At 47.8% G+C, this 136,316-nt stretch overlaps 1 protein-coding gene across 2 annotated transcripts; it reads left to right on the forward strand.

Moving 5' to 3' along the window:
* The first annotated feature begins 29,975 nt into the window (after positions 1–29,975).
* LOC142290514 (glycoprotein-N-acetylgalactosamine 3-beta-galactosyltransferase 1-like) lies at positions 29,976–120,618 on the forward strand. 2 transcript variants are annotated; one of them, XM_075334474.1, is made up of 5 exons: positions 29,976–30,099; positions 52,502–52,620; positions 80,524–80,718; positions 102,574–103,235; positions 118,752–120,618. In XM_075334474.1, exons 3-5 carry the CDS (start codon positions 80,526–80,528, stop codon positions 118,971–118,973), a joined length of 1,077 nt encoding a protein of 358 aa, XP_075190589.1. In that variant the 5' UTR covers positions 29,976–30,099; positions 52,502–52,620; positions 80,524–80,525; the 3' UTR covers positions 118,974–120,618. The 2 variants fall into 2 exon arrangements, with proteins under 2 accessions (XP_075190589.1, XP_075190590.1); XM_075334475.1 differs by lacking the exon at positions 29,976–30,099 and adding an exon at positions 52,400–52,409.
* The last annotated feature ends 15,698 nt before the right edge of the window (positions 120,619–136,316 follow it).

The following is a 136,316-nucleotide window of genomic DNA, read 5'->3' on the forward strand; positions in this document are numbered from 1 at the left end:
GAAATCAGTGAGAGCAGAACACAATAATTCTTGACACATCAGACTCCAAAGAACCATCAACCAAAACTGGGGGTGGAGTGATGGGAGTTCCCAAGCCCACAAACTTCAAAAGAGACTTACAGTTAGGTCCAGAAATATTTGGACAGTGACACAATTTTCGCGAGTTGGGCTCTGCATCCACCACATTGGATTTGAAATGAAACCTCTACAACAGAATTCAAGTGCAGATTGTAACGTTTAATTTGAAGGTTTGAACAAAAATATCTGATAGAAATTGTAGGAATTGTAAACATTTCTTTACAAACACTCCACATTTTAGGAGGTCAAAAGTAATTGGACAAATAAACCAAACCCAAACAAAATATTTTTATTTTCAATATTTTTTTGCGAATCCTTTGGAGGCAATCACTGCCTTAAGTCTGGAACCCATGGACATCACCAAATGCTGGGTTTCCTCCTTCTTAATGCTTTGCCAGGCCTTTACAGCCGCAGCCTTCAGGTCTTGCTTGTTTGTGGGTCTTTCCATCTTAAGTCTGGATTTGAGCAAGTGAAATGCATGCTCAATTGGGTTAAGATCTGGTGATTGACTTGGCCATTGCAGAATGTTCCACTTTTTTGCACTCATGAACTCCTGGGTAGCTTTGGCTGTATGCTTGGGGTCATTGTCCATCTGTACTATGAAGCGCCGTCCGATCAACTTTGCGGCATTTGGCTGAATCTGGGCTGAAAGTATATCCCGGTACACTTCAGAATTCATCCGGCTACTCTTGTCTGCTGTTATGTCATCAATAAACACAAGTGACCCAGTGCCATTGAAAGCCATGCATGCCCATGCCATCACGTTGCCTCCACCATGTTTTACAGAGGATGTGGTGTGCCTTGGATCATGTGCCGTTCCCTTTCTTCTCCAAACTTTTTTCTTCCCATCATTCTGGTACAGGTTGATCTTTGTCTAATCTGTCCATAGAATACTTTTCCAGAACTGAGCTGGCTTCATGAGGTGTTTTTCAGCAAATTTAACTCTGGCCTGTCTATTTTTGGAATTGATGAATGGTTTGCATCTAGATGTGAACCCTTTGTATTTACTTTCATGGAGTCTTCTCTTTACTGTTGACTTAGAGACAGATACACCTACTTCACTGAGAGTGTTCTGGACTTCAGTTGATGTTGTGAACGGGTTCTTCTTCACCAAAGAAAGTATGCGGCGATCATCCACCACTGTTGTCATCCGTGGACGCCCAGGCCTTTTTGAATTCCCAAGCTCACCAGTCAATTCCTTTTTTCTCAGAATGTACCCAACTGTTGATTTTGCTACTCCAAGCATGTCTGCTATCTCTCTGATGGATTTTTTTCTTTTTTTCAGCCTCAGGATGTTCTGCTTCACCTCAATTGAGAGTTCCTTAGACCGCATGTTGTCTGGTCACAGCAACAGCTTCCAAATGCAAAACCAGACACCTGTAATCAACCCCAGACCTTTTAACTACTTCATTGATTACAGGTTAACGAGGGAGACGCCTTCAGAGTTAATTGCAGCCCTTAGAGTCACTTGTCCAATTACTTTTGGTCCCTTGAAAAAGAGGAGGCTATGCATTACAGAGCTATGATTCCTAAACCCTTTCTCCGATTTGGATGTGAAAACTCTCATATTGCAGCTGGGAGTGTGCACTTTCAGCCCATATTATATATATAATTGTATTTCTGAACATGTTTTTGTAAACAGCTAAAATAACAAAACTTGTGTCACTGTCCAAATATTTCTGGACCTAACTGTATAAAAACATTATGGATTTTACCGCAGGTAAGGCCAAACGGAAGGCCAACGGGTTGATGATGGCAGTAATTCTAAACGGATCGATGAAACGAGGTCCTACCTTAAGTGAAGGTATCTTAAACTTAATATTCTTAGTGGATAACCACAGTAAATCACCTGTACACAGGTCCGGACTAGGCACACGTGCATAAACATTCACATACTTATACCTAGAACCCATGCTAAGCAAGTGCTGCAGAACTTTCCTCCATGTAGATGATGATACTAAACCTAATTGGTTTTCCTGAGGTACCCCGGAAGAGTGACCTTTAAGAAAAGTATGTAACGGGGTGCCAGGGGTGCCTCCGGCCTTGTAGTCGTGGCCCTTGCTATCAGGCTTACCCCTGGTTCCCCCGTCACTATGGGGACAGGAGATGACTTGGTGGGGCAGAGTGTGGTGGTGATGCAGATGTTATCCGGCGCACAAACACTCTTCAGGCAGGGTTCGATGCAATGAACAAACATTCTTTTATTCTTCACAAAGTCCCAAACAAAGCAATAAAGGTGATGATACGCTTTCTTAGCTGGGGGAAGCCTGTCCTTGCGTCCCCTCCAGTGGGGATGTGCCTGACTACTCCACTTCGCCCGGCTCCCACTTCTGGCTACCCACAGCCCGGACCCACACCGGACTGCTTCACACTATGAGGTTCCGCCCGCTCCTTTTCTCACCGGCTTCCCTGATTTCCAGCTCCCACACTCTGCCCCGGCTCTGCTGCTCCGCTCCTGTCCCCGAGACGACTGCTCCCTTGATCTAATCTTTCCCTCACACCCTTGCTCTCTCCTCCCCTTGTCTCTGCCGGCTCCTCCTCTCCACTGTGGTGACAGCCGTCCCACCCGGCCACTAGGGGTACCCTAACACAATACACATGCACATACAAATAAAACATTTTTATTAATAACATTTCCGGGTTAACTATGCTCCCTTTTGCAGGGGGTCTGCTCACCCACTGCATACCTCCCCTCTTAAAACCCGAGCCTCCCGGCACGGCTCTTACTTAAAACACACAGAAGCACGTAAAGTCTGCAATACCGTCCACAATAGGCGCAGCACCCACACAGAGGGCTCCAGTGTGCCCAGTTCTCCTCCTCTGGACGGCCACCAGTGTGCGCAGCTCTCCTCCTCTGGACGGCCACCAGTGTGCGCAGCTCTCCTCCTCTGGACGGCCATCAGTGTGCCCAGTTCTCCTCCTCTGGACGGCCACCAGTCCCGCGCAGCACTCCTCCTCTGGACGGCCACCAGTCCCGCGCCCGGCGGTTTCTGCAGCGCTCCCGGTCCTTCTTTCAACTAGCGCCCGGAGGCTCAACAGCGCTCCCGGTCTTAGATGGGCGCCCGGAGGCTTGGCAACAGCGCTCCCGGTCTTAGATGGGGCGACTGCCCGTACAAACACACAGAAGGGAGCTCGTCCCGTGAAACTTTAAAAGAACTTCTGCCGGCTAAACGGCGCCGGACTTAAACAACAGATCAGCAGTGGTGACTTACTCTGGGGGCCAGGCCCTCTTCCATTCCTCCGCTTGGGCCTGGATGTATGCCCCCAGGGATTGTCCCGGCTGCCGACGGATCCTCTGGAAGGACGCAGGGGCGTAGGGTGGCTCCACAGGCGCAGCTGCTGCAGCTCCTCTCGGTGGTGAAGGCGTCGCTGCCCCTGACAATCTTGCTGGTAACGGCGGCGGTGTCAATGCTGAGACTGGGTAGAGTGGAGACGGGTCCTCGTTTCCCGCTCTTAAACAGACTCCACCCCCAGCCCCACGCATCATCTTGACTCCTCCGCTGAGGTACTTCTTTTTCTTCTTCCGTGCCCTGGAGCTGGCGCCTCCCCTCTTTGGGCGGAGTACTCCATGCTTTCTCTTCGGCACCGGCCAGCCCCAGGCTCTTCTTTCGGCGCCAACTTTCCGCGCCTTTTCTTCCTCACAGATAACGGCCTCCTTGCCGCCATCTTGTACCCGGTCCAACGCTACGGGTACTAGGTTCTCTTCCCACCACGGGACTGGAAATCCTGTATCACGGTCCGGATCCTGTGCTTCAGGCACGACCCGATCTCCAGCCTCCTGGGCTCCTGGCAGGGGAATCGCATCCTGCCGACTACGCCACATGTAACGGGGTGCCAGGGGTGCCTCCGGCCTTGTAGTCGTGGCCCTTGCTATCAGGCTTACCCCTGGTTCCCCCGTCACTATGGGGACAGGAGATGACTTGGTGGGGCAGAGTGTGGTGGTGATGCAGATGTTATCCGGCGCACAAACACTCTTCAGGCAGGGTTCGATGCAATGAACAAACATTCTTTTATTCTTCACAAAGTCCCAAACAAAGCAATAAAGGTGATGATACGCTTTCTTAGCTGGGGGAAGCCTGTCCTTGCGTCCCCTCCAGTGGGGATGTGCCTGACTACTCCACTTCGCCCGGCTCCCACTTCTGGCTACCCACAGCCCGGACCCACACCGGACTGCTTCACACTATGAGGTTCCGCCCGCTCCTTTTCTCACCGGCTTCCCTGATTTCCAGCTCCCACACTCTGCCCCGGCTCTGCTGCTCCGCTCCTGTCCCCGAGACGACTGCTCCCTTAATCTAATCTTTCCCTCACACCCTTGCTCTCTCCTCCCCTTGTCTCTGCCGGCTCCTCCTCTCCACTGTGGTGACAGCCGTCCCACCCGGCCACTAGGGGTACCCTAACACAATACACATGCACATACAAATAAAACATTTTTATTAATAACATTTCCGGGTTAACTATGCTCCCTTTTGCAGGGGGTCTGCTCACCCACTGCAAGTACAGAACTGAGGCTACTGACCATAGACAGAAAAAAAGGAAGACACACCAGAGGACACACCAGAGGACTCATAATGGTGATTATTAATAGCAAATTCAGGTAGAGGAAGGAACAAGGATCACTCTTCCTGGTTATCAGAGACAAAACATTGCTCCTGGTTCTGATTCATGTGCTATGTTTGCCCATTAGATTGTCAATGGAATGCTGATGAGTGAGACAATTTAATCCCTAAGCGAGAGCAGAATGCCCTCCAGAAATGAGCAATATATTGAGTATCCCTATCAGAGACAATGTCAGACAGGTCTCCATCGAGTCTGACAATTTCATGTATGAATACCTGAGCTAATGTTTTAGCAGTTGTTAAAGATGGCAAGGCGATAAAATGTGTCATTTTGGAAAATGTCATCCACAACAAAAATAACCATATTACTAGCAGAAAGATGAAGATCTGTAATTAAATCCTTGTATGTAATTATGTGTCCAAGCTTTGCTAGGTACTCTTAATGGCAGCAAACAACTAGACGGACAAGAGTGCAGTGACTTAGAACACGCACAGATGGCATAAGCAGACACATAGGAGACCACATCCCTCCAGATTTTGGGCCATCAAAAATGAAGTGACAGGAGGTCCAGCATGCCCTTCACCCCAGAATGACCAGCCAGGACAGAATCATGATGCTTTCTCATAACCTTAAGGCGAAGGTTCGGGGGAACAAAAGACCTATTAGCTGGAACCTCAGATGGTGCCCCTTCCTGGGCTTCAGTATTCTCGGGCTGGTGAACAAATATATCAGTTACAAAACGTTGAACTACTACATGCGCGTTGGTTATACCAAATGACATCACCAGATTTTCAAAGTGACCCTTAGTTGTATTAAATGTCGATTTATACTCATCCACCTATCAGACCAAAATCAGTTTATAGGCCTCCTTGAGTAGAGTTTGGACAATCATTTTGCACTGGAAATCTGTTTAAACAGGTCTGGAATCAGCGGCATAGGATACGGACCGTAATCTGGTTAAGCTCCCGGAAATCAAGATCATTGATGTAACCATTGGCCGAACTCTCAGTTATGTATTCCTTGAGAGCTTGTCTTTCAGGAACGGATAGACTATACAGTCTGGGCTTGGGCAACTTGGCCACTAACTTTAACCTTATGGTGCAGCCATAAGGTCTATTCGGTGGCAGCTCCTGACAACCCTTTTCAGAGAACACATCTTTAAACTCTGAAAAAGACTAAGGTATAATAGTGGGTACGGTCAAGAGACACAGGTCTCCAGACAGTGTTCCTTACAGTAAGAGCTCCACTGAACTATGTCCTGGGTCTTCCAGTAAAATACCAGGTTGTATAATATGAACTAAGGAAATCCTAGCACAATTTGTGCAGGTAGGCCTATGAGCACATGGCAAGTAATACATTCAGAAGGGAGTACCCCAATGCAAAGTTCAAAACCCTGTACACACTCTTTGAAGATTACTTGGGAAAGAGATGATGAGTCAATGGCAAAGATCCGTATAGGACTGTATAACTTGTCAACCCTTAACTCAGAGGAGCAGCCAAACTGTTGGTCGATAATGTTGGCCTCAGAACCACTTTTAAGAAACACCATAACTGAGACCTCTTGGTCCCTTATTTTTACCTTGGCAGGTAACACTGAGATACCATGGTGGACAGGTTAAATCCCTCAATTCTCCTGCTAGGCTATGTTCAGATGTTGCATGTTTACATAGTTTTTTGGCAGCGTTCTTAGTGACTTTCATGCAAATTAAAAGCTGATTTTACAGTCCCAGCAAAAGCAATGAGATTTCATAAAGCTAATGTACACAATTGTTTCCTTTCCTGACTGAAATTAGAAACTGCTGCGTTTTTGAAAGACCGATAAGTGTGAATATAAGCCAGATGGTGGAGTAGGCAGGTTTTCTCGCTAGTTAAATTTGCCATAGAAGCATGTCATTATATACATGAAAGAATGTTTCCTAACATTTTGTCCATTAAAATCTTTTTTATTGTTGGTTTTGTACGTTTCGTTGTCAGTTCGTTAAAGAGGGATAATACTCTGACAATGTTGATCCCAGAAGCGACCAGTGAGTTAGAGATGCATCCAGGCATCTTCCCCATGCTTTTCCCATTTCATTTCAGTAGTGTTTGCATTCCTTTCCATGATTTCCAGGCCCCCCTCAGACCTCCCAGGGGTCTGCCATTGACTTTCATTATGCTCGATACTCGAGACAAGCACCCGAACATTAGAAATTGCTTGACTTGAATAATGAGCACCCAAGCATTTTAGAGCTTGCCCATCACTATTTATTGCCAATAGATATATGCAGAGATAGAAAACGAACATCTGAAGGGCAAAACGAGGAAGTCTTGCCAAAAGATCAAAGAGATACAATGAAAGTTTTTTTGAAGAGTGTGTGCCGCCCCTGCAGTGGTCGAACCGCTTGGATCCGGGGTCTGCTGTGGCTCGAGAGTCTCCGGACCCGGGGGCTCGCTGCCACTCGAATATAAAAGGGGGTATTTACAGGGGATAATAGTTTGTGATGCCACCTGTGGTTCGCGGTAAGGGGAGTACCGCCGCTGCCGATGGGAGTACCCGAGGGAGATGGAGTGTGGGCAGCCAGATGACATTTCCCTCCACGGGTAGGGGAGGCCCCGGGACTCTGGATGGTGGTGTTGGGGAGCGTGGTGCGGATTGGAAGCAGAGGAGGACCATGCACTCACTCAGGCAGTGTTGGTGATGATGCGGCCGCAAAGCAGACTCTGACAACAAGGTGAACCAAGTCTCTGGGTGCCACTGCCCTCTTGGGGGAGCCCGTCCGTGTATCCGCCCCCTATAGTACTGCCGGGTGGTCCGGAGCCTGCCTCCGTGCACAAATTAGAAGTGTTCTTCTGGCCTGTTGGCATAAAGCTGTTAAGGCCCCGCTCCCTGCTGTTTGTAGTGGAGCTGTGCTCTCAAGGGCTCACGCTTGGGATTTCTGTGGGCTGCTTGGGTTGGGAAGCCCTATCCCCCTCGTTGCACTAGTGCCCCAGATCTCTGAGCTTCTTGGGGACAGTCCATAAAGTCACTATCCTCCGCAGGTTAATTGCCGGGTTGCCTGAAGCTTCTCCCCGACATAGGGTCCAGTACCCGCCGTCCTTTGGGTCACGGATCGGTTATTAGACTTCCGTCCTCCAAGACCTGGTCCAGGCACTCAGCCTCAATACCCTGTGACTGGGTCTCCAACTCCTCCGGTCCCAGACCACCGTCTGCAACCTAACCTGTAACTCCCTGGGAGCCACACACTCCCCTAGCTACTCACTCATCGAGGGGTACCACTGCTCTGTCTTACTTCCCTCCCACCAGTCTGCCTGACCCCTAGGTGGGTGGCCCTATTCCAGCTCAGCAGCCCACTGGTGTGTCTGACAGGTTGTGGTGTGAGGTGTGGTTGGGATTTGGATGCTGATGGAGGCAATACCATAGGTTGGGAACCCAGAACCATGGGGGGTTGAGTCCTGCACCAAGAGATAAAGAGCGTGCAGTACGCTGTGACGACCTGACTAGCCAGGGGTGTCACAAGTGGAAATGTTGAAAGATGCCAAAATGAAACCAAAACAGATAAAGGAAAGATGGAAAGAGTACAGGGAGCAACTAAACAAAATTATTCAGTGATACAGGATGAAACTGAGACTGAATTCACTGACTAATGTGAACAAAATTGCTAAAATATAGCTTTTATTAATCTCAATTAAAATATGCAAAAACATAAAAAATACAGGGCAGGCTTGGTAACAGGGGAATGGAGGCATAGGATTATAGCCTTGTATGAGTTTCCACAGGCTCTAGTATCAGGCATGAGTCACTTTACAAACAAGGGGCTGGTACTATATATGTTGTGAACTGTGGGGGATAAGGGACGTAAGATATATAGTGCCAGGGTGCAATAGGCTATGTGCTCACGTGTGCGTTCTGCACCGCAGCGTACAAGGTCCGCTTCAGAGCACAGCTGAAAACCTCCGTTCTGAAGCGCCTGGTGCCTGCAGAATTCGTGCGCTCTGAATGCTGCCTCTCCCTATAGACAGCATGCAAAGCGCACGAAAGAAGTGACATGTCACTTCTTAAAACGCAGTGATTTGGCATCAGCCGAAGCGCTGCGTTCTAATACACCACGTGGGCATGGGTTAGGCACAATCTTCATAGATTGTGCTGGGGACGCAGGACGCATGCAGTTACGCTGCGGTGCAGATCGTATCTGCATGAAAATACGCTACGTGGGCACATAGCCATAGATGTGAAAAATGATAGGCACTAGTCATTTTATCACTAGGTGCTGGATATTTAATCATTGAAGATATCCTGCAGCAGTTGGTGATAATAACCGCAATTTGGTCCATATTATTGTAAAATATTAGTATCTGAGCCCGGTTACCCAAATTATTTGGACTCAGGATAGGCTTCAGAATAATTGTGAATTAGTCGTGCATATTTTAATTGAGAATAATGAAAGTTATATTTTAACAATTTTGTTCACATAAGTCAGTGAATTTAATTAATTAGTGGACATTAGATTATAGGTAGTCTCAGTGATATATGAAACTGAGACTGGAAATGATAGGAAATCGAACCTTTTAATTTTCTGAATATTTTATATCTGAAGAAGGCTGTGTGAAGCCCCTCCAGTGCAGTGTCGGTGCATTACCTTCAGGGACTCCACTCGGCTGGATCTGTCTGGTCACAGGTAGGAAACCTTCTTTGTAGTTTGTCGTGACGCCACTCTCAGATTTGCGGTCAGTGGGGACCGCCACTGCAGGTTAAGGGATGCCTGGGGCTGATGGTGGGTGCAGCCAGTTGTAGTAGCCTCCTGAGAGTGAGGCAAGCCCCAGGGCCCTGTGTAGATGTGTAGAACTACAAGGCGCAGAATGACTCAACACAGGCAGGATGTCTTTCAGGGTTTTTACTCACAGTTGATGGCAGGGTGAGTGACCCGGGCGTAGCTGGGATGAACCAAGTGGGAACCAGGTGTCCTTCAGGCTGACTTGTGAGGGTGACTACTAACTCGCCTTCCTTAGCCCTTGGTGGTTTGGGGTAACCCCGACTTTGAGTCCCTATGGGGGTCACCCAGGGAAGATGCTGCAGCCTCTCTCCCCTTCGTTTGCCGTTTGCTTGTCGCCTGGACCAGGCCACTCCAGCTGCTTGCCTCCTGTGACCTATGGGCCCTAACTGTGGCTACGTGGCTGCGGCTTTTGTGGTGTTGTGGCGTGGGCTTTGAGAGCCCCACACCGGCAGGTTTAGCAAAAGAAAGCTGGATCTATCTCCGCTTCGGGATCTGCCGCCCGTTTGGGCCTGGTACTCTCCAGCAGTCTCCTTACTTCCCACTCCGTGCTCTTCTCTCTAGCTGAGATGGGTTTCGGGTAGCACTCCTAGTTGACCGTTCTCCCCCGTCGGTAGCCACTGCGCAGACGCTGTCAGACTACAGCAGCCCAGGGGAAGGGGTCAGCTCTCCTCGGAGCTCCCTGGACTCTGCTCTGAACCGGCTCACATCTGGGACCTTCACTGCTGCTCCTGTCTGAGCTTCACTTTCCTGCTCCTCACTCCTCCACACTCTGCTGCAGACTCTAGACTGTTTACTCCTCCTTCTCTTTTCCCTTTTTGTGCCTGCCTACGCCACCTAGCAACCAGATTCTCTTACCACACCCCTTGAGAGGAGATGGAGGCTTTTGGCCCCCTCCACTATTCCAGTGAAGGTGAAGGCTTTTCCCCCTCCTGGGATCCCCAGGGGTCCTCTCAAAGGTACATGTGTGAGACCTGATCACTATGCGCCTGTGTACCACACCCCAGTCAGCCTTCCGGATTACCTGTGTTGTACTGTCCCCAGCATGGGTGCAGTACTCAGTGGTGCCTGACCAGGTCAGGGGCGCCACATTCCCCCTTAGTTATCACCAGCACGTCCTCGGGCTGCAAGACAACATTTTAAAATGCATAAAACATTAAAACATGGTAAAACATTTTAAAAAGCACCAGGTACCATACATCACCACCCTCCACCCACAAGTCCGTTAACCCACCCAAAACCCTCTCACGTTGGCCGCGCCTTCAGCCACTTCTGGCAGGATGTAGAGGCGGCTTTCATGGTTTGGTGGTCTTCAGGGTATACCTGGCCTGGTGGATCCGCGCCTTCAGCCTCTTCTGGCAGGATGTAGAGGCGGCCTCCACAGTTGGTGCTGACCAGGTACCCTCTTTGTGGTGGAGAGCCAGGCCCCATAAACAGGCATGCTCTCTGGTTGCAGGTAAGCCAAGGCCCTATATACGGACGGGCTCCCTGGTTGCAGACGAGCCAAGCCCCTAAACAGGCTGACTCTGGTGGTGGTGGTGCCCTCTGGTGTAACTATTTACACTGCGAGAGTTTGTGGCTATAGCCAGTTCATAGCCTTAAGGTTTATGGTTTTCTCACACAAGTTTATGTGGGCACATACTTGAACTTTTAAAACGTTGCAAAACAAACTTTCCAACTGGTCAAAACTTGCTGTACTTTACTTGAACTTATGCAGACTCCTCTTCACCAGGGCTTGGGCCTGTAGGGCTGCGGCACCTGTTGGTTTCTTGACCTTTTTCCTCATCTGTAGTGGTCTCATCATTAGGTCTTTGGTCTTTTCTTTCTTTATTACTGTCTTTCCTTTCTTCTTTGGGACATGGTACAACATCTAGCGCGTACCAGCCTCTTTCGCCTTGATGCAGGGTAAACTGTACGGAGTCTCCCATTTTTAAGTTTCTGCCAGGGTGTCCTCTGGGCAGATGAGCTCTCACATCTCTCCTATTGACGAAGATACCTTCTTTGATACCAGGTGCAACAATGAACCCGTATCCTGACTTTAGGCTGAAGTCCTCCACTACTCCTCTACAAAGGGGTCCTCTGACCTGTGCCTTGGCTCTTCTCAGGAACCGTTTTTCTTCTAGGTCTCTGGCCGTGACTTCTCTCTGCTCTGGGGATGGCGGTGCAGGGAAAGACTGGGTTCTGCTACGGCGCCGTGTCTTGCGGGCTGGATTCTGCGAGGTACAGCTTACCAGCTCCCAGGTAAGGCTTTTAGGCAAATCTTCTTCAGCAGACGGTGTCAGGTCTTCCTCATCCCAGCGGGAATATGGCAACATCTCCGGCTCTGGGTATGGATCCACTGCTGGTGGCTCCTGAGTCAGCTCCTCAGCTTCCTGGCCTCCCCTCCCCCTTAGTTCTTCTGAGCACTCCTTTGGTGGCAGTGCTGGGGATGGACTTTCTTCAGCAGGCCCAGGCAGGGATCTCTTTGGCATGATTGCTGCAGGAGTCGTCTTGGGGGTATGCGGAGGGAGTATGTACTGGTCCACCAACCATTGTGGAAACTTGGCCTCCATGTCAGCCTTCAGCTGCCAGTATGCGGGGTCCTCCCCCAGCGTGGGCTTTCCAGCAGGGACCTCTTTGGACTGGGGAGCGGTGTCTGCTCTGGCCTTGCAGGCCGGGGTAAATGGTGATGCAATCTCTTGGCGGGCCGCGCCCTGTATGGCGGCGGCCTGGTCTTGGCGGGCCGCGCTCGGCATGGCGGCGGCCTGGTCTTGGCGGGCCGCGCCCTGTATGGCGGCGGCCTGGTCTTGGCGGGCCGCGCCCTGTATGGCGGCGGCCTGGATCGGCGTCGCAGCTGCGATGGGATCTGTGCAGGCTGGGCTGGGCGTCGCTGCAGGGACCGGGTCTTGGTGGGCCGAGCAGGGCATCGCTGCGGCGGCCTGGGCTTGGCGGGCCGAGCAGGGCATCGCTGCAGCGGCCGGGGCTTGGCGGGCCGAGCAGGGCATCGCTGCGGCGGCCGGGGCTTGGCGGGCCGAGCAGGGCATTGCTGCGGCGGCCTGGGCTTGGCGGGCCGCACCTGGCGTGGCTGCGGCCTGGCTCAGCGTCGCCGCGCCGGGCGCCTCTTCAGGGACCGCGGGCGTGGCAGCAGGGGTCGGGGCATCCGGGCCGGCAGGGGTAATACTGGACTCACCCATCGGTGGCAGCATCGGGGTCTGAGTCGTCGCCGTCCGGTCTGGCACTCGTCGTGCGGTTCCCCTCTCATAGGCCTGAACCGCGGCAGCCATCTCCAGAAGTTCCATGCGTTCTTCTCTGATCTGCTCCACGACCCGGGTCTCCAGTCGGTCGCAGAACTGGGCCAGCTCCCGATACCACCAGGCAGCGGAGCCCGGTTCTGGGTTTCTGCGGTCAGACGCCATTTCTTCTGCGCCCTCTTCTGCACGATTTCCCAGCAGTGGACTCGCCGTTGCCTCTAGTAGCAAGCTGTTCAGTTTCCGCTCTGCCTCTTTCAGCAGCTCCTCTCCCAGCAGCAGGCTTCTGGCTCCCTTTCTGTCCCGACGTCTCTGGACGCTTCCGCTCTCTTCACAAGCGAGGTCAGAACTCTGCAGGGGATCTCTGGGTAGCCACACCTCTTCGTGGGCGGTAACTTCTCCCAGCGCGGGCTGCTGTTGTTTTTCAGCGCGCTTTTCATGGTGGCAATATGGCGGCGCTTCCAATTTTTCAAGCGGACCGCCCAGGCACATGGTCACCTGTCTAAACAGGTCTAGTCCTTATCCTGTTCGTGACGCCAGATGTGAAGCCCCTCCAGTGCAGTGTCGGTGCATTACCTTCAGGGACTCCACTCGGCTGGATCTGTCTGGTCACAGGTAGGAAACCTTCTTTGTAGTTTGTCGTGACGCCACTCTCAGATTTGCGGTCAGTGGGGACCGCCACTGCAGGTTAAGGGATGCCTGGGGCTGATGGTGGGTGCAGCCAGTTGTAGTAGCCTCCTGAGAGTGAGGCAAGCCCCAGGGCCCTGTGTAGATGTGTAGAACTACAAGGCGCAGAATGACTCAACACAGGCAGGATGTCTTTCAGGGTTTTTACTCACAGTTGATGGCAGGGTGAGTGACCCGGGCGTAGCTGGGATGAACCAAGTGGGAACCAGGTGTCCTTCAGGCTGACTTGTGAGGGTGACTACTAACTCGCCTTCCTTAGCCCTTGGTGGTTTGGGGTAACCCCGACTTTGAGTCCCTATGGGGGTCACCCAGGGAAGATGCTGCAGCCTCTCTCCCCTTCGTTTGCCGTTTGCTTGTCGCCTGGACCAGGCCACTCCAGCTGCTTGCCTCCTGTGACCTATGGGCCCTAACTGTGGCTACGTGGCTGCGGCTTTTGTGGTGTTGTGGCGTGGGCTTTGAGAGCCCCACACCGGCAGGTTTAGCAAAAGAAAGCTGGATCTATCTCCGCTTCGGGATCTGCCGCCCGTTTGGGCCTGGTACTCTCCAGCAGTCTCCTTACTTCCCACTCCGTGCTCTTCTCTCTAGCTGAGATGGGTTTCGGGTAGCACTCCTAGTTGACCGTTCTCCCCCGTCGGTAGCCACTGCGCGGACGCTGTCAGACTACAGCAGCCCAGGGGAAGGGGTCAGCTCTCCTCGGAGCTCCCTGGACTCTGCTCTGAACCGGCTCACATCTGGGACCTTCACTGCTGCTCCTGTCTGAGCTTCACTTTCCTGCTCCTCACTCCTCCACACTCTGCTGCAGACTCTAGACTGTTTACTCCTCCTTCTCTTTTCCCTTTTTGTGCCTGCCTACGCCACCTAGCAACCAGATTCTCTTACCACACCCCTTGAGAGGAGATGGAGGCTTTTGGCCCCCTCCACTATTCCAGTGAAGGTGAAGGCTTTTCCCCCTCCTGGGATCCCCAGGGGTCCTCTCAAAGGTACATGTGTGAGACCTGATCACTATGCGCCTGTGTACCACACCCCAGTCAGCCTTCCGGATTACCTGTGTTGTACTGTCCCCAGCATGGGTGCAGTACTCAGTGGTGCCTGACCAGGTCAGGGGCGCCACAGCTGAATAGCCTGAAACGTGTTGTATTTGACAAATTTTATGTTATTAAAAATATCCATCAGAATCTGGGAGTACTCACAATCCCTGTCACGGGTGTGTCACAGATGACACAGTCATGTGTTTTCAGGTCATAGAAGATCACTGAGGTTGGCAGCACAGAATGCTCCCTGACTTTCCATTGTTCTTGCTGTCAGTATTAATTGCTATAGGTAGCTTCCCTGCTGGATTCATCTCTCTCCCTTTTAAACCCAGCAGGAGCTCGCCTTCCACCCAACTGTTGATTATCTAGTATTCCCTTGGTGGTTAAATACCCCTTCCTTGCTATGGACTGTGCTGGTGATATTTTCAGTTCATTCAAGCTGAGGTGGCAAGCAGGTGGTTTGTTCTCCTCTGTGGTGTCATTGCTGGAAGCTCCGCTGAACTCCAAATTTGATTCATCTATTGATAAGTAGTTCATACTTCAATAGTTGTTTGGTGGGGTTGGCGAAGAGCTCATCCCATCCTGTAATGTCTGCCTTGACCACAGACTCAGGATGATTGTCACGGACAGACTAGGGCTAGCCACTAAGTCAGCAGGATCTCAAGAACTCTGAAACCCTTTAACCCCTATATAGGGATTTGGAATTACACAAGGTCCAGGAGATCGCTGCCTATGGAAGGCGCAATCCAGGAAAGAGTGGTCGTCAGGCAGGGTCCAAACCAGGAGGCACAAAAAGGGACAAAATCGGCAGGCAGTAGCGTAGTCAGGAAATCAGGCAGAGGTCAAAACCAGAGATGGCAGTGGGGTGCAAAAATAGCAGGCAGGAGAGTAGTCAATAAGCAGGCAGAGATCAACACAGGGATAAATAGACAGAACAGACAAGGAACCAGACACTAGCAGGAATACAAAACTATCTCTGGCAGTGACCAGCAGACAAGAGGGGGAATTAGAAGGGTGTGGTGTCTTCCCATTGGCTGTAGCTGAATGGTGGTAACTTCAGCTGGAAGACACATGCCACCTACAGTCAGCCAGTGGTACTGCAGGTCCCAGGGAAACCCAGCTTAATGGGTTAGCAAAGCCTTCGCCCACCAGAGTCACTGGCACCGACTCCTCTCCTATCACCAGCACAGTCCATGGCAGGAATACGGCGGTGTCTGGTGACCAAAGCAGAAGTCGCAGGAGCGGACGTTGGTGAGGATGTGACACATCCGTTCCCTATTTAGGGTCTAGCACTAGGGATACTTACGGTCAGGTATCCAGCTCGGCGCATATGTGCGGAACCACCAAAGCACAACTAAAATCCTAGTTCTCCACTCCACACCGGGCATAGAGGGTTAACCATGTAAAGGGATGGTCACCATGGAAAGGAACGAGTCCCGGGATTAAGCCAGCCTGGTGGGAGGGGTCAGCAGTCAGTCTTGAGAAGTGTGGCACACAGAGAGGTGTGCGGACGTGCCTGAGGTGGGTCCATGCAACGGTGACCCCGGGGGCACGGGAGAGAGGTTGCCAGGTCGGGTACAGGCAGATACCGCTGGGACTGGAGCACACACGGGGCACAGGGCCTAGATCAGGTGCCAGTACTACACGGCTTGATAATAACCTGCACAGTGAGGACACCTTCATGGACTTCACTGAACCAAATAATCCAGGGGCATCAGCAGTAAACTAGTATCGGGGTTCGGACACTAACCTCCCCACAGGGTCCGTACTTCCCGCCGTACGGAGAAGGAGACTGTACTCCAAAAGGGACAGTCAGGCCCAAAACGCTCCACGCTACGGGGACCCAACCAACCGAGAGTGTTGGCGACAGAGCAACCTGGGTCACTACATTGGCACTGATACTCCATGGGACCTGAACCAACAACCTCTGGGTCCGAGTGAGTAGAGACTGTTAAAGACAACCTGGTGTGGTCTCCGGTATTACCCTGTCACGTCTTCCGGGCACGGCCCTACTTGCAGAGTGCCTAACACCATTGCTGCAATCACCACCAGCTCTGGGAGTACCCACATTCAGCAGCGGCGGTTCTCCATGCTTAACCGCAACCCGCAGGTGGCGTCACATGAACATTAACTCTTATTACCCCTGTAAATACCCCCTTTTACAAAAGAAGCCCCAGGGCACGGGGCCGGGCAACGGCCACCAGAGGTACATTCCCATTTGTTATCGCCCGGACAGAGTACCCCCTTCCTTGGGCGCGACATAATTGCTAACAGATGGATAATGGAAAAGGCGATAGAATATATCAAGGAGCTCTATTTTTGCTTCATTGACAACAGCAAGGCCTTCAACTGTGATCACCAGAAACTTTGGAATACCATGAAGGATATGAGCGTACCAAACCATCTGATCAGCTTCATTAGGAATTTTTACATCGACCAAGAAGCAACAGTTGCAACGTAACACAGTGACACGGTTTGGTTCAAACGAGGCGTCAGACAAGGCTGTACCCTGTCACCATTTCTCTTCAATTTATATGCAGAAACTATTTTCAGTTAGGCTGGAATGGCTGAAAAAGAATAAGGAATAAAATTTGCTGGACAGATTAGCAACAGTCTTAAATACGCAGACTGTACAACATTGATAGCAACAAGCATAGATGTAATGAGGGACTTATTATGGAGTGGCACCAAGGAAAGCTCAAACATGGGACTCCTACTCTACATAAAGAATAAAGATAAAGATATTGGCTACTGCCAGGTACGGCCTGGACACATTTGAGTTGGACGGCGACGAACTGTAAGTTGTAAAGGACTTCATTCTACTTGGATCAATGATCACTCAAGATGCAGCAATGACACTAGAAGTCAATTGGAGAATGCTATATGCAAATCAAAAATGAAGTCACTGGACAAGGTCTTCAAATCGAGGAACACTTAACTGGTGACAAAGACAAGGCTCGTACGTAGTCTGGTCCTTTCTGTAGTATTATGTGGATGCAAAACCTAGATGATAAAGAAGCAAAACAAGAATAAACCCCTTCGAAATGTGGTGCTGGAGAAAGATATTATCAATACTATAGTTGGCAAGAAGAACAAACAAATCAATTTTGGAACAAATGCATGTATTCTCTCAGTTATGTGACCACCGTGCGTGCGATGTGAGGACTCCCACTGAGTGACTTCACACTGGTCATTTTAGACTGGACAACCCCTTTAATATCGGAATGAGCCATGATGGAGAACATTATTATTAAATAAAGGGGTCAAGTTGGGGGACATTTTTACAGGGAGAATTCAGATTAGGGAACATTATTACAGGAATGGGCTAGGATGGGGGACATCACTACATGGGACAAATATATACTGTATATCTTTATAAGATCTAAGATGGTACAAGAGCCCATACATCTGACAAACATGGAAGGAGAGCCCAGGTACAAATTTTGCATAAGGACCCTTCGGACTCTATGTCACTGGACATAAGCAAAAGTTATATTGAGACGAGACACTCTTCTATATAAGATCTCCGTTTGCATCGTCAAAGTACTGTCTTTAACTTCACAGTCATCACTATTCTTAGCAGGCATAGTCAAGATCTAAGGAAGATCCTACAATATGTCACCATAATACTACAATTATATGGCCCAGCTACTCTGCCAAAACTAGTATCCATAGGAATTGCTACTTATTTACACAATGTGACAGTGCTACCTGGCTGATATTTTAGCAGCTCAGCACAATCATTGCTTTATTGCTTTAGACTTTACTTTATAGTTTATTGCTTTATGGCTTTACTTTAACAACCTGACACAAAATTATCTTATACTGTATGTTAATCATTACATAAGCAGAAACAAATAAATACTCTATCAGTTACACTTAAAGCCAATTTGGTGAGGTTTTGATGCTGCAAATTTTCTGCAGTATTTCTACACCTATTAGGTAAATTAGACAACTTGCGTTTCTTAATTGCATTTTTTAGTGCATTTATTACATGTAAGTCTCATAGTGTTTTTGACACTGCATTTTTTGTTTCTTTTCGGTATGCCATGTCTTTAATAATACACCCATATGTGGACTATATTGCATTTATTCTACCAGAGGAATGTCCATATTTAATGCAATTCTATTGGGAAAATTCAGACATAATATTTGCAAGATCAATTCACATGTTCCTGATTTTAAACACAAATCACAAGTAAAATGTATGCTGCCTAACTAAAAAGCAAAGTGGTCAAGAGATTTCTATAAATCCACTCAATGTGAAACTGCAGGACGCTGCGTTTTTGGTCTAGCAGAAATACACAGCATATAAAATCTCACCAAAATTTGATTGTGGGAACTTAAAGCATAACCATTGTTTTAATTTTTATTTCATGAATCAATAGTGCACTTGAAAATAAGCAACTTTGTAATATATCTTATCAGAGAAATCTGCTTCTTTCTCTGCCAGAATGGATCAGTCATTATCAAAATTCTCAACTGAGGTAAAATCTGTATTCAAGTGAAGACTTTCTCATTACTGAGATAGGAGATGGCGGCTATTACTGAGGAAATTGTATAACGACAGGAGGAGGGAGGAACTGGAGGCAGAGCTCCGCCCCTACTCTCTCGTCTATCTACATAGAATCTCATCAGCACCAACTGCCATCTCCTATCTCAGTAATGGGAAAATCTTCACTGAATACAGATTTTACCTCAATTGAGAATTTTGATAATGACTGATCAAATCTGGCAGAGAAAGAAGCAGATTTGCCTGATAAGATACATTACAGAGTTGCTTATTTTCATTTGTAATGTATAAATTAAAACCATAAGCTTTAAACTAACAAGGAGGCTTTTGTGGTAGAACCCCACCTAAGCCCAAAATTAATACCAACCATATAAATAACTTTGAAAAGCTGACAAAGAACACAGAAAATTAATAAATGCCACAGGGGAGGGAACAATCATAGTTGTTGGCAGTGGAACTGTAACTGGGCCCTTGCTGGAGGGGGCCCTCAGACTCCATTGCCTATGTCAGCTAGATGTAGGTCCAATGGTACACATTCAGCTGGTGTAATGCAGAGCAGAGACCTATCGGGTCCCTGCACAGCAATACATGCCGACAGCCAATCAGAAGCTGGCAGCTGACGTCGGTGTGCTACAGATTAGCGTCTCATAGCAGTGACATCATGTGTCACCATAGCAGGCAAGCCACTTGCTACCAAGGAAGATGACGCTCATCATGGTAGTGGGGGAAGGTGAGAATTATTTTTTTTAATGCATTAGAGAACCCCCAGGATGGGGGACAAATATACCAGGAAGGGTCCCAGGATGGGAGATATATATACTAGGATATGGGACATATATTTCAGGATGGGACACATACAGTATATACTAGGAAGGGTCCCCGGTGGGGAACATATATACCAGGTTGGGGGACATATTTACCAGGATTTAGACCAGGATGGGAGATATATATACTAGGATAGGGGACATATATTTCAGGATGGTGAGCATACAGTATATACTAGGAAGGGTCCCCGGTGGGGAACAAATATACCAGTTTGGGGGACATATTTACCAGGATGGAGACCAGGATGGGGGACATATATACCAGGATGGGGGGCATATATACCAGGGTGGGGAACATATATAGTATATCAGAAAAGGGAGTACACCCCTCACATTTTTCTAAATATTTTATTATATCTTTTAATGGGATAACACTAAAAGCCCTGTCACACACAGAGATAAATCTGCGGCAGATCTGTGGTTGCAGTGAAATTGTGGACAATCAGTGCCAGGTTTGTGGCTGTGTACAAATGGATCAATATGTCCATGATTTCACTGCAACCACAAATCTGCCAAAGATTTATCTGTGTGTGTGACGGGGCTTTAAGATATGACACTTGTATACAATGTAAAGTAGTCCGTGTACAACTTGTATAACTGTGCAAATGTGGTGCCCCCTAAAAAACTTAACACACAGCCATTAATGTCTAAACCACTGGCAACAAAAGTGAGTACACCCCTCACTGAAAATGGCCAAATTGTGCTCAATTAGACATTTTCCCTCCCCGGTGTCATGTAACTCATTAGTGTTACAAGTTCTCAAGTGGGGCATATAGGGAGGGTCTGTGTGTGCCTTAAAGCTGCATATAGTGGGATGTCAGCATGATTAATTATGCTCAATATTAAGTAATACAATTAATCTAAAATAATTATAATTAATATGTTAATATTATTATTGAGCAGAATTAATTTCATCCTATTGGTTTGGCAGTGGTCATCTTGGAGGTGTTTTTGGGGTCGTTATCATGTTGGAATACTGCCTTGCAGCCCAGTTTCCGTGGGGAGGGGATCATGCTCTGCTTCAGTATGTCAAAGTAGATGTTGGCATTCATAGTTCCCTCAATGAATTGTAGCTCACCACAGTTGGCAGCACTCATGCAGCCCCAAACCATAACTCTCCCACCACCATGCTTGACTGTAGGTAAGACACACTTGTCTTTGTGCTTCTCACCTGGTTTTCATCAGAACAAATAAGTTTATCTTGGTCTCATCAGACAACAGAACATTGTTCCAGTAATCCAGTAGTTAGACAAGGGTTCCTTCTGACAGCCAAACAGACCAATTTGATACAGTTTGTGGTGTATGAGTATTGACATGCTGAACCCCCCCTCCGCCTTAACCACTGCAGCAATGTGGCAGCACACATACGTCTAATTTTGAAAAACAACCTCTGGATATGACACTGAGCAAGTGCGCTCAACTTCTTTAGTTGACCATGGCCATTGGATGCAAGGCTCGCATGATTGTATACAGCAAAAATACACATAAAATATAACCTTTAATGAGTCTCTTTAAAAAGAGGATTCATATTACCTCTATAAAAACAATATCTGTCACAGAAAATGCCGTGCTCTATTGTCCACTATTATCACAGGGATCAAAGCACTCTGCCACAGAATATGTATAAACAACAACTGACCACCAGGCCAAAGATTAGGTACACACTCATTCACTGACAACACACCAGGGGACAGAATTGACTACCCCCACTCATGTGCTGTCCAAACAAATGCGCAGTAGTCCTAAAATAGGGGACCAATGCAGACTAATACCTAACCAGTTGGTCAAGTAACATATATTATATTTCTGACCAATACGCATCAGTGGTTCAGAATAAACATGGCAATGCTCCTAGATACCAGAATTCACCAGAACAATATACATGTAGAAAAGATGGAACAATCTCACCAATTTTGGTGCATTCAGTTTCCACAATCATCCGACGGACAATTTCCCATCATTATAGGCGTCTCCACAGTTCCTTTCAAACTGGACCTGGGATCCCTCTAGATTAAAGGTCACTGTCCTTCCCAAATTCTCCTTCTCCCGACGCGTTTCATATGTCCCATAATCATCAGGGGAGCTTGAATGAGGAGATATAGGTTCCTGCTGTGAAACCTTTCATGGGTTTACTATAAATAAAGCAACAATCATAGGGAATAAACGGGGGAGTAAACATAGATGAACCCCTCTACAAAAGGCTTCCCCAATAAAGGTATAATAAAGAGCAGGTGACTTACCAGACGGTGACAGCACACATCATCCAGACTGCACACCGCTGTTTCACAGTCACCATGATTAAATAGTCACCGCTCCTTTGCCAGCGTGTGACGTCACATCCGCACATGCGCTCCCCGTTTTCATATTAAACTGTGGAACGCAGCAGTGGAACGCAAGGTCCCTCAGGAAGTGACGATCACTCTCCTGGCGCATCACTGACGCTCCCTTACCAGAACGTCTATGCAGAACGCAAGTGCGTTCACAGCGCCCGCCTCCATAATATGATCAGAGCTGAGACGCCTCGGTGGAACGCAGATGCGTCCATAATGCCCGCCCTATTTACAGAATAGCAACAGCGCCCGGCCAGCAATTCACTTGCGCATGCGTGAGGTTCAAAAATGAACAATGCTATCCATAAAGTATAAACCGCCCGATTTTTATGCAGTAAATATAGATGGAAAGCGGGATAAATTTGCTACCAGATGACATATGCTAGTTTAATAAAACCCAGGGATTTATCAATCAAAAGCTAGATCCTATTAGAAAATACTATTCTCAGGGAGTAGACAAAGGGATGGAAAGGAGGAAGGGGGGGGGGGGACCCTTGGGGACAGAGACTAAAATCACCAATCCGATTAGAGAACTATTAAAAACGTATTACCGGAGGACACGGTTCCATAGAGTAAAAAAGGCTACGACCAAGAGGGAACCCGGAGGCCAACACGAGACAACCAACTAGACTAATAGGGAAGAATAGAAAACCTACCCACTCCACCACCAGCTATTCTAACTTAAGATGACTTTCCCTACCTAACAGCGGAGGTTGGCACCCTAAAAGTGCGGTGTGTGGTGCCCCCGCTCATACGATGGCTATCCCTCCTATCTACCACTACACCTCCACCTACAGAAAGGGTGCATAGGAAAGGGTCTCGTTCAAGCCAAGGGGGTAAACCGTCTTTAACCTAAATATCCATCTTGATTCTTTTTGAAGGATTTTTTTATCCCAGTCACCCCCTCGTTTAAGTGGGGGAACAATATCAATTCCCTGAAAGGTCACATGACTCTTGGCCCCTCCATGGACAACATTAACATGGTTAGCCAGTGGAGTGTCGTTTCTCAGTCTTATGTCTCTCAAATGCTCTCCTATCCTCCTTCTGAATTCCCTCTTGGTCTTGCCTATATATTCCTGCCCACAAGAACATGTGGCTTTGTATATGACCCCCTTTGTTCGGCAGTTGACAAAACACCGAATTTCAAATTCCTTACCAGTGTTATTACTCAGGAACTTTTTCCCTACTTTTATAACACTGCACGCCAGACAGCCACTACACCGAAAGCACCCTTTCAGGTTGCTTTTCAGCCAATCACAACCCGTACCTCTGCCATCAACAAAATGGCTGTGCACCAGTCTGTTATGTAGTGATCTTGCTTTTTTGAACGTAATCTGGGGTTTATCAGGAATGAGTTTACCAATGTCAGAATCCATTTTCAAAATGGGCCAATGCCTCTCCAGTATTTCTCTCATGGCCTTCGAACCATTGTTAAAGGTTGTGACAAAACGTATTATTTCATCTGCATTCTTCGTTTTAGGTGGGGGGAATAGCAACTTCGGTCTATCAATTTTGCTAATCTCCTCCCGTGCTTCCTTAATTATCTTATTGGGATAGCCTCTTTCCCTAAATCTATCTTCAAGGTCATCAAACTGTAGCGCACACTTCTCTGAATTCGAGCAATTTCTCTTAATTCTGGAGAATTGGCCCTTAGGGATGCCCTTTTTCAACGTTCTTGGATGACCACTTTCCCACCGTAAAAGTGAGTTAGTTGCCGTCTCTTTCCGATGGGTACTGGTAACAATATTTCCCTCACTAGTTTTTTCAATAAGGGCATCCAAAAAGGGTAACTTAGAGCTGTTCACCTCAAATGTAAAAAATAAACCAAGGTTATTCCTATTCAGTTCTTGTACCATTTGAGACAGTTCTACCTCCGAACCCTTCCATAAGATGAAGATGTCGTCAATAAACCTGCACCATAGCAGAATCTTGTCTGTGGGCAGGGTGGACTCGTCGTCAAACACTAACGCCTCCTCCCACCAGCCCAGGAGCAAATTTGCGTACGATGGCGCACAAGGGCTGCCCATCGCGGTGCCCCTGAGCTGGTGGTAAAGCTGGTTCCCAAATGTGAAGACGTTGTGTGTGAAACAAAACTCCAAGATTTCCAGTAGGAAGGCATTATGTTCACCAAACTGCCTACCCCTGCTGTTCAGGAAGTGTGCGACAGCTTTTAGACCTATTTCGTGTCTAATTGAAGAATACAGAGATTCTACATCAATACTGGCAAGTATTACATCTCTTTCAATGGTAATGCCATCAAGTTTTTTCAAAAGATCTGAGGTGTCTTTAAGATGTGAATTGAGCGAAGTGACAAAGGGCTTTAACAGTTCGTCAAGATAAATACCCAGATTCTGAGTGAGGCTCCCCACCCCTGAAACTATTGGTCTCCCTTTAAGTGGGCTGGTTCCTTTATGTATCTTAGGGAGACAATAGAAGGTGGGGGTCACTGGGAATCTAGGGAGTAAAAAATCAAACTCACCCTTATCTATCAAGCTCTTGTATTTTGCTTTCAATAGAATATTTTTCAGCTCACGATGGAACAATTTGGTTGGGTTAACCGCAAGTTTACCGTACCCATTACTATCACTCAGGATATTCAAACACATATCCTTGTAGTTGTCCACATCCATCAAAACAATGTTACCACCCTTATCCGATTTCTTTATTATTAAATCAGAAGAGTGCTCCAGAGATACCAAGCTCGCCATTTCAGTCTTGGTGAGATTGAACTCCCTAGAGCGTCCCCCCCGAAGATTTTCAAGATCTCGGGTGACCAAGTTACAAAAAATATCTATAGAACCGACATCACCCATTGATGGTGGCATTTTGTCACTTTTTGGCGCCAGGTCAACCCAAATAATTAATTTATCAAAACACACCCTTACAGACACAGAGATGTCAGTTCTAAGTAAAGGCTTGGGATTTGTACCGACTACTGACTTTGATTCATTTGAAGGGGTGAAGGATTTAAATTTGTTCACCAGGAAGCTAAAATGGAGAAAATTTTTTGTCAGAGAAAATAGAAAACAGAGCACTGAGCTGGGTATACCAGAAGATCCTTGAGGACGTGAGACTCTTATACAGTATTGGAGAAACTGATCCTAATGCGAATGGCCTGGGACCATTTACACATTTGAAGGTAAAAAGTGACAAAATGCCACCATCAATTGGATGGATTCTGACATTGGTAAACTCATTCCTGATAAACCCCAGATTACGTTCAAAAAAGCAAGATCACTACATGACAGACTGGTGCACAGCCATTTTGTTGATGGCAGATGTACGGGTTGTGATTGGCTGAAAAGCAACCTGAAAGGGTGCTTTCGGTGTAGTGGCTGTCTGGCGTGCAGTGTTATAAAAGTAGGGAAAAAGTTCCTGAGTAATAACACTGGTAAGGAATTTGAAATTCGGTGTTTTGTCAACTGCCGAACAAAGGGTCATATACAAAGCCACATGTTCTTGTGGGCAGGAATATATAGGCAAGACCAAGAGGGAATTCAGAAGGAGGATAGGAGAGCATTTGAGAGACATAAGACTGAGAAATGACACTCCACTGGCTAACCATGTTAATGTTGTCCATCGAGGGGCCGAGAGTCATGTGACCTTTCAGGGAATTGATATTGTTCCCCCACTTAAACGAGGGGGTGACTGGGATAAAAAAATCCTTCAAAAAGAATCAAGATGGATATTTAGGTTAAAGACGGTTTACCCCCTTGGCTTGAACGAGACCCTTTCCTATGCACCCTTTCTGTAGGTGGAGGTGTAGTGGTAGATAGGAGGGATAGCCATCGTATGAGCGGGGGCGCCACACACCGCACTTTTAGGGTGCCAACCTCCGCTGTTAGGTAGGGAAAGTCATCTTAAGTTAGAATAGCTGGTGGTGGAGTGGGTAGGTTTTCTATTCTTCCCTATTAGTCTAGTTGGTTGTCTCGTGTTGGCCTCCGGGTTCCCTCTTGGTCGTAGCCTTTTTTACTCTATGGAACCGTGTCCTCCGGTAATACGTTTTTAATAGTTCTCTAATCGGATTGGTGATTTTAGTCTCTGTCCCCAAGGGTCCCCCCTCCATCCCTTTCCTCCTTTCCATCCCTTTGTCTACTCCCTGAGAATAGTATTTTCTAATAGGATCTAGCTTTTGATTGATAAATCCCTGGGTTTTATTAAACTAGCATATATCATCTGGTAGCAAATTTATCCCGCTTTCCATCTATATTTACTGCATAAAAATCGGGCGGTTTATAGTTTATGGATAGCATTGTTCATTTTTGAACCTCACGCATGCGCAAGTGAATTGCTGGCCGGGCGCTGTTGCTATTCTGTAAATAGGGCGGGCATTATGGACGCATCTGCGTTCCACCGAGGCGTCTCGGCTCTGATCATATTATGGAGGCGGGCGCTGTGAACGCACTTGCGTTCTGCATAGACGTTCTGGTAAGGGAGCGTCAGTGATGCGCTAGGAGAGTGATCGTCACTTCCTGAGGGACCTTGCGTTCCACTGCTGCGTTCCACAGTTTAATATGGAAACGGGGAGCGCATATGCGGATGTGACGTCACATGCTGGCAAAGGAGTGGTGACTATTTAAACATGGTGACTGTGAAACAGCGGTGTGCAGCCTGGATGATGTGTGCTGTCACCGTCTGGTAAGTCACCTGCTCTTTATTATACCCTTATTGGGGAAGCCTTTTGTAGAGGGGTTCATCTATGTTTACTCCCCCGTTTATTCCCTATGATTGTTGCTTTATTTATAGTAAACCCATGAAAGGTTTCACAGCAGGAACCTATATCTCCTCATTCAAGCTCCCCTGATGATTATGGGACATATGAAACGCGTCGGGAGAAGGAGAATTTGGGAAGGACAGTGACCTTTAATCTAGAGGGATCCCAGGTCCAGTTTGAAAGGAACTGTGGAGACGCCTATAATGATGGGAAATTGTCCGTCGGATGATTGTGGAAACTGAATGCACCAAAATTGGTGAGATTGTTCCATCTTTTCTACATGTATATTGTTCTGGTGAATTCTGGTATCTAGGAGCATTGCCATGTTTATTCTGAACCACTGATGCGTATTGGTCAGAAATATAATATATGTTACTTGACCAACTGGTTAGGTATTAGTCTGCATTGGTCCCCTATTTTAGGACTACTGCGCATTTGTTTGGACAGCACATGAGTGGGGGTAGTCAATTCTGTCCCCTGGTGTGTTGTCAGTGAATGAGTGTGTACCTAATCTTTGGCCTTGTGGTCAGTTGTTGTTTATACATATTCTGTGGCAGAGTGCTTTGATCCCTGTGATAATAGTGGACAATAGAGCACAGCATTTTCTGTGACAGATATTGTTTTTATAGAGGTAATATGAATCCTCTTTTTAAAGAGACTCATTAAAGGTTATATTTTATGTGTATTTTTGCTGTATACAGTCTTGTTGATCTATTAATACTATACCAGTGGCTATATTAAAGGCTCGCATGATGTCACAATGTCATGTGAGCCCCGAACCACAATTACCAACAATGCTGGAACGGCACCAGAATGGGAAGCGGGTACAGGGCCTTTTATTTAACGGGGAGAAACAAGTGGAATCAGAAGAGGTTGTCCTGTTAGTGGACAACACCTTTCATGACACCCAGCTCAAACTCTGATCAAAGCTAAGTCATGTCTCATTTACTGTGATCCGATTCTCTTGAATCGTAGCACAGATGAAGAGAAGATGGAGAACTTAATATCTACATTTTCTCCATTGTCTATGTCATCGTATAATTGACTGCACTTGTAAACTTGTATGAGTGTGTGCTAAAAAAACAAGCTGTCCGGCACTACTAACACACACTACTCAAAGACAGCATAGCTGGGAGGCTGCATGGAGAAGCAAGAGTCATGGGGTGCTATAACCAGGCAGATATAAACTATATGTGCCGCCCCAGCAGCGGATCGAACCGCTCGGATCCAGGGGTAGTCTCCGTCCGTGGCTCGAGGGTCTCTGGACCCGGGGGCTTAGGGGCCACACTCTAAGTAAAAGGGGGTATTTACAGGGGAAATTGATGTAGTTCGTGATGCCACCCGTGGTGTATGGTAAAGAAGGAGTACCACCGCTGCCGATGGGAGTACCCGTGGTGATGGAGTGAGGCAGCAAGGTGTCGTTGCCCTCCACAGGTAGGGGACGGCCCCGGGACTCGTGGGGGTGCCGTGGGATGCAGGGACCACTCAGGTGCTCACTCAGCCATTAAGCAGACGCTGACAACCGGGTAAACCAAGTCTCTGACTGCCGTTGTTTCTCAGAGGGGAGCTCGTCCGGGTCCCGTCTCCTACAGTATTGCCTGGTGATCCGTGACCTGCCTCCTGGCACAAAGTTTAACTTCAACGTAGTGGCCCAGTAGTCTAAAACGTGCTGGGCCCCACTCCACACTGTGGCTAAGTGTGGGAGCCTGCTCTCAGGGCTCGCGCTTGGGATTTTCTTGGGGTGCTTGTTTGGAAGGCCCTATTCCCCTCGTTGCGCTAGTACCCCAATTCTGGAGCGGGTGAGAACAGATCATAAAGGCTCAGTTCTTCTCAGGTTAATTGCCGGGTTGCCTGAAGCTTCTCCCCGACCTAGAGTCCGTGTATCCCGCCATGACTTCAGTCTCGGACTGGTGATAAGACCAGGCTGCTGACTGTCCTCCTTGACAGGTCCAGGCACCTATCCGCAATCCTCTGTGACCGGGGGTCCGACTCCTCTAGGTCCAGGCCACCGTCTGCAGCCTAGACTGCTTCTCCTGGGAGCCACCACTCCCAACCTCCTCTGAGCTCCTCTCAGTTCTAGGGATACTTCCCTTCTCTCCTCTCTACCCTACTCTACACTACTCACCTCCCCTCCCTGACCCCCAGGTGGGCGACTCTATTCTGCTCAAGCTGTCCACTGGTGTGCCTGGTGGGTGTGGTGCAGTGTGTATCTAGGATTTGATTTGCTGTTGGAGGCAACACTGTAAGATGGGGACCCAGAACCACGAAGGACTCGGATACTGCATGGAAGGGCAGTTTGTGCAGTACCCTGTGATAACCCGATAGTCCAGGGGCGTCACAATTACACAGCAGCAGACACAGGAAGAAAGGTCAGCACTCACCTGACATCTTGAAAAAGTCAATCCTTAATTTGATAAAAGCAGAACGGAGGAGACTTGTCAGGACCCGTAGAAGCGCGAACATTCGCGCGAAACAGTAGCCGTCGCCCTTCTGCTCTCCGCATTCTCCCCTTCGCCTCTGTTCTGCTTTTATCAGATGAAATAAAGCATTGACTTTTTCAAGATTTCGGGTGAGTGCTGACCTTTCTTCCTTGGCCTGCTGCTGTGTATATTTTGTATGTGTGTGTCATCCGATTATCGAACACACTCATAGCAAGTTGCATTTTTTTTCTCAAATCGTAATGAGAAAAATAAGCACAACTCGGCACTGCCCCTTAGTATAACATTGGTGCTAGCCAACATAACATCGGATAGCACCCGACAGAATTAAACTCTCGTGTGAGCCCTTTCTGCATCCTTTTTTCCCCTGAAAGTGTCATTGAGGGCTGATGCTGTGCTCACTTACAACAGCTTCTATTACATCTGTCCTCTGATCACATCCTCTTTTCAAAGTGGTGATGTAAAAGAATAAAAAACACAAAGTTTTAAAGAGGGAAGGATAGGGATTTTTTAATTGAAGTACATTAGAATGTGGTTAGATAATTAAATTAAACAGTTAAACATACAGTATAGTAGAAAATGCACTTAGTTTCAGACAACCCTTTTAAATTAAATTATCCCCTATATAATAGCCAATAGCTCCTATGTACCAGTGACCGCCTTGTGTCCCTCATGGTTTTCATTCTTAAGATTTTGTGTTTTCGTAATTGGCGATGTTCTTGTAAACAGCGATTTATGTGCAGCTCTCCGCTCTAAGTTCAGTTGAAGAAAACAGGAAGAGCTTCCTGCATGGCAGTGCGCACCATGTGAGATTAAAATGTTAGAAAAGTCTGTTTTGCATATTTCTCACTTCCTGAAGGAAGAATTCTCGAGATAGAAGGAAGAGCAAGGTCCTGTCCTTCACAGACACAGCATATGGATCTCCGAAAGCAAAAAGAGCCCCGGGGAAGAGGTCAGTGGTTCCAGATAACTGTATTATTCTTGGCTGATTCTTTAAGAAAAGAAGTAGACGATATTGTGTTGCACGATATTTTAGATACATGTAAGGAAGTCACTTTCGCAAAGCCGAGAGCTTGAGTCATAACTGAAGGGGTAATGCTTTCAGTCACAGTAATGTTTTAGAAGTGCCAAAGACATTTTAATTGGGGCTTTCAGACAAAATTGTCTTCTGTAGTATGTCTGGAGTACATGTAACAAGATCTTGTCAGTAGCCAGAGTTTAGTAGCGACTGTTTGGTTCTTTTACTTAGATACTGACATTTTTGACATTGCAAAGGTCATTTTTGTGACTATGACAAAGAGTGCAGTGCTATTTATTCTTCATGTTAAATTTGTTTCTCAGAAACAGATAACTTTCTCTGATTTTGTCGACATGTTGCAGCAATTATGCAGTCACTAGAGGGACAAGAACAAGATGGTAACTTAAAGGGATATTCCCAAAATTGAAATCCCCTAATTGCTGGGAGTTTGACTGCTGGGACGCTCAACTATCTTAATGGTCATCTGGAGGGGAAGATAGATGATTGATGTCCTCTCATTGTCTATGGGACTGCTACAGAAAGACAAGTATAGCACTTGACTATTTTCAACAATACCATACAGATTAAATGGAACAGAGGTTGAGTATGTGCACTAGAGCCTTTTTCATGGGATTACTGAAGGTCACAGTCTATTGACCCCCAAAAATCAGTAAGATGCCCCCTACATATGAGTAGGGGATAATTTTAAAATCTTGTAATACCCCTGCAACCAACCACTGAATGACACTATGCACCACAATACCATTTATGATAGCGATGGGGAACCTTTTTACTGCCAAGAGTCATTTGGATGTTTATAATATCACTAGAAGGTGGCCCGATTCTAACGTATCGAGTAGTCTAGAATGTGTATGTAGGTTAGCAGATTGAATAATAAGGTAATGAATGGACTGGATGGGTTAGGTTTAATTTAGTATTCTTATAACTGTTTATTGGTTTTAAAATGACAAACAACAGAAGGAACAGTTTTAACAGACGTCATTTTGGAGCAAGACAGACAGAATAAGGCAGTTATATGCAGATATGCAGCATCCTTGTCTGTGTCCCATCCTGGTATAGTCTCCATCCTTGTATGGCCCCCATCCTGGTATTTGGGCTGATGCTGTGATGTGGCCCCATGCTGGTATATGCCCCCATCGTGCTGCAGCCACCATCCAGACATGTGCCCCCATCCTGCGGGGTAATGTGTGCGGGGGGCGGAGTGCGGGGGAGGTGGTGGAGCCGAGCGGGGCCATGGCGCTGAAGACGTCAGTACCGGGGACTGCATGGCTGTGGACAGGTGACTATCCAGGTGTGTGTGTGTGTGTGTTTAGTGTATACATGCGGAGGGCGGACTACGGGGGAGGCAGAGCTGAGCAGGGTAATGTGTGCAGGGGGCGGAGTGCGGGGGGGTGTGGAGCCAAGCAGGTCCATGGCGCTGGGGACGTCAGTGCCAGGGACTGCATTGTGGCGCCCTGGACAAGCCAGGACGTCACAGGTACTACAACAACACACCCTACACCCCGGTCAGGAACACCAAAGTCAAACACAAATCCTTGTTGCCTCCCTCCAGGGGCTGATGTCCACACCAGGTGGGGCGGGGCCAGGCGGTTGGCTCCTCCCACCAAGGAGTTCACAGTCCTGGAGGCGGGAAAAGGAGGGGAGTTGAGTTTTAGGAGTTGGAGAGTGAGGAAGTAGTAGTGGAGGAACCGACTGACCGTGTCCGGGTACGTGGCCCGGGCACCTGACAGCAAGGTTGGCAGACGGTGGTGACCGTCTGCAGGAGAGGCTGATTGACGCACAACCGTGAGGACCGGGGACGGGCGGTGGCCCGCCGGTACCGAATCGGGGAGCGAAGAGAAGCCAGCACCATCCGGCAGGGCCTACGGACCCCGACCAGGCTAGGAATTGCCATAAAACCGGTCAAATCCATCAGCCACGGGAACCTCCAGGGTTTCCCAGCAGTAAAGACCCGACTGAAGGCAACTGTCCAAACCGTGAGGGAGATAAAGCTAACCGCAAGAGCTAGAGCTCCCAGGGCCAGAGTCTGCGGGCAAAGGAAGGGCTCCCTTAGCCCACTCCCCAGCGGTATGTTGGCTATCAGTGGGAAGCCATTGGGGCCGAGAACAGAACACCGGTGCAGGGAGAGACAGTTACCGCCAACCTACCGGGAGTGACCGCCGCAGCCGTCTGTGGGACTCGTCCATCCAGCCGGTTGTTTTACCAGAGACTCCGTGTGCGTTACTGGCTGAGTAAGTACCACCGTGCTGTCTGGCACTGCGCTGCCCCGCGACCCTGCACCCGGCCAGGCCCCGCAACACACCTTCCGACCTCCACCACAGGGCCCCAGGACCACCAAACCCCCTACCCACAGAGGGGAGAAAACATCTCAGCTGCTCCCTGTCAACGCTCCCGGGATCCCCGTACAGAGCAGCGGTGGTGTCCCCCCCTCACCACAAACCGTGGGTGGCGTCACGGACAATATCCCTAAACCAAACCACCCCTTTCACTCACGGGCGAGGAGCGCCGCTCGAGTCCCCGGGATCCGGCCCACTGCTCGAGCCACCGACCGAGCGAGCAGCAGCAGCAGCCGGACCCGAGCAGTGGGTGAGCGCAGCGCCCTCCCCGCCCGCGACAACTTGGCGTCACGAACAGGATTCGTACCATTCTACCGGCTGGTGGAAGTGCGCCTTGTGTCCCGCCGGAGGTGTCCGGCCGAAAATTTTTGGAAGCCGCCATATTGGGCGCGAAAAGTCCCCGCTCGAGCGTCTTCCCGAGCAGTGGAGGCGCGAAAGCCGAAGCTTCGCCCCTGAAGAGGAGGTGCCAAAAAGACACCAAGGGGGGACGGAAACAAGATGTTGGTGCCCGACGAAGCCGCTGCGGAAGCGGTGGATGTAGCCGCAGACGTGCCGGCAGATGGGAATGGGCTCTGGCCGCAGGAGCGGGGGGAGCCGCGGCCCCCGCCCTTGCTCAGGTGATGCCGTTCTCCTTGCCCTATGTGCCCGGAGCTACCTGGCTGCCGCAGTACAACGGGAAACCTGATACCTTGCAGGTCTTCCGGAAAAAGCTTAGCCCGCTTTTAGAACTGTACCCCCTGACTGGGAAGCAGCGTGCAGCGCTGGTGCTGGGGCAGCTAACCGGCGTAGCTGAGCAGGAGATGGAGACCTGGGCCGAGGGGGACCGGTCCTCTGTGGCCACTATCTTCAAGAAGCTACAGGTTGCCTTTGAAATCCGCACCGGGGCTGAGCTGCGGATGCAGTTTTACCAATGCCGACAGTGGCCCACCGACAGCATCAGAGACTATGCCCTGCGTCTGCAAACTTCTCTCCGGACGTTGAAGCAGGTGGACCCCATTAATGATGCTGATAGTAACAAAATGCTGGTGGAGCAATTCGTGCAGGGGATGAGATCCCCGGAGGACCGCAAACAGCTTCGTCTGTGGGCCTTAGAGCACCCTGATGTGGACTTTGCCATGTTGAAAGAACGGGCCATTAAGGCTCTGCAGCCCCTGGCATCCGAAGTCCCGGAAGTGGCCCCGTGGCCGGTTGAGACGGCTCCCATCGTGGTAGCTCCTTCTTCCCCAATGCAGGCAGCGCCTGTGAATTCTGGCGGAATGATGGAGGAGCTGGCTGCCCAGGTCCGTTGTATGGATGGAGACCGCGCTAAGATCCTCGCCGCCCTACAGCCTCCAACAAGATCCAGGCCCATGGGGGAGTTACAGCTCGCTCGTCCTGAAGATGTTCCCTGGATGCGGCGGAGAAGGGCTACTGACCCGCGGTATGGACCTCCGATCTGCTACAAGTACAGCAAGCCCGGTCACTACTCCCGGCGGTGTCCGTTAAACGAACAACCCCTTGGGCCAAGGGCCAATCCTCAGGAGTAGAACCCAGTAGCCCCCCGACTGGCGGGACCGGTTCATCTGAGCCCGCCCCATCATCCCTCTGGCTGTGGACGGTGTCTCGCTGATGGCGCTCCTGGACACTGGATCTCAGGTAACCACGATACCGTATACACTGTATCAACGTTACTGGGGGGCGGATGAACTTGCCCCTCCAGATAGCAGCATGACATTAATTGCCGCTGATGGCCTCCCTTTGACCCAAGTGGGGTACAAACATGTGGCTATGACCGTGGGGCAAACCGAGCTACAACACCAAGGGATGGTCGTGATAAGGAATAACCCCAGAGATCATGATCCAAAAGTGGTGCTAGGAAGAAATGTAATGGAGCATTGCATGAGTGAGGTGCTGACCCTACTACAACAGCTGGCCGCCACTGCAGCGGGAGGTCGACAAAGGGCGGTGCAGCGGGAGATTCGGGCCTTGATGTACTGGCAGCAAGTGAACTCGGCGGGAGGAGAGATTGGAGGAGTGAGAGTGATGGATGTGGCCCCTTTAACTGTGCCTCCCCGGAGCGAAATGATGATCTGGTGTAGGGCAGCGGTAGGTCCCCAGGGGCGCGATTACCCAGCCATGGTAGAGCCCATGCCCTCAGAACACTGGCCCACCGTAATGGCCGCCAGGGGGGTAGTGGACGTTAAGAAGGGAAGGGTGCCCGTGAGAGTGCTAAATTGTGGAGAGGAAGAGGTTAGGCTCCCACGTTACGCCACCCTCACCAAACTACTAACCCTGGACCCCCACGCCATCCAAGAGACAGTCTCCCCAACCTCCTCGCCCTCCGCCACTCGCCACACGCCCCCTGCCCAGTTGGGTGAGTGGTGTCAAGAGCTGCATGTAGGCACTGACGATACCCAAACACATCACAGGGACGGGGTATACCGGGTATTGCAGGAATATGAGCAGGTTTTCAGCAAACACCCGCTGGACTTTGGGCAGATTAAAGGGGTCCAACACCACATACCCACCGGCAGGCACCCCCCTATTAAAGAAAGGTATAGGCCTATTCCGCCCGCACATTACCAATGCGTCAAAGATATGTTGAAAAACATGAAAGAGGCAGGGGTTATTCGGGATAGCTGCAGTCCCTGGGCCGCTCCGTTGGTGCTGGTCAAGAAAAAGGATGGCACAATGAGGATGTGTGTGGATTACTGGAAGATCAACCAGATAACCCATAAAGATGCCTATCTTCTGCCCCGTATTGAAGAATCTCTAGCCTCGCTGGGGACCGCCAACTACTTCTCTACCCTCGACCTCACCAGCGGATACTGGCAGGTGGCCGTAGCCCCCGAAGACCGTGAAAAGACCGCCTTCGCTACCCCCATAGGACTCTGTGAGTTCAATAGCATGCCGTTTGGGTTGTGCAACGCCCCTGTTACCTTCCAACGGCTAATGGAATGCTGTCTGGGACACCTGAATTTTGAGACTGTCTTGCTGTACCTGGACGATGTAATCGTGTACTCACAGACATATGAAGCTCACCTGGAGCACCTAGCTGAGGTGTTCGCGTCCCTTGCCAAGTATGGGATGAAACTGAAACCCTCCAAGTGTCACCTGTTGAAGCCCAGGGTACAGTACCTCGGACACGTAGTGGGCGCGGAAGGCATCGCCCCAGACCCGGAAAAGATCACTGCCATACAGGACTGGCCGAGGCCGACTACGGTGAGGGAGGTGAGACAGTTCCTGGGCCTAGTGGGCTACTACCACCGCTTCATAAAAGGGTACACGAAGATGGCTGCCCCCATGCAAGACCTCCTCATGGGACCAAGGGTGGTAGGCCTACCGGGACTCCGCTAGTGTGGGAGGAAAAGCACGATGAGTCCTTCCGCCAGCTGAAGGCGGCATTGACCGGGGAAGAAATCCTAGCATACCCCGACTACGGTCTCCCCTTCATCCTTTACACTGATGCCAGCAATGTGGGCTTGGGAGCGGTATTGGCCCAGAATCAAGACGGAATAGAAAGGGTGATCGCTTATGCCAGCCAAAAACTCCGACCCACCGAAAGGAACCCTGAGAATTACAGCTCCTTCAAGCTCGAGCTTCTAGCACTGGTGTGGGCTATCACCGAGCGGTTCCGACATTACCTGGCATCGGCCAAGTTCACCGCTTACACGGACAATAACCCACTAACCCATCTGGATACAGCCAAGCTGGGTGCATTGGAACAGCGGTGGGTGGCCAGGCTGGCCAATTACGACTTCACTATCAAATACCGGGCCGGCCGTACAAATGCCAATGCCGATGCCCTCTCCCAGATGCCCCACCTGTCGGAAGAGGGGCTGAACGATGATGACCTCGAAGAGATTGATCTGCCTGCGTTTCACCGGCTGCCAGTCGAGAAGTTGCGGGTCCATCAACAGGTGAGCCTGGACCCGCTGCCCAGTAAGGGGTGGCAAGAAGCCCAGGACCAAGCACCCGCTGTCCGCTTGGTCAAAACCCTGGTGGAACAGGGCTTGGCTGGAATGGACCCTACTGCCCCTACCGAGGCCCAACGCTTGTGGCGAGAATGAACCCGGTTATACCTGCATCAAGGGAAGCTGTATTGGGAGTTAATCAATCCGAAGACCCACGGGAAGGTTCGCCAGCTGGTGATTTCTCAAGCTAACGTGCCCACCGTCCTTCAGGCATACCATGACGGTGCCGGACACTTCGGGTGGAAAAAGCTGGAAATGCTGTTAAGAGAGTGGTTCTATTGGAGCGGGATGCAGGAATCTGTGGAGGCCTGGTGCCGAGAATGCGGTCCCTGCACACTGAGAAGAAGGGATGAGGCCAGCCATAAGGCCCCGCTACACCCAATCGTTACACATCAACCGCTGGAGCTGGTGGCCCTCGACCATGTGAAGCTCACCACTAGCCGGAGTGGGTATACTTATGCCCTGACCATTGTGGACCACTATTCAAGATTTATGGTGGTTGTCCCAGTCAAGGACCTGACCGGCCGTACCGCCGCTAGAGCATTCCAAGCCTATTTCTGTCGGCCACATGGATACCCGGAGAAGGTACTTACCGACCAGGGCCCGGCCTTTGAAGCGGAGGTGTTCCAAGAATTCTGCCAGCTGTACGGTTGCAAGAAAATTCGGACCACGCCTTACCACGCCCAAACCAATGGCATGTGCGAGAAGATGAACCACTTGGTCCTGAACCTCCTCAAGACGTTGCCGCTCGAGGAGCGGAACCTATGGCCAGAGAAGCTACCTGACCTGGTCGATATGTACAACAATATTCCTTCTAGCTCTACAAAGTGCACACCGGCGTACCTGATGAGAGCTCGGCCCGGTTGACTGCCAGTGGACCTAGAGATGGGGTTGGAGGCCCCAGAAGCGTTCCCTTCGACCGCGGGATGGGACATTCAACGAAGAGCACAGTACCGACAGGTCCAGGACTATGTAGAAAAGAACTTGTACCAAAGGCGGAAGCAACAAGAACAGTGCTTCAACAAAAAGGCGGCTGCCGGTCCCTTCATGCCCGGAGATGTCGTCTTGAAGAGAAAGCGAAGGACCCACAAGCTAGATGACCAGTGGGAAGAGGCCCTGTATGTAATATAACCCACCAATTGGGAGAATGGAAAGGCCTACCAGATCAGCCGTGACCAGGGGAAGACTTCGGCCACGGTTTCCCGAGATCACCTGAAGAGGTGTCCCCCACCATTGAGGACGGCAACTGAAGCCCCGGCCACCGAACCGGCTGAGGGGAAGGAGAAAGGGGTAATCCACACCATGATGGGCGATTTCCTGGCCGATTGGCCAACACAGAACGGCGCAGTGATCCTTCCTGTAATACTGTTCCCACAACCCATGGAGGAAAAAGAGATGGAAGTGGCTGTTGATGCCCCATCGCCCAGGGATGTGCCTGCACCCAGCTCCCCTATGCCTCTGCCTGCCCCACATGATAGCCGGGGGGAGGGACTAGCTGCGCCCTCTACTCCACTGCCTGCCACCACCAACCTTGGCCCCCGTAGGTCCACACACCCCAACCTAGGTCGACCCCCACTTAGGTACAGGGAGACTAACATTTAGGGGGGTGATGTTCTTGTATGTTGTTAAATGTTGTTGAATGATAAGATTGAATCAACTGAACAGTAACCAGATTGACACCGTGATTGAACCGGCCGTTGCCGGCAACTAGTCCCCGTAGGGACTTTCTGCAACCATTGCGTAAGGAACGTCTTACGGACAAGCCCGAGAACTTGCATGGCAACCACAAACTTAGTGGAGTGTAAATATATTTGTTGGCTTTTTACCGTGACCGCCTTCGGAGAGGCAGATTGGAGGAAGGACCCGCAGTGGAGTAGGCTGGAGCCCGGCCACCACCGGAACCGGTGGAGATCCTCCGGGGGTTCAGGGGTTCCCCATGGACGTGGGTCCCCTGAAAGAGATCGTACCCGCTCGGGCAATTTGGTTCTGGACTGGGGCAAGGGGTGCTGCCCACTTCTTAGGGGCAGCATCAGGGCCAGGTTGTTTGGGCGGGGGGAGAGCAGAAGCCGTTACCGTTTAATAAAAATTGACTACCATTTAGTAACGTTAAAAGAGAGTGCCTCCCGTAAAGGGAAGTTTATAAAGAATACTTGTGTTTTATATGTGTTTTACCGTTTTCTATTTTTCTAGATGTAAAAATAAAACCGGTGATGGACGAGCAGCCCGCGGACGGTCTACGTTTAACCAAGGGGGAATGTGGCGCCCTGGACAAGCCAGGACGTCACAGGTACTACAACAACACACCCTACACCCCGGTCAGGAACACCGAAGTCAAACACAAATCCTTGTTGCCTCCCTCCAGGGGCTGATGTCCACACCAGGTGGGGTGGGGCCAGGCGGTTGGCTCCTCCCACCGAGGAGTTCACAGTCCTGGAGGCGGGAAAAGGAGGGGAGTTGAGTTTTAGGAGTTGGAGAGTGAGGAAGTAGTAGTGGAGGAACCGACTGACCGTGTCCGGGTACGTGGCCCGGGCACCTGACAGCAAGGTTGGCAGACGGTAGTGACCGTCTGCAGGAGAGGCCGATTGACGCACAACCGTGAGGACCGGGGACGGGCGGTGGCCCGCCGGTACCGAATCAGGGAGCGAAGAGAAGCCAGCACCATCCGGCAGGGCATCCGGACCCCAACCAGTTTAGGAGTTGCCGTAAAACCAGTCAAATCCGTCAGGGACGGGAACCTCCGGGGTTTCCCAGCAGTAAAGACCCGACTGAAGGCAACCGTCCAAACCGTGAGGGAGATAAAGCTACCGCCAGAGCTAGAGCTCCCATGGCCAGAGTCTGCGGGCAAAGGAAGGGCTCCCTTAGCCGCTGGGGAGCGAGCTATCAGTGGGAAGCCATTGGGACCGAGAACAGAACACCGGTGCAGCGAGAGACAGTTACTGCCAACCTACCGGGAGTGACCGCCGCAGCCATCTGTGGGACTCGTCCATCCAGCCGTTTGTTTTACCAGAGACTCCGTGTGCGTTACTGGCTGAGTAAGTACCACCGTGCCGTCTGGCACTGCGCTGCCCCGCGACCCTGCACCCGGCCAGGCCCCGCAACCCACCTTCCGACCTCCACCACCGGGCCCCGGGACCACCAAACCCCCCTACCCACAGAGGGGAGAAAACATCTCAGCTGCTCCCTGTCAACGCTCCCGGGATCCCTGCACAGAGCAGCGGTGGTGTCCCCACCTCACCACAAACCGTGGGTGGCGTCACGGACAATATCCCTAAACCAAATCACCCCTTTCACTCACGGGCGAGGAGCGCCGCTCGAGTCCCCGGAATCCGGCCCACCGCTCGAGCCACTGACCGAGCGAGCAGCAGCAGCAGCCGGACCCGAGCAGTGGGTGAGCGCAGCGCCCTCCCTGCCCGCGACAGCATGACTGGGGACAGGTGACTATTCCTGTGTGTGTGTGTTCAGTGTATACATGCGAAGGGCGGACTGCAGGGGGATGGAGCACGAGCGGGGTAATGTGGGGGGGCGGAGCGTGGGGGGGTGGAGCCGAGCGGGGCCATGGCGCTGGGGACTTCAGTGCCGAGGACTGCATGGCTGGGGACAGGTGACTATCCAGGTGTGTGTGTGTGTGTGTGTGTGTGTTGTAAATAATTATGTGAAATGAAACATCAATGATCCAAATTTACATAGCTTATTAAACTGCTAAGACAGGATCTGAAAACCGAATATGGGAAACCTTCCAAAAAAAATTTTTTTTTCCCTTCCTTTCCCCTTTTCTTTTTCTTTTTTTTCTCCTTTTCTTTCTCTTAATAGATATACAGAAGATCTGTTCTCAGGTTAAATCCCTGCTCTAGTGTCCAGATCAACAATCCATTTTGCTTCACGTATACTAACCTGTCTGTCCCAATTGCCACCCCTCCTTGTTTTATCTACTTTCTCAATGCCGAAACAGTGAAAGTGAACCTCCAGAAAATGTTTTGAAACTGCAGATATTGACCTTTTGGCAGACTGGTTTAGGAGCTGGGGATCATATATACTGTATGTTCTGAAATCCGCTTTTTAAGTTTTCTATTGGTTTTTCCATTATATAGTTTTTTACATGCTACACATTAAACATAATATACAAAATGGCTGGTGTCACAATTGATGAAATTTGTAATATTATAATTTTTGCCAGTTGTACGTGAAGAAAGGAGTCGGGGGCGGCACACAGCGGGAGGAGCGATGGCGGAACCCATGTGTGCGGGGGCGGAGCCGAGCAGGGCCATGTGTGCGGGGGTGGAGGAGCCGAGCGGGGCCACGGCGCTGGGGACGTCAGTGCCGGGGACTGCATGGTTGGGGACAGGTGACTATCCAGGTGTGTGTGTGTGTTTGTGTGTGTTTGTGTGTATGTGTGTGTGTGTTCATTCGTTCAGTGTATACAGGCGGAGAGCGGAGGGGGTGGAGCCGAGTGCGGTAATTTGTGCAGGGGGGCGGACGAGAGCGGTGGGTATGTGTCGACAGGTGACTATCCAGGTGTGTGTTTGTGTGTGTGTGTTTTCGTTCATTCAGTGTATACAGGTGGAGGGCGGAGGGGATGCCAAGTGCGGTAATGTGTATGTATGTGTGGGTATGTATGTGTCGGCTGGGTTCCCGGTGGGGGCTCCTGGGGGTGCAGCACTCACCAGGAAGTCGGGAATCTGTGTGGGTGCGGGGAAAAGTGTCGGGCATCGTCCTGTCGGCCCGTAGTTCGGGCTGAGCCGTTGGTCGCAGGCTCTTTAGCGAATGCACGGTGTGGCGACTGTTGTCACTGTAATGACGTCATTTTGGAGCAAGACAGACAGACAGAATAAGGCAATTATATATATAGATTCGGGAGCCGGACAATAAAAATTATCCTGCTATATTTGGTCAAACGTTTAAAGCACCACTCTGGCTATCTTTTAATTTTACCACTGTAGTGGTGCTTATAATCTAAGTTCTCTGACCCCAGTATGATACTTACCAGCCGTCGTCTTCACCTTGCACCTCGCCAACAGGTCTTCTGCTGTTTGTGACCTGTCAACTGTTCCAATGTTTGCTGGAGCGACCCAGAGGTTACTTTTCAATGCAAATCTATGAGTGACTGATTTTGGCCCTCAAGGACTTGCATTCAGGGCTCGTGACAGTTACTTCTGACTTCCGACAGCCAGATGTTGCGGTCAGAAGATAGTGCCGTGGGAGTGGAGCAGCACCAATAAAAAGTGAAGACACAAGTGGGTAAAAGAATAGTGGCAAAAACCTTATATTAGAAGCACCACTCCAGTGGTGGAAAAACTCCCCAAAAAGACTGGAGTAGTGCTTTAAATAACTTACCCCTAATGTGACGGCTGGAACTGCTTCTCTTTAGTGATGCATGGGATACGGATGTTCTTGCTACCTATAACTGTTTTTCCAGCCTTGAATCTGTTGGCCTGGAGCACAGTTGACTCTTTGCAATGTTAATTACTGCTAGCTGTAGTAAGTTGTTCCGAACACAAATGTACAGTACAGACCAAAAGTTTGGACACACCTTCTCCTTCAAATAGTTTTCTTTATTTTCATGACTGAAAATTGTAGATTCACATTGAAGGCATCAAAACTATGAATTAACTCATGTGGAATGAAATACTTAACAAAAAAATGTGAAACAGCTGAAAATATGTCTTATATTCTAATAAATACGCAGCGTCACAGCATGATCTCACTCACCTCTCCGCCGCCATCGCTGGATTTCGGCTCAGTGCACATGACCCTGGAGTTTGGGTCATGCGCACTATGAAGCCAGGTGTATGCGTCCTGGCTTCAAACTGAAGTACTGCACATGACCCAAACTCCGGGGTCACTGGTGAGGTCACTGAGTTTAATGATTCTCAGTGCCTCAAGGATCTAAATCAGGCAGATTGGGATTCTACACAACACAAATAGATGTTCTTTATGAATATACATTTTCAATAGACAGCAAAAAAGGGCAACCAGTCCAGTTAGCCCAGGCCAACACATCTAATGCACAAACAGGATGCAGACAAGCCTCTCAACATGATGGACATTTCACAGGTGCAAGGTAAATTGCACACTAGTGGCGCACATAGGGCACTGTTCACACTTGTATGCGCATGGTGTCCAGCCAGCAACCTATTACCACGCCCTTACTATTAGATTAGGCGGGTTACTCGGACACGACTCACTGCAGCATGTAAGGGACAGAAATTCCACTATGCACGGCCGTATTAAGAGGCCCGGCTGCACCCCGCATAATCAAAGTGCAAAAAATACATATAAAATATATGTGAGGTATTAGTTTGTAAATTGGCCAATGTACGTAAGCCCACAATCCTCATCACGGATCCTCACGCTTGCGGGTCCCTAAACTGATAAATATCAAAAATAGCAACAAGAAGAGGAGAAAACTCCCCAAAAATGGATTATAAAATGTACTCACAGCAAAAAAGGGCAACCAGTCCAGTTAGCCCAGGCCAACACATCTAATGCACAAACAGGATGCAGACAAGCCTGTTTATGCGGGGTGCAGCCGGGCCTCTTAATACGGCCGTGCATAGTGGAACTTCTATCCCTTACATGCTGCAGTGAGTAGTGTCCGTGTAACCCGCCTAATCTAATGTTCTGTTTTGACCTTGGATGCAAATTATTATTATTATTAATAATAATTTTTAAATCACCATTAATTCCATGGCAATGTACATGTGAAAAGGGTCCATGGGCTCACAATCTACAGTGTAATGGGGAGGAGAAGCCACGGTGGTAGTGAGATGGCAGCAGGATTATTGTAGGCTGTAGGCTTTCCTTAAGGCTGGGGCCATACGGGACTACTGCGATCCTCGCATGACAATTGGCTCACGCTGGCAGCACAGCAGAGCTGATTGTCATGCGAGTGTCACTGCGACTGAGGTCAGATGATGCGATCGGACCACAGCTGCAAGGGAGGGCTGGTACTGAGGAGGGGCGGGCCGTCACTGAGGAGGGGAGGGCCGGCTTTCCGGAGGGAAGGGCTGGCACTGAGGAGGGGAGGACCGACACTGAGGAGGGGAGGGCCGGCTGTGCGATGGGGAGGGCCAGCACTGAGGAGGGGAGGGCCGACACTGAGGAGGGGAGGGCTGGCTGTGCAGAGGGGAGGGCCGGCGCTGAGGAGGGGAGGGCTGGCACTGAGGAGGGGAGCTGAGGAGGGGCGGGCCGGCGCTGAGGAGGGGAGGGCTGGCACTGAGGAGGGGAGGGCCAGCACTGAGGAGAGTTGAGTTGGCTGTGCGGAGGGGAGGGCCAGCGCTGAGGAGAGGCGGGCCGGCGCTGAGGAGGGGAGGGAGGGATTTATCTCCCTCTCTCCTCCGTTGCCGGCTATTGCCATTCTCGCCCTGCACTCGCCCCATAGACTTAAATGGGTGCGAGAGAAACAAGGATCACATTGCACCCGCAGCATGTGTCGTGGGCGGAGGGGACGCGCTCGCCACGCTCGGGTCCGGGGCTTCTGCTGCTGCTGCTTGGTGGCTCGAGCGGTGGACCGGACCCGGGGACTCGAGCAGCGCTCCTCACCCATGAGTGAAATGGGGATGGTATGTTTAGGGAGATTGTTCATGACGCCACCCACGAGTCGTGGTGATAATGGCACCACTGCTGCTGGTAACGGGGATCCCGGGAGAGATGGTAGGATGCAGCTGAGATGTTGTCCCCTCCGTGGGCAGGGGTTGGTGATCCCGGGGCCCGATGGTGTAACGGGGATGCAGGGTTGGTGAGGTGCAGGGTTGCAGGGACAGCGCGGCACTGGTGACTCACTCAGACAATCACTGACAGAGTCGTAGGTAAACCAAAACGGACGGATGGACGGGTCCCGCAGCCGGCTGCAGTGTTGTTGTTGTGCTCTCCCTGGACGGCTGATGGTGGCTGTCTTTCCCTGCACCTTTGAGACTGTTCTTGACTCCTGTGGTTTCCCACCGGTAGTCCGCTCCCCGACATATAGGTGCCGTAGGAGCCCGTTTTGCCCGCAGGCGCTGGCCCTTGGATCTCTAGCCTGTGGCAGTGGCAGTATATGCTCTCTGGGTGGACGGTTGCCTTCAATCGGGACTTTAGTAGTTGAGAAACTCCTGGGGTTCCTCTCACATTCGGATTTGACTATTGAAGCCTGGTCGGGGTCCGATGGCCCTGCCTGTGTGCTTAGCTTCACTCCGTTCCCCGGTCCGGTACCGGCGGGCCGACGCCCGACCCCGGTCCTTACGGCTCAGCGGAGTTCCACCAACTCCTACAGACGGCCACCACCATCTGCCAACCTTGCTGTCAGTGTCTGGGCTCCAACCCAGACACCTCAAGTGTTCACTCCTCTCACTTTCACCTCCAAGACTGAACTGTCACTTTTCCCGCCTCCAGGCCTGTGAACTCCTCGGTGGGTGGGGCCAACCGCCTGGCTCCGCCCCACCTGGTGTGGACATCAGACTCTGGAGGGAGGCAACAAGGGTTTTTGGTTTGGCTGGTGTAACTGCCTAGGGTGGGGGTGTGTGTGTTGTTATGTATGTGACTACCTGGCTAGTCCAGGGCGTCACACATGCTGTGATTGTTTTCTCGGTCCGATTAGGGCTGAGAAAAATATCGCCCATGGGTGCTGGCACATAGAGTAATATTGGTCCGAGTGGAATGCAATGTTTTATCGCAATCCACTCGCTCGGATTTCATGCCGTGTGGCTTAGGCCTAAGAAGTGGATCCGTTCCAGAGTTTTTATCTTATAAAGTGACAGTAGTCAGAATTGTAAAATTTGGCCCAGTCAGGAAGGTGAAAACAGGCTGGGGGTGAAGGGGTAAAAGTCTGCTGCTTGTCTGTAACTAATAAGTGAGCAGTCTGAGACGTCCCTAATGGGACAGCCATTGGGTCTAACGTAGTTTCTGCAGACAAGAAATACTGGAAGCTTGAGCCTGTATTGCAGGTCTGTATGATAATTATGGTTGGGACATGTCATGCTCTTGGTTCCTTTGCTATTGTAGCAGCAGGTTTTCTGTCTTCGATAAAGGTCAGTGTTTTTGTTGCTCTATGCCTGACAACCATGGGGGGAGGGTACTTTTTAGACAATTGTCCAAAGAAAAAGTGCAAACAGAAAGAAGTTAAGTTATTTGGTACAATTTCCCATTATTTTCGTTACATCATAATTTCAAGGTGTGATCTTAAGAAAACATTGACTATTATTACATCTCCGCTGTATAAATATAACTTTGCAAGTGACAATGATTGTTCCTGTTCTCCTAAGACTAAAGAGAGCCTGTCACGTCCTTTTTTGATATAAAACTAAACTGCCCCCAATTTCTTGTTAGGCTATGTTCACACAGGGCATTTTGCAGCAATTTTGTCCCTGACCAAAACGTGATCTTGTGGCAGGATGTCTCCTTGGAGTCATCTGCGGCAGGGGTGGAATTCACATTTTTAACAGGTTCTCTGTAAACCCCACCCATTTGAAAACCACGCCCCATTCTGTAGCCACACTGATTTTGTTAGCCACACCCATTTTTGCACACTTTCCTCAACCACAAAAAAAAAAGTAATTAGTAATAAAAACTTTCCGCTTCTTACTCTTCGTATACCTTCACTTTCCTATCAAGTACCAGTTGTTTCAGTCACTTATTTACTTGTCATATTGTATGAACGTTTTTCTACAATGTTTGAAAATTATTACTAATGGAACCCTACTCAAATTGGAACGGATGACCTTCCCCATACAGATCCCATCCCATACAGATCCCATCCCATGCGGTCTCTTTTCCCATGCAGATTCCATGCGGCCTCCCCTCCCCTGCAGACTCCCACCCCATGTGGCCTCCACTCCCCTGCAGGTTCCCACCCCATGTGGCCTCCACTCCCCTGCAGGTTCCCACCCCATGAGGCCTCCACTCCCCTGCAGACTCCCACCCCATGTGGCCTCCACTCCCCTGCAGAGTCCATGTGGTCTCCTCTCCCCTGCAGAGTCCATGTGGCTTTCTCTCCCCTGCAGAGTCGCATCTTCGGCACACAATGCGCTTACCTGCTCCAAGTGCAGGCGGCCTCTCCTCCGTCATCCTCCACAGCACTCTGCATACTGACGCTGACAGACAGCAGCATGGTGAGATAATCTCACCACGCTGCAGTGACCTCTGCAGCGTCACCACGCCGCCGGACGCCGGGTCAGAGAGCAAACTGGATCCTCTGAACCCGGAAGTGCGGCGTGCACAGAGGTACGGGAATTAATTTGTATTGGCATCTTAAAGACGCCGATACAAATGAATACAGGGAACCGGGTCGCGGACGCCGATTCTTGCCGGTTCAGCAAACCGGCTGTTATTTTAACAACTGGTTTGCCCGAACCAGACAGAACCAGCTGAATCCCACTCCTGATCTGCGGCTTTGGTGTGGTTTTTGAGGCGTTTTTGCAGCGGTTTTTCAATACTGCAGGTGATTTGTGTGTGTGTGCATGAGATTTCTGAACTCTCATAGACTTTGCTGGGACTGTAAAAAGCAGCGTTTTATTAGCATGGATTTGCAGAAAAGCAGGGTAAAACCATGCTAGAAATGCTGCAAAAACACCCTGTGTGAACATAGCCTTAGTGCTGCTATGTGCTTCAGTAATGTTTTTTTTTCCAAACAAAAGTTCCCTGTATTTAGGTACGTGCCCACGATCAAGACCCGCTGTGTCCTGAAGGCGGCGGGTCCTGACCTGCGGGGCCGCGAGTCTCTTCCGCAGGAGACTGCAGCGGCCCATGACTACCCCAGGCTCGGGCAGTTGCGGTCTCTTACTGTGTTCTCCTTACGGAGGACACTTGCAACTCTGCAGCAAACAGTTGACATGCTGCAGCTCAGAAAGCCGCACTACAGGTAAGTGTTTGTTGCGGAAAAAACAAGCACAGTGGGCCCGGGATTTCCAGAAATCCCATCCACTATGCTGTACTGTACAGCACAGCTTTTTGGACACAGTTGAAGCATGCTGCATCCAAAACTGTGAAAACTGATCGTGCGCATAAAAAAAAAATTATCACTTTTTATGCTTATGGAAGTCAAGCACCACCCCCTATGTATTTTTTCAGTCATAGGGGTGGTACTTCCCTTCAGTCACTGTCAAGCTCTGTCTTCAAATTATGCATGCCCCCCGCATTGTGATTGATTGCTGTAACTGGCCGACGTCACGGCAATCTCGTATTAACTCCTACGCTTGCACAGTTCCCCTCAGCTGCCCGGGCATGCACTCTGCGCATCCCTCTTTTTCAAGAGCACAGAGATGCGCTTAGCGTGAGCGATCCCAAAAAACTCACCAAATACTCATTGTGGGAACTTACCCTTGTATTGAAAACATTTTTGATGTTGCAGATTTTCTGCACCTATTATGTCAATTAGTCTTTTTCGTTTTTAATCATATTTGTGATGCTGTGGTTTTTGTCTCTTGTTGGTATTTCGTGTTTTTATTGCTTTCTAGTATTTGGCTTTAACAAGTCTTTATTGTTAAAGTCTTGTACAGATTACATGTAAGTTACATGCGTTTTAACGCCGGAAACTCATATGCGTTTTTATCTGGAATTTTTTTTTTTGCATCTAAGGCCCCCTTCACACGTTAGCGAAAAACACACGTTTTTCACTGACATGATAAAAGTACGTATGTCCTTCCGTGTGCAGTGATTTTGGTACACTTGTGATCTCCGTGTGCTTGTGATAGTACACGGAGATCAGGCACGTATACTCACCTATCCACGCTGCTGCTGTCTGTGGTGCTGATATCTCCCATGATGCTGTCTCTGGACGCTGCTGTCACCGCTCTGCTGTTACTTCCAGGTCGACGGTGCAGTGATATGTATTAGCATAATTAGCCGGCCTGGAAACAGAGACAGAGATAGCAGCTGCTGAAGACAGCATCGCTGGAGACAGGTGAGGTTAAAAAGCTTTTTATTTTAAATGTATGTGTTTTTCTGGTATGTGTTTCACGAATCACACCACTGTGTGGTCCATAGGACATCAGTGATGCCAGAAAAAAACAGACTTGTCTCTGTGTGAAACACACGGACACGCGTGGCTGCCACACGGAAACACGTCAGTGAGAAGTCACTGATGTATGAGCAGATCCATTGATTTTAATGGGTCTGCGTATGTAAGTGATTCTGGTACGTATAAAAACTGCAACATACGTACCAGAATCACTGACGTTTGAAGGGGGCTAATGCAATTTTAGGGTGTTTTCATGGCAGCTCGGCCAATAATTTGAAAATTGGTTGAAGCTTCACGGAAGGGGTACGACCCAACAAATGCACCCCAAATTTGGAGTAAATTTGAAAAGAAATCTTACGAGTTTGTAACTGGAGCGTTATTCGTACATTGGAACACAGCTGAAAGGTGCACTAAAGTCATAGAAGAGCGAGCATCTTAATCAGTTTAGTGCATCTCCAATTCTGGATCAAGAATTGCATAAAAAACAGCAGTTTTGATGAATCGGCCCCAAACACTTTCTTACTTCCCCTCTCACCTCCATTTAAAAAAGGCATAGGCACATACAGTATCTTCACCACAGCAGATGTAGTACGTCCTCCACCTGTCACTTTTATATAAAAAACTTCACAAGTCACCAATTGTAAATAATTACCACTCCATTATAGCAGGATGTTCTCTAGGCACACTGCCACATCACAATAGTTCATCAATCAACTATTGTATCCAGGATACAGATTACATGATAACATGCAGTTTAGTTGTAATTAACCTATTATAAAGTTACACATATTAAAACCTTGTGTAAGTAGCCTTGGGCAGGAACAGCATAACTACATAGATTTACCATTCAAGAGGCCCTATGGTATGATCACCATCAATCCCATGGGAAAGGTCATCAGTAATACAGTCCTGGACAATCCCATCAGCTATAACCATCAGGAGACTCTGAAGAGTGACATGCAAAGCTGACGAAGCTGACTCATAAAATTGTTTCTCATACCTTGCCTAATTTCATAAGACATGTCCCCAATATACAGTATAGAAATCATAACTAGGACATAAGACCACTATCAACATAATCGAAGGTCAACACAGACCATACATTAGATCCCCATTTATACAGGCATTGCCCTTTATACAGATACCAGATTGCCTGTATGTGTGCATGTGCAGAGGAAACTGTCAATCAAAGTGCTAGGAGGTGTTTACAGCTGCCATTCACAGTATACTGAGCGATGACTGTCATTTAGACTGTGAGCCCCAATGGGGACAGTGATAATGATGTTTGTAACACGCTGTGGAATATGATATACAAGTGAGTAAAATAACTAAATAATCTCTCTGTGCACGTCCCTATGACTTAGGCCCCCTTCACACGTTCGTCAAACACGTGCAAGTTTGGTCCGTCCCGTATTTACCGGAGACACGGACAAACGTGCACCAATGTTATTTAATGTTTGAGGACACATGTGTGTTTTTCATTAAGGTCCGTGTGTCCATGTGCGTGCTACGTTTGTGTCTCCGTTTTGTACGGAAGCATGTCCGTTTTCAGCACGCAACACGCACGCACGGACCGCAGCAAATGAGGTGAGAAGCGCGATCAGCTGAGGTTACCCGTGGTCACCGCTGGATCCAGCGGTGGCCGTGAGTTACCTGACTGACAGCAGCTGATCGCGCTACTCACCTCATTTGCTGCGTGGAGCTGACAGGAGCGGCGGTGTATTCTGCTGCTCCTGTCACCTTCATGCAGCAGAGCTGGATGCGACGCTGGAGGTCCATGGATTACGCCGGACATGGAGGGCTTTTTCGGGCTGAATAAAGTGGTGAATGAGGGTATGTGTTAGTGTTTTTTATTTCTAATAAAGGATTTTTTTGGGTGTGTGTGTTTATTTACTGTCACTTACAGATTAATCATGGAAGGTATCTCGGGGAGACGCCTGACATGATTAATCTAGGATTTAGTGGCAGCTATGGGCTGCCATTAACTCCTTATTACCCCGATTGCCAACGCACCAGGGCAAATCGGGAAGAGCCGGGTACAGTCCCAGAACTGTCGCATCTAATGTATGCGGCAATTCTGGGCGTCTGCTGGCTGATATTGTTAGGCTGGGGGGCTCCCCATAACGTAATGTAAAACATTTATGTTTTATTTCCAAATCTACATTTCCTGTACATGTATTGCTCTCAGCTGTCGGCTTCATATACACTCCTCTTTTTTCCCCTTTGTTCTGTACGATTATATTTTTCAGCATGTCATGTAGTTGAAACTTTTGATTAATAGGCTTGCCAGACTTGTTTAGTGATTACATATATGTTACAAAGGCAGCACCCAAAAGATTTCTTCTTGGAGACCGCTCCTTATTTTCAGGAGTATCCTGGAGCTTTGCTAAGTATACCTCTGGATCCATAAAATTGTGTCCAAACACTGCAGTATTCTGACTTCATAGCCTTATTGTAAAACCTATGTGCGCACACTGAGTCTTTGGTTGCAGAACCTTCTGCACCAAATATGCATTTGCTGGCAGAAAAAAAACGTGTTTTTGCCCCACATTTCTGCCAAGTTTTTGCTGCTTTTTTGCTGTTTTCTGTGCATTCTGGGGTGCAAAAACACTGAAAGATTTGACATGCTGCAGATTTATATCTCCATGGGGAAAAAAGCAACATGCACAAAACTTCAGTAATGATTGATTGCTCTCAGTGAGAGAAACAAAATTAAAATCTTGTAATTCTGATACCTTTTAATGGCTTAACTAAAATAAAGTAAGATGATGTTACAAAGCAAGCTTTCCAGACATCTCAGGTCTCTTCATCAGGCATGAGATGTCTGGAAAGCTTGCTTTGTATCATCACTTTATTTTATTTTAGTTAGCCATTAAAAGGTATCACAACTACAAAAATTATAATTTTGTTTCTCTCACTAAGAGCAATCAATCATTTTTCAACTGGCTAACACGGTACCAAAACCTTTTTCTTTTAACCATAACTTCAGTATTCTCATTGACTTTGGTGGCATAAGGATTTGCTTGCAGTTTTGTGACAAAACTACACCCCAAAGAAGCATCAAAAGTTTGATAAAAATGCACTGTGTGCACGCAGCGTAATGATCATATTGGTCAGAGACTGAATTTGGTAATACAGCGGAACCTTGTATTACGAGCATAATTTGTTCCGGGAGTGTGCTCTTAAACCAAGTTACTCTTATATCAAAGCAAATTTTCCCATAGGAAATAACTGAAACACAGACAATTCGTTCCACAACCCAAAAATATTTAGTGTATTTATACAAACTTATCACAGTAATACAAAATAATGTACTGTATTCATATAAAATGATTACAGTGCACTAATACAAAATACTGTACAGTAAAAACATATAAAACAAATTAAACTGCACTTTAGCTTACAATAGAATTGTTGGTGTGCGGGAGGTACAGTATAAGCAATGTGCTGTACTGGTGAGCAGAAAAAAAAAAAATATATCCACAAATGCAAATTGATAGACATGCTATATAGTATATACTGTACTGTACAATGGTATACTGTATACAGTACATATGTATAGAAAGTTACCTCCAGAGCGGGTCAGAGCGCGGTGAAAGGACAGAACCGAAAGTGTGCACGGTATTTGCTCTTCTTGCAAAACGCTCTCAAACCAAGTTACTCTTAATCCAAGGTTCCACTGAACGTTAAAATTGGCTAAAGGGAATTTGTAATAATTTGAAAAAGATTTCAAGGACTTAGGTCATTTCTGTTTGTTTTGTAAACCTTTGCTTTTTGTGACTGGAATATACGGCATCAGGGAAAGTATCTGCTTTCCTGTCACTCCTGTATATTCGCCTCATGGAGACGCAGTTCAGGTGTTTGCTCTTTAATACTATTCCTTGGCTGCGAGCTGAGACCTGAGATCTGATTGGCTCTCGCCCTGTCTCTTTCTTGACGTCTTGTAGGAAGCAGCTTCCTCGCTGTGTGGAGCTCATAGTCAGTGACAGTGACCAGGCGTGCATGGTGTGTGAGCATCTCCTGTGTGAGCGCAGCTCTGCAGTGACACCGTGCTGAAGAATCATTCATTAGCATTAATAACAATGTCTTCTTTTCAGGTTTGCTTTATATTGTGATGTGCAGCGTATCCCGAATGACTGTAAGCCGCTCTCTACATCGCTATCATTATTAATATCCAGCTGGATCCTTCTTCCCCACCTGTCACCACAATCCTCAGGTATGTACAATCCTCTACAGGATAAGCTTGTGCAGGCATAGATGTAGCAGAGCTGAATTTGTCATTAGCTACAATGACAGCTGCAGTATTTAGCCACTTTGATAACGTTATATAATGGTCTATGTGAAAATCACAATATTTTGTGCCAAATGTCAAACTCAGCCCTGCAATAAATTGACTGTATATCCTAGTATCCCATTGAAATGCATGTATTATTTGCTGAGATTATACTATGTATGCTGGATATTTTCTCGTAATTGTATTTATTATCAGTGACATTATGATTCGACTTTTAATTTTGTTATTTTTAGGCTACCATCACACATATATTTGTAGAATTTTTGTTATGCAATGCATTTCATGTTTTTTTTGCTGGTGCTTTTCTTATTGACATTTTGTTAGAAGGGAATCTGTCACCAGGTTTTTAACACCTAATCTGAGAGCAGCATAATGTAGAGACAGAGATCCTGATTCCAGCGATGTGTCACTTACTGAGCTGCTTAGTGTAGTTTTGATAAAATCACTGTTTAATTAGCAGCAGATTATCATTAGAGGTGTGCAAGATAGTGCAGCATATTCATGAACTCTGTATAACCCCCACCACTGATTTGCAGCTTTCTGTATATACTATATATGGGAAGAGGGGAGCCAGCACGATCTGAAAGTGGCATGCATCATATAAAAAGTGCAAATTCACAGATTTATTCCAACTGTACTGTAATATAAATGAGATTTTTAGCAAATAATTGATCAATTAATTACTATATATGGGCAGAAAGATGCCAATCCGAGGTGTGGGCAGGGTTATAGAGCTCCACATTCAAATAACTGATAAATCTGCAGCAAAGAAAACAGTGATTTTATCAAAATGATAGCAAACAGCTCAGCAAGTGACACATCGCTGGAATCAGGATCTCTGCCACTACATTATGCTGCTCTCAGATGAGGTAGTAAAAACCTGGTGACAAAGTCCCTTTAACAATAGACAGAAGTCTATAGGAACGTGCCAGAAAAAGTCATGCTGTGTTTTGTTAAAAAAAAACTAAAAAAAACCCCAAAATAATCTTAAGAATGCGCAGTCATAAAAATTTGCAATATCTGTATTTGCCCGTCTCTTGTAAAGCCTCTTTCAAGCACTTTAAAACTGCTTGTTAAAATGGCTTTCACTTTAGGCATGCATTTTTTCATTTGTTCAGATTTTGTTGCTATTTTGTAGCCTATAGCGAAATAAATGCCAGAAAGAAATGTCATATTCAAGCATGTTGCATTTGAAAAACAAAACCACTCAAAATGCAACAAACACAAAAACTAGAGACGTGAATTTTGATCCCATGCATATAGAACTTGTGTAGAATTTTTAGCAACTCCTTCAACTTGGCAAATTTCTTCAATTTGAATTTCCCATCACTCAAATCACATCAAATTTGCACATTGTTGAAGACTGCATCAGCCAGAAAAAAATTGTGATCTTTGGTTGGCTTCCCCTTAAAGTGAATCTGTCACCAGGTTTTTGCTCCCCCATCTGAGAGCAGCATAATGTAGAGACTGAGACCATGATTCCAGCGATGTGTCACTTACTGAGCTGTTTGCTGTCATTTTCATAAAATCAATGATTTGTCTGCTGCAGATTTAGCAGTTATACAGAGCTCATGAATATGCTCGACTACCTGGCAGCACACCAAGAAGTCCTCTAATGACAATCTACTGCTAATTAAACAGTGATTTTATCAAAACTACGCTAAGCAGCCCAGTAAGTGACACATCGCTAGTATCAGGATCTCTGCCCCTACGTAATGAGGCTTTCAGATTAGGTGTTAAAAATCTGGTGACAGATTCCGTTTAAAGGGAACCAATCACCAGGATTTTCGTATGTAAGCTGAAGCCAGTGCTATACTGGCACTATCAGGCTCATTCTCTACATACCTGTAGAGGGCAGCTCGGATGTTTAGGTTTTCAAATGCAAAAAAGTAAAGTTTATAAAATTAGTTGCTCATTGAGTGACAGCAGCAAAGGATCAGATAATATATTCATAGTTATCTCCTCCGCCTGTTAGATTTAGCATAAGTATTATACAAACTATTCACTTTGTCTGTAGAAGGACCTGTGTGAGGTCATACCCATGTGACTAGAAGGGGCGGGGCCTCAGCCACCAAAGCTGGATACCAGGTCACATGGGTATGACCTCACACAGGTCCTGCAAGAGACAAAGTGAATTGTTTGTATAATACTTATGCTAATTCTAACAGGGGGAGGGGATAACTATGAATATATTATCTGCTCCAGTGCAGCTGTCACTCAACAAGCTGCTCATTTTATAAACTTTACTTTCTTGGATTTCAAAACCTAAACATCCAAGCTGACCACTACAGGTATGTATAGAATCAGCCTGATAGTGCCAGTATAGCACTGGCTTTAGGTTATAGACGAAAATCCTGGTGATTGGTTCCCTTTAATGTCTTACAACTATCACATAACTTGGTATAACACAGAAAACAAGAAGATATAATCATAGCCTATATAAAAGCAGAAGCAGGGAAGACAATAGCCATTTTATGGTGAATCTGGAGAATAACAGGACGTCACAGCTTAGCAATAAAGATAAGGAGTGAAAGACAAAAAACTGATTAAACTATACAGATAGGTCCCGATTCATTAGGATTGGCTTTGTGCACGCCAGATGTAATGAACACTACTGCTGGAGTAAGGTGCACATAATACTTTAAAATAGGCACATCAGTTGTAAGGTGCGCCAAATTCATTAAGGGGCGTACACCACTGCTAGAAATGGTACTCCAGTCTCGGCCAGAGAATATTGCTGGTGAAGGTCTCGTCACTAGAGTGGCATGGATTTTGAAGAATTAGGCACGTTGCTTTAGCCATACCCCCCAACCCCCCATCCCACCTGTGCTGTGTCGATTTTGTCATAGTCGGTCGGGTCTTGTGTAAAAATGTCACAAATTGTTCAATTTGGTTGCAGTAAGCTGGTATGAATACCTTTATAAATCAGGGCCATAGTGTGTGACAGCTCTGCAGTAATGAAGATCAGTGTGCGAGGAAAAGATAAGAGTGTCACACACGTCTTTCACAGCAGTAAGCGGCTTTACAGTATTTTAAATACATAATGAATCACATTTTTAGGGAATATTCCACGAATCAGGAAAATTTGATTTTTAAAAGGTTAAGGGTATGTGCCTACGATCAGGACCTGGACGCGTTTCCTACTGACCTGTGGGGCCACAAGTCTCCTCTGTAGGAGACCACAGCTGCCCGTGCCCATGATCAGGGTTTGGTGCACTGCGGTCTCTCACTTGTGTTCTCGCTATGGAGAACGCTTAAGACTCCACAGCAAATACTTTCACTGCGGGCCGTACACGCACAGTGTGCATTGGATTTCTATAAATCACATCCACTGTGCTTGTACTGTACAACACCGCACTTTGGAAGCAGAAAAAACATGCTACATCCAAAATGCAGCAAACACCGATTGTGGGCACACACTCTTACTCATCTCTACAAAAATCAAATCACTGAATGCAGCCTTGTTGAGCACTTAGGCTATGTTTCCACGGTAGAATGTACCTGCGGATTTTTCTGCATGAAAATCCGCGACTTTCGCGGCAAATCCGCACCTTATTTTTGCCGCGGATTTGCCGCGGATTTACAGCGGATTTGCCGCGGATTTTGATGCGGATTTTTTTTTTTTCCCCCATTCTATACCCAAAATCCGCACCAAAATCCGCAACAATAATTGACATGCTGCAGATTTTTCCGGATCAAAATCCGCGGCAAATCCACCGCGGAAAAATCCGCAGCATGGACACAGCATTTCCAAAATGCCATTGAAATGGCTTGGAAGTGCCGCTACTGCAGATTTTCGGAAAATCCGCGGTAAATCCGCAGCAAATCCGCGGCAAAATCCGCGCAAAATCCGCAGCGTGGGCACATAGCCTTAAACACAGTATGAAATTATCATTCACTGGGATGTAGAGAGCGTACAAATCATCCATGTGTGGCCAGTGATACACATATCAAACTAATTAGTGTAGATTTGAGGCCAGGGTCATAATGTTTTTTTTTTTGGTGGCTTTGATATGCATTGACCAAATTGGATTTTTTGTTATTAATAATAATAATAATAATAATAGGTTTTATTTCTATAGCGCCAACATATTCCGCAGCACTTTACAATTCAGACGGGACATGTACAGAAAATATGAGACAATACAAAATAACAAAATTAAGATACCAGGAGGAGTGAGGGCCCTGCTCGTAAGCTTACAGTCTATGAGGAAATAGGGGAGGCACAATAGGTGAATGGGGTGAGATAAACTTGTCATATATGGTCCAGCCATTGATTTAATAAGGGATTCAAAACCAGCCGCGTGGACTGATCGCCAGCCTAATATTTTTTAACTATAATTAATTTAAATATTTAAAGGGTGTTCTCGGCACCAACGTAGAGAACTAGAGGTCTGAAGAGACGTCTGTGAATGGAGTGGAGATCGATCATGTGCTTTACCACTCATTCTTGATGCGAGTGCCGAACATTAGCCGATCTCTGTGGTCCTATTAAGAATGAATGGAGCGAAGTGGCAGAGTGTATGACTGAGCCCTGCTCTTTTCACACAGGATCCTTAGAACCCTGGTTCTTAGAATCAGTGGGAGCCCAGTAGTGGTGGTCTCAGTAGTAGGACCCACAGCAATTGGGAAGTTATCCATAGGAAACATGAAAAGGAGGACAATAGCAGGCAGTTTTGGACTTGAAACCTCTGTTATCCCAATGATAACCTGAATGACTGCATTCCAAAAATTTTGCATATTGAAAAGTATCACCAGATCAGAGATGCGTCATCATTAACCCTGCCCTTTCACAATGTCAACATTTATGGGTACCATCTGTTGAGATTATCGGCAACCTGATACCATTTTGATAACATTTTGCAACATGTTTCCTGCACCATACATGATTCAGTTTCTTATGCTTTGACAGGAATATTTTCATGTAAGGAAAGAGCAACTATTTATATATGACTGAAATTTCATTTGGGTCAGGGGAAGGGGCAGTAGAAAGTTAAATGCTCCAAACAAGAATGTGACCTGTGAATCTTTAGTATATTGAGAAATGTAGGAGAGAGCATATTGACTCCCAGATGTTGTTATTTAAAGCACCACTTCCGCAGTGTTTTTTTTTAGCACTGGAGTGGCGCTTTAAATGTAAGCCCCCCCCCCTTCATCATTTTTCGGCGACACTCTGGTCCCGCAGCTCCATCTTGTTCCTGTAACTTCTGACTGGCTGGAAGTCAGAAGTTACGTCACTTGCTCTCAATACAACTCTATGAGAGATAGAATAGGCATTGATTTGTGACATCCAGAGTGCGCTAAGAAACGTGGGCTGCCAACAGGTAACAAATCACCAAAGACTAATAGGAGTGATGCTGGAAAAAGTGGCAGACCATGGCGGGGGTGTATAAAAAGGTGGGTAGGGCACTTACAAGATGGCCTAGGTATGATCGGTGCTGTAGGACTTGTCTTGGGACTGTAGGAGTCAATGTCTATGGAAGTGTTGTTACCAACCTAGGGCATAAATCTTGCACAATGCAAATCCACAGCTTTGGCCCAAAACAGTGAAATAAGTTGAGTACTCTGCTATGAGCTGCTGCTACGTGATAGAGACCTCAATAACATAGGCTCACTCCACCTGCATCATTGGGTTTGAGAAGCACTTTTCTACAGAACCTACTGTAGTTCGACGTCGAGATGACTATACAAAAAGGCCAAAGCAAAGCTAAATTTGAATCCAAAAGGACAAAGGGATGTAGATGATCAGTAGGAAGTACAGCAGTCTGGTCAGAAGGGTTGTTTAGAGGACACTGATCCGGCCAAACCATGATATCTCCTCACAGTTCCTTGTTTCACTGAGAGAAACCAGAATGTTAGGTGCCTGTGAGCATGGGTACTAGGAAATTCCTCCTCAATCTTTCCAGACTGTATGTTGAAGATGTGGTTCCCTAATATCACTGGAGATATCAGGGGTGAGAAGGTAAGCAGAGATCTCTTGAATTTCTGAGCGTTCTGTCATGCTATTACATAATACTATTAGCATTCATTTATACCAAATATAACAAATAATTAAATGAATAAATGAAAACTGACAAATTGATTCTGATGGATAAATATTGTCTACAACCTTTCTTTATTAAAATTTAAAACATAGCAAGTTAATAAAAAAACATCTCTTTAAGGTATAACCATAACAAATTCAATTCATACAGCTTAACAAAATACACTCAAGCCTGTTAACCACAAACTGTGAAACTGTGTCCGTTCGTTAATCGAAAGACTTACCGCACATGGCCATCTTGCATTCAAGAAGGCTAGCATGTCCTCGCCCCTCCAAGGGTTAATTCTACCATAGCTTGATTAAATATATCAATACCAATGTCAGATGAGTGAACCATATCCTGACGATAAAGGCCTAGCAAACCACCCTCCAAATCAATGTGCCTAAATGAATAACGATTGACTGCATGAATTTACACATACTCTTGTTTATGTTTCCTAATCCTCTCACAAAATGTAAGATTAGATTAAATTAACCATATAAACCTGCAAATAATCTTGGAAAAAAACCTATTTTAGCTTTAAGAAAAAAACTCTGGACCTCCAAGATCCTTCTTCATCTGGAACAGCACCTCCACAGTCCCCACTTTCCCAAAATCGTTGCCACCGAGGTGTACAATTAGTACATCAGGATTTGGGAACCATAATGGATATATGGTCAATAAGGCCATCCCACCTATGAGCTCTGATACCTAGCCAGCAGATCCTTATATGTTCTTTTGAAAACAACAGGTTAGATCCATAGTACTGTTGATAAGCTCTAATTTCAGCCTAATCAATGAGAGTGACTCAGGATCCAAACTGTATAACCTGTAAAAACTATAAAAGAAAACAATTAGAACTAATGTAAAGTTGATATCAACCTGAATTATTATTATTATTATTAGTATTATTATTTATTATTATAGCGCCATCAATTCCATGGCGCTTTACATGTGAAAGGGGTATACAAAATAGGGACAAGTACAATAATCATAAACAATACAAGGCACAGACTGGTACAGGAGGATAGAGGTTATGAATCCCATGTTCCCAATTTTTAATCACTTACTTACTTGAACCTAACCTAGTGGCCTCAGTTGCCGCATCAATTCTAAAAGAATGAATGGAAATATAATCTCCTAAACGAAACTGTACCAAACAATTTGCGCAACACCATTCTAAACTGGTATTGTGTCAGTGGCTCACCCGATTGATGAATGACTAATTGTTCCATACCAGCTAGAAGACAACACATATATTTTTTTAACTGACATACCGTCTTGTGCACAGTGGTTCTTCTTGTATCCCTTAATTAACTGTTTAATCATAAAATAACTATTTAACGCCTGCTACCCAAATAATTTAATAAAAAAGTCATACCAGCTAGGGTTTTACATAGTGTAGAGTAAACCAAATTGTGATAAAAATAACTCCTACAAAAAAGCAAAGCCAAACTTGTCCAAACACCTGATAGAGCAAAAACTAGACCAATGCTCCCATGCAGACATATAAGTTTTCCGAGTTGAAGGTGCCACTGACTGCTGCAGAAGCTAAAAAAGTAAGGCCAGATTAAGCCCCATAAGTAGTCCAGGCAATCTTCTTCCAATGGTTTGGTGTCAAGAGTGACAGATAGTTAGGTGGTTTCTGGCCATAGAAGGTCACAGCGTTTGGCTGCACAGAATGCTCCCTGACTTTCCATTGTTCCTGCTGTCAGTACTCATTGGTATAGGTAGCTTTTCTGCTGGATTTATCTCCCCCTTTTGGACCCAGCGGAAGATCGCCTTCCACCCAGCTGCAGATCATCAGTATTCTTTTGGTGCCTTAATACCTCTTCCTTTCCTTGGACTGGTATTCAGCATTCAAGCCATGGTTGCAAGCAGGTGGCTTGTACTGCTCTGTGGTATCATTTCTGAAAACTTTGCTGAACTTCTACCTGTGTCATCTGTAGATAAGAAGTTCATGCATTTCACCCCTGTGTATCCTTCTTGTGTCTTCTATAGTGTTTAGTGGGGTTGACAAAGAGCTCATCCCATCCGTTCCCTATTTAGGGCTTAGCACTAGAGATACCTAAGTTCAGGTATCCGGCTTGGCGCATAGGTGCGGAACCTATCTAGGGTGGTGAGGGACCCCAGGGACCAGCAGTAGGTTTGCTGTTCGCTTGATATTTCCCCGTACCTAGTGTGACTCTGAAGAAATTGTTGAATTGAACCCGAAAAATTGAATCCGCTACTGAATTATAAATGCCAGGAATATGCACAGCCTTTAACCATATATTAAGATTCAAACCTAATAAAACTAAATGCTTTAATAAATTTACTACCAAACTGCACTTAGACAACAAAGTATTTATTGCACAGACCACGCCTAGGTAATCAGGCTTGAACATTATACATTTATTCTGAAAGGAACAGCTCCATAAAATTATCACTACCACTGCTAGGAAAAACTTAATCAAAACAACTTTTTTTTTACAACACCCTTAGTCATCCAGACATCCAGGCATTTGCTTGCATAACCCCTGCCATTCCAAAAGGCCCCAAAACCTACTCAACCAGACGCGCCCGTAAACAGATTTCACATATCAGACTCCACAAAAGAGACCTGCTATAAAGCCATACCATTTAAAACATCCAGCACCTCTAGCCAAACAACAAAATCATCCTTAATTGCTCTGGAGAGATGCACATGAAAAACCGGATTTTAATTACCAGTAATCTGTAACCCTAATCTCCTACAACAGACCCTACCCATAGGCATGACCCTAGAGGCAAAGGCAAGTAAACCTAACAAGGGTTCTGTTTACTTAACACTGCTTTCTTACCACGTAACCTAGTTAATGTATCCTTACATTTAATAATTTTAATAGCCGGTAACCAATATTCACCCTTCACCATATCTATAACAATACCCAGCTATTCCATACAACTATGCGGTAAAATGGTCGTTTCCCTAGCTAGCAGGATACCAAAATGCTGACAAGTTCCCATAAACATTTTTTACAGCTGATCACTCATTTCAGACTCCTTAAGTGGGTTTTACATGCAACGACATCGCTAACGAGATGTCGTTGGGGGTCACGGAATCCGTAACACACATCCGGCCTCGTTAGTGACGTCGTTGCGTGTGAAACGCAGGAATGACCGTTAACGATCAAAATTACTCACCATATCGTTCTATCCCGAATATCGTTGCTGCTGCAGGTACGATGTCGTTCCTGCGGCAGCACACATCGCTATGTGTGACACTGCAGGAATGAAGAACATCACTGTACCTGCGGCCGCCCGCAATGAGGAAGAAAGGAGTTGGGCGGGATGGTCGACCCGCTCATCTTCGCCCCTCCGCTTCTATTGGGCTGCCGTGTGACGTCACTGTGACACCAAACGAACCGACTCCTTAGAAAGGAGGCGGTTCGCCGGCCACAGCGACATTGCTAGGCAGGTAAGTATGTGTGACGAGGGTTAGTGATGTTGTGCATCACGGGCAGCGATTTGCCCGTGATGCACAACCGACGGGGGCGGCTGCTTTCACCAGCGACATCGCTAGCGATGTCACTGTGTGTAAAGTGGCCTTTAGGACCAACAAAAAAAACTCCTCTAAATAATGAGCTATACCATCTTTCATGGTACCCATTCAACAAATAAAGAAAACGCTTTAAAAAAAAAAACAAGAAAGTGAACAACCCATTAGTAAACATTTGTCTACATAGAAAAAAACCCATTAAACCGGAAATCTAACTAATTATTATTATTTATTATTATAGCGCCATTTATTCCATTGCGCTTTACAAGTGAAAGAGGGTATACGTACAACAATCATTAATAGTACAAAACAGACTGGTATAGGAGGAGAGAGGACCCTGCCCGCGAGGGCTCACAGTCTACAGGGAATGGGTGATGGTACAATAGGTGAGGACAGAGCTGGTTGCGCAGTGGTGTACTGGACTGAGGGCTATTGTAGGTTGTAGGCTTGTCTGAAGTGGTTCCTTTTGAAGGTTCCTTTTGAAGGTTTCCATGGTAGGGGAGAGTCTGATATGCTGAGGTAGAGCGTTCCAGAGTATGGGGGAGGCACGGGAAAAATCTTGTACGTGATTGTGGGAAGAGAAGATAAGAGAGGAGTAGAGAAGGAGATCTTGTGATTAAATTAAATCCATCTGGATGGATGGGCAATAACCTATATGCCGATTTTATATCTGCTTTGACCATTAATACCCCCTAATGATTTCAGCCTGATCAAAAGACGTATAACAACCTTATGCTACACTAAGAGCAATAGAATGATTTAATGAAGAAATGAAGAACCATAGGGATAAGACAAATGGTGAATCAGGCGGAAAGAGTTACGGTAAGTTTTTTTCTAGGAACAACACCCGGAGGGGATAACTAAAAATTATCAAACAGTAGTGACAAAAATGGACCAGCCAACCTCCCAGGCCTGATTTCTTTGTTTAATTTTACTGCCACCACCTCCGGTAGCAAATACACAGATTTCAAAATTTTCACCCAAGAACATCCGATACCAAAGAATGAGGGAACAGCAAAATCCATTTGAAAAATCTTCAGTTTTGAGTTTGGTCACCCTGCAGTTTGGATACCGCTCTAACCAGGCCAGCATGTTATCCACCTTTACCGATATTGATTCTCTTGTTAAAATATTCCTTTGTGGAAGGCTGACTAGGCAAGTTCGCTTTTTTGATTCCTTTTGCCATAGAGTGAACCCCTACTCGAAAAGAACATTCATGCCTATGTTTACACATATTAGGCCATTTACATTGTGATTCATTAAAGGCAAAACATGTACCTTTTCTAAAATTAAGCTGAGGGGAAGGACGCTGCGAACCCATTACTCTGGGCATAGGCCTCGGGATCAGCAACATCATTTCCCAGCTGGTGGTCGACTGAGACCTCCCTGGCAGGCACTTGCAGCAGCGTGCCTCCTGAAATTCTCCCTCTTCGGCAGCGCCTTGGCATTTTCAGTCCTCTGACCTCCAATGGGTAATACCGGATTCTCCTATTCTTGGGCTGCTCATCATTGTGCATGATGACGCCATTGTGACCTCTGGTGCTCATCCTGTGTGGATCTGCTTCCGGGTCACCGCTCCTGATGCCTGCTTCTTCTTGCCTGCCAACATCCACTGCATAGGTATCGAGACATCTTCGGAGGCAAGACATGGCATCTTCTCCCATCCGGATCTTCAGCTCTTTTAGTAGCCCTTCCATCTACCTCTGGATGTAGCAGCAAGTTCAGGCTAGAAACGCTAACAGACTGACACAGGCTTTCAGTGCCGCTCACCATTTATCAAGCCCTATTTTTAATTACAAATATCCTACACCAATCACAGCCCATCCCTGGAGAAGACTGATACAGCTCCCCCCCAGCAACGCACTGCGAGTGGTCCGACTTACCTATTCAATCACCCCACCCTGGCAACTTTGCCCAGGGCATGGAGATTAAAAAGCAGGAAATTCAAAAAGTGGGAACATTTCTGGTCAAAATAACCCTTTTAGCAGTGGAACACATGGTATATAGTAATGCTGTGTGTTCCCCCTACTCAAGGGTTTGGGGAACATCATTCTGAATGGTACATTGTATAGCTTCTCTCCAAATCACAGCATAGGACCTTCTCCTTCATACACTTACAGGCACCTACGCCAACATTGTAGGACTGGTTTGTGTCAGTGTTTCTGTCTATAGGCAGAACTATTGTGATTTGCTAATTAAATGTATTTACGAATTTATTTAGAATGTAATTTCCTTTTGTTATTTATTAACAATTATTATTTAACGTTTAGGCTACATTGCCACTATGAATATTTTGTGAGTTTTTGATGTTGCACATTTTCTACAGAATTTTTACACCAATTAGACTACTTGCGTTTTCTTCAATGTCTTTTTATTGCTTTTTTTTTTAACTCTATGGATTTCGTTTTTCTGGTATATCAGGTTTAAAATAAAGCTATTTTTAATATTTCCTTGTATTTGCTTTGATAATATCTTATCGATATAGCCATGTTTGAATTAACCCCTTCACAACCGGCCAATTTTGCGCTTTCCGTTTTTTTTTTTTGCCATTCTTCTTCCAAGAGACGTAACTTTTTTATTTTTCAGCCAATCTGGTCATATGAAGACTTGTTTTTTGCGGAACGAGCTGTACTTTTTAATGAAACCATGAGTTTTACCATATAGTGTACTGGAAAATGGCAAACAAAATTCCACATGTGGAAAAATTGCAAAAAAACCTGCGTTTGCACTATTGTTTTTGGGATATTTTATTCACAGTGTTCACTATATGGTTAAACTTATGCGTTTTGTTGGTGTGATGCCTAAGGCCGGTGCGAGTTTGTAGATACCAAGCATGTATAGGTTTACTTTTATATAAAGGGTTACAAAAAATCTGGTTTGTCCGAAAAAAGTGGTGTACGTTTTGCGCCATTTTCCGCAACTCGTAGCATTCTGAATTTTCAGGATCTGTGGCTCAGTGACTGCTTATGTTTTGCATCTCGGGCTGACGTTTTTAATGATACCATTTTTGCGCCGATGCTACGTTTTTATCGCCTGTTATTGCATTTTGCGCAAAATAAGCGGCGACCAAAAAATGTAGTTTTTGGAGTTTGGAATATTTTTGACACTACGCCATTTACCATTCAGATTAATTGATTTTATATTTTGATAGATCAGGCGTTTCTGAACGCGGCGATACCAAATATGTGTATATTTTTATTTTTTTAACCCTTTAATTTTCAATGGGGCAAAAGGGGGGTGATTTGAACTTTTAGTTTATTTTTTTAATTTTTCAAAACTTTTTTTATAACTTTTTTTTTTTTACTAGTCCCTCTAGGGGGCTATAAAGATCAGCAATCTGATCGCTTGTTCCTTTCTCACGATGAGAGCAGCATCGCTCAGACCGGGAGAAATGATCATCTCCTGTAAGCTACAGTACTCGACTGCTACTTACAGGATCTTATTCATGTGAGCTACAGGAGTCATCTCATGACCCTGTGCTGCCATGACAACCACCGGATCCACGTGATCATGTCACATGACTTTCGGTATCAGCCTGTGAGTAAGGTTTTAGCGCTGATTGCGATTATAACGGTGCTGTCACATATGGACAGCGCTATTTAAGGGGTTAACAGGCACTGGTGGATAGCGATTCCACTTGTACCTTCTAGGCACACATGTCGGACATATGAATCAGCTGACATGTGCACAGATCCCCGCCTACAGCAGCAGGTGGGGATTAACTCTATGACCGCTAGGACGTAACTTTACTGCCCGCTGTAGTTAAGGGGTTAAATCATTACTAGTGCAGATGTACTAAAATGCATATGTGTTTTTCACCTGAAGATTTTTTGCATCTAATGCAATTCTATGGAGAAAATCCAAACAAAGGCAGGAAGATCATACAAACTCCATGCAGGTTGTTTTTGGTGCGCGATGAACCTAGGACCCCAGAGCTGCAAAGCAACAGAGCGAACTACTAAGCCACCATGCCACTCTATATAAATTCTATAGTCTCATAATGTGAACGACCTAGAATTTTCTGCTTGTGCTGTCAGTTACTATTTTGGTACATGTCATCTATTCTTATAGGATATATTGTTTTATTTGACTGTGACTGTACAGTTCAGAATGTGGATAGACGACCTTGTATGAACACATCTGCTCCTTATCATTGTTTTTTTAATCCACCTTGAAGCTAAAAACTGCACATGGGATTTATACACTAGTTATGGAGATCTCAACATGACCACAAAGTTGTCACCTCAATTTTTGGACATCACAAATGCCTAACATTTACGTAAGTCTGGAGAATAAAAGATCAAAACCAGAGAGTTTGATTATAGAAGAATTCCAGTAAAAATAAACTTGTGATACATCATAGATACTTATTGAAAGGACTCTATTGGATTTTTTTTTTGTCACAATTTATATCTGCACCAAAGGCAAAAATTCAGTTTGGCGCCTCCTCATTCTCGCAGCTTAAGCGGTTTGAGTGGTCGTCTTGTGACTGCTTATATGTGATTTGCAAACTTACGGTAACGTGCCGATTTAGCTTCTCTTTTTGATTGTCTCAAAGTTGAATTAAAGAACTACAGCTACTGCTTAATTGACAAAAATAGCTAGTTAGCACATGGCCAAAAACATGAAAATCCCATCTGAATAGTCATGTAATGAGTGCTGGAACTATAAAGCAGAGCCATATCCTGAAAGTGAGTACCATATTTTCCGGCGTATAAGACGACTTGATAAATCTTCTCAAAAGTCGGGGGTCATCTTATACGCCGGGTGTCATCACTTTACATACAATAAAAGATATTCTCACCTGTCCACCATTCCCGCGGTGCCTGCAGGATGTAGTCATGGCTTTATTACAGTTGAATGCTCTATGGCGCCACAAAGCATTCAACTGCAGTAAAGCGCTGACAGTAGTGGCGACCCTGTGTATTGGACACGGTTTAGTGCAGTTGAATGCTTTGTGGCGCTGTAAAACATTCATTTTAGTAAAGCCATGACGACATCCTGCAGCGGCTGCTCCATTCACGCTGTCAAGGAGGAGTCTGTGTGCGGACTGCAAAAAACAGCTGGAGGCACCGCGGGCACGGAGGAGAGGTGAGAATATCTTTTATTGTATGTAAACAATGGCCCATAGGGGACAGAAAGGAACCAGCAGGAGGACATTATTAAACAATAGGCTCATTACTGCACGGGACATTACAGCAGGACACATTACTAATACAATTGGGACATTACAGCATTACAACTTTTTTAATTGAAGAAAAACTTTTCCAACACATTTTTTCCACTGGATTTTTCTATTTTTCTTGTCACATATATTATACAAAGTCATTACACACAGAGTGATCTATTTCAAGTGTTTATTTCTGTTCATGTTGATGATTATGGCTTACAGCCAATGAAAACCCAAGAGTCATTATCTCAGAAAATGAGAATAACTACCACAAAACACCTGCAAAGGCTTCCTAAGCATTTAAAATGGTCCCTTAGTCTGGTTCTGCAGGCTACACAATCATGGAGGATCAGAAACAAATGGGCCTCTCGGTCTTGCGCTATAGATCAGGAGTGAACCAGGGCAAATTATTAAAGTTTTTTAATTAAAATAATTACATAAAAAATAGGCACTACACGTTTTGTAGGTGGTCTACCTCCTTCCTCAGGTGTATAAGGTATAATAACATATAAAATCTTTTATAGAGGAAAACAAAAAAAAACAACAATGACTGGCTTAATACCATAATAAACAACACATGATATCAATTGAGAAGTCACAGAAAGACACATATTATTATTACCTCTTACAGAGTAACGGATTATAACAGTATTACAATCATTCTTATTCATTAATATAGGAAACCTATAACAAAGTCCAGGGTTTAAATCTACCAAAATCAGTTAAAAAAAAAAAGGAAAAAAATTCATTTTGGTAGATTTATACACTGGAATTTATACGCTTCCTATATTAATGAATAAGAATGATTGTAATACTGCACTTGTTCATTGGACGTATATGTCAAACACATTTTTAAGCATACACCGTATGTTGAACTGTGTATTTTTGTATTTCAATATAAAAGTCCATCTAAATCTATATACAATTGTTTAATAAAACATATCTGTTTATCTTTATTATTTTTCTCCACTACATTTTTACTGGAACAGACAGGAAAACAAATGCATATTAAACATATTGAATCATATAACAACTCGAGACCACAAGTTACTTGTGTTACTGTGTGTAGCCCATGAAGCCTAAACATACTACCATGATCTGCAGCGTCACCAGATTTGTTTCCCATTAAGCACATCTATGGTGTCATTGGTCGTCAGTTACAAAGGGAGCTGCCAGCAGTGGATCTTGATGATTTGCCCAAGGGTATTAAGTGTGGCTAAACATTTCTCAGACAACTATTACTAAACTCATTTCAGTAGCGGACACAGACAGAAGAGAGCCTCTGTGCAAAAAAACAATGCATGAGCCCTTTGCAATCCAGTAGCTTATTTTAATGCACAATTTAACCTGCTTAGAAGGTGGGAATGGCCTCCTGACCTCATGGGTCCTTGTTCAGCTTTACAGGTTGCACTCCCTTGCCTCAGATATCTAAGTGTGTGAATTTCTTTGTGGGACCTCTATACTCGATACTGAATTAATAGAGGTGTGTAAAACATTTTGTTTCCATTTTTTCCATCATTTGCATATGATTAACATGTCTAAGTGATGAACATCCAGTGATTTCCACAATTACACAATTTTTCCTCCTTGGTGTTTTAATTTTTAAGGCATGGCTTCAGTGGCGTAACTAGAGTTGGATGGGCCCCAGTGCAAAGTTTAGACCTGGGCCCCCCCTCCACATACACACACACTTGGGGTAAGGCATACCTCCCAACTTTTAAAGAAGGAAAAGAAGGACAAAGTTTGCGGCGCGGCAAATTTTTAGGCCACGCCCCCTAACCACACCCATTTCACAGTCACGCCCATATCCACTCCCCATCCACACCCATTCAGCATGGACACGCAGGCAGCCGGCGGGCCTCCAGCATGGACACGCAGGCAGCCGGCGGGCCTCCAGCATGGACACGCAGGCAGCCGGCGGGCCTCCAGCATGGACACGCAGGGAGCCACAGTGAGGCGGCCGGTCGCCCACACAGTGAGGTGGCCGGTCGCCTTCACAGACAGGCGGCAGGGGGGCGGCGCCCGCACAGACAGGCGGCCGGGGGGCGCCCGCACAGAAAGGCGGCCGGCCGACCGCACAGACAGGCGGCCGGCCGACCGCACAGAGAGGCTCCGGCCGGGGGTGAGGGGGGGGAGGGAGGGAAATCAGCGCTGGGGAGATTTTACTGTACCAGCAGCAGCACAGGCAGCGCTCCTCTCTGTTATGCCACGTCTACTGGGATGGTAGGAGGGAAAAGCAGGGAGGCGGAGAGAGAGTGGGTGGGCGGAGCCCGGGAGCCGGCCGTCCCGATCGTGGCAACGGGACAAACAACGTAAAGCGTGAAAGTCCCGCTGTATCCGGGACGGTTGGGAGGTATGGGGTAAGGGATAATGACACTGACACTCGGGGTACAGGATAATGACGCTGACACTTGGCTCTCACCCACAGCACCCTGAAATCCCTCTATCAGCACCCAGCTTTCCTATGTTCTGATATTTATCTTGTCCTCAGCACCCAGCTTTCCCATATCAGAGCATGAGAAAGCTGGGTGCTGAGAGATGTATATCAGAACATGGGAAAGCTGGGTGCTGAGAGATGTATATCAGAACATGGGAAAGCTGGGTGCTGAGAGATGTATAGCAGAGCATGGGAAAGTTGGCTGCTGAGGGAAAGAGCCTTTTTCCCTCAGCACAAAACATTTCCATCCCATACTTGTATCTTTGTCCCCCCTGTATAAAGTTCTCAAAATACTAGAACAGCCCCCACATAGCCTTCCAAATAATTGTATAAAGGGTCTCACATAACCCTTCATATATTAGAATGCAGATACATAGCCCTCCATATATTATAATGCACCCCCATAATCCTCCATGTATAAAGTAGCCCTTCAATTATAATGCATTTCCCATAGTTCTCCATGTATTAAAATTCACCCCATAGTACTCCATATATTATACTGCACCACATAGTCCTCCATGTTTTATAATGCACTTCCATAGTCCATGTATAAGGTAGCCTCCATAGTCCTCCATATATTATAATGCAGCCCCCATAGTCCTATATGTATTATAACACAACCCCATAAAACTTCAGATGGTATTATGCAGCCCCATACTCCTCCATGTATAATTCACCCCTATATTCCATGTATAAGGTGTCCCTTCATTTTGTATTATACAGCCCCCCCCCGACCTCCATTTTAATGCAGCCCTATAGACCTCCAGTATAATGCAGCCTCATAGACCTCTATGTATATTACACCTCTATATTCAATGTATAAGGTGTCCTTCATGTTTATTATGCAGCCTCACCAGGCCTCCATATATAATAATGCAGCCAACCTCTCCAGGCCTCCATGTATAATATAGCAGCCAGCCTCCCAGGCCTCCATGTATAATATAGCAGCCAGCCTCCCCAGGCCTCCATGTATAATAATGCTGCCAGCCTCCCCAGGCCTCCATGTACAGTATAATGGAGTCTCCCCAGGCCTCCATGTACAGTATAATGCAGCCTCCCCAGGCCTCCATACACAGTATCATGCAGCCTCCCCACCCCAGGCCTCCATGTACAGTATCATGCAGCCTCCCCACCCCAGGCCTCCTTGTACAGTATCAGGCAGCCTCCCCACCCCAGGCCTCCTTGTACAGTATCAGGCAGCCTCCCCACCCCAGGCTTCCATGTACAGTATCAGGCAGCCTCCCCACCCCAGGCCTCCATGTACAGTATCAGGCAGCCTCCCCACCCCAGGCCTCCATGTACAGTATCATGCAGCCTCCCCACCCCAGGCCTCCTTGTACAGTATCAGGCAGCCTCCCCACCCCAGGCCTCCTTGTACAGTATCAGGCAGCCTCCCCACCCCAGGCCTCCATGTACAGATGCAGCCTCCCCACCCCAGGCCTCCATGTACAGTATCATCCAGCCTTCCCACCCCAGGCCTCCATGTACAGTATAATGCAGCCTCCCCACTCCAGGCCTCTGACCACCGTGTACTCATATATATATAAAAAAAAAAACCAAGTACTCACCGCCCTCCTCCTTCCACTGCTGCTCTGTCCTGACGTCTCCTTGTTCCACTGATGCTGTACTCCCTGCTCTCCTCCTTCCACTGCTGCTCGTCCTCCCGGTGCTGCGGTCGGCGTCCTCCCTCCCTGCGCTCTGTGCACTCAGCACAGCAGTCGCACAGGAGTGACGTCACCGCCAGGGCCGGCTCCAGGTTTTTGTGGGCCCCGGGCGGAAGAGTCCCAGTGGGCCCCATCCACACGCAGACACACATACGTACACATACATATACATATTTAACGACAAACTCACAAAAATACATATAGAACTGACACATCTATACAGTCATATACACTGACATACATAGATACACATCATACATGCATACAGACAAACACACACAGCTCTGCTGGATACATACATACAGACACAGCGCTGCTACATACATACACACATAGCTCTGCCACATACATACACACATAGCTCTGCTATATACATGCACACATAGCTCTGCTACATACATAGCTCTGCTACATACATAGCTCTGCTATATACATACACACATAGCTCTGCTACATACACACATAGCTCTGCCACATACATACACACATAGCTCTGCTACATACACACATAGCTCTGCTATATACATACACACATAGCTCTGCTATATACATGCACACATAGCTCTGCTATATACATACACACATAGCTCTGCTATATACATGCACACATAGCTCTGCTATATACATGCACACATAGCTCTGCTATATACATGCACACATAGCTCTGCTATATACATACACACATAGCTCTGCTATATACATACACACATAGCTCTGCTATATACATACACACATAGCTCTGCTATATACATACACACATAGCTCTGCTATATACATACACACCTAGCTCTGCTACATACACACATAGCTCTGCTATATACATACACACATAGCTCTGCTATATACATGCACACATAGCTCTGCTATATACATACACACATAGCTCTGCTATATACATGCACACATAGCTCTGCTATATACATGCACACATAGCTCTGCTATATACATGCACACATAGCTCTGCTATATACATACACACATAGCTCTGCTATATACATACACACATAGCTCTGCTATATACATACACACATAGCTCTGCTATATACATACACACATAGCTCTGCTATATACATGCACACATAGCTCTGCTATATACATGCACACATAGCTCTGCTATATACATGCACACATAGCTCTGCTATATACATGCACACATAGCTCTGCTATATACATACACACAACGCTGCTATATACATACACACATAGCTCTGCTATATACATACACACATAGCTCTGCTATATACATACACACCTAGCTCTGCTATATACATACACACATAGCTCTGCTATATACATGCACACATAGCTCTGCTATATACATACACATAGCTCTGCTATATACATGCACACATAGCTCTGCTATATACATACACACATAGCTCTGCTATATACATACACACATAGCTCTGCTATATACATACACACCTAGCTCTGCTATATACATACACACCTAGCTCTGCTATATACATACACACCTAGCTCTGCTATATACATACACACATAGCTCTGCTATATACATGCACACATAGCTCTGCTATATACATACACATAGCTCTGCTATATACATGCACACATAGCTCTGCTATATACATACACACATAGCTCTGCTATATACATACACACATAGCTCTGCTATGTACATACACACATAGCTCTGCTATATACATACACACATAGCTCTGCTATATACATACACACATAGCTCTGCTATATACATACACACATAGCTCTGCTATATACATACACACATAGCTCTGCTATATACATACACACCTAGCTCTGCTATATACATACACACCTAGCTCTGCTATATACATACACACATAGCTCTGCTATGTACATACACACATAGCTCTGCTATATACATACACACATAGCTCTGCTATATACATACACACATAGCTCTGCTATATACATACACACCTAGCTCTGCTATATACATACACACCTAGCTCTGCTATATACATACATACCTAGCTCTGCTATATACATACACACCTAGCTCTGCTATATACATACACACATAGCTCTGCTATATACATACACACATAGCTCTGCTATATACATACACACCTAGCTCTGCTATATACATACACACATAGCTCTGCTATATACATACACACATAGCTCTGCTATATACATACACACCTAGCTCTGCTATATACATACACACCTAGCTCTGCTACATACAGACAGAGACAGACACGCGCGGCTCCGGGGGGGGCATAAATCTGGGTTGGGGAGGGCACATATCGCGCAGGTCACGGTGGAGAGGGGGCCCACACAGCGCCGGAGGGACACGCTGTGCTGGGGGTCGCTGGCTGGCACTGCAACTCTCATCTGTGGGACTGAGCAGGATGCCGGTCTGTAGCTCCGCCCACAGATGAAGTTCAAACCAGGAAGTCTGCGCGCCTTAAAGAGACGGCGCCGCAGATTCCTGCCGAGGACTGCGGTCCCCGGAACTCGGCCCGGGGACCGCAGAACTAAGGAGAGTGGGCCCCGGCCAAGGTGCACCAGAGCTGACGAGGCCGAGTGGGCCCCCCCGGCTCTCCAGGGCCCCGGCATTTGCCCGGGTATGCCGGGTGCTGACGCCGGCCCTGGTCACCGCACAGGCACAGGGGCAGAATGATGATGCAGAGCGGCGCCGGCCGCTCTTTGCTTCATTATTACTGTGCGCGGTGACGGGGGAGGGGGGCCCCGGTGCCGCCGCTGACATCGGGCAGGAGGGCCCGCTGTCGGGGGCGGCAGCGGGTCATATAGTGGGCGCGTGCACTGTGATAGATCAGCGCAGCTTCTCTCTCACTGAGAGGAGCTGGCTGCTGATCTGCCGGGTCCCCGTGGGCCCCAAACCGCCCGGGCCCGGTCGCGATCGCGACCGCTGCGACCGCGGTAGTTACGCCACTGCATGGCTTATATTTTTTCAAATTTGCTTTTGAGTGACACCTATTGGAGACAGTGAGTATTGACATTCTCTAAAATGAAGTGTATTGGATTTAATACACACCAACAAGTGGTCTAAGGCTGGAATAGGACCTTCTGTTTGTAGCCAAAGGAAATGATATGCAGAATTCAGTGATGAAAGATTATACCAAAAATGCACAATTCTCTGACCTTGTTAAAAAAAAAATAAAAATAAAAAAATAAGGTTATATAATATATATACAGCTTTGACAAAAATTAAGGAACACAGCACAGTTTTATAAAACTCAGCTTCTCTACATGTCTGACAGCCATTCCATTCCAGTGTCAGTTGAATTCCAACCAAAGTACACCTCATACTACTTAATGTGCGTCTGATTAGGTGATCACCTGAACCAAATCTTATTTAACGAGGGAAGGTATAAAAAACACTGCTGTGGTCTTCACAATCCTCCTGCAATAGGACAAGCTGGATGGCAAAACAAGTGCTAGTAATATCCCAAAAGTAATAGGAATGAAAAAATAACTTTTAACCATGCCAAAGGAGTTGAAAAGAAAAGTCTTGAGTGTGGAAAAGAAGGGCTCATTTCTAGATTTACTAGCAGAGGGATACAGTGAGCGTCATGTTGCCTCCATCCTTAAAATTTCTAAGACGGCAGTCCATTACAACAAGGTCAAGCAGCAGACATTGGGGACAACAAAGCTACAGACCGACAAAGGGCAAAAGCGACTTTCCACTGACCGGGATGACCATCATCTTATTCGAATGTCACTCAGCAACTGCAGGATGACATCAAATAACCTACCAAAGGAATTGCAAATGGCAGCTCGGGTGAAGTGCACGGCAAAAACAGTTCATGGCAGGCTCCTAGAGGCAGGGCTCAAGTCTTGTAAAGCTTAGAAAAAGGCCATTCATCAATGAGAAGCAAAGGAGAGCCAGGCTGAAGTTTGGCAAAGAGCACAAGGATTGGACCATAGAGGACTGGAGTAAGGTAATCTTCTCTGAGTCGAATTTTCAGTTTTGCCCAACACCTGGTCATCTAATGGTTAGACGGAGACCTGGAGAGGCGTACAAGCCACAGTGTCTTGCTGCCACTGTGAAATTTGGTGGAGGATCGGTGATGATCTAGGGATGCTTCAGCAAGGCTGGAATTGGGCAGATTAAACTTTGCGAAGGACGTATGTATGAATCAAGCCACATACAAGGTTATCCTGGAAAAACAGTTGCTTTCGTCTGCTCAGGCAATGTTCCCCAACTCTAAGGACTGTTTTTTTCCAGCAGGACAATGAGCCATGCCACACAGCTAGGTCAATCAATGTGTGGATGAAAGACCAGCACATCAAAACCCTGTAATGGACAGCCCAATCTCCAGACCTGAACCCCATTGAAAACCTCTAGAATGTAATCAAGAGGAAGATGAATAGTCACAAGTCATCAAACACAGAACTACTTAAATGTTTGCACCAGGAGTGGCATAAGGTCACCCAAAAGCAGTGAGAAAGACTAGTGGAAAACATGCAAAGATGCATGAAAGCGGTGATTAAAAATCATGGTTATTCCACAAAATATTGATCTCTGAACTCATCCTGAGCTAAAACATTATTAGTATTGTTGTTTCTAAATGATTATGAACTTGTTTTCTTTGCATTATTTGAGGTCTGAAAGCAATGCATTTTTTTGTTATTTTGATGATCTCTCATGTACAGAAAATAAATACAAAATTTTTGGCTTGGAAATTCGGAGACATGTTGTGAATAGTTTATAGAATAAAAAAACAATTTACATTTTACTCAAAAATATATCTATAAAGAGGAAAATCTGAAAAACTGAAAATTTAGAGGTGGTCTCTTAATTTTTACCAGAGCTGTGTGTGTGTGTGTGTGTGTGTGCATGTATATATATATATATATATATATATATATATATATATATATAAAATCACATATATACACACACACACACACACACACACTGTATATATAATACAGAGAGATAGTCAGCGAAAGCTGCCAAGAGGATGTTCAGTCTTGGAAGGAAAGACGGGTGTCATGCAGTGCTTATCACCAATTCAAGCCGGAATAATGAATCCAAGTCTTTATTGCATTAGCTAGGTCCAGGTCAACACGTTTCAGGGGTTGCAGCCCCCTTCCTCAGGACAAAATAGCTATGAATTGGTGATAAGCGCGGCGTGACACCCGTCTCTCCTTCCAAGACTCATATTTACTTCTTTGGGGCTGCAGCTTTTTCCACCCACTACTATGCGATTCTAGGAGTTGTGAGCTTTCACAATCCCCATAGGTAAGTGAACACACACACACACACATATATATATATATATATATATATATATATATATATATATGTAAAAGAAAAAAGTGGAACCAGTCGCACACTGTGAAAAAACAAAATAAATTCTACCTACAAAATTAAACGGAGTTATTTGGAATATTATAATGGCCATTGTAATACTAGCCCAGCGCCCCTTCACGGCACCCTCCTTTGCTGGGTCCTACACTAAACTGAATCTTTTCTGGGCTTTAAAAACCTACAAGATCAGCTGGTGAACAAAAAGGAGGCTAATGAAGCAGCCAGGAGGTAGAGTGCAAATCCAGCAAAAACAGAGCACCACTCCCAGTTATATATATATATATATATATATATATATATATATATATATATATATATAATTGTTTTATATCTGGTAAGACACTATGCGCCTTTTGTTCCACAGTCTCTGAAACACTTAAAAGGATGGTCAGGACACGTTAGATCGCTTATCGGCTTTGGAATAATGGAGCGGTTAAAAGGAGTTCAAAAACACTGAACATATGATCAGCAAGTTGTTTTGATATTGCCGTGCATATGTTCATTCTTCTTAGGGTAGAGTCACACTGACGCATGACTCGCACAAGTGCAAAGTAAGAAAATCTTGCATTGCACTTGGCCCCATGTAGGACAATACTACAGCTCATATCTACGAGTTTTTCCTTAGTCCTAATCGGACTGAGGAAAAAATTGCAGCATGCTGAGATTGCCTGTGAGTCTCTCATCACTCACACCCAAACAAGTATATGGGTTCGAGTGAAACATCGGACTGCACTCGGATGACATCCAAATGCAATGCGATATACGCATAGGCTGGCAACGGAGGAGATTTGTTCCTCCCTCTCCTGCGTGGCTGTAATTCGATCGCAAGATCAGATCACAGTCGCATGACACTCGGCTCACACTCGCAGCACAGCCTGAGACCGAGAATCATTAGCATATTGCATCCAATGGTCTCACATTTCATGCCATACCCTAGTGTGCCCCCTGCCTTAGTCTACATTCCCACAATGAGCTTTTGGTGAGTTTTTGATTCCTGAACCTATTATTTAAATTAGGTTACTAATTTCATTGTTTTTTTTAACGTGTTTTTGACAGTGCGTTTTTTTATTATTTTTGGTGTGTCATGCTTTAAATAAAACTTCTTTGTTTTTGATACTTCCTGGTAATTGACTTTGACAAAACTTTATTGATAAACTTATGTGCGGATTACATGTGTTTTTGGCACAGAAATGCACTAAAAATGCATGTGTGTTTTTTACCTACAGAATTTCTACATCTAATACAAGTCTATGTGAAAAATCCTTACATTAAACTAAGTGTACTCACAAGAGAAATTGACATGCTGTGGATTTGAAACGCACCGCAGATCAATTTACACTGAGTAAAAAGGAAGCACAGAGGGCAGGAGATTTCTATAAATCCCATCCTCCTTGCTGGGACTGTAAGGCGCTGCGTTTTCTACATGGCGAGACCAAGCAGTGTCATATACTCACCAAAAACCTATCTTGTAAACTTAACCTTAGTGTTTCTTTAGTGCTTTTTCAGGAGGGTACCTGAGCACCCTCTGAAAAACGCGAATGCACATAACTTAACACTGTAAAACTTAAAGTGAACCTATCAGCTGCAATATGCACCCAGACCCACAAGCAGTTCTGGGTGTATATTTCTAATCCCTGCCTAACTGTCCCTGTATACACTAGCATAAATAAAGGGATCTTTAGAAAAAAGTATTTGTAAAGATCTTTTATGTTATGCTAATGAGCGCAGGGACTAGTCGCAAGGGCATTAGTTCCCTTGGCTAGTTGACCCCCTTAGCATGTAAGCATGTCTCTGTGGGTGTACTGCAATGAAGAGTATGCTGGGCTCACTACTATATGCCTGGTGCTCAGGAGAAAATATCCATATAAACAAGGAGAATCCTGGCACACAGTATGAAAAAAGGAAGATAATCGATAATTCTTGTTGTATGTTGTGGTTTTATTCAAGAAAAAGTTCTCATAGCAAGTTGTAATAAAGTTTTTTCATGATAACAGGAAAATGAATGACAGTCCAACGTTTCGGCTCTAAATTAAGCCTTCATCAGGGACCATAAGATACCGTGTTGTTGTTATCATAAAAAGAGTCCTATTAGCAACGCTAGAGACTAAAATGATTCAGAGAAATATGGAACTTCCCAAAAGAAGAGGAGGGCTTCGGTTATCAGGTGTGGGTCACTCTAGAATGCGGCTATGGAAACCACCTTGTCATATGAGTAAGTGTATGCCTCTATATCGTGGAGGAGCTCATAGTACGTATATGTAATGGCGCTGTAGATGGAGAAACTGTCTCAGGGTAAATTGTCGGAGGGCGCTTGGTGTGTTTAAGCTGCTGTATGTCTTTGGAGTGTGGGAGGAAACCAGAGTACCCGGAGGAATCCCACGCAAACACGGGGAGAACATACAAACTCCTTGCAGATGGTGTCCTTGGTGAGAATTGAACCCAGGACCTCAGTGCTGCAAGACTGCAGTGCTAACCACTGAGCCACCGTGCCGCCCAAAAAGTATTTGTAAAGATCTTTTATGTTATGCTAATGAGCGCAGGGACTAGTCGCAAGGGCATTAGTTCCCTTGGCTAGTTGACCCCCTTAGCATGTAAGCATGTCTCTGTGGGTGTACTAACATGCTAATGAATGTATAGCATCAGAAACATGGTTGCTCTCATCTCTGCTGCCACCACGCCCGACGCTGGATTTTGGCTCAGTGCGCATGTTCCCCGGACTTCTGATCATGTGCACTGACCCTATGCCCAGCATTCTGAGGCGGTGCAATGGACACAGTTCGCGTGTCATTGCTGATGATGACTCTGGGCAATGAGCATTGAATAGTATGTTAGCATGCCCCTGTGGGTGTGTTACCATGCTAAGAGGGCAGAATGAGCGCAGGAACTAATACCCTTCTGACTAGTCCCTGCACGCATTAGCATATTATAGAGGATCTTAAAGAGCTATTTAGAAAAAGTATTTTTTAAGATCCTGTATGATATGTTAATGAGGGACTAGTCACAAGGGTGTTAGTTCCTGCGCTCATTCCGCCCTCTTAGCATGTTAGCACGCCCACAGGGACATGATAACATGCTATTCAATGCCCATTGCCCAGCGTCATAATCAGCAGTGATGCGCAAACTGTGTCCGTTGCACCGCTTCAGAACGCTGGGCATAGGGTCAATGTACATGATAACAAGTTCCCGACACTTCCAGTCAAATGCACACTTCATCAGTTTGAAGCCGGAATACGTACACCCAGCTTCATAGTGCGCATGACCGGAAATCCGGGGATCATCCGCACTGAACCAAAATCCAGCTTCGGGCGCGGTGGTAGCAGAGAGCAACCATGCCTCTGACGCTGCGCATTCATTAGCATGTTAGTATGCCCACAGGGGCGTGCTTACAGGCTAAGGGGACCGACTAGCAAAGGGAACTTATGTCCTTGTGACTAGTCGCTGGCCTCATTAGCATATAATAAAAGGTCTTTACAAATACTTTTTCTAAAGATCTCTTTATCTATGCTATTAGATGCAGGGATTAGCAATATGCACCCAGAACTGCTCGTGGTTCTGCGTACATATTGCACCTCACAGGTTCACTTTAAAAAAATATATATCCTGGAAAGACTTGTACTAAGCAATTAGGGAGCATCAGTCTTATCTATTACAGAACGTTGTATACAAGCAACTTGCAATTAGGAAGCAGATATGTCATCTATTACATTCATGTGTTTCATTGCAGCAATGGTGTTTATTTCTGGCAAGACTTCATGGCTGGCATTCAACCTTGGCATACTGGTTGGCTTCTTCTCCATATTTCTCCTGCATCGCATCATCACGATCAGTCCCAGAACTGAGGAACCATTAGAAGTTTACTCATGGAAAAAAATTGACAACATGTATCTGATGGAAAAGCTTCCTCATACTCACCAGCCAGGTAATCCTATAACATTATCATTAATTAATTAATTAATAGGTGCCATGTGATATGTTTGATTCAATCAGAGGTAAGGCTTCATTCACATGAAAATTGTACCAGTCCTATAGGTCACTTAATGTTGCAGGAAAATCGCTGTATCACCTGCAAAACTGTGCAGCTAATTGAAATGGCCTTGTGGTTTGGCAGGTGAACCCGCTACAAAGAGATTGTGCAGGAAAACAGTACAATGATCGCAGTGGCACAGGGCTGTGGGGCTTTCAGTTGCTGCAAGGGATTCCAGCTTTAGGCCACGTGCACACGTTCATTATTCGATAAACTTTTTTACCTCAGTATTTGTAGCCAAAACCAGGAGTGGCACAGAGGAAAAGTATAATAGAAACACGGGCACCATTTCTGTATTTATTACGCACTCCTGGTTTTGTCTTACAAATACTGAAGTAAAAAAAATCTCCCCAAATACTCAATGTGTGCACGTGGCCTTAAGGCCACTTTACACACAGCGACATCGCTAGCGATGTCACTGGTGAAAGCACCCGCCTCCGTCGGTTGTGCGGTACGGGCAAATCGCTTCCCATAGCGCACAACATCGCTAGGACCCGTCACACGTACTCACCTGCCTAGCAACGTCGCTGTGTACAGAGCAATGTATTGTAGTACAATTGCGCGGATGTTTTTTGACCTTTCCCCACACCTGCGTATTACAGTACTTTTGCTCTGCCCTCAGTAGTGCAAAGTAAAGTGCGTGTACAAAGGAGCACAATGGAGGTCACTGTGTGGATGACGTAAAACCTGTCATCCACAATAAGCAGGGAGCTAGGATGGCAATCGCAAGAAGATTGGATCAAGACCAGCGACACCCATCAGACTCTACCGCCCCACAGGTAAGTATGATAAAAGGTCTTTTTTATGTTTTACAGATCGTCTTGGTCACTTATATACATTATTCAAGAATGCTCCGTGTGCCGCCCCCATGCCAGCAGCCGCTGCTGCTCGGATCCAGACCCGCTGTGTGTGGCTCGAGGGATCCTCCGGACCCAGGGGTCACGCGGACATGCCGAATAAAAAGGGGGACGTAGTTGTACGTGCTTGGCCGTATTCAGTTCGTGACACCACCCACGGTGTGTGGAGAGGTGGGACACCACCGTTGCTGTTGTGGGACACCCGGGGGAGATGTAGTGGCAACTGGATGTTAGGGATGGTTGCCCCAGGACCCAGTGTCTCTGTGCAGGGTATGTTAATGGCAAGGTCCTGCACGCCCGGACGTGCGAGGGGATGTTTGGTTACTCACAGGTAAATGAATCACACGAGTCTTTTAGTAAACCAAGGTTCTGGTGGCCGGCCGCCGTGGCTGGTTGTATTCCGGTCCCCCTCCCGGGCTGGTGGTTGCTGTCCTTTCCTCTGCACTGTTTCTGTGTATTGTGGACTGCCTGGTCTGGAACTCAGGAGTCCGCTCCCGGCTGGTTGTGGGCCTAAGGAGCCGTGCCCGCTGACGCTGACCCGTGGGATCTATGGGCCCTGGCGGTGGTCCAATCCCTCTCTGTGGGTGGTTGTCTGATTTTGGGACTTTGGTTGGGACAGGACCTGTAATCCTGCCCTCAATCAGTTGATTAGCTAGGTCGTTGGTTCCGGTCCTGGCTTCAGGGTCCGAGTACCCCCTCTGTGCTACGGTTTCCGGGTCGGTTCTCCGGTGTCGGTACCGGTGGGCTACAACCCTGCCTCGGTCCACCTCGGATCTGCCGAGCCTTCTTCCCGTCTCCTGCTGACGGAGACCACCGTCTGCCACCTAGCCAAGGTACCAGGGCTCCGACCCTGGCACTGTTCAACTTGAGCTTTTCCTCCTGCTGGAGCTACATCTAGCCCCAGCCTCTACTGTAAACTAAACTAAACTTAACTTAACCTGCTGGTTTTCCCGCTCTGGGCTTTCTAGACCCCTAGGTGGGCGTTTCCTACCACCTGGTCCCGCCCACTGGTGTGTCTATCTTTCCCTGAGGGGGGTAACTAGGGTTTTAGGTCGGCTGTGTGTAACCCTGTGAGGGAAGTGTGTTGTGGGGGCCCAATCTGTGTGACACCTGGTTTTGCCTGCTGGTGGCCACCGTTTATATGAGAAAACCCTGGTGAAAGGTTCCCTTTTTAAGGCTCAATCAGATGCCAGTTTTTCTCATACATTCATTATCCGTGTACTTTACAAATCAAACTCATACGTATGATAGTCTGTGGAGTAGTTTACGTGTCTGATTTTTTTTTCCTCAATTCGAGTGGTCCACACAATAGGAGACATGTCCAATATAGTGTTAGATCAAACTTGTAAATGCAAGTGTATGGGTCTGTGAAAAAAAGCGAATAGCACTCGGATGCTATTTTTTAATACATTTTCTACTATGTCATTTAAGTATAAAGCTTATTCTATAGAATAATACGTTCTTCTTCCTTATTATTCTTATCTTAGCTTTCACAATACAGTGATCTATTTGCCAGGACTACTGTAATTTATTTATCTAGCACTGCTTTGCAAAAAAAAAAAAAAAACTTGCATAATGATTTAAAACAATCCTTTAAATTTTTGAAATTTTATGTGGTTAGAATTATTGGTTGTGAAGAGTAGAGTTGAGCGCGGTTCGTGGTTCTCCAGTTCTAGGCTCGAGTGATTTTGGGGCCTGTTCTAGATCGAACTAGAACTCAAGCTTTTTTGCAAAAGCTCGATAGTTCTAGAAACGTTCGAGAACGGTTCTAGCAGCAAAAAAACAGCTAAATCCTAGCTTGGTTTCTGCTGTAATAGTGTAAGTCACTCTGTGAATCACACTATTATGACATTTCAGTGTATACTGTGCGGGAACAGCGCCTTCAGATCACTGCTGTTTGTATAATGGCGATCGCCATTTTTTTTTTTTTTTTTCTTGTCTTCCTTCCCTAAGCGCGCGCGTCTTGTGGGGCGGGCCAGCATGTCAGCCAATCACAGACACACACACAGCTAAGTGGACTTTTAGCCAGAGAAGCAACGGCATGTGTGATAGGATGTCCATGTCACATGTCCCTGCATTATAAAACCGGACATTTTCGTCCAGGACGCCATTATCTCTTCTGCGTCTTTGGTGTCAGACATCACTGTCGCAGCTCCGTCCTCCTGAGTCCTATCGCCGATACAGCTGTATGCGCTGCATACACAGCGTTAGACAGCTTAGGGAGAGCACTTTATAGCAGTCCTTTTAAGGGCTCAAACCGGCAGGGTCAGAGAGCCATAAGTGACAGGTCCTGCAAACAGCAACAGCGTCTGTGTAGCCAAGGTCAGGGATTTCCTCCCTGCATTTCACCATTAGGAGGGAATAGAAAGGCAGGCTTCCATTCCTCTACCCAGAGCACCACAATCCTGCCACTGTACCCTCCTGTCCTCTGCACACTCCAACTCATTATAACTAAGCCATTATACTAGCAAACACTCAGTGTACCTAGTGGCATCCTATCTGTGGCTATTGGACTTTGCTATAGTCCCACTAGTGCAAAGACATTTGCAGAGCACGTCTGCCTGCATTGCAGACTCCAACTCTTTTTAACTAAGCCATTATACTAGCAAACACTCAGTGTACCTAGTGGCATCCTAAACGTGGCTATTGGACTTTTGTCTATTCACACTATTGTAAAGATATTTGCAGCACGTCTGCCTGCATTGCACACTCCACCTTTTTTTAACTCAGCCATTATACTAGCAAACAGTCAGTGTACCTAGTGGCATCCTAAACGTGGCTATTGTACTTTTGTCTATTCACACTATTGTAAACATATTTGCAGCACGTCTGCCTGCATTGCACACTCCAACTCATTATAACTAAGCCATTATACTAGCAAACAGTCAGTGTACCTAGTGGCATCCTAAACGTGGCTATTGGACTTTTGTCTATTCACACTATTGTAAAGATATTTGCAGCACGTCTGCCTGCATTGCACACTCCACCTTTTTTTAACTAAGTCATTATACTAGCAAACAGTCAGTGTACCTAGTGGCATCCTAAACGTGACTATTGTACTTTTGTCTATTCACACTATTGTAAACATATTTGCAGCTCGTCTGCCTGCATTGCACACTCAAACTTTTTTAACTCAGCCATTATACTAGCAAACACTCAGTGTACCTAGTGGCATCCTAAACGTGGCTATTGGACTTTTGTCTATTCACACTATTGTAAACATATTTGCAGCACGTCTGCCTGCATTGCACACTCCAACTCATTATAACTAAGCCATTATACTAGCAAACAGTCAGTGTACCTAGTGGCATCCTAAACGTGGCTATTGGACTTTTGTCTATTCACACTATTGTAAAGATATTTGCAGCACGTCTGCCTGCATTGCACACTCCACCTTTTTTTAACTAAGCCATTATACTAGCAAACAGTCAGTGTACCTAGTGGCATCCTAAACGTGACTATTGTACTTTTGTCTATTCACACTATTGTAAACATATTTGCAGCACGTCTGCCTGCATTGCACACTCAAACTTTTTCAAACTCAGCCATTATACTAGCAAACACTCAGTGTACCTAGTGGCATCCTAAACGTGACTATTGTACTTTTGTCTATTCACACTACTGCAAATCTATGTGCAGCACCTCTGCATGACACCCTCCTGCTCTGTTTTTAATAAGCTATAATGATAGCAAAAAATACTGCCATTTAGTGGCATCATAGAACTGGCTGTTGTATTCCATTAGTGCCCCACTGGTGACAAGCTATTTATAGCACCTCTACATGACACCCTCATGCACATTTTGCTACGCTAATGTTATAGCAAACTCATGGAATTCATTGCTGCATTTCATAATTCGGAGGGATAGAAAGTCAGGCTTCCTTTAGCTTTTCCTTCTGTTCATAGACAGCATCTCCAAGAGCAATTTCCCCTCCACGTCTAAGTGTGGAGAGGCAGCTAGTGCGCATGCGTGTGCCGATGTACCCCAGCTGCAGCATAATTACAGTGTTTCGCCTAGTGAGTATGCTCAGCCTGAATGTGTTATTCCTGACGCTAAGTCTTCTTTTAGGGATACAGCGCATGCTCCCACACTAAGTGTGAAAAGCCTCTTTGCACAGGTGCTTGCATTCCGTGCCGGGTCTAAGTCCTGTTTTGTGCCTAGACACCATGCTAAAGCTGATAGTCCTTTTTCAGAGACTGTATTTCATGCTACTGAGCATGCTCAGGCACTTACTGCATCAGAGACTAGGTCCGGTAATGAACTCTTTGGCCCTGCCCCTGATGTGGGGGTCCCATATAGACCACAGGGCATCAGGTGTCCTCCCAAATGGCTTGCAGAGGCCCACCCCTATGACTTGTCACCGCATTATTGATGGTCAGACGATGACTGGTGAGGTGTTTGGGTCATGGCAGCCATGAGGTCATCATTGAAGTTGCGGTTCCAAATAGGACGCTAGTTATGCCACTCATGACGTGTCACTCTACTTTTGTCTCCAGGAGGTGCATTGTGGTTCACCCTGGTTTGGGGCGGACCCAAGTTATAAAAGGGGCTGGAGCCAACAAGGAGGTGCGCAGTCTTCTATTATGCTCCGAAAGAGCACACCTCCATGTGTTGAACCCATTGCGGCTTTAGGCCAGAGGTAGGCAGGGATAGGGTGTTGATGCAGGCCACCACCACAGTTGGTAACGCAGAACGGTTAAGACCAGCTCCTGTCCTACCAGTCCTGCTTGTGCAGCCCAGTGGCATTAACAGGCCTGCTGCTGCTGATGCACCTGCTGTCCACAGGTGTGCCCCTACGCACACGGTCAGCGTACTCAATGGCCCCTGTGTTGTTAACAGGGAGTTCCTGGGCTGTGCGGGCATGTGGACCCTGTGACGCTAACAGGGCTCACAGTCTCCAGATCCGAATGGCGTCTAACTCGGTTCAGGCTACTATTAGTTTCATAGCCACACAGCTCTGTATCCTCCACCAAACCTTCCAGTTGCCAACCTCTCCTTTTCCAACTGGGAGCACGGTGGACACTGACTGCTGATGGGGATATATACCTTTCTCTTTCTTTTCTTATTAATTTTCGTTATATAGCGGTCACAGATTATATACCACTTTATCCAAATCTGCCAGTCCCACTGTAACAGATGGTGTTTCTTCAGCAAATGTTACAGTTGCTTAACCTCCAAATCCACGGACCAAAACTTTTTTCCCCTTTCCAACACACCTGTTCCCCTTTCCAACAGCATCTGTCCTTTTTCAACTCATTTTGGGATATGACCAAAAGTGCAACTGTGCAGGGACACCGTACTCAACGCCATCTCAGCACAGCAGTCATCCCTCGGTCCCTCCGATGTGGACAAGGAAAAGACCATTTCCTCCTATCCATGACAAAGCGTTGAGATTCACTCTGTGCAGCACTGGTGTTTAGTGGAAAAGTAGATCTAAGATTGCGTACCCCATTCTGCAGATACTCCTGTATACGTGCGTCCATTTCTATGGCAGGAATTAGTTCGCCAAATTTTGTCTTGTACCGGGGATCTAACAGTGTGGCAACCCAGTATTCAGGATTACTTCAAATTCATACAATCCGAGGGTCATGTAGGTAGTGCAGCAAGAAGGCGCTCATGTGTCTTGTGCATCCAGGAGGACCAAGTCCTTGGTGTGTTGGTGGCAGAGAGGTGAGAATCGTGCCTCCTTTCTCTGCCCTCTCCCCCCAACCTCGCACAACCGAAATGTGAGCAAGCTCTCACTCATCTGCTGAGTCTTCCATGCCCATCGCCAGTTCGTCCTCCATTTCTTCATGGGCTCCTGCACTTTCATCAACACTTTTTGCTGATACTATGCGCCCTTGTTAATCCCTCTCCCTCACCATGAATGCCGCATAGGTGCCGCTGACCATCTGGACCTCGTAGATCTTGTTATCCCTTCCGCATATGACTCCTCCTGTACTTCCTCCTTTTCCTCTTGTCCCAACACCTGACTCCGAATAATAATTACAGTGTGCTCCATCATGTAGATGACCAGAATTGTCATGCTGAGAATGACATTGCCAGTGCTAAACATCTTCGTCGACATTTGTGAACTGTGTAGCAGGGTGCATAGGTCCTTGATCTGACACCACTCCAGCAGCGTGATCTGCACCACCTCTTGATCAAGTTATCCCAGGCTATATGTCATACCGTATTTCAGCAGGGCTCTGCGGTGCTGCCACACACGCTGCAACATGTGCAGATTCCAATTCCTGCGTGTCGGAACATCGCATTTCCGGCGTTTAACTGCCAGACCCTAAGACTTCCGGAGTGATGAAAGTTGTTGAGCTGCTGTGTGCGCACGATGGAAGTGAGCACATAGCGAGCGTGCACGCTGCACAAGTCCATGTAGGCCGTGATGGTGTTTTAAAAATTGCTGGAGAATTCGGTTCAACACGTGAGCCATACAAGGCACGTGTGTCACATTGCCCTGAGGATGGCCCGCAGCCAGGTTTGCATCATTGCCGCACACGGCTGTTAAGTCACCAACGGAGTCCGCTCCGTCAATTTGTACTCCGGTCGCCAGGTGACAACGTGTTCCTTTCATGAATAGTGCTGATGATGGGAGAGTAGTCGATGCCAGCGGCGCAGGTGGACGCAGGTTATGCTCACCCACTGGGCTGCATTACCTTGACAGATGCAGAATCTCTGGCTGAATGTAGCTGGTGGGTATCTCACAGATGAAATACCATCATTCAGCTACAACCAATGGGAAGACACCACACCCTTTTTTATGCCCATCCTGTCTGCAGACCACTGCCAGCCATAGCTATGAACCTCTGGTTAATTTTACCCCCAGTTCAGTTTTATGATTTTGTGTGCTTGTTACCTGACTACTTTTCCTGCTTGCTGTTTATGTACCTTGTTGGCCGATCCGCATTTCACCTCTGCTTGTTTTCTGATTAAGTCCTGGCCGTCCCATTCTGTTCCTGTTCCTCAATTAATGTTTTGACCCTGCCTGACTACTATTCTCTGTAATAGCGGTGTGACTCACATTTCCCATACATTTCAAAGTAAAACTTTGACCGCCTGATGGCATTGAGCTCTGCTGCTGTGGCGCCCCTGACCTGGTCAGGCACCACTGAGTACTGCACCCGTGCTGGGGACAGTACAATACAGGTAATCCATAAGGCTGACAGGGGTGTGGAACACAGGCGCATAGTGATCAGGTCTCACACATGTACCCATGAGAGGACCCCTGGGGATCCCAGGAGGGGGAAAAGCCTTGACCTTCACTGGAATAGTGGAGGGGGCCAAAAGCCTCCATCTCCTCTCAAGGGGTGTGGTAAGAGAGTCTGGTTGCTAGGTAGCGTAGGCAAGAACAGGAGAGGAGGGGCAGTGAGTCAGTTAGAGCAGAACTCCATAGGGCTCAGTGAGGAGCAGACCTGTGGGGCTGTTGCTGTCTAACAGCGCCCGCGCAGTGGCTACCGACGGGGGAGAACGGTCAACTAGGAGTGCTACCTGAAAGCCAGCTTCAGCTAGAGAGAAAGCACGGAGTGGGAAGTAAGGAGACTGCTAGAGAGCACCAGGCCCAACCGGGCGGCAGATCCCGAAGCGAAGATAGATCCAGCTTTCTTCTGCTAAACCTGCCGGTGTGGGGCTCTCAAAGCCCACACCACAACACCACAAAAGCCGCAGCCACGTAACCGCAGTGAGGGCCCATAGGTCACAGGAGGCAAGCAGCTGGAGTGGCCTGGTCCGGGGAACAAGCAAACGGCAAACAAAAGGGGGAGAGAGGCTGCAGCATCTTCCCTGGGTGACCCCCATAGGGACTCAAAGTCGGGGTCACCCCAAACCACCAAGGGCTAAGGAAGGCGAGTCAGTAGTCACCCTCATAAAGTCAGCCTGAAGGATACCTGGTTCCCATCTGGTTCATCCCAGCTACGCCCGGGCTACTCACCCTGCCATCAAATGTGAGTAAAGCCCTTGAAAGACAGTTCTGCCTGTGTGAGTCATTCTGCGACTTGTGGTACTACAAACCTACACCGGGCCCTGGGGCTTGCCTCACTCTCAGGAGGCTATTCCAACTCACTGCACACACCATCAGCCCCCGGCGACCCTCAACCTGCAGTGGCGGTCCCTACTGACCGCAATACTGAGAGTGGCGTCACGATCAAAACAGAAGATTCCCTACCTGTGACCAGCACCAGCTACGTGGAGTCCCTGAAGGTATGCACCGATACAACACCTGTGGGGCTTCACATCTGGCGTCACGAACAGGATAAGGACTAGACCTGTTCAGACAGGTGACCATGTGCCTGGGCGGTCCGCTTGAAAAATTGGAAGCGCCGCCATATTGCCACCATGAAAAGCGCGCTGAAAAACAACAGCAGCCCGCGCTGGGAGAAGTTACCGCCCACGAAGAGGTGTGGCTACCCAGAGATCCCCTGCAGAGTTCTGAGCTTGCCAGCGAAGAGAGCGGAAGCGTCCGGAGACGGCGGAGCAGGAGAGAAGCCAGCAGCTTGCTAATGAAGATGGCGTCTGAGTGCAGAGACCCAGAGCCAGGCTCCGCTGCCTGGTGGTGTCGGGAGCTCGCCGAGTTCTGCGATCAACTGGAAGCCAGGGTCGGAAGGCTGATCAGAGAGGGACGCGAGGAGTTCCTATGGATGACCGCGGCGGTTCGGGCCTACGAGGAGAGAGCCGCGCACCGAGTGCCAGATCGGGCGGTGACAACTCAGACCCCGATGCTGCCAACGATGGGTGAGTCGAGTGATGCCCCGGCTAGCGCAAGTGCCCCGACCCCTACTGCCACGCCCGCGGTCCCTGAAGAGGCGCCCGGCGCGGCGACGCTGAACCAGGCCGCAGCCACGCCAGGTGCGGCCCGCCAAGCCCCGGCCGCCGCAGCGATGCCCTGCTCGGCCCGTCAAGCCCCGGCCGCCGCAGCGATGCCCTGCTCGGCCCGTCAAGCCCCGGCCGCCGCAGCGATGCCCTGCTCGGCCCGCCAAGCCCCGGCCGCCGCAGCGATGCCCTGCTCGGCCCGCCAAGCCCCGGCCGCCGCAGCGATGCCCTGCTCGGCCCACCAAGACCCGGTCCCTGCAGCGACGCCCAGCCCAGCCTGCACGGATCCCATCGCAGCTGCGACGCCGATCCAGGCCGCCGCCATACAGGGCGCGGCCCGCCAAGACCAGGCCGCCGCCATGCCAGGCGCGGCCCGCCAAGACCAGGCCGCCGCCATGCCAGGCGCGGCCCGCCAAGACAAGGCTGACGTACCATTTACCCCGGCCCGCAAGGCCAGAGCAGACAAGGCTCCCCAGGTTCAGGAAGTCCCTGCTAGGCAATCCCTGGTAGGTGAGGACTCCGCATACTGGCAGCTAAAAGCCGACCTAGAAGCTAAGTTCCCACGGGAGATGGTGGAGCGGTACATGCTCCCTCCGCACACCCCAAAGAGTATCCCGACAGCTCCCGCAGCAACCACGGCAAAGAGTTCCCCACCTGGGCCGGCAGAAAGAAGTCCATCCCCAGCACTGCTACCCAAGGAGTGCCAGGAAGAACTAAGGGGGGGAGGAGGCCAGGAGGTTGAGGGGCTGACTCCAGAGCCATACCCAGAGCCAGAGATGCTGCCTTATTCTCGCTGGGATGAGGAAGACCTGACACCATCTGCAGAAGAAGAACTGCCCAAAAGCCTTACCTGGGAGTTTGTGAGCTGCACCCTACAGAATCCAGCCCGTAAGACACACCGCAACAGAATGCAACTATCCTCTGCACCGTCATCTCCAGAGCAGAGAGAAGTCACCGCCAGAGACCTGCAAGAAAAACGAGCCCTGAGAAGGTCCAAAGCCCAGGCCAGAGGACCCCTTTTCAGAGGAGTAGTGGAGGATTTTAATCTGGGAAGTGGATATGGATTCATCGTAGCACCTGGTATCAAAGAAGGGATATTTGTCAATCGGAGAGACGTCAGAGCTAATCTGCCCAGAGGACACCCTGGCAGAAATCTAAAGATGGGAGATTCAGTCCAGTTTACTATGCATGAAGGCGAAAGAGGATTGTATGCGCTTGACGTAGCACTATGTACCAGCAAACCTTACAGCCACCCCATGCTACAAGAAAGAAAAGACAAGGAACCTACAGATGAGACGACCACAGACGACGACAGAGAGCAGGAAAGCAGCAGGTGCCGCAGCCCAACAGGCCAAAGCCCTGGTAAAGAGGAGTAAAGTAAAGTAAAGAAAGAAGTACAGAAGTTAAAGTTTTGAAAAGTTTTGTTTTGCAACGTTTAAGCATGTGCCCACAAAAACTATTGTGAGAAATAAACCTTAAGGCTATGAACTGGCTATAGCCACAAACTCTCGCAGTGTAAATAGTTACACCAGAGGGCACCACCGCCACCAGAGTCAGCCTGTTTAGGGGCTTGGCTCGTCTGCAACCAGGAGGAGCCCGTCCGTATATAGGGCCTTGGCTCACCTGCGACCAGAGAGCATGCCTGTTTATGGGGCCTGGCTCTCCACCACAAAGAGGGTACCTGGTCAGCACCAACTGTGGAGGCCGCCTCTGCATCCTGCCAGAAGAGGCTGAAGGCGCGGATCCACCAGGCCAGGTATACCCTGAAAACCACCAGCCCATGTAAGCCGCCTCTACATCCTGCCAGAAGTGGCTGAAGCCGCGGCCAACGTGAGAGGGTTTTGGGTGGGTTAACGGACTTGTGGGTGGAGGGTGGTGATGTATGGTACCTGGTGCTTTTAAATGTTTTACATGTTTTAATGTTTTATGCATTTTAAAATGTTGTCTTGCAGCCCGAGGACGTGCTGGTGATAACTAAGGGGGAATGTGGCGCCCCTGACCTGGTCAGGCACCACTGAGTACTGCACCCGTGCTGGGGACAGTACAATACAGGTAATCCAGAAGGCTGACAGGGGTGTGGAACACAGGCGCATAGTGATCAGGTCTCACACATGTACCCATGAGAGGACCCCTGGGGATCCCAGGAGGGGGAAAAGCCTTGACCTTCACTGGAATAGTGGAGGGGGCCAAAAGCCTCCATCTCCTCTCAAGGGGTGTGGTAAGAGAGTCTGGTTGCTAGGTGGCGTAGGCAAGAACAGGAGAGGAGGGGCAGTGAGTCAGTTAGAGCAGAACTCCATAGGGCTCAGTGAGGAGCAGACCTGTGGGGCTGTTGCTGTCTAACAGCGCCCGCGCAGTGGCTACCGACGGGGGAGAACGGTCAACTAGGAGTGCTACCTGAAAGCCAGCTTCAGCTAGAGAGAAAGCACGGAGTGGGAAGTAAGGAGACTGCTAGAGAGCACCAGGCCCAACCGGGCGGCAGATCCCGAAGCGAAGATAGATCCAGCTTTCTTCTGCTAAACCTGCCGGTGTGGGGCTCTCAAAGCCCACACCACAACACCACAAAAGCCGCAGCCACGTAACCGCAGTGAGGGCCCATAGGTCACAGGAGGCAAGCAGCTGGAGTGGCCTGGTCCGGGGAACAAGCAAACGGCAAACAAAAGGGGGAGAGAGGCTGCAGCATCTTCCCTGGGTGACCCCCATAGGGACTCAAAGTCGGGGTCACCCCAAACCACCAAGGGCTAAGGAAGGCGAGTCAGTAGTCACCCTCATAAAGTCAGCCTGAAGGATACCTGGTTCCCATCTGGTTCATCCCAGCTACGCCCGGGCTACTCACCCTGCCATCAAATGTGAGTAAAGCCCTTGAAAGACAGTTCTGCCTGTGTGAGTCATTCTGCGACTTGTGGTACTACAAACCTACACCGGGCCCTGGGGCTTGCCTCACTCTCAGGAGGCTATTCCAACTCACTGCACACACCATCAGCCCCCGGCGACCCTCAACCTGCAGTGGCGGTCCCTACTGACCGCAATACTGAGAGTGGCGTCACGATCAAAACAGAAGATTCCCTACCTGTGACCAGCACCAGCTACGTGGAGTCCCTGAAGGTATGCACCGATACAACACCTGTGGGGCTTCACACTGCCAGCATAGTAAGGAGGTGTGTGGTAGTCCTTGTGCGCAGTTGCAAGGAAGTGTGGCCTGACCACACAGGGTTTGCGCCAAGGTGGAGGACCCACACGAGGTTGAAGAGGCAGAAGCAGTGTATTAACTTCTACATATAGAAGAAGGATTGAAGCAACTCGTGGGGACAGCAAGACTTGTACAGCAGACCCTTCTCCATCTCTCACCATAGTTTGCCAGTGCCCAGTCAGTGACATGTAATGACCCTGTCTATGCTTACTGGTCCAAGTATCTGTGTTGAAATGCACCCTGTCGCACACAGATGTTCTCAAGGAAGTGGTGATGTTTTGTGCGACATGCTGGTGTAGCGCGGGCATGCTTTTCTTGGAGAAGCAGTGGTGATTGGGCATCTGGTACTGGGGCACAGCGACAGACATAAGGTCTCTAAAATCCTGTGTGTCCACTAGGCGGAAAGGCAAGATTTCGGTAGCCAACAGCTTACAGAGGGATAGAGTCAACCACTTAGCTTTGTCATGGGTCGCAGGAAGTGGCCTTTTATTTGACCACATCTGAGGGACAGAGATCTGGCTGCTGTCTGTAGACGGTGTTGAGTAGGGTGTCCCTGGAAAAATGCAGGTTTGTGAGGAAAGTGCAGGCGGAGACATGATGTTGCCTTCATCTTGCCTTCAGATCTGTTCATCTTGTATCATTTTTAAAAAACACAGCAAGCAAGGGTTACTCCAAGCGGAGTCTCCCTTTTTTCCAAAAATTGGGCACACAGACACCCCATCAGTGGCAGCACTTGTGCCCTAGTTGCAAACAGGATGTTTTGATTTGCATCAAGCACATTCAAAAATACGGCATAATTAACCGTCCCCAGCATGACACCGGGGTAGGTAGATAAAGTCTTTGCTGAACCATGACTTGGTCATCTTGGCTCCTTTTAAAAACAATGTAAGCAAGGGTTACTCCAAGCGGAGCCTCCCTTTTTTCCAAAAATTGTGCCCCACACACACCCACCCATTCAGTGGCAGCAGTTGTGCCATAGTTGTACACTTCACAGCTAGATTTGCATCAAGCACATTCAAAATCCACAAGCATTTACTCTCTCCAGGATGACACAGGGGTTGTAAATTCATTCTGGATCCATGACTTGTTAATTTTGATGAACGTCAGTCTGTCCACATTGTCACTGGACAGACGAGTGCGCTTATCTGTCAGCACACACCCAGCAGCACTGAAGACACGTTCAGAGACAACGCTGGCAGCTGGACACGACAAAATCTCCAAGGCGTAACTGGATAGCTCTGGCCATTTTTCTAGATTTGAAGCCCAAAATGAGCAAGGCTCTATTTGCAAAGTCATGGCATCGATGTTCATTTGTAGATACTCCTGTATCATCCTCTCCAGCCGTTGACTATGTGTCAGACTTGTTGTCTCTGGTGGCCTTGCAAAGGAGGGTCTAAAAAAATTATGAAAAGATTCCATTAAATTGCTGTTACCAGCACCAGATACGGTCCTACTGGTACGTGTAGACTGTTGAAGATGACGAGACCGTCCCATGTTTGTCAAGTTAAAACTGGGAGATTCACTCCCTGCACCTGCACGGTTGTTTGGTGGAAAAGCGGATCTAAGATCGAGTAACAGCTTCTGCTGATACTCCTGCATAAGTGCGTCCCTTTCTATGGCTGGAATTATGTCACAAAATTTGGACTTGTACTGGGGATCTAATAGTGTGGCAAGCCAGTAGTCATCATCACTTCTAATTTTGACAATACGAGGGTCATGTTGGAGGTAGTGCAACAAGAAGGCACTCATGTGTCTTGCGCAGCCATGCGGACCAAGTCCACGCTGTGTTTGTGGCATAGAGGTGCTAACCGTTCTTTCTTCCTCTGACATCTCCCCCCAACCTCTTTCAACTGAAATTTGAGCAAGGTCCCCCTCATCTGCTGAGTCTTCCATGTCCATGGACAGTTCGTCCTCCATATCTTCATGTCCTCCTGCACCTTCCTCAACATCTCGCCTGCTACCATGCGCCCTTGTTGATCCCTGTCCCCCATGGTCCCATGCCTGTCGCCTTGGTGATGATGAACGTCTGGACCTTGGTGATGTTGTTGTGTCTTGCGCATATGAATCCTCCTGTAGTTCATCCCCTTCCTGTTGTCCCACCCCTGACTCCGAATAGTGTTTAGCGTGTGCTCCAGCATGTAAATGACTGGAATCGTCATGCTGATAATGGCATTGTCAGCGCTAAACATATTCGTCGCCATGTCGAAACTGTGCGTGAAGAAAGGTCCTTGATCTGAGACCACTCTAGCAGTGTAATCTGCCCCACCTCTGCATCTCATTGGCCTAGGCTATACGTCATGACGTAATGCACCAGGGCTCGTTGGTGCTGTCTCTGTATCATGTGGAGAGTCGAATTCCAGCGTGTCGATACATCGCATTTCAGGTGATGAACCGGCAGGCTGAAAGACTTCTGGAGCAATGCAAGTCAAGTCAGCTGCGGCGTTTAAACGGCAGAAGTGAGCAGAGAGTGACCATGCCCTGTGCAGAAGCCCATCTAGGCCGTGATAGTGGGTTAAAATTGCTGGACAACAAGGTTAAACATGTGAGCCATACAAGGCACGTGTGCCAGCTTGCCCAGGCGAAGGGCTGCACCCAGGTTTGCAGCATTGTCGCACACGGCCTTACCAGGCTGCAGGTTGAGTGGAGACAACCATTTATTTAACTCGGACCGCAGAGCTGACCACAACTCCTCAGCTCTGTGACTCTTATTCCCAAGACATGTCAAGCTAAAGACCGCCTGATGCCGTTGCGCTCTGCTGCCAGCATAGTAATGAGGGTTGCGTGATTCCTTCTGCGCAGTGAGAACGCTGGTGGCCTGACCAGGCAGGCTTGGGCCGGACGTGGAGGACCCAGATGAGGTGGAGGATGCAGAAGCAGTGGCGGAACTTGGACAGACAGAGGATTGACACACAAGTCGTGGGGACGGCAAGACTTGTGCAGCAGACCCTTCACCATCTATCACCATAGTTACCCAGTGGCCAGTCAGCGACATGTAACGTCCCTGTCCATGCTTACTGGTCCAAGTATCGGTGGTGAAATGCACCCGTTCACACACAGAGTTTCTCAAGGAAGCGGTGATGTTGTGTGCGACATGTTGGTGTAGCGCGGGCACACCTTTCTTAGAGAAGTAGTGGCGACTAGGCATCTGGTACTGGGGCACAGCGACAGACATAAGGTCTCTAAAATCCTGTGTGTCCACTAGGCGGAAAGGCAGCATTTCGGTAGCCAACAGCTTACAGAGGGATAGAGTCAACCTCTTCGCTTTGTCATGGGTCGCAGGAAGTGGCCTTTTATTTGACCACATCTGAGGGACAGAGATCTGGCTGCTGTGTGTAGACGGTGTTGAGTAGGGTGTCCCTGGAAAAATGCAGGTTTGTGAGGAAAGTGCAGGCGGAGACATGATGTTGCCTTCATCCAACGTTGGTGCTATCGATGTTTGAGAGAGCTGTACACAATCACTTGTTTCCCCTTCCAAACCAACTGACGACCTACCAAGCAAACTGCCTGTTGCGGTTACAGTGGTGGAAGTTGTGGGTGGAAAAACAGGTGTGACAGCTGTCCCCACAGTCCTAGAAGATGACGAGCGCGCGGATACACTGGAAGGGGCAGGCGGTGGATGGTTGGCTCCGCTAGGCCGCATTGCAGCACGGTGAGCTTCCCACCAGGCCATATGATATTTATTCATGGAAGAAGTTGTCAAACTGCTGAGGTTTTGACCTCTACTAAGATAACCATGCCAAATGTTACAGATCACATAATTTGGGCGATCTTTTTTTATGTCAAAAAAGGACCAGGCTAGGCAAGGCTTAGAGGCCATGCGACCTGTTGATCCACCCCGAATAATGCTCAGAGGCAGAGTGGTGGCTGAGGATGCAGTTGTAGACGTGCTACCAGTGCTCCGACTGTGTCCAGGAAGGCGCAAGGTTACTTCGTCGTCGGTTGCATCCTCCTCCACCGCCTCTGTTGACCTCCTCGAGTGTCTGACTGTGGGTTGACAGTAGGTGGGATCTAGAACTTCATCATCAATTGTTGTGTTTGCACTCCCCTCCCCCTCAGACCGAGCCTCTTCTTGCCCTGACCGAATATTTCAGTTGTCATCCCAATCGGGTATCTGCGTCTCATCTTCATCAGTATGTTCCTCATTGTCTATAACCACAGTTGTTGGAAAGGCAGCATTTTGGTAGCCAACAGTTTGCAGATGATGAAAGTCAACCTCCAAGCCATGTCATGCCCTTCTAGAAGCATGTAAAACACAGCGAGGGGACTCCAACCAGTGTCTCCCTCATTTCCACTAACTGGGCCACACACACCCCACTTGACTGGCATCGGTTGAGCCCCCTTTTGAAAAAGAAAAAGATGCTTTGCATGAAGCACTCTCAAAAATACGCGTGCCTTTCCCGTCCCCTGGCTGACCCAGGGGAAGAAAAGTCCTCTGAGAGCCATGGCTTGTTCATCTTGGTTCTTTTAGAGACACAGCGAGGGGACTCCAACCACAGTCTCCCTCGTTTCCACTAACTGGGCCACACACACCCCACTTGACTGGCATCGGTTGAGCCCCCTTTTGAAAAAGAAAAAGATGGTTTGCATGAAGCACTCTCAAAAATACGCGTGCCTTTCCCGTCCCCTGGCTGACCCAGGGGAAGAAAAGTCCTCTGAGAGCCATGACTTGTTCATCTTGGTTCTTTTAGAGACACAGCGAGGGGACTCCAACCACAGTCTCCCTCATTTCCACTAACTGGGCCACACACACCCCACTTGACTGGCATCGGTTGAGCCCCCTTTTGAAAAAGAAAAAGATGCTTTGCATGAAGCACTCTCAAAAATACGCGTGCCTTTCCCGTCCCCTGGCTGACCCAGGGGAAGAAAAGTCCTCTGAGAGCCATGACTTGTTCATCTTGGTTCTTTTAGAGACACAGCGAGGGGACTCCAACCACAGTCTCCCTCGTTTCCACTAACTGGGCCACACACACCCCACTTGACTGGCATCGGTTGAGCCCCCTTTTGAAAAAGAAAAAGATGCTTTGCATGAAGCACTCTCAAAAATACGCGTGCCTTTCCCGTCCCCTGGCTGACCGAGGGGAAGAAAAGTCCTCTGAGAGCCATGACTTGTTCATCTTGGTTCTTTTAGAGACACAGCGAGGGGACTCCAACCACAGTCTCCCTCGTTTCCACTAACTGGGCCACACACACCCCACTTGACTGGCATTGGTTGAGCCCCCTTTTGAAAAAGAAAAAGATGCTTTGCATGAAGCACTCTCAAAAATACGCGTGCCTTTCCCGTCCCCTGGCTGACCCAGGGGAAGAAAAGTCCTCTGAGAGCCATGACTTGTTCATCTTGGCTCTTTTAGAGACACAGCGAGGGGACTCCAACCACAGTCTCCCTCGTTTCCACAAACTGGGCCACACACACCCCACTTGACTGGCATCGGTTGAGCCCCCTTTTGAAAAAGAAAAAGATGCTTTGCATGAAGCACTCTCAAAAATACGCGTGCCCTTCCCGTCCCCTGGCTGACCCAGGGGAAGAAAAGTCCTCTGAGAGCCATGACTTGTTCATCTTGGTTCTTTTAGAGACACAGCGAGGGGACTCCAACCACAGTCTCCCTCGTTTCCACTAACTGGGCCACACACACCCCACTTGACTGGCATCGGTTGAGCCCCCTTTTGAAAAAGAAAAAGATGGTTTGCATGAAGCACTCTCAAAAATACGCGTGCCTCTCCCGTCCCCTGGCTGACCCAGGGGAAGAAAAGTCCTCTGAGAGCCATGACTTGTTCATCTTGGTTCTTTTAGAGACACAGCGAGGGGACTCCAACCACAGTCTCCCTCGTTTCCACTAACTGGGCCACACACACCCCACTTGACTGGCATCGGTTGAGCCCCCTTATGAAAAAGAAAAAGATGCATTGCATGAAGCACTCTCAAAAATACGCGTGCCTTTCCCGTCCCCTGGCTGACCCAGGGGAAGAAAAGTCCTCTGAGAGCCATGACTTGTTCATCTTGGTTCTTTTAGAGACACAGCGAGGGGACTCCAACCACAGTCTCCTTCGTTGCCACTAACTGGGCCACACACACCCCACTTGACTGGCATCGGTTGACCCCCCTTTTGAAAAAGAAAAAGATGCTTTGCATGAAGCACTCTCAAAAATACGCGTGCCTTTCCCGTCCCCTGGCTGACCCAGGGGAAGAAAAGTCCTCTGAGAGCCATGACTTGTTCATCTTGGTTCTTTTAGAGACACAGCGAGGGGACTCCAACCACAGTCTCCCTCGTTTCCACTAACTGGGCCACACACACCCCACTTGACTGCCATCAGTTGAGCCCCCTTTTGAAAAAGAAAAAGATGGTTTGCATGAAGCACTCTCAAAAATATGCGTGCCTTTCCCGTCCCCTGGCTGACCCAGGGGAAGAAAAGTCCTCTGAGAGCCATTACTTGTTCATCTTGGTTCTTTTAGAGACACAGCGAGGGGACTCCAACCACAGTCTCCCTCGTTTCCACTAACTGGGCCACACACACCCCACTTGACTGGCATCGGTTGAGCCCCCTTTTGAAAAAAAAAAGATGCTTTGCATGAAGCACTCTCAAAAATACGCGTGCCTTTCCCGTCCCCTGGCTGACCCAGGGGAAGAAAAGTCCTCTGAGAGCCATGACTTGTTCATCTTGGTTCTTTTAGAGACACAGCGAGGGGACTCCAACCACAGTCTCCCTCGTTTCCACTAACTGGGCCACACACACCCCACTTGACTGGCATCGGTTGAGCCCCCTTTTGAAAAAGAAAAAGATGCTTTGCATGAAGCACTCTCAAAAATACGCGTGCCTTTCCCGTCCCCTGGCTGACCCAGGGGAAGAAAAGTCCTCTGAGAGCCATGACTTGTTCATCTTGGTTCTTTTAGAGACACAGCGAGGGGACTCCAACCACAGTCTCCCTCGTTTCCACTAACTGGGCCACACACCCCACTTGACTGGCATCGGTTGAGCCCCCTTATGAAAAAGAAAAAGATGCTTTGCATGAAGCACTCTCAAAAATACGCGTGCCTTTCCCGTCCCCTGGCTGACCCAGGGGAAGAAAAGTCCTCTGAGAGCCATGACTTGTTCATCTTGGTTCTTTTAGAGACACAGCGAGGGGACTCCAACCACAGTCTTCTTCGTTGCCACTAACTGGGCCACACACACCCCACTTGACTGGCATCGGTTGACCCCCCTTTTGAAAAAGAAAAAGATGCTTTGCATGAAGCACTCTCAAAAATACGCGTGCCTTTCCCGTCCCCTGGCTGACCCAGGGGAAGAAAAGTCCTCTGAGAGCCATGTCCACATTGTCAGTGGACAGACATGTGTGCTTATCTGCCAGCAGACCCCCAGCAGCACTGAAGACAGGTTCCGAGAGAACGCTGGCTGCAGGACACGACAAGATCCCCAAGGCGTACGTGGCGAGCTCAGGCAATTTATCAAGATTGGAAGCCTAAAATGAGCAGGGCTCAAGTTGCACAATAATGGAATCGATGTTTCCTTGCATATACTCATATATCTGTGTGTCCTCCTCTTTTTCCTTGTCCAGCTCTTTTGTTTTCACATGAGTATATGTCCTTGTCACTTTCCCATGTGTTGTGAGTTGTTTGTCACCTTTTGGACACCTTTGAGGGTGTTTTCTAGGTGTTTTTCTGTGTTTGTGATTGCCTGCCATTGTTTCCTATGCAGTTCGAGTTCGGTTCGTCGAACGTTTGACGAGCCGAACTCGAACGGGACCCCCGTTCGGCGAACCGGCCTCGAGCCGAACCGGGACCGGTTCGCTCATCTCTAGTGAAGAGTCATCCTTGTCAGATTATGGAGGTTAACTAATATTATGTTAACTAATATTATATATTAATATTATGCAGTTTATCAGCGAAATTGATTTTGGTCAGAGGAGAACTCTGACCAAAATCAATTTCGCTGATAAACTGCATAATATTACAAACACAGACTGATAGGAGCAGAAAAGCCTAATTTCAATTCTAATGGCTGCCAAGAAGAATATATAAAGTCTTTTCTCATTACTAGTGATGGGCCAAATGTAAAATACTCCTGTTTGGATTATTCGCACCGACTACCTACTACTATCGCAGTATTCGTCACGAATAACAAACCTAATGCAAATCAATGGTGAACCTTAGCATTTTTCTGGGAAATGTTCAAGAAAAATGCTCGGGTTCCCCATTGACTTACATTAGGTTATTTGTACATTACGAATACTGGAATAGTACTATGTATTCATTTCTAATAATCCGAACTGGAATATCTTATTCTTCGCCCATCACTACTCATCTCCATTCCTGCCTTGCCTATTAGTCTGATCCCATCCCATAAATGATGTGGTTTCAGGACTTTACATCATAATGGTTGATCTGTGGAGTAACCTCTTGAGATTCTTTCCCTAATTTTTAAACAGGTCTGTAAATGATTGGCCTGAAATATACCTCTCATTTCCTTAATTTTTGAGTGCATTCATGTTTGAGGAATTTTGCAATTTAGAACATGTTGAATTCACAAAAATTGAAGGACATGTTCTAGCATAGGGTCAAGTGTAGTGGTTTGAAAGTTCCATTAAGCACAATGACAGCAGGTCTATTTATGCACATTTTATCATGAAACTTGTAAAATGGGGCGACAAATACAATGAAGTAATTGCCACCAAAAATTCCATGTTGATAAGCAGTTGAACGTCTGACATGTTTCTATGACCTGGCAGAAGTTACAGTATGCTGGAATTATACTTGAAGGTTCTAAATTAGTGAGCGCCACTGATCATATATTCCAATGGGAATTCATAACATGATAAAATAAGTACATTTTGGTTAAATTATTTTTGAGATAAGATTATTAAATAAATCCATATTCCTGTTTTTTTTTTTTTTGTTCCTGTTCCCATTGTTGTAGGTAGCAGCAAAGTGAGTGATGATCTTTCACGCAAAGTCAGAATACTTTGCTGGATCATGACCGGACCCACAAATTTGGATACCAAAACAATTCACTTAAAGTACTCCTGGACTCGTCACTGTAATGTTGTTCTTTTTATGAGTTCCACCACCAATGACAGCTTCCCTACCATCGGTTTAGACACCAAGGAAGGACGGGATCAGCTTTACTGGAAGACAATTCGAGCTTTTCAATATGTCCACAAGAACTACATTGATCAAGCTGACTGGTTTTTCAAAGCAGATGATGACACTTATGTTGTGGTGGAAAACTTACGTTGGGTACTCTCAAATTATACTGCTGATCAACCAGTTTATTTTGGCAAACGCTTCAAGCCATTTGCCAAGCAGGGCTACATGAGTGGTGGAGCTGGCTATGTACTTAGTAAAGAAGCCCTTAACAGATTTGTGGAAGGATTTCATACAGGAGTCTGCCAACATACCACACCTGTGGAGGACTTAGCACTGGGTCAGTGTATGGAGAAAATGGGGGTTATAGCTGGAGACTCCAGAGACACTGAAAAAAGGGAGACTTTTCATCCATTTCCACCTGAATCCCACCTTACAGGACACTTTGATAAGAGTTTTTGGTACTGGAGCTACTGTTTTTATCCCATTGTGGAGGTAAGTCCATGAAATAATTACTCCTAAATTAAACAAAAATAGGGATTTGGAATTAAATATTTTATAGTATATATGTTAATTAGATCAGAAAATAGCAAGACTTTCAGTCTTCACAAGGAATGTTCCATTATTTACATGAATTATATCTATACCATTCAATGCAGTCCTATCTGCAGGCATTAAATTAGAGAGCAAGAGGAGTTGAGTACTCCGATGTAGTGTTGTGAGAAAAAAAATTCAGTAAAACCTGTGTATAAGTATTTAAACCTCTGCTCTCTATGGCATATTCGGTCCATTGGGCAGTCCTATAAGTGCCTGACAGCTATTTCTTTATGCAGTCTTCTACAAAGAAAGCTGTCAGTGACTATTCAGACTGCCCACTGGACCAAAACTCACAGAAAGAGCAGAGGTTTAAATACCTAAAACACTAGTTATACAGAATATTTTCTCACAAAATTACAGTAATACCTTGACTTACGAGTTTAATTTGTTCTGTGACTGAGCTCTTAATTCAATTTGCCCTTATGTCAAATAAAATGTCCCCATTAAAATTATTTGAAATGCTATTAATCCGTTCCAGCCCCTACTTATGACCCCATCCTAGTATATGGCCCCTAACCTGGTAATGTGTATATCAGAGGTCTCAAACACGCGGTCCGCAGGCCGCATGCAGCCCCTGAGGCTGCTTGTTGCGGCCTGCAGACCTCTTGACGAACGCGGCCCTATCCAGAGGTTTGGCACTGGCAGGACTTTACTACAGTTGAATCATTTGCGGGTCCACACAGAAGAGCTGTCTGCACTATACCAATAGCTGCTGTCCACCAATCAGATGCAAAGAGGTGGCGTCACTGTATGACGTCACCTCCTTGCATTTGATTGGCGGGCGGAAGCCATTGGTATAGTGCAGACAGCTCCTCTGCACATCAACGCAAATGATTCAACTATAGTAAAGCCTTGCTAGCGCCGACTCCCAGCATTGGTGCATACCAAGCAGGTACGATACATGCCAATGATCAGAACCCGCTGCGTCCTGGACGCGGCGGGTCCTGACCTGAAGGGCTGCAAGTCTCCTCCTTAGGAGACCGCAGCTGCATGTTCCCGTGATCAGGGTTCGGAGCACTATGTTCGCCCTAGGGAGGGTGCATGCGATTCCGCAGCAAACAATTGACCAGCTGTGGCCTCTGAAAGCCACACACACACCACAGGTCAGGTTTTGCTGTGGGCCGCACACACACAGTGGGCATGGAATTTCTAGAAATCCATCCACTGTGCTTGTACAGGACATCGCAGTGTTTTGGACGCAGCTAAAACACGCTGCATCCAAAACGCTGCAAACACTGATTGTTGGCATGCAGACTAATAGGAGGGAATGGAGGAAAGGTGAGGAGAATTTTTTTGTGCATTACTAAAGGATGAGCACAAGACTACAGGGCACAAGGATGAGCACAATACTACAGGGCACAAGGATGAGCACAATACTACAGGGCACAAGGATGAGCCCAGTACTACAGTTTCACAATACTACAGGGCACAATAATACAGGGCAAACGCATGGGCACAATACTACAGAGCACAAGGATGAGCAAAATACTACAGGGCACAAGGATGAGCACAATACTACAGGGCACAAGGATGAGCACAATACTACAGGGCACAAGGATGAGCCCAGTACTACAGTTTCACAATACTACAGGGCACAATAATACAGGGCAAAAGCATGGGCACAATACTACAGGGCACAAGGATGAGCACAATACTACAGGGCACAAGGATGAGCACAATACTACAGGGCACAAGGATGAGCCCAGTACTACAGTTTCACAATACTACAGGGCACAATAATACAGGGCAAAAGCATGGGCACAATACTACAGAGCACAAGGATGAGCACAATATTACAGGGCACAATACTACAGGGCACAATATTACAGGGCACAAGGATGGACACAATACTACAGGGCACAATACTACAGGGCACAAGGATGGACACACTACTACACGGCACAAGGATGAGCACAATGCTACAGGGCACAAGGATCTGTACAATATCACAAGGATGAGCACCTTACTACAGGGCACAGGGATGGGGGATGTTACGGGGGGCTGTCTGATAATAACCGAAAGGAGTATCAGACAGTCAGGGTCCACCGTGCAAAGACTTTGCTGCAGACTATGGCAGAGTGCAATACCTCTGTTAACTCACAGAAGGATATAATAAGAAAGTAAAGCAATTCCTCCCTTACTTGGAGGGTGTGTGGAATGATCTCTGTTAATAATCACAGAGACAAAGGCAATGTGTGCGAAATGGCACCTACCTAGGTCCGCTCTTCTAGTGGTGCAAAAGAGACGAACAGCAGCGTAAGCCGCACAAAGCTCCTACCTGCGTTCGCTCCACTAGTGTGCGAGGACACGAACCACTAGATATGGCACCTGCCTAGGTCCGCTCTTCTAGTGGTGCAAAAGAGACGAACAGCAGCGTAAGCCGCACAAAGCTCCTACCTCTGTTCGCTCCCCTAGTGTGCGAGGATACGAACAACTGCCAGACGCAGTATAAGGAACGTTACCCTAGCGGCAACGTCCACCTACGAGTACAATCACAAGGCCCAGCCAGACCATGTGCCTCAGGCACCTGCCTATGTCCGCTCCCCTAAGAGGTAAGGATACGGACAGCAGCCGAAGCTGTAAGGTATAAGAACGCTACCCTGCCGGTAGCGCTCACCTAGCATAGACAGAGGAATGCCTAGAGGAACGCGCACAGAGCGTCTACTCATATGCATGAACCAAGAGGACTGAGCACCATGCGGCGTGTGTCAGGGTCTTATATAGACTCTGTGCCTCATCCAAGATGGAGGACACCAGAGCCAATCCGCTTCCAGAACGACAGGAGTGACGTCATGCTGGCCTATCACCGAGCAAGACGTCACAAGCACATGACCAGCGACCAATCGGCATAGAAGGTGTCAGAGACATGTGACCTCGTGTCAGCGATGATGTCACCCGCACATGTGCAATGGCTCCAAGATTGGACTTAGTCTCCGGCGCTCGCACATGTGCAGTAGCAAGAAATCTGGACTTAGTCTCCAGCGCTCGCACATGTGCAGTAGCAAGAAATCTGGACTTAGTCTCCAGCGCTCGCACATGTGCAGTAGCAAGAAATCTGGACTTAGTCTCCAGCGCTCGCAGCAACCGTAACAGTACCTCCCCCTCAAGGGCCCCCCTCCCGGCGACGCAGATAATCGGCAACTAAGTCGGGAGCATGGACAGCCTCCTCAGGCTCCCAAGAGCGATGTTCCGGGCCATAGCCCTCCCAATCTATCAAGAAGAACCTGCGCCCTCTAACCATCTTAGAACCAACTATGGCTCGTACCTCATAGCTAGAGCGAGAGGAATCAGAGGCAGGAGAGTGCACTTCACGAGCGTGAGGTAAAATAGCCGGCTTTAGCAGTGAGACATGGAATTTGTCATGAATCCTAAGATGGACAGGTAACTTCAATTGATAGACTACAGGATTTACCTGTCGAAGAACCTCATAAGGACCCAGGAAGCGAGGAGCAAATTTGACAGAGCTCACTCTAAGTCTCACGTGTTTTGCAGAGAGCCACACAAAGTCCCCTGGAGAAAAGACAGGAGCCGGGCGACGAAACCGATCGGACACTGTCTTCATACGGTCCTTAGCTGCTTGGATCGACTCTTGAGTCCGATCCCAAACCTCTCTGGCATTAGTTGCCCAGTCGGCCACAAGAGGAGGAGGTGCAGCAGCGGGAAACGGTACCGGTACCCTAGGGTGTTGCCCATTATTGAGTACGAACGGTGTCTGCCCAGTGGCCTCAGCCAGCGAATTGTTAAGGGCAAATTCTGCCCAGGGTAGGAGGGAGGACCAGTTATCGTGGTTCTCAGCAACAAAGTGTCGAAGGTATATAATCATAGATTGATTGGTACGTTCAACCAAACCATTAGTCTCCGGATGGTATGCCGAAGAGAGATTCAACTCAATTTGCAGAAGGCTACAAAGATCTCGCCAGAAACGGGAAGTAAATTGCGGGCCTCTATCACAAATGATACGATCTGGCATCCCGTGAAGCCTAAAGACATGCTTGAGGAATAGTTTGGCTAGTACCCTGGAAGATGGGATTCTCGATAACGGTACGAGATGAACCATCCGGGAGAAATGGTCCGTAATGACCCACACAAATCTATGTCCCTGTGAACATGGAAGATCACCCACAAAGTCCATGCCTACCACCTCCCATGGTCTATCTGGCACTGGTAAAGGATGCAAGAGCCCAGCCGGTCTCTGCCGTAATGGACGGTTGCGAGCACACGAGTAGCAGGAACCGACATATCTCTTGACGTGGCTGGCTAAGTGTGGCCACCAATACCACCTCTCCAGTAACTCTCGTGTCCGCCTAATACCAAAATGCCCACCCACCTTTGAGGTGTGGGCCCATGACAGTATATCATTCTGTCGATCAGGCGGAACAAATGTCTTGCCCGGTGGGATTTGGTCTAACGTCACAGGAGAGAGCGTATGAAAAACCCTGGAGGGAAGGATAAGACGAGGTTCGTCAATCTCTTCCTGGGTAGAAAGCATAGAGCGAGACAGGGCGTCTGCCTTGTTATTCTTACTCCCAGACAAATAGTTGATGGAGAAGTGAAAGCGGGAGAAAAACAAGGACCAGCGGGCTTGGCGAGGATTCAGACGCTGAGCGGTTTGTAAGTACGTCAGATTCTTATGGTCTGTATAGACCTGGAAAGGATGTTTCGCTCCTTCCAGCAAGTGACGCCACTCCTCCAAGGCTAATCTCAAGGCGAGCAGTTCCCTATCCCCAATGGTATAGTTTCTCTCTGCCGGTGAAAAGGTTTTAGCAAAGAAGAAACACGGCCTTTTTCTACCTGCACCGTTCTTTTGATACAAGACCGCACCAGCACCCACTGAAGAGGCATCAACCTCTAAGAGGAAGGGCTTACTCTCATCGGGTCTTTGAAGAACGGGAGCAGTTGAAAAGTGTCTTTTTACTGCCTCAAAAGCCTGAGATGTCTCAGTAGACCAGGCTTTGGGATTAGCACCTTTCTTAGTCAAGGCCACCAAAGGGGCCACCAAAGTAGAAAAATGGGGTATGAACTGCCTGTAATAATTTATAAATCCTAAGAAGCGTTGCACCGCCTTCAAGGAATGAGGTTCGGACCATTGCAGGACAGCAGAGAGCTTCGCAGGATCCATAGCCAGACCCTCTTGTGAGATAATGTAACCCAAAAAAGGCAATGAGGACTGCTCGAATACACATTTCTCGAGTTTAGCAAACAATGAGTGCTCCCTTAAACGGGAAAGGACACGAACGACATCCTGACGATGAGTCTCCAGATCAGGAGAAAAAATCAGGATGTCGTCCAGATACACCACTACTGAGGATAACAGTAAATCCCTGAACACATCATTTACGAAGTCCTGAAATACTGCGGGTGCATTACATAACCCAAAAGGCATGACGAGGTATTCATAGTGACCGTCTCGGGTGTTAAAAGCGGTCTTCCATTCGTCACCCTTTCGAATTCGTACCAAGTTATACGCACCCCGCAGATCCAACTTCGTAAAAACTTGAGCTCCTCTCAGTCTGTCAAAGAGCTCCGAAATTAAAGGTAATGGGTATTTGTTCTTTATTGTGATTGCGTTGAGACCCCTGTAATCTATGCAGGGACGCAAATCACCCTCTTTCTTCCGAACAAAGAAAAACCCAGCTCCCGCGGGAGAGACAGACTTACGAATGAACCCCTTCTCTAAGCTCTCTCTTATATAGGTCGACATGGCCTCCGACTCAGGTATCGACAGGGGGTAAACCCTGCCTTTAGGTGGAACCGAACCTGGGATAAGGTCTATGGCACAGTCATACGGCCTATGGGGTGGAAGAACCTCAGCACCCTGTTTGGAGAACACGTCAGCGAAATCCAAATAGGGTGTAGGTATGGGAGAGAGATCAGTTGATGCAACTGCAACGACCTTAGGTGGTAAGGGAAGACATCGGGACTGACATTTCGAACCCCAACTAATAATGCTGTCAGACTCCCAGTCAATGTGAGGAGCATGAGTCCGAAGCCATGGAAGACCCAGAAGGACGTCGTCTATACCCTCAGGCAAAACAAGAAAAGAAATCTCCTCTATGTGACCCTGAGACAGGGAAAGGCGCAAGGGAACTGTCCTCAATGTAATGGAGTCAGACAACATAGTTCCATTAACAACACGGACAGGAATAGGCGCCTCTAACATGATAGAGGTAATATTGTGTCCCTTTACAAATCCTGAGGACACAAAAATCCCGTCAGCTCCGGAATCCACAAAAGCCATAATAGGCCATGTATTCTCAGATAACGAGAGCTGACCTGGGATACAACACTTAGAGGGTGCAGAAGACGTCTCTAGTAACCCCCCTCTAATGGTTACTAGGCCAGGGAGTTTCCCTGACGACTAGGACACTTGTTGGCATAGTGCCCAGCCTGACGACATACGTAACATATAGGAGGACCAGACTTGCGTAGTCTGGAGAACGTATGACCTAACTCCATAGGAGTGGGAGATGTTTCAGATGCTGAGGAAGATGGTAGTGGACCCTCAACAACTGGAATAGCCCGATGCTTAGGGCGTGAGGAAGAGACCTCGAGTCTACGTTCCTTATGGCGTACATCGATCCTCGTTGCTACTGTGATCAAGTCCTCCAGAGAAGCAGGGACTTCACGAGTAGCAAGGGCATCCTTGACATAGCCAGCCAACCCTCTCCAGAAGATAGGAATCAACACCTTCTCTGGCCAATCTAGTTCTGCCACCAGAGTTCTAAAAGCAATGGCATAAGAACTAGTGGATAACGAACCCTGAGATAGATCTAACAGTCTCAGGGCCGCATCATGGGTAACCTGCGGACCCATGAATACCGCCTTAAGAGCATCAAGAAAGTCTTGATGTCTCAGAGTAACCACATCAGAGCGCTCCCATAGGGGAGTCGCCCATTCTAAGGCTTTGTCCTGAAGTAAGGAGATGATAAAGCCTACTCTGGACCTCTCCGTAGAGAAGCGAGAAGAGTTAACCTCTAGGTGTATCTGACACTGACTAATGAAACCACGACATGATCTGGCATCGCCAGAATATCTGTTTGGTAGAGCAAGTCGAGGATCATGTGCAGATGTCACCATGGTCTGAGGTTTATCCTCTATACTCTTGAGCCGTGACTCAAGTACTTGTATGTAACGGTGTAACTGCTGATATTCTGCCATAACTGCCAGACCCTTGGCTCAGTCCTAATGTTACGGGGGGCTGTCTGATAATAACCGAAAGGAGTATCAGACAGTCAGGGTCCACCGTGCAAAGACTTTGCTGCAGACTATGGCAGAGTGCAATACCTCTGTTAACTCACAGAAGGATATAATAAGAAAGTAAAGCAATTCCTCCCTTACTTGGAGGGTGTGTGGAATGATCTCTGTTAATAATCACAGAGACAAAGGCAATGTGTGCGAAATGGCACCTACCTAGGTCCGCTCTTCTAGTGGTGCAAAAGAGACGAACAGCAGCGTAAGCCGCACAAAGCTCCTACCTGCGTTCGCTCCACTAGTGTGCGAGGACACGAACCACTAGATATGGCACCTGCCTAGGTCCGCTCTTCTAGTGGTGCAAAAGAGACGAACAGCAGCGTAAGCCGCACAAAGCTCCTACCTCTGTTCGCTCCCCTAGTGTGCGAGGATACGAACAACTGCCAGACGCAGTATAAGGAACGTTACCCTAGCGGCAACGTCCACCTACGAGTACAATCACAAGGCCCAGCCAGACCATGTGCCTCAGGCACCTGCCTATGTCCGCTCCCCTAAGAGGTAAGGATACGGACAGCAGCCGAAGCTGTAAGGTATAAGAACGCTACCCTGCCGGTAGCGCTCACCTAGCATAGACAGAGGAATGCCTAGAGGAACGCGCACAGAGCGTCTACTCATATGCATGAACCAAGAGGACTGAGCACCATGCGGCGTGTGTCAGGGTCTTATATAGACTCTGTGCCTCATCCAAGATGGAGGACACCAGAGCCAATCCGCTTCCAGAACGACAGGAGTGACGTCATGCTGGCCTATCACCGAGCAAGACGTCACAAGCACATGACCAGCGACCAATCGGCATAGAAGGTGTCAGAGACATGTGACCTCGTGTCAGCGATGATGTCACCCGCACATGTGCAATGGCTCCAAGATTGGACTTAGTCTCCGGCGCTCGCACATGTGCAGTAGCAAGAAATCTGGACTTAGTCTCCAGCGCTCGCACATGTGCAGTAGCAAGAAATCTGGACTTAGTCTCCAGCGCTCGCACATGTGCAGTAGCAAGAAATCTGGACTTAGTCTCCAGCGCTCGCAGCAACCGTAACAGGGGACATTACTGCAGCATGGGGACATTACTACAAGATGATGGCTAAGATTACTATATGATGCTGCTAATTGTAAAACAATATTACATAAAGGTGATAAAATATTAAAAAAAAATCAAAATAAAGCACTCATCTTTTTGCCATTAAAATGCTTTTGTTAAATGTATATATATATATATATATATATATATATATATATATATATAAAACAAAAAAGTGCAGGTTTGTTATAATAAACAAGCAAAAAATGTTCAAAAAAGTGATCCAAAAGGTGTATAGAAAAAAAACATGGAATCATTAAAAATGTCACTTTATCCTGCAAAGAATGAAGCCCTTCTCAAAGATTTTTTTCTATGTGCGGCCTATACACCCAGCTGAGTTGAGATCCCTGGTATATATGATCCCCCAACCTTGTACATGGCCCCCATCCTGGTATATGGCCCTTTTACTAGTATATGATCCCCAATCCTGGTACATGGCCCTTTTCCTAGTATATATGATCCTCCATCCTTGTACATGCCCCCCGTCCTGGTATAAATGAATCCCCTTCCTGGTACATGGCACCACATCCTGGTACATATGATTCTCCATCCTGATACAGGGACCCCCATCCTGGTACATATAATCCTCCATCCTTGTACATATTATCCTCCCATCCTGGTACATGGCCGCCATCATGCCGCAAACTTAAGACACTATTATACTCACCCTCCCTCTGAACCCCCACAGCATGGCATCCTCATCTCATGCAGGCAGCTGATCAGCTGTGTGCATCACAGCGTCACTTACAAAACTATTATGAGTTGAGCTGAGGACGCCATGCTGCGCTGTGGGGAATCATAGGAGGGTGAGTATAATATTTTTGAGTGAGCACTGTGATGCAGACAGCTGAGCAGCTGCCTTGCTGAGAGGAGGATGCCACACTGCGCTGAGGGGGATCACAGTGGGGGTGAGTATAAATGACTTATACCTCACATTTCTGCTCGCATCATGAAGCAAAAAAGATACAGAGAGACAGCTCGTATCTTGAAAAAAATTGTAAGTTGGTGCACTCTTTACTCAAGGTATTACTCTATATATCAATCTACCCAGATCCTGCTCTATAACATGCTGCCTGCAGATTGAACTGCAGTTTCATGGTGACAGGTTCCCTTTAAAATCTAATCAGAATGTTTTGAAAGATAAAGCTCAATAATGTAGCACTACAGATTAAACCTAGGGGTGTCTCAAGGTCCTGAGTCAGGAAAACCCAAAATTAGTAAATTGATCTCTGTTTTAGGTAATTTAACGGTAACATGTCACCATGATTTTGTAGTGTAAAGACATGGCTATAATGGTGAAGTATCACTGATTAAATTCATACTTTTGGTGAAAAAATCCATTTTTAATGTTTCCCGGTCATTACATTTTGGCACACAGGGGCTGTACTGTATACTGGGTCTTCTCCTCCATGTCAGTGATTCCCTAGCCCCTCTGCCTGCCTTTGGTCTATGAATTACTGAAAAATATAGTAGCGCATATGAGAAGCACCCGTGAGCTGAAAATGTATTTAGTACAGTTATGGTTTTGCTCACCTGAAGAGGTTGTGCGCCCTCGCACAACCCCGGTGGTAGATGGATAGATGGATATATCCTCCGGGGTAGGGGGTTTCTATTATCACCGCTGATGTTCCGTTGCTGTGCTGGAGGAGTCTGAGTTAGGTGTCGCTGCTGGCTCCTAGGATTCACCGGCACCTTGGATCCTGGAGCGCCTGTGCGATCCACCGTCCTTCAGCTAGAGATTTCACGTTAGATCTGGCAGATCCTGTTCCACTCAGCAGCTCTAACCGAATTCCCTTGTCGGGAGTAGGCATATAGTAGATAGATTTTCGGTCTGGTTGAGCGCTATTGAATGGGCTGACAGGTTATTATAGTGATTTGCTTTTATTATTAAAATAATAAAATAATAAAGAACTCCTGTTTGTTACATACAACGCGTTTCAGCAATATATCTGTTGCTTTCCTCAGGTATATTCAATAGCGCTCAACCAGACCGAAAATCTATCTACTATATTCAGTCTATGAATGACCTTCCTGCTTTGCTTAAAGTCTCAGCAGTAACCTGTTATTCAAAAACTGGAGGCAGCAGAAGGTACAGGGAATCACAGACAGGGAGGAGAATACCCAGTGTAGAGTCCGGCCCCTGTGCACCGAAATCTAATAAGCAGAAAAATTGAAGTGCCAATTAAAGAAGAACAACAAAGTGGATTCCTTCAGGTATCAATGTATCAGTATACAAAAGGTATCAATGTATCAGTATTACAGCACCATTACAGCCATGTCTTACTTTACATTACAAATTCATGCTGACAGGTTCCTCTTCAACCAGTCTCTATGGTGGGTTTAAATCATTAGAATATTCAATTCCTAGAAATAGGGATAGTTATATTAGGAAGACCATGTAAATAATTATTTCAGTTTCTTTAGTAGATGGATCTAATGTTCTAGATATAGGATAAATAAGAGTATAAACTAGTAAGTGACGTACACAAGACTATTACTCTCATATTCAAAACATACATTTTATTAGCACTTTTTAAAAATAATTACGGTACCCTTTTAAAAGACATAAAGTACAATTAAATATACAGAGTATTTTATTGAACGTATACACTATGATCATAAACTAAGAGTACTCCACAAAGTGTCTGAGGATAATAGCAACAAGGTCATAGATGACCAAATAAAATAAGTAAGTAAATAAGTAAGATAAATCATTATACTTGACATCTTTTAAAGAGGGAAGATATTTTGAATATGTGCTAATAAAATGTATGTTTTTAATAAGAGGTTAAAATTCTTGTATCATTAGTAGGTAACCTGTATGCATATTGTAAAATGTAATTTGCATAAACCAAAAACATACACCATGTTAACATGGATTACTATAGGGAAGCGAAAACATAATTAGGCCTCAGTTAGATGTCTGGGATTTTTCACATGTGCAAAAAAAAGTAAAAGTTTCATCAGTGTTGTGGATCCAATTTTCTTCAGTGTTCAGTCTGTGTGTCAGTGTTTTATCAATGATTTTTACATATGAAAAAATAAATACAATACAAAACATCTCCTATCAATTACAATGTTAAAGGGGTTGTCGAGGCTTGGGGCACATACAGTGACGGCAGAGTTGTGCCCAGTGTGCACAATGTCTGGATTCTCTGGCGTCTGGAGTGGGTGGTCATTTGACCGCAAGTATGAGATTTGTATACTTCCAGCCACATTCTAACTACTGTAGATGTGTCCCAGCTCACTCAATTCCCTTGTACTGAGCAAGGCTGTGCATGTCTAGTGAGCATGTAACAGCATATATGCAAATTACATACTTGTGGTCATATTCCTGGAGCCAGCACCAGATAATCCTGACAGCGCGGACACTCTGCAATGTGAGGAGTCACAAGTCTGCAGTCCTGGACAACTGCTTTAATCACGGACAGCACACAAACTGTACACTGATACCATCTTTGTGCTGTTCAGAAATTTCACAGACCCATAAACTTATCTGGATAAACCATCTGTAAAAACTATCCCAATGCGACAAGGTATGCCCATCAGGACGGTCCTACTCTAGTATAAAAACCTTACCTTGTGTCAGTGACATCAGTATAAATAAGGTTAGCCGATCTGCAGCCACCTGTCCTGGGAAGCTATATAGATGTAATGTCTTGTTCAGAGCTACGACTTGCATGTACTGTATATAGCTTACCATGACAAATTAATACAGGTTGGGCCTTGTCTTGTCCTTCTCTGCCCTTATTTATACTGATATCACTGATGCAAGGTAAGGTTTTAACATTAGAGTAGGACCATCCTGATAGCCATACGTTGTTGCGGTGGGAAGACTTTTACACTCTTTGATCAGTGTTAACCAAGTGCCCTATATTATTTAAATGTACTACCATTATTTACTAATTTACTTTTATTATAGGGTATATGCTCATTTTGTGTTTTTTTTTCTTTTGGGATTAATACTCATTGGCAGCTAAACCAGAGCTCTGAAAACTTTCTACTGACATCCGGGGGGCCTTGTCTGCTTATTTAGCCCTGTCATATAGGATATCATAACTTCATGATTAGAGATGAGCAGACCCATGGAAGTTTGGTTTGGCGGGTTCAGCCGGACGTTAGATAAAGTTTGGTTTCGAACCCGGACTTGACATGAACTTCACTGATTGGCAGTTCGACTCTCCACCCACATGCAGCCAGCCATAAACAAAACACTTCAGCGGGCAGGTGTGCTACTTTTTTCAATTTTTTTTTTTTGTTGTTGCACATGTGGCGCCCCTGACCTGGTCAGGCACCACTGAGTACTGCACCCATGCTGGGTGGGTACAATACAGGTATTCCTGAAGGCTGACCAGGGTGTAGACACGCAGGAACATAGTAACCAGGTCTCCCACATTGACCTTTGAAGGGACCCCTGGGGAATCCAGGAGGGGGCGTGGCCTCCATCTCCACTTCAAGGAGTGTGGTAGAGAGGCTGGTTGCTAGTATGCGGAGGCAGGCACAGTGGGGAGAGGAGTAGTGAGCCAGTTAGTTAGTGAAGCTGAGGGAGAGAGAGCAGTCGCAAGGAGGCTCCCTGCAGGCTGTCACTAGTCTGGCACCACAGGTGCAGTGGTTGCTGGCAGGGGAGAAAAGGCTACTTGGTAGTGCCACCCGAAATCCACCTGAGGCCGGAGTGCAGAGGGGTGGCTGAGTATGGGGACTGCCAGTAGACCCTGCCCGCACGGGGTTACAGGTCCCCAGAGCAGGAGCCTATTTACTAGGCCTGCTAAACCTGCAGGTGGGGCACTCCATGCCCTTCACCAAACCATAGTATCATAGTATCATAGCATCATAGTTTTTAAGGTTGAAGGGAGACTCTAAGTCCATCTAGTTCAACCCGTAGCCTAACATGTTGATCCAGAGGAAGGCAAAAAAAACCCCAATGTGGCAAACAAGTTCCAATGGGGAAAAAATGTCCTTCCTGACTCCACATCCGGCAATCAGACTAGTTCCCTGGATCAATACCCTGTCATAAAATCTAATATACATAACTGGTAATATTAAATTTTTCAAGAAAGGCATCCAGGCTCTGCTTAAATGTTAGTAGTGAATCACTCATTACAACATCATGCGGCAGAGAGTTCCACAGTCTCACTGATCGTACAGTAAAGAATCCTCGTCTGTGATTATGATTAAACCTTCTTTCCTCAAGACGTAGCGGATGCCCCCGTGTTCCAGTCGCAGGCCTAGGTGTAAAAAGATCTTTGGAAAGGTCTCTGTACTGTCCCCTCATATATTTATACATTGTGATTAGATCCCCCCTAAGCCTTCGTTTTTCCAAACTAAATAACCCCAAGTTTAATAACCTGTCTTGGTATTGCAGCCCACCCATTCCTCTAATAATCTTGGTCGCTCTTCTCTGCACCCTCTCCAGTTCAGCTATGTCCTTCTTATATATCGGTGACCAGAATTGTACACAGTATTCTAAGTGCGGTCGCACTAGTGACTTGTACAGAGGTAGAACTATATTTTTTTCATGAACACTTATACCTCTTTTAATACATCCCATTATTTTATTAGCCCTGGCAGCAGCTGCCTGACACTGTCCACTAAAGTGAAGTTTACCATCCACCCATACACCCAAGTCTTTTACTGTGTCTGTTTTACTCAGTGTTCTACAATTAAGTACATAATCATAAATGTTATTTCCTCTACCCAAGTGCATGACCTTACATTTATCTACATTAAACTTCAATTGCCACTTCTCAGCCCAATTCTCCAATTTACATAAATCTCCCTGTAATATAAAATTATCCTCCTCTGTATTGATTACCCTGCAGAGTTTAGTATCATCTGCAAATATTGAAATTCTACTCCGCATGCCCCCAACAAGGTCATTTATAAATATGTTGAAAAGAAGCGGGCCCAATACTGACCCCTGTGGTACCCCACTATGAACTGAGACCCAGTCCGAGTACGTACCATTAATAAACCACCACAGAGTCCGCAGCCACATAGCAAGGAGAAGGCCCATAGATCACAAGAGGCAAACAGCTGGAGTGACCTGGTCCAGGCTACAAGCAAAAGGGCCAAAACAAGGGGAGAACAGGCGGAAAGCAAATTCCCTGGGTGACCCCGTAGGACTCCAAGTCTGGGTCACCACAAAGAAAGAGGGCTAGGAAGGCGAGTCAGTAACCACCCTCATAAGTCAGCCTGAAGGAGCCTGGTTCCCACTTGGAGCATCACAGCATCGCCCGGGTTAACTCACCCCTGCCACCTCAAGTGAGTAAAAACCCCAAAAGACATTCCTGCTGTGCATGTGAGTTCTTCTGCGACCTGTGGTACTATACACCTACACCGGGCCCTGGGGCCAGCCTCACTCTCGGGAGGCCACCACATCTAACTGCACCCAACACCAGCCCCAGGCGTCCCCTAATCTGCAGTGGCAGTCACCCTGACCGCAATACCGAGAGTGGCTTCACGAATCCCATAGAAGTCAACCTACCTGTGACCAGAGAAGGACCCAGGACGTGCAGTCCCTGAAGACCCTGAGACGACTTGAAGGTAACGGGACCACGGGGTGGCACACACACTAAAATCCAATCATGCTGTTGTTCCCCCCAGTGCGAGCCCTTCAAACACTACAAGTGTATTTCACAGCGCCGCTCATGTGGGTGGTTTGCATACGTAAAGCACCCGAACTCCGAATCCAACTCCAAATTTTTATTTATTTTTTAAATGTTTGTGTTTTGTACGAACACCGAACACAGAACCGTGGTTTCGCTCATCTCTATTCATGATGTCTCTGGAGCTTATGAACCAGTAGAGGTGCCCAGGATATTAGCAGGTAGTAGAAGATTTGAAGTGCCTTTGTTCAACTCCCATGGGGTGCCAACATAACTGATAACATATGCTAAGTCACCACCGTGATATTGGCTACACGAGAGTAGGAGTTAACAATTATAAAAATGTACAATTTTGGGAACAAATAAGTGCAGGGCATTGGGCTCTAGATCAGGGCTCCACATCCGATGGCCCAATTCCTCCCTATGTTCTTAATAAGCAATTAATTTTGTATCTCATGTGTATGACTTTTCCTTCTGCAGGGTCCTCAATGCTGCTCAGACCTGGCCATATCCTTTCATTATGTTGACCCTGAATTGATGCATACTCTGGAGTACTTTGTGTACCATTTGAGGGCGTATGGATATGAGTATCGTTACAATCCAGGAGTACCAGAGGATGCAGAACGACTACCAATGCACCACAAGGAGAAGCCCACAACTGAAGTCAAAGCAATAAAAACAAATGGAAGTGTTTCATCATAGACTGATCGTGTTAGCTGCTGAAAAGACTCAATTGTGACCTTTGCCTCTCAAAGGCATTTGTGTTGTGCCAAGGACAACATTGTTTAGGTCAAGCAAGTTTCACCGGGGAAATGTAAACTGTGTCAGATTAATTTATTTTTATGGATGTTTTTGCAATTAATAATAAATAACCTATATTTTACATAGCGTTATATTATATAAACATACTTTGCTGCACTTTACCTTTCAAAACATGAATAGATAATTCTAAAACTAGGAGTGCAAACTCATCCGGCAAACCTACAATCTATAAGGAAATAGGGGTGACAAAAAATAAACATGTCATATATTGTGTGGTCCAGCTACCTTTTAAAAAACAAAAAAGCCAAACAAAAGAGGATGAAACAGAAAGCTACATGAGCAAGTCACCGGCTATCATCTGTGTCCACACAGATACAAAATATCTTGTGGTGCAAGGAATGTGGGGTTATTAGTATTACTTGAAGAAGTGATTGAACTTAAAGAGAATTTGTCACCCCAAAATGCTAATTAAACCACTTTCTGCGCCATTTTCTGCAACCCGTAGCATTTTTATCTTTCAGGATATGATGCTCTGTGATGGCTTATTTTTTTGTGTCTGGAGTTGATGTTTTTAATGGCACCATTTTTGTGCAGATGCTACGTTTTGATCGCCTGTTATTGTATTTTGCAAAAAGTTTGCAATGACCAAAAAATGTAATTTTGGTGCATGGAATGTTTTTGCCGCTACGCTGTTTATCGATCAGGTTAGTTGAGTCTATATTTTGATAGATCAAGCATTTCTGAACTCTGTGATACCAAATATGTGTATATTTTTATTCTATTAACCATTTCATTTTCAATGGGGAGAATGGGGGGGTGAGTTGAACTTTTAGGTTTTTAGTTTTCCATTTTTTAAAACTTTTTTTTACTATTTTATTTTACTAGTGCTTCTAGGGGACTATAAGGGTCAGCAGTCTGATCGCTGATTCACTTCTATTGATCAGATCTGCACAGCTCTGATCAGCAGAAATGCAGCGTTCCTGTTAGCAGCTGCTCTGTTGGCTATAACAGGAACTAGGTTATGATAGCGACAGGAGTCATCACATGACCTGTCGCTACCATGGCAACCATCGGCTCCCCATGATCGCATCACGGGGTCTCCGATGGCAGCGGAGAAAGGAGATTTCCTCGCTGTGGCCACTTCAATCACGTTGTCATATTTTGACAGCACAATCTAGGTGTGGCTGGATCATAGATCCACCTGCGCCTGTTAGCCACACATGTCTGCTGTTCAAATCAGTAGACATATGCAGGAATCATCGCTGGCATGAATCATGCAACAACCGCAGTGTATCCTATGTGATATATATGCAGCAGTCTAAATGTCTCCTATGTGATATATACAGCAAGCTCAGTGTATCCTATGTGATGTATGCAGCAGTGTAATTGTCTCCTATATGATATACACAGCATAGTCTCAGTGTATGCATTGTTATGTATACAGCAGTGTCGAAGTCTTCTATGTAATATAGACAGCAATCTCAGTGTATCCTATGTGATATACACAGCAGTCTCGATGTCTCGTATGTGATGTATGAACAGCAGTCTCAGTGTCTCCTAACTAATCTATGCAGAAGTCTGTGTATCTTATGCAACAAATATAGTAGAGTCTCAGTGTCTCCTAAGTTATGTATACAACAATCTTTGTGTATCTGATCTATATACTTAGTGTATCCTGTTCTGTTGTTGTGTCTCTCAGTAATCACACTCAGTGCAGATCTTCAGGCTCTTTATTAGGTGGTATTGTCAGCCATTACATCTCTCCCTGCTGCCTGCACTCTGTCTGCAGTACCAGCGAGTTCCCACTTGCTTGTGAACACATACAAGAAGAGGCCCCTAGGGGACATACAGCATATGCACATTGCTACATCCTTTCTCTTTAACCCCTTCACGACCATGGACGGAAAGATCCGTCCTTGTGCCCTGGGCCTTAACGACCAAGGACGGATCTTTCCGTCATGGCGGAATCGCGGCACCGGAGCCTCCGGTGACTGTAATATGTTAACATAAACCGCAGATTCGGGGAGGAGGGGACCTGTTCCTGACCTTAGGAGGGGTGCTGCCTCCTCCCCGGACCTACGGAGGCTGTGATTGGCTGACGAACGCCGCTCAACCAATCACACCACTGTAATGTTCCAGCCATTTAAAATGACTGAAACATTGAAATCCAGCCCTGGCCAGTGCAACTGTAGCACTGGCCATTGGCTGAAGCTGGGTGACCTCACTGGATCACCCTCCCCCAGCTCCAGTAGCTCTGATTGGAGAGATCGGCCTTGTGACCGATTTCTCCAATCACAGTGGACCTGTTGCCGGTGACCGCCCCCATCAGCTTCACTTGTCGTCCCTGCAGCACACCAGCACACTGAGCACAGTGAGTGTACACAGTGCAATGGCAGGGCGACAAGCTCCGGTCCCATGCTGTTATGAGACCGGAGCATGGGACCCGGAAGTTGCCGCGCTGCCATTGCACTGTATGAAACCGGCGAAACGCGTCCCGATCCACCGCCGCTGCCCTCCACGATCTGCCACCTGTCTCCCCGATCTCCTGCCCGCACCCTCACCCCCACACCTCCCGATCCGCTGCCGCCGCCGCCCTTCATCTGCCACAGTGCCACCGCTCCCCCCAATCTGCTGCCTGGCCCCTCCCCTCCATGATGTGCTGCACGATCCCTGTCCTCCTCCATCTGTCATAGTGCCACCGCTCCCTCTGATCTGCTGCCCGGCCCCTCCCCCTCGTGATCGGTGCCCGCCCCCTCCCCTCTGTGATGTGCTGCTCGCCCCCTCCCCTCCGTGATGTGCTGCTCGGCCCCTCCCCTCCGTGATGTGCTGCTCGGCCCCTCCCCTCCGTGATGTGCTGCACGCTCCCCCCACCTGTCACCCCCGTGGTCAGCTACCCGCCCCCTCCCCTGTCACCGCCGTGATGTGTGCTCCCTCCCCTGTCACCGCTGTGATGTGTGCTCCCTCCCCTGTCACCCCCGTGATCTGTGCTCCCTCACCTGTCACCCACGTGATCTGTGCTCCCTCACCTGTTACGAGGGGGACCCGGGGAAGCGTGCCAAGATGGGAAATGGACTGCTTCCGCCGGTCAAGGTCCACTGTGCGGTGTAAGGGACCGCCGCTATGGTGGGTGAAGAGTGAGCGGGTTGCTGCTAGCGATCGTCTGGAATGTCACAGACGATCTATGTACACCGATCTGCCCTAACCCGTGAGGGTTGTATGGCACAGATCTCACGGCTCGGTGTACCTGTTGCACGGGGAAGCACAGAGGTGCCCACGCACGTGTGCCAGTGGAAGTCACGAGAATATGGCACGAGGGTAGCACAGAGGTGCCCACGCACGTGTGCTTTCAATAACCAGGTGAGTCCGATGGAGACTTGAGGAGCTCACCTGGGACAGGAACACGGCCTGTTGACGGGGGTACTGCCGGAGCAGCAAGGCAGGAACACGGCCTGCAAACGAGGTACTGCCAAAGCAGCAAGGGCCAAGCCCACAGAAGACAGTAATGCCTGAGCAGTGGCGTGGCAGCACGCTGCCAGACATCCAAACATAGAAGGACGGTCGCGCGCCGCCATGATGGCAGGAGGAGCTTTTAAGGAGGTGTCGTTCCACCCAAGGGCGGGCGCGAGGCGGAGATGACGGACTTGACCCAATCAGGGTCCACGACGTCCCAGCCTGGCCAGTCAGGATTCACCACGTCACCAGCCTTGTCATCAAGCCGTGTGACGTCAGTGGGCCAATCAGAACCCACCACGCATTGCACATGCTCACCCTCCTGCCTCTGGGAAATAGAGGCGGGATCCTCGGTCTCACAATGTGCAGAGATAACGGGAGTCTCACTGCTTCCCTGAGCAGTAAACCTCTGCACATTGCGCAACCTTGCAGACCTTCGGGGCCGCTGACCAGGAGAGTCTGTGGCAGGCCAGGAATGGGAGACCGCTTCACTCCTTGTAACAGGAGAACCACTAGGTGTCACCCTTCTGCTGCCTCTCTGAGAAGGTATCTCCTGCACACTGTGCAGTCTGGCAGACCTTCGGCGCTGCTGAGCAGGTGTGCTCGTGGCAGGCAAGGAATGGGAGACTGCCTCAGTCCTTGCCTCAGGAGAGCCATGAGATGTAACATTACCCCCCCGTCTAGGCCCCCCCCGTCCATGCTCGAAGGCCGCTATCAAACCCGGGGCGCGGATATGATCCTCCAACTCCCAGGATCTATGCTCCGGACCACGGCCGGCCCACTCCACGAGGTAGTATCTCTTGCCCTGTATGACTTTTGTCTCCACAAGTTTTTCCACCTCAGGGTCGTCGGACGGGGAGTCGGTTTGAGCCGGCAGGGACCCCGAAAATTTATTAAGTCGTACGGGTTTCAGGAGGGACACGTGAAAGGTGTTGGCTATAGCCCAGCGTGGAGGGAGCTGGAGTCGATATGCCACAGGGTTTACCTGCTGTAGTATTTTAAACGGACCCAGATACCTAGGGGCGAATTTAGCTGCCTGTACCCGTAGTTTAACATTCTTAGAGGACAGCCATACTAGGTCACCAGGGGCGAAGGATGGTGCAGGGCGGCGGCGAACATCAGCCGTTGTCACCATCCGGTCTTTAGCCCTCTTAAGAGCCTCTTGGGTGTCATCCCAGATCTCCCGGGCCTTGGTCGCCCAATCCTCCACTCTAGTATCGGGTGACGTAATGGGCATCGGAACCGGGATTCTGGGATGTTGTCCGTTATTGAGTAGGAACGGAGTCTGGCCAGTGGATTCATGGACCGAATTGTTAATGGCAAATTCGGCCCAAGGAAGGAGGTTAGCCCAGTTGTCGTGATGCGCGCAGATAAAATGGCGGAGGTAAGTTACCAAGGTCTGATTAGTCCTCTCCACTAGTCCATTGGTCTCGGGATGGTATGCGGAGGAGATGTTCAGCTCTATCTGCAGGAGCTTACAGAGCTCTCTCCAGAAGCGAGACGCGAACTGGGGACCCCGGTCGCTCACCACCTTGTCAGGCATGCCATGCAACCTAAATACATGCCGAATGAACAAGGTGGCGAGAGCACGTGACGTCGGGAGTCGTGGGAGAGGCACCAAGTGGACCATTTTAGAGAAGTGGTCCGTGATGACCCATACGACCCTGTGCCCTGCTGACTTGGGCAGATCTCCCAGGAAGTCCATCCCTACCACTTCCCAGGGACGATCCGGCACTGGCAGTGGGTGAAGAAGACCTGCCGGTCTCTGCCGGGACGGCTTATTCCGAGCACACGACATACAGGCTCCCACATATTCCTGTATGTCCTGGGGTAGTCTCGGCCACCAATAATGCCTGGTCACCAGGTCTCTGGTCCTTTTGACCCCGAAGTGACCCCCGATCTTGGAGGCATGGGCCCACGATAGCACCTCGTTCTGTAGTTCAGGGGGAACGAGGGTTTTGCCAGGTGGCACCTGGTCCAAAGAAGTGGGAGTGACCATCCTCAAGCTGTCCGGGGGTAGTATAAGACGAGGCTCCTCCTCGTCCTCCTCCAACACAACCATACAATGTGACAAGGCATCGGCCCGTACGTTCTTCTCACCGGCCAGGTGGCGGATAATAAAGCGAAACCGGGAGAAGAATAAAGACCAACGGGCCTGCCTTGGGTTCAGGCGTTGTGCTGTCTGGAGGTATGTGAGGTTTTTGTGGTCAGAAAATACCTCAAATGGATGCTTCGCACCCTCCAGGAGATGCCGCCATTCCTGGAATGCTAGTTTCATCGCCAGTAACTCCCTATCCCCTATGGAGTAGTTCCTCTCGGCCGGAGAAAAGGTCTTGGAGAAAAAGAAACACGGATGTTTCCTTCCTCGTTCGTTTTTCTGGTACAGGACTGCACCTGCACCGACCGAAGAGGCGTCTACCTCCAGTAGGAAGGGTTTGGAGATGTCTGGACGATGAAGGATGGGAGCTCTGGAGAAGTGAGTTTTGAGAGTGTGAAATGCCTCTACCGTTTCCCGTGTCCATGCTTTGGGATTAGCGCCCTTGCGGGTAAGGGCAATGATGGGTGCTGCCACCGTCGAGAAGTTGGGAATGAACTGGCGATAATAATTGATAAACCCCAAGAATCGCTGGATCGCCTTCAGCGAGCGGGGCTCAGGCCAGTTCATCACTGTCTCCAACTTCCCCGGATCCATTGCTAACCCCTGACTGGACACTATGTACCCCAGGAACAGCAAGGATTCCTGTTCAAAAACGCACTTTTCCAGCTTAGCATATAACGAATGGGTGCGGAGCCTCTTAAGTACTCGGATGACATCCCTCCAATGGGTGGTAAGATCGGGGGAGAAGATAAGAATGTCATCCAGGTATGCAACCACGGAAAGATACAAATCCCGGAAAATGTCATTCACAAAGTCTTGAAATACGGCGGGGGCATTGCAGAGTCCGAAAGGCATTACTAGATACTCGTAGTGACCGTCCCTGGTGTTAAAGGCGGTCTTCCACTCATCGCCCTTTCGGACTCGCACTAGATTATACGCCCCGCGTAGATCCAGCTTTGTGAAGACCTTTGCCCCGCGGAAACGATCAAATAGCTCAGTAATGAGGGGCAAAGAGTATTTGTTCTTGATTGTGATTGCATTTAATCCCCTGTAATCGATACAGGGGCGCAGATCCCCTTCCTTCTTCTGCACAAAAAAGAACCCTGCACCAGCCGGTGAAATAGACTTGCGAATGAACCCCTTCGCCAGGCTGTCCTGAATATATTTGGACATAGCCTCCGTCTCTGGAGCAGAGAGTGGATACACTCTGCCCCTAGGGGGCTCGGAGCCTGGCTTCAGGTCTATTCGGCAATCATATGGCCGGTGGGGAGGAAGAGTATCTGCGGCCCTTTTGGAAAAGACATCCCTGTAGGCCTCATAAGGTGTCGGTAAACCCGGCCCCTCAGTATTCCCTGAGGACCCAACCGACCTAATGGTAGCGGGTGGTTCGGTAGTCACGAGGTGCTCTCTACAGGATCCTGCCCAGGATGAGATCTCCCCTGTTGCCCAGTTGAGTATAGGAGCATGCTGTCTCAACCAGGGAAGGCCCAGTAGGATCTCATCCGTCCCCCCTGGAAGCACCAGGAAGGACACCTGCTCATGGTGTCCTGGTGGTACATCCATCCTGAGAGGGATGGTGATCTGGGTGATAGGATCGAGTAGTATGGACCCGTCGACTACCCGGACCCTGAGTGGCTTGGGCAACAGAACCAGGGGAACTGAGTATCGGGTTGCCAGGGAGGTCGAGATGAAATTGCCTTCAGCGCCTGAGTCCAAGCAAGCCAGGGCAGAGAAGAGAGTAGTGCCGAACTGCAACTGGGCGCTGATAGTCAACCTAGAGGGAGAAGTAGCGTCTAGAGTCCCCCCTCTGATAGAAACTAGACGCTGTCTTTTCCCGACGGTTTGGGACATCGGGTAGCTATGTGTCCCCTCTGCCCACAGGAAAAGCAGATGACACAAGACCGAGAACCTGGGGCAGAGGAGACCACCTTGGACACCTCCATTGACTCCACGGAGTCGCCTACAGGACTGGCTGGGAGACCTGTCTGATGGAAGACGGGAGTCAGACGCTTTTTAGGCCGAGAAGACGTGGGTGCTGAAGAGACCTCGAGCCTTCGCTCCGCCTGGCGGATGTCTATGCGAGAGGCAACCTGAATCAAGGACTCAAAAGTGGCAGGCACCTCACGTGTGGCCAGTGCGTCTTTGACAAACCCTGCCAGGCCCTCCCAAAACACAGGGACAAGGACCTTATCCGGCCAGTCCAGCTCTGCGGCCAGTGTCCTAAAGTGTACAGCAAAGTCCCCGACTGAAGCAGACCCTTGCCGAAGTCGTAGGAGGCGCAGCGCGGAATCGTGGGTGACTTGAGGCCCGAGGAACACCATTCTCATGGCCCCAAGATAAGCTGCTAAGTTATTCACCACACGATCTCCGCGCTCCCACAACGGCGTGGACCACTTCAGCGCTCTCCCTGTGAGCAGGGACTGGACGAAGGCTACCTTCGCCTTCTCGGTAGCGTAAAGAGTCGCGGACAGCTCTAAGTAGGTGGTAACCTGGTTTATAAAACCACGGCACTCAGAGCTGTTGCCACTAAAGCGCTCTGGAAGCGCAAGGCGAGGAGACCTTCCGCCCAATAGCACAGCCTGGGTAGCCGCCTGGGTGGCGACTGTCATCAGAGTAGTCTTATCGGAGGAAGACTGCTCCACTGCTGCCAATCGTGACTCTAACTGCTGCACATAACGCAGCAACTGCTGCTGCTCTTCAGCCATAGCCAGACCTTTGGCGCGACCGTAATGTTACGAGGGGGACCCGGGGAAGCGTGCCAAGATGGGAAATGGACTGCTTCCGCCGGTCAAGGTCCACTGTGCGGTGTAAGGGACCGCCGCTATGGTGGGTGAAGAGTGAGCGGGTTGCTGCTAGCGATCGTCTGGAATGTCACAGACGATCTATGTACACCGATCTGCCCTAACCCGTGAGGGTTGTATGGCACAGATCTCACGGCTCGGTGTACCTGTTGCACGGGGAAGCACAGAGGTGCCCACGCACGTGTGCCAGTGGAAGTCACGAGAATATGGCACGAGGGTAGCACAGAGGTGCCCACGCACGTGTGCTTTCAATAACCAGGTGAGTCCGATGGAGACTTGAGGAGCTCACCTGGGACAGGAACACGGCCTGTTGACGGGGGTACTGCCGGAGCAGCAAGGCAGGAACACGGCCTGCAAACGAGGTACTGCCAAAGCAGCAAGGGCCAAGCCCACAGAAGACAGTAATGCCTGAGCAGTGGCGTGGCAGCACGCTGCCAGACATCCAAACATAGAAGGACGGTCGCGCGCCACCATGATGGCAGGAGGAGCTTTTAAGGAGGTGTCGTTCCACCCAAGGGCGGGCGCGAGGCGGAGATGACGGACTTGACCCAATCAGGGTCCACGACGTCCCAGCCTGGCCAGTCAGGATTCACCACGTCAACAGCCTTGTCATCAAGCCGTGTGATGTCAGTGGGCGAATCAGAACCCACCACGCATTGCACATGCTCACCCTCCTGCCTCTGGGAAATAGAGGCGGGATCCTCGGTCTCACAATGTGCAGAGATAACGGGAGTCTCACTGCTTCCCTGAGCAGTAAACCTCTGCACATTGCGCAACCTTGCAGACCTTCGGGGCCGCTGACCAGGAGAGTCTGTGGCAGGCCAGGAATGGGAGACCGCTTCACTCCTTGTAACAGGAGAACCACTAGGTGTCACCCTTCTGCTGCCTCTCTGAGAAGGTATCTCCTGCAGTCTGGCAGACCTTCGGCGCAGGTGTGCTCGTGGCAGGCAAGGAATGGGAGACTGCCTCAGTCCTTGTCTCAGGAGAGCCACGAGATGTAACACTCACCTGTCACCCCCGTGATGTGCGCTCCCTCACCTGTCACCCCCGTGATGTGTGCTCCCTTACCTGTCACCCCCGTGATCTGTGCTCCCTCCCCTGTCACCCCCGTGATCTGCTGTCCACTCTCTCACCCCTGTGATCTGCGCTTTGCTCACCTGTCTCCCCCGTGATCTGCGCTCTCTCACCTCTCACCCCCGTGATCTGTGCTCCCTCACCTGTCACCCCCGTGATCTGCTGTCCACTCTCCCTCCACCTCTCACCCCTGTGATCTGTGCTCTGCTCACCTGTCTCCCCCGTGATCTGCGCTCTCTCACCTCTCACCCCCGTGATCTGTGCTCCCTCACCTGTCACCCCCGTGATCTGCTGTCCGCTCTCCCTCACCTCTCACCCCCGTGATCTGTGCTCTGCTCACCTGTCTCCTTCGTGATCTGTGCTCTGCTCACCTGTCTCCTCCGTGATCTGCGCTGCGCTCCCTCCCCCACCTCTCACCCTCCCTGATCTGCTATCTCCTGTGATCCAGCTGCCTAGATCCATCCTGTAGGGTAACTATCCACAATCTCACCTCCCACTCCCTTTCCCACCCATCCCCCCCATCCTCTGCCGCTCCTGCATCCACTGCGCCCTCTCCCATCCGCCCCCACCCTATCCCAGCCGCCGTCTCACAATCACAGATGCTCCCTTTATATGCCGCTGCCCCCCCATCTGCTGCCGCCCCATCTGCCGCCCCCCCATCTGCCGCTGTTTTTTTTTTTATGCCATGGGGGTCTAGTTTCCAAAATGGGGTCACATGTGGGGGAGCTCCACTGTTTCGGCACCTCAGGGGGTCTCCAAACAGCATGGAATACGCTAATTATCCCAGACAATTTTGCGTTTGAAACGTCAAATGACGCTCCTTGCCTTCCGAGCCCTGCTGTGCGCCCAGACATTTTATTTCCACCACATATGAGGTGTCTGTGTACTCAGGAGAAATTGCACAATACATTTTATGGTGCAATTTTTCCTGATACCCTTGTGAAAAAAAAGCTACCTGGTTGAAGTAACAATTTTGTGGTAAAATTTTTTTTTTTTATTTTCACAGCTCAACTCTATTAACTTTTGTGAAGCCCCCAGAGGCTCAAAGTGCTCAATAAACATCTAGATAAATTCCATGAGGGGTCTAGTTTCCAAAATGGGGTCACATGTGGGGGAGCTCCACTGTTTCGGCACCTCAGGGGCTCTCCAAACGCAACATGGTGCGGCTAACGATTCCAGGTAATTTTCTGTTCAAAAAAGTCAAATGGCGCTCCTTCCCTTCCGAGTCCTGCCGTGCGCCCAAACAGTGGTTTTTCGCCACATATGAGGTATCTACGTGTTCAGTAGAAATTGCTCAACAATTTTTGGGGGTTCATTTAATCCTGCTACCCTTGTGAATATGCAATATTTGAGGCTAAATTAACATTTTTGTTGCAAAAAGTAAAATGTTCATTTTTTCCTTCCACATTGCTTTAGTTACTGTGAAGCACCTGAAGGGTTAATAACCTTCTTGAATGTGGTTTTGAGTAGCCTGAGGGGTGCCGTTTTTGGAATGGTGTCACTTTTGGGTGTTCTGTGTCATGTAGACCTTTCAAAATCGCTTCAAATGTGATGTGGTCCCTAAAAAAAGTGGCTTTGTAAATTTTGTTGTAAAAATGAGAAATTGCTCATAAACTTTGAACCCCTATAACTTCCTTAATTTTTTTTTTTTTTCCAAAATTGTTCTGATGTAAAGTAGACATGTGGGAAATGTTATTTATTAATTATTTTGTGTCATATGTCTCGTTGGTTTTAGAGCATAAAAATTCAAAGTTTGAAAATTACAAAATTTTCAAAATTTTCGCGAAATTTCCGTTTTTTTCACAAAGAAATGCAAAAAATATCGGCCTAAATTTACCACTAACATGAAGCCCAATATGTCACGAAAAAACAATCTCAGAATCACCGGGATCCGCTGAAGCGTTCCAGAGTTATAACCTCATAAAGTGACACTGGTCAGAATTGCAAAAAATGGCCTGGTCTTTAGGGTCAAAATAGGCTTGGGGCTGAAGGGGTTAAACAAGAATAACAATCAAACTTAATAAACACAAGTTAATCTGACCAAGTAAAAGAGAATTACAATATATACAGTTAGATATAATCCTTGAGGTGCGCAGGCTTTCTGATCATTCTGCCGGCCCTAGTAACATAAGAAGAGTCAATGTCCACCTCTGGTAGTTGTTCTGATTCTGGTAATATGCCTTCTGATATTACCTGTCTCTGGTTAACAGTCTCACCCTGATGGTCAGCAGTCACTGTTGGTACTTGGCTTGGACTTGCTGCCTCGTTATCTTGGGTATCAGGATATTGTTCAAAAGGCCAAGAATCATCTTGTTCTTGTGTTTTCCTCAAATATCTCCTATTTCTCCTTAGGCTTCTTCCGTCTTCTGTTACAATTTTCTTTAGTTGAGCTTTGATGTTTCCCACCAACTTTGGCTTTAACAGATGACTAGCGGTTGGTATGAGTGTCTTTGTACGTCTACTTATGAGCCTCTCTGCCGGACTGCTGTCTATGCCTTGGGTGGGTGTGTTTCTATGATCCAGTATAGACAGATATACATCAGTACCTGCCTGTTTTGCTTTTTTAAGCAGTCTTTTGGCCGTTTTTACTGCGGACTCTGCTTTGCCATTAGTCTGTGGATATCTTGGAGAAGACGTCTGGTGTTCAAATTCCCATCTCTTGCTGAAAGTTTTAAACTCTTCTGAAGTAAACTGAGCAGCATTGTCAGAGAACACGATATCTGGAATGCCATACCTGGCAAAATGGGCCTTGAGTTTTTTAATCACTGTTCTCGCCCTTGTGTCCTGTAACAAATCAATCTCCCAAAAGTTAGATAAATAGTCCACTGTAATCAGGTATTCTTTGTCATTCCATGTGAACACATCTGTTCCAATTTTTGACCAAGTCCTCTGTGGAATTTCATGAGGTTGCAATGTCTCCTTTTGTTGCTTATCACTGCAGGATGCACATATTTCACATTGTGCTATATAGTTTTTAATGTGGTCATTCATTCCTGGCCAATAAATAGATTCTCTTGCTCGCCGTAGACATCCTTCCCTGCCTAAGTGCGAAGAGTGCAGTGTTTCCAGTATATCTCTTCAGAGTGCTTCTGGTATAACAGCTCTGTCTCCTTTAAAGATGATTCCTTGCTGCACTGAGATTTCATCTCTTATGTGGAAGAATGGAGAAACTTCCCTAGGCGCATGCTGCTTGTATTTTGGCCAGCCCTGCAAGATGACAGTCTTTAAGATCTGGAGTATTTTATCCTTCTCTGTACAAGTCTGTATTTGCTTAAACTTGTCTTTTGACACCGCCAGATAGTCACACATATTGATGGTTTCAATTTCATTCTCCTCATCATTTGTGACAGGTAGGTATGCTCTGCTTAGAGTATCTGCAATCAGTAAGTCTCTTCCTGGACAGTAACAGATGTCAAAATCGTATTTCTGAAGTCATAACAGCATGCGCTGTAGTCTCTTTGGGGCATTTAGTAGTGGTTTCTTTGTAATGCTCTCCAATGGCTTGTGATCAAACTGCACTGTTACTCGTCGACCATAGGTGTACTGGTGAAACTTCTCCATCCCAAATACCACAGCCAGTAACTCCTTCTCAATCTGAGCATATCCCTGCTCTGTTGTTGTTAGGGCTCTGCTTGCAAACGCGATTGGCTGTTTGTTCTGCATTAGTGTAGCTCCAAGGCCTTTTTCTGAAGCATCACATTGTACCACCACTTCTCGATCTGGGTCGAAATACTTCAGGGTTGCTGCATCTGCAATAGCCTTCTTTACTGACCGGAAAGCAGTTTCCTGGTTTTCTGTCCATTCCCAGAGCACATCTTTGTGGGTTAGCTGTCTCAGTGGCTCACACATATCTGACAGATGCTTGCAAAACTTGGAGAGATAATTTACCATGCCCAGAAATCGTTGTACTCCACACACATCAGTTGGGGTTGGCAAATCTTGAATTGCTCTAACCTTTTCTGGATCTACTTTTACACCATTTGAGGTCAGAAGATGTCCAATATATGCAACTTCTGTCATTTTCAGTTTGAATTTGTCCACATTCAGCTTTATTTGTTTTGCTCTACATCGGTCCAAAAATTGTATCATCTTCTGATCATGATCCTTGATTGCAGATTCCATATCTTCGCCTTCTCCCACTATAAGGATATCATCTGCTATTGTTTTTACTCCAGGAAGTCCTTCCAAAGCCTGCATCAATTTCTGCTGGAACATCTCTGGAGCAGGTTTTAGTCCCATGGGCAGTCTCAGCCATTTATAGCGTCCAAATAGTGAAGAAAATGTTGTCAATAAACTTGATTCTTCAGTCAGTTCCACATGCCAGAATCCATTTTTGACATCACATACAGAAAATATTTTAGCCTTTGATAGATCTGAGAGAACATCATCCAATGTTGGCATCGGGTAATGCATACCTCCCAACTTTTAAAGAAGGAAAAGAGGGACAAAGTTTGCGGCGCGCGTAGCGCGTCGCGGCAAATTTTTAGGCCACGCCCCCTAACCACACCCATTTCACAGTCACGCCCATATCCACTCCCCATCCACACCCATTCAGCACAAACACGCAGGCAGCCGGCGGGCCTCCAGCACGGACACGCAGGCAGCCGGCGGGCCTCCAGCACGGACACGCAGGCAGCCGGCGGGCCTCCAGCACGGACACGCAGGCAGCCGGCGGGCCTCCAGCACGGACACGCAGGCAGCCGGCGGGCCTCCAGCACGGACACGCAGGCAGCCGGCGGGCCTCCAGCACGGACACGCAGGCAGCCGGCGGGCCTCCAGCACGGACACGCAGGCAGCCGGCGGGCCTCCAGCACGGACACGCAGGCAGCCGGCGGGCCTCCAGCACGGACACGCAGGCAGCCGGCGGGCCTCCAGCACGGACACGCAGGCAGCCGGCGGGCCTCCAGCACGGACACGCAGGCAGCCACAGTGAGGCGGCCGGTCGCCCGCACAGTGAGGCGGCCGGTCGCCTTCACAGACAGGCGGCCGGCCGCCTTCACAGACAGGCGGCGGGCCGCCCGCACAGAGAGGCGGCCAGCCGCCCGCACAGAGAGGCGGCCGGCTGCCCGCACAATGAGGCGGCGGGCCGCCCGCACAGACAGGCGGCGGGGGGCGCCCGCACAGACAGGCGGCAGGGGGGCGCCCGCACAGACAGGCGGCAGGGGGGCGCCCGCACAGACAGGCGGCAGGGGGGCGCCCGCACAGACAGGCGGCAGGGGGGCGCCCGCACAGACAGGCGGCGGGGGGCGCCCGCACAGACAGGCGGCGGGGTGGCGCCCGCACAGACAGGCGGCAGGGGGGCGCCCGCACAGACAGGTGGCGGGCCGACCGCACAGACAGGCGGCCGGCCGACCGCACAGACAGGCGGCCGGCCGACCGCACAGACAGGCTCCGGCCGGGGGTGAGGGGGGAGGGAGGGAAATCAGCGCTGGGGAGATTAGTTTACTGTACCAGCAGCAGCACAGGCAGCGCTCCTCTCTATGCCACGTCTACTAGGATGGTAGGAGGGAAAAGCAGGGAGGCGGAGAGAGAGTGGGTGGGCGGAGCCCGGGAGCCGGCCGTCCCGCCCGTGGCAACGGGACAAACAACGTAAAGCGTGAAATTCCCGCTGTATCCGGGACGGTTGGGAGGTATGCAGCATGTTAGAATGTGTACATAAGATCCCGCTGGTGGTGGCCGCAGCTTATAGGCCCCAAATCTGGTGACAGGTTCCCTTTAAAGTGAACCTGTCAGGTGCAATATGCACTCAGAGCCAGGAGCAGTTCTGGGCACATATTGCTAATCCCTGCCTAACCGTCCCTGTATACACTAGCATAGATAAAGAGATCAAGAACAAATATTTTTAAAGATCTTATATCTTATGCTAATGAGCGCGGGGACTAGTCCGAAGGGCGTTACTTCACTTGGCTAGTCGGCTCGCATAGCATGTTAGCATGTTATTACGCCCCTGTGTGAGTACTAATACGCTATGTGAGCCGACTAGCCAAGTGAAGTAACGCCCTTGGGACTAGTCCCCGCGCTAATTAGCATAAGATATAAGCTCTTTAAAAATACTTTTTCTATAGATGCCTTTATCTATGCTAGTGTATACAGGGACGGTTAGGCAGGGATTAGCAATATACACCCAGAACTGCTCCTGGCTCTGAGTGCAGATTGCACCTGATAGGTTCCCTTTAAAGGGAAACTGTCACCAGAAATTTAGCAAAAAAAATAAAAGATTCCCCTCTGCAGCTCCTGGGCTGCATTCTGGAAAGGTTCCTGTTGTTATTGTGCCCACTTTGAGACCTAAAAAAATACTTTATGAAGTCTTACCTTTTTGTATGCAAATCTGTTTTTATGGTCACGGGGGCGGGCTGCCTGGCGTCCGTTATTCCCCCTCCTGCCGCTGTACGCCGTCCCCCATTGCTCATTTCCATACATGAGGACGCCTTCCTCATGTAACTGTCCTCCTGAAGTTTTGTGCATGCCCAGTGCCACTCTCGCGGGACTGAGCACTGTGCAAAGTGTGAACGCTTTTGAGGTGATTGCGCAGGCGCGAGATTATGGGCGGCGCTGTGATTGTCATCAGCAGCGTCATCCAAGTACCTGCCCATAATCTTGTGCCCGCGCTTCTCACTCTGCCTCCACCGTTATGCGCAAGCACTGGCCATATGAACCACGTTACCTATTACCATGGGCGCGAGATTATGGGCGGCGCTGTGATTGTCATCAGCAGCGTCATCCAAGTACCTGCCCATAATCTCGTGCCCGCGCTTCTCACTCTGCCTCCACCGTTATGCGCAAGCACTGGCCATATGAACCACGTTACCTATTACCATGGGCGCGAGATTATGGGCGGCGCTGTGATTGTCATCAGCAGCGTCATCCAAGTACCTGCCCATAATCTCGTGCCCGCGCTTCTCACTCTGCCTCCACCGTTATGCGCAAGCACTGTCCATATGAACCATGTTACCTATTACCGTGGGCGCGAGATTATGGGCGGCGCTGTGATTGTCATCAGCAAAGTCATCCAAGTACCCGCCCATAATCTCGTGCAAGCGGTAATAGGTAACATGGTTCATATGGCCAGCACTTGCGCATAACGGTGGAGTCAGAGGGAAAAGTGCGGGCACGAGATTATGGGCGGGTACTTGGTTAACGCTGTTGATGACAATCACAGCGCCGCCCATAATCTCGTGCCTGCGCAATCACCTGAAAAAGCGTTCACATGCGCAAATCTTCGGGAGGACAGTTACATGAGGAAGGCGTTCTTGTGTATGTAAATGAGCAATGGGGGACTGCGTAAAGCGGCAGGAGGGGGAATAACGGACGCCAGACAGCCCGCCCCCGTGACCATAAAAACACATTTGCATACAAAAAGGTAAGACTTCATAAAGTATTTTTGTAGGTCTCAAAGGGGGCACAATAACAACAGGAACCTTTCTAGAAGCAGCCCAGGAGCTGGAGAGGGGAATCTATTACTTTTATTGTGAAATTTCTGCTGACATGTTCCCTTTAACTGGTAGGGCAGCCAGGATAAAGCAGAGCTGAAGTTGTTGGGAAGCTAGGACCCAGCAGCTCTGCTCCACAGGCAGGAGACCACTGATCGGTAAGCTAATAGAAGCCTGCAGATGCCACTCTGCATAGGTTATTACTGGCCAGTGCTATCTGCAGGAGAGAGAAGTGCTGATTGCACGGTCTCCTCAGCGTCCTGACTCCCCGCGTGTCTGCAGCAGTGAGAAGCCGCACACGGGGAATCAGAGAACAGCTGCAGACAAACGCAGGCTCCAGGACTGGGGGGGTCGGCTCTGGGGGAGGGGGGATCGCTCTGCTGCAGGGAGGGGTCGCTCTGCTGCAGGGGGTGATTCATACCTCAGCAGC

This window comes from Anomaloglossus baeobatrachus, chromosome 2 (assembly GCF_048569485.1).
Source record: "Anomaloglossus baeobatrachus isolate aAnoBae1 chromosome 2, aAnoBae1.hap1, whole genome shotgun sequence".
Lineage (NCBI taxonomy): Eukaryota > Metazoa > Chordata > Amphibia > Anura > Aromobatidae > Anomaloglossus > Anomaloglossus baeobatrachus.

Coding starts and splice junctions, on each gene's coding strand:
- LOC142290514 (XM_075334474.1), top strand. CDS start 80,526: ATGGTGTTTATTTCTGGCAAGACTTCATGGCTGGCATTCAACCTTGGC. Junction 80,719..102,573: donor TCCTCATACTCACCAGCCAG/GTAATCCTATAA, acceptor CCATTGTTGTAG/GTAGCAGCAAAGTGAGTGAT. Junction 103,236..118,751: donor GTTTTTATCCCATTGTGGAG/GTAAGTCCATGA, acceptor TTCCTTCTGCAG/GGTCCTCAATGCTGCTCAGA.